The sequence below is a fragment of the Podarcis gaigeae genome, assembly GCF_964106915.1.
Source record: "Podarcis gaigeae genome assembly, chromosome: 8".
Taxonomy (NCBI): Eukaryota; Metazoa; Chordata; class Lepidosauria; order Squamata; family Lacertidae; genus Podarcis; species Podarcis gaigeae.
In genome coordinates, this window is record NC_139684.1 from 1,820,346 (window position 1) to 1,951,958 (window position 131,613).

The window sequence follows — 131,613 nt, forward strand, 5'->3', positions numbered from 1 at the left end:
AAAGTGGAGCGGATACCTCTCTCAAACAAACTGACCATGGGCTCAGCAGCAGCTGCTCAGATCTCTTTACTGCCTAATGGTCAAGCTTATTAACACACCTTGTAATATATCTTGGTATTTAGAAACAAAAACCCTGGTTACCTGCCAATAGAATTGTCCGAGGACAACCAAACAATGTTGATAAATAAAATATCTCTCTGAGCATAATTTTCATTTACACAGTAAGTAATGGAGAGAGAAAATTTGTTACCATTGACTAATGTGCAGACACCAATGGTCACCCATAATGTAGCACCCTGCTTGTGGTTGACGCTTAGCTGGAATGAAATAGTCAACGCAGCAATAGAGAAATTAAAATAATAATTTAATTGTCAGACAAATAAATGATAGGCACAGTGGTATATGGTTACCAAAGCTCTGCCCCTTCCAGCCCTGATGGCCAGCACTTATATTTCCTCAGCCCAGCCCCCTGGCTCCTCCTTTGGCTGCCTCTGTCCAATCAGCCTGGTTGAAATTCCTATTGGCTGTTTGCTAGAACCAATCGTAAAAGATACACCCATTTCCTATTACCTTTTATGGGAGACAAAGAGCTATATTTCCTTCTATCCATAAATGGCAGACAAGTAGCCATATATCTTACATTTGCCTCGACGAGGCACCTTAATTACCAGATCACCTTTTGCCCCTGTTGCCCCTGCATTCCAAAACAAATGGCTAAAACAAATGGCTCGTGGTATTAAATTCTATCTAAACAGAGATATTGGGTTCACATTCTCACACACCATCAATGAAATAAGAATCTAACATAAGAATCTAACATTTCTTACTTTCTAAATCCTTTGCCTAATTACATTAAGCCAACAAATCTCATACATAACATAGATAGCTTTTTAGAAGAAAAGGCCTTTGCAAAGTAAAAAGGAACTCAGTAAAAAACAGCTTCAAAAGAAGCCTCTTCAGTTTAGACCCCCCCTTTCCCAGCCAGCTGCTTTTCCCATTAGCTCTTCCCAAAATTTATTGCCCTCTAACTTCTCTCAGTATACCTTAAACCTTAGGAAAATATGGCTAGAGTCTGATGAGAGGCACGTGGTATTATTTTCTGTTAAACAATAAATCTTACTATTTACCAACTCTTAAGTAGTGTTTTTGCAGCTTGATTGTGAATATGGAGAGTCAGTGTAACATTTGCTCCCAGCCTGTATTTCCCTTTTACAACTTTGAGAAACTTGTCTCCTGCTACTGCTATAAATCAGAGGGGCCCTTGTTCAGGAGAGCAGGAAGATAAACAACTGCCAAAGTACTTAGCCAGCTGGTTTCTGCCTGGCATGAAACATACAAAAATTTGCAAATATATCTTTAAACTCATTTTAAAATACAGGCCTTGATCAGATGCCTCAATAACTTTATGGACAGGGTGGGGGGAGGGAAGAAAGGCATATGTAGCCGGAAGAAAGGCAAATAGCAAATGTGGAGAAGCTTGAGGCTCAGGTGGCCTCAGCGGCCCAGAGGGCCTTCCATTAGCTTCAGCTGGTGGACCAGCTCTGCCCCTATCTGAACAGAGAGAAACAGCTTTACTTCTCTTGTCTTTGCTCTACTAGCCTCTGCGTTAGATTACTGCAACACGTTACACGTGGGGCTGCCTCTGAAGACGGTTCAGAAGCTTCAGCTGGTGCAGAATTTGGTGGCCAGGTTGCTCACCGGGGCAAGACGGTTTTTTATATATATATATATATAATTTTTTATTGGTTTTCCAACACAAATTAAAAACGAAACAACACACAATACATAGACAAACAGAACATATAAACATGTATAATTTCAAAACCTCTTTTTCATAAACCTTACTTCCCAGACTTCCCCTTACCTCCCCTTTTCTGCATCCCTGTTTTGAAACTTTTTCAACAACCCCTCACACACCAATTGTCTAATTACTTATTTTCTTTTTTAGCTTCTTCTCATGCTTAATCAATTACAGCTATAATTCTATATTTTCCTTTTCCTTGACATTTTAGCACTCATTAATTTTACAACAGTTCTTAAGATATACTTTGAATTTCTTCCAATCTTCTTCCACCGTCTCTTTTTCTTGGTCACGGATTCTGCCGGTCATCTCCGCAAGTCCCATGTAGTCAATCACCTTCGTCTGCCATTCTTCCAGCGTGGGTAATTCTTGCGTCTTCCAATACTTTGCTAAAAGAATCCTTGCTGCTGTGGTAGCGTACATAAAAAACGTCCTATCCTTCTTAGACACCACTTGGCCGACTATGCCCAGGAGAAATGCCTCTGGTTTCTTATGAAATGTACATTTAAGTACCTTCTTAATTTCGTTATAAATCATTTCCCAGAAGGCCTTAATCCTCGGGCAAGTCCACCAAAGGTGGTAGAAGGTACCTTCAGTCTCATTACATTTCCAACATTTATTATTGGGCAAATGATAAATTTTTGCAAGCTTGACTGGGGTCATGTACCACCTGTAAATCATTTTCATAATATTTTCTCTTATGGCATTACATGCCGTAAATTTTATACCGGTGGTCCATAACTGTTCCCAGTCAGCAAACATAATATCATGACCAATGTCTTGTGCCCACTTAATCATAGCTGATTTAACTGTCTCATCTAATGTATTCCATTTCAACAGCAGGTTATACATTCTTGACAAATTCTTAGTATTGGGTTCTAACAGTTCTGTTTCTAGTTTTGATCTCTCCACCTGGAAGCCAATTTTCCTGTCTTGTTTGAACACTTCCATTATTTGATGGTAGTGAAGCCAATCTCGTACTTTAGACTTCATTTTGTCATAATTCTGTAATTTGATTTTTCCACTCTCTTGCTCCAAAATTTCACAATATTTTGGCCATTTGGATTCCATATTAAGTTTTTTCACCTCCTTAGCTTCCATTGGTGACAACCACCTAGGGGTTTTATTTTCCAACAAGTCTTTATATCGAATCCAAACATTATATAGTGCTTTCCTGACAATATGGTTTTTTAATCCTTTATGAGTTTTTACCTTGTCATACCATATATATGCATGCCAACCGAATCTATTAACAAACCTTTCCAAATCCAAAATGTCTGTATTCTCAAGAAGTAGCCAGTCTTTCAACCAGCAGAAAGCTGCCGATTCATAGTACAGTTTTAAGTCCGGCAGGGCAAACCCCCCTCTGTCTTTTGCATCAGTTAATATCTTAAATTTTATTCTGGGCTTTTTGCCCTGCCAGACAAATTTAGATATATCTTTCTGCCACTTCTTGAAACAGTCCATTCTATCCACAATCTGTAGTGTTTGAAACAAAAATAGCATTCTAGGCAATACATTCATCTTAATTACAGCAATTCGGCCTAACAAGCAAAGTCTCAAATTTGACCATATTTCTAAATCTTTCTTTACTTCTGTCCAACATTTATCATAGTTATCTTTAAATAGGTTCGCGTTCTTAGATGTCATGTTAATCCCCAAATATTTCACTTTCTTTGCCACCATTAATCCAGTTTCACTTTGAAATCTCTCTTTTTCAGCATTTGTTAAGTTTTTCTCCAAAACTTTAGTTTTTTGCTTGTTCAACTTAAATCCTGCTACATGGCCAAAAACTTGAATTAGTTCTAAAACTCTTTTCGTACTAGTGTCTGGCTGTTGTAAAGTTAATACTAAGTCATCTGCAAAGGCGGTTTGAGCAGATTATGCCAATCCTGACCTGACGGCACTGGCTGCCAAATAGTTTCTGGGCCCACGGTAAAGTGCTCGTTTTGACCTAGAAAGTCTTAAACCGCTCAGTAATAACTCAAGGACCGCCTCTCTCCATACAAACCTACCTGGACCCTCAAACACTATGTGAGGCCCTTTTTCGTGTGCCTCCTCAGCAAGAGGTCTGGATGGTGGCAACACGAGAACGGGCCTTTTCTGCAGTGGCTCCCTGCTTGTGGAATGCTCTCCCCAGGGAGGCACGCTGGGCGCCTTCATTATGGGTCTTTAGACACCGGGCAAAAATGTTTCCCTACAACCAGGTCTTTGATTAACCTCCTGTATCCTTTTAAATGTGATTGTGGGAGGGGTGGGGGAGAGGGTGGTAATTAGTTTGTTCTGTTCTTGTTTTTATGATATATTTTGTGTTTTTTATATTGTATATTTATGCTGTGAACTGTCCTGAGATCTTCAGATGAAGGGCAGTGTACAAACTTAATAAATAAGTAAAATTAAAATAAAATAAATGCAGCCCCTCCACATTGCACATTCAGGGTGTTTTTGGGGTGGTCACACACAGTTCTACTTTCAATACTTTTTGCGCTTGTAAAGGTTTTGTGGTTTTCATACTGCTTCGTTTCCATTCAGTGCCTATGCTGTAACATCCTGCTGAAATCCCAAAACTTTCCATGCCTTTCCCTTGCTGTGTTCTCCCACTTTTGTTGTGCTATAGCAGTCTGAATACTTCAAGGTGCTGCACACGGAGGCCTCCCCACACCCACATTTCATCCTCACAGCGTCCCTGCAGGGTAGACTAGATTAAGACTGTGTGACAGGCGCCTCAAGTGAACTGAACCTTTTGATGCTGCTGCAGACACTATAAGGTCCTGTAAAAGTGTTCCTTGAATAGATATGGGCACAAAGTTGGTGACTGGATTTCTTGTAGGATCCAGGCCCTGTCTTGGTGCCTCTTTAGAGTGGCCTGTTGCTGCTGAGGAGCTGCACTTGGTCGGAGGACTGCCTAAATAGGTCAAATCACGAGTCAGAAAATGTAACATCTTGTCCTGAGGAAGAAAACACAAGGAATCGTGAAAGGTTCCGGCCCTCTGGAGTTTTGTTTGCTGTCCCTTATTGGAGAGGCAAGATCTAGTGAAAACTGAGGACACCTTCGGGTCATTCAGTGAGTTGCCAGTAGACCGACATTTCCAATTTTTAAAAAAATGCTTGTTGAGCTCTGCAAAGAAAAAACCCTCCCAAATGCACAACAGACCAAACCTTTATTAGGACCCCTCAAAATGTCACAGAACAGGCATGTAGTGTGGCCAGAAGCAGAAGAGACCAGGACTCCTGCACCTTTGATAATTGCATTGTCCTTCTGCATGCAAGACAGTTGCTCCACCACAGAGCTCCAGCGCCCACCTGTCTTAGTGTTCCTTTTCTTTAAACTGGACTTGGACTGGGCAGGCCTTCAAATACAGGCTGGCTTAAATTAGAGGACCATCCTCTGTAAAGGAGGGCACCTGGCCACCTTCCTCTTTATAATGTTTTATTGAGTTCACATGACAGGTCATACAGAAAACAACAAACGGAACAAACCCACCCTACTGACAAAGTGAACCAAGATGAGAATAAGCATTATCATTTTAGAAAAATCACTAGAAGGCAATATATTCTGAGGCAATCAGTACAGCTATATAGTTTTGTACTGATTTGGCTGGTTCTCGTGGGCATTCTCTACATGTTCCTGGAAGCTATTCTCCCGATGCTTCTTTGTGCTGAACAGGAGGGGGAAATGCTTTTCTACTAGATGGGCTGTAATTTGCAAGTCATGCTGGGCCTTGCATCAATTTCATGCAGAATAAAATCCTTGTAGTTATTAGAAAATACAGAAACAGATGAGTTGAGTTACTCTGTTACAGTAATTCATTTTTCTTCTGAGGATGAGCAGCTAGGGAAATTGGAATAATGTTTTCAAAATAAAAGCCTGTGCTTTGCAATGTAAAAGATTTTAACATACATTAAAACAAAACTGTATATCAATACTATATATGGAAACCAAGATTTTCTAGAATTGGGGTGAGCAGAAGGGAGACAGGGGTCTACTGGCAGATTTCAGGGTGATTTGCAGTAGATCAGAAAGGCTTTATGACTCCCAATGTTTTAACAATTGCAAAAGGAAACTTACATTTCCCCCCAGATAAATTAGGCTGCTAAAATGAAGACGAAAGCCTGCCAGGAGTGGATTTTTGTGTTAGCTGATATTGGCAGTTCTTGCGAATTTAGGAAAAGACAAAGTAGGTCCAACAAGCCTGAAAGCTACCCACCTTTGAGTTAAGAATGTAGTGTTTTGTGTTTCGGGCTGGGGCTGGAGGGTCTGAATATGCCTGAGTCCCTTCCAATTCCTGGATTCAACAAGGACTAATTTGTTGGAACGGCCTGACAAATTTCTTGGTAGTGGCCCCCTAAGTATGGGTCGTCAATGTAACAAAGGAAGTGGGTCCCCATTCCTCAATTGTCTATTAATTAGAAAGACAAAATGCTGAAATCCAGCATTGCCTGAGCTCTGCAAGTGCGGCTTACTCCTGATTGAAGTGCAGAGTGTTTGAGGACCAGGACATTCACAGGAAAACCAAAATGCTTGTTTACAAAGCTGTTGTACTACCAACATTACTGTATGCTTGTGAAACATGGACCACTGATAAATGCCATCTCCAACTCCTCGAAATATTCCATCAATGGTGTCTCTGAAAAATTTAACACATCACTGGAAGAAGCAAAGATCACCCGTGTTGAAGCAATGATTCTTCAACATCCACTTCGCTGGACTGGTCACGTTGTGTGGATGCCTGATGATTGTCTTCCAAAGCAACTACTCTATTCCAAACTTAAAAATGGAAAGTGTAATGCTGGTGGTCAACAAAAGAGGTTTAAAGACTCTCTCAAGGCAAATCTAAAAAATGTAGTATAAACACTGACAACTGGGAAACACTGGCCTGCGAGCGCTCCAGTTGGAGAACAGCCTTTACCAAAGGTGTCATGGGCTTTGAAGACACTCGAACTCAGGACGCAAGGGAGAAACGTGCTAAGAGGAAGGCACGCTTGGCAAAGCCACACCGTGATCAACTCCCCCCGGAAACCAGTGTCCCTACAGTGGAAGGACGTGTGGATCCAGAATTGGCCTCCACAGTCACTTAGGGCCTCATTGTTAAAACTGTGTTTATGGAAGAGAATCTTACTCGGCTACGAGGGATCGCCAAAGAGGAAGAAGGAAGACAAAAGGCCAAGGTGTGTGAGTGGGGAGCTGGAAGCAGGAGGCTGCAGTCTGGGCAGCTGAGAGACAGGGCCATGCCTGGTTTTTGCTTGAATGCAAGGCTGTGCCTTTGGGAGAAGCAAAACCCTCTTGGGGTGCTAATGCTGTGAGCCCCTCCATCGTAGGCTCATCGTAGGCACATATGTGTACATAAGCCACATATCCTAAAGATGCCACAGTCTCCGCTGCCCCTCATTCCGAGGGAACCAAGCCCTGGAGAAGCGCATGGAACCCCTGGAATCTCACATTGCTCAGAGATTGGAGTGCTGTGCAACAGTGTTATTAACTGGGTGCAAAATTTCAATTTTGTAACAAATAAAACAAACCAACCGCAGGACTGGTGCCTTAGGTGGGAATCCCTGCTAAACTCTCCCTTCCATCCCACCAGCCCACAAGTTCCCTTGCTTTGCCGTTTCAGTACCAGTGGAATATATTTGCAGATGCACTGCTGTTTGCCAGAAGAAGGCTATTGAGGAATATTGAAGAATGATTCACAAGAACCTTTTGCAGAATGCCAGGGTGCCACGCTGATCCTTTGGCCTTGTGTCGGTCCAGCCAGGCAAATGAAGCCGTTTGTGCCTGAGGTCAGGGAGGACGTCCCATCTTCCCCCGTAGCTGGTCCTACTCCCCAGGCCCCAAAGTCATGGCTTCACTGGAAACAGCAAGCAAGTCTGTTCCTTGGCAGAAGTGCTGCCATCAACCAGCACCAAGGGGCGCTCGCTGTAGCTTTGGATGATGCTGGAAACGCTGTCAAAGAGCTGGCAAGGAAAAGAGCAGAACAGGGAGCAGGTCAGCTTCTTTCTGTACCTCAAGGGACTAGCTTTTTTAGTCCAGTTTCCCTCAAGTCATGAGGTGGCAGAGCTCTGCTGACTGAGGTCACATTCACCCTATATACTGAACACACACCTAGGCCACTTTAAGAGTCATGGTTTTCCCTCAAAGAATCCTGGGGACAGTAGTTTGCCAAGGGTGCTGGGAATTGTTAGGGGGTCCTCAACCACTACAGCTCCCAGAATTCTTTGGGGAAAGCCGTGGCTCTTAAGGTGGTACAGCAGTGCTTTAACATGCATAGTGTGGGTGGGAGCTGAGAGGGAGACGGGTGCATTTGTTTTTTCCATCATGGAACTCGGGGTGGTGGGCAGAGGGTTACCAGGTGCTTATCCAGAGGAGACCTGGACCTCCTTGGCTTCTGCAAGGTGGGCCTACATCAGGTGCCCTCCAGCTGGGGATGGGAGAGAAAAACAGTTCAGTTCACATTTCAGTGTACACTTAACTAATTTGACTCCTTCTCCTAGGACAGGCATCCCCAAACTTGGCCCTCCAGATGCTTTGGGACTATAACTCCCACCATCCCTAGCTAACAGGACCAGTGGTCAGGGATGCTGGGAATTGTAGTCCACACTGAGGGAGGGAGGCAGGGAGGCAGGAGGGGCAAGAGAAGAAGGAGCAACAGCGGAAGCAAGATTAAAATGGCCTGCAACCAATTTTTGGTGCCCATTCCACAACTTAGTTTCCAGCATCTCTTTGTCATAAAAGGAGAGTAAGCACAGTTGGAACATTCTTCCACATACCGGTAATCCCCCTGAAATGAAAAACATGAGAAATACAGGTGACAGGGCTCAGTGGACCTGCTGAGCATTGACTAAGCTGATTGCCAGTGGAGCTCCAGTATTGCAGAGAGAGGGTCTCTCAGCCTTTCCTGCAGATGCTGGAGACGGAACTTGCGACCTTCTGCCTGCTCTACGGCTGCGCCACAGCCCTCCCAACATAGAAAGAGAGCACTCGCCTCTTCATGGCTCCTGCCATCCTTGCCAAGCGTGTATTGATGACTGCTCTCTAAGTAGCGGATGGGGATGTTGTAGACGTGCTTCTTGAAGAGCACAGCCAAAGTGAATGGCTGGTTCCAGCCGTGTCGTGAGCTCTGCCTCACCAGGTAGGCACTGTCCTTTTGTGAAAAAAGAGGGTGGAGACATTCAGGTTAAGGAAGGAGACGTCAAATGCAGGTGAAAATCTGGATCTTGGAATCGGAATAGGCTTTCTTCCCCCGGCCCATAATTTAAGTGTCAGTTTCACTGCTTAATAGGGCAAGTGTCTCATCATGTGCAGCCGACACCTGCTTTCTGTTACTTCCCTTGACTCTAGTTCTCCCTTGTGGAGCAGCAGAAGAGAAACCTGTCCATCTCCTCCTTTTCAGCCCTTGGGATAACCTCCCCCCCCCCATTTTTTTTTTTTGATTTTGCATTGCATGTATACAATAAATTCAACACAAAGAGAAAATTTAAACCCCCATTTCCTCCTCCTCTTTAAAAGCCAGTAGCTATTATTCATATTCTATTGTACAATCTTCAATCCTGTTTTACTATACAATCTTATCATTCCTTCAACCAAATCTTGTATACCAAATCATCATGGTCTCCATCAACCAAAGGAGACAAGACACACATGACCTTAGTTTTAACAAAAGGTAAAACCAGTGTGAGAGACAGTGTGGTGCAATGGTCACAGTGTCAGACTAGGACCTGGGAGACCAGGGTTCAAATTCCCACTCAGCCATGAAGCTCACTGGGGGACCTTGGGCCAGGCACCACCTTTTAGCCTGACCTCCCTGATAGTGTTGCTGTGAAGAAGAAATGGGGACGAGGAGAACCATGTACAACAACTTTAGCTTCTTGGAAGGAAAGGGGTTATATAAATATAATAAATAAATAATTATCTCCACAAGGGCCATTCTCCATACAGTCTTAAAACATTAGTCCTATACCTTGTAAAATTTGTCAGGTTTGGGCTATGGAGATTCTTGCTGCAACTAGTAAAATTCTTAACAGGCCCTTTGCCTCAATATCTTTATTTACCCCCTCAGAAGGAGTTAGCACTGCCATTCTCAGGACTATGCTGCAATGTCTCCTCTTCTTCCTTCTCATTTTTCTCCAGGCTAAACATATCCAGCTCTTTCTATCATTCCTTATAGGCCTGGTTTCCCAACTCTCACCATCCTGGCTGCCCCCCCCCCCCCCGACGCTCCAGCTGGTCAATGTCCTCTGGAGCATAGGACAGAGCGCTGATCCAGCCAACCTTGTACTGCCAACACTGACTGGTAGTGTCTCCACAGGATTCCAGCTCTCCCTGAAGATGCCAGTGGGTGTGGGGTGACCCTGGGGCCTTTGGGATGCAAGGCTTATGCTGTGCCCCCAAAAGGGGCCCTTCTTGAAACATGGTGCCCAGAACTGGACACACTACTTCAGGTGTGCTCTGACCCAAGGCCAGTCCACCCATGAGGTAGGCTGAGGCAGCTGCTCCAGGGAGCAGAATGCCCAGAGGCGGTGCGTGCCCAAGGGCGTCTTCTGTGGAAAATTCCTCCCCATTAACAACAGGATATCCTATCTTTGCCCAGCTCCTGCCAGCCAGTGGGGTTAAGCAAGAAAATGCATTGGTTGATTGTGCCCAGTATCAGATGATCTGTCCATCGTGCTACCCTGACGCCTTTAAAATGGAGCCCCCAAACTGGCTCCCTGCAGGGTCTCTCTCTCTCTTCACTCGGAAATCCCCTTCAGCCGCAGCTGCTGGACTCCGAATTACTTGGCTGCAGCTAATTCAGCTGGTGAGCACCATGGAGACTTCGTGGCTCCAGAAGGCAAAGGGATTGGAAGAGCCTCTTCCTTGAACAGCAGCTGCATTATGATGGTGCTGCAGGGCAACTTCAGGAAAGCAACTTCACCGTTACCTTATTAAACCGGAGGAGGGCAGCCTCAGCCGTATGTCGGTCACAGCTCCCTGCATACCAGGCTTTGTTTTGCATGCAAAAATCCTAAGGGAATGTAACAGATGATAAGGCAAGCACAGTCACAGGGAATGGTAGGGGCACAGACGAAAGTGGCAGTTCCATTCGGACCCATGTCTTTCCACCTTCACTGAAGACCTCCGCCCACAGGTACCATTTCAGATTTCTCTGGGGAGGTGGCAAGATTACTGCTGCAGCTACAGAAAACGTGCCCTGCCAGGTACCTGTATGGGAGAACACCTGGAAACCATATGTTAAAAGTGCTCTTTGTTCTAGTCAGAGGAGCAGAGAACAAGGGCAAATTAAACAAATGGCATGTCAAGCAAAGGTGAAAGGCTCCCTCCCGGGTGTTTTTAAAGTCCAACTGCAAAAAAAGGAGCAAAGCAAAACTCAACAAACAGTAAAGTTTTATGAGCACTGATTGAGATCACACACACACACACACATGTACCACAGAGGGGTTCAGTGGGAGGGTGGGGAGAAATGTGATTTTGCTTGCATTTTAATCAGAAACTATCTAAATTTGCACTTCTCAAAAATTTGCAGTGCATTTCTCAATCAAACAATGTGTACAAAAATGCATCCGCAGGGTCAATTGTGCATATTAATGCAGAAGTTTTTGAAAACAACATACAAAGTTTATATTGGGGGGAACTGCTTTTAAATGTGTGTATTAGGAGGAAAGGGCACTAAAATGACGACAATTTTTAATGGGGACTTAAAAATAATAATCACAAACTGAAAAAATCCACGGTGGAATGAATGGACAGATTTGCCCACCCATAATACCACTCTTGGGCACATTGCAGCAATAAAGTAAACTCAAAACCCCACACCCACGGCAATACTAAATAAATTCATATGTGCCTTGATAATGAATAAATTCATATGTGCCTTGATAATGTTAGAACCAAAAACCCCATGGTGGGTCTCACCGCTAGAAGTAATATCAGTTAAAAAGAAAAATACTATAGGAAGAATGGCAACTTACCAGCAGCTCCTAAAGGAAGAACAGGGCCAATTAAAACTAAGACCATATGATGAGGTGACCCAATACTGTACCACATGGTTACAATATCACCAAATTGCACAAATATTCAACCAGGATAAAGTAATAGGATTTGAAAAAGAAGAATCAAAATTACAAAAAGTATTATTACAAAACTCAAAAAAATATTATATTATTATTAGAATGGGAATTAAAGAATGAAGAAGTAAAAGAAGTTATGATTAAATGGGCATGTGATATAGGATATGTAATTCGGCTGGACCAATGGGAGAAATTATGGAAATATGATATTAAGTTCACGGCATGTTATACAATAAGAGAAAATTTTATGAAAATGGTGTACCAATGGTACTTAACTCCAGTAAAATTGGCTAAAATTTACAAATTAAAATCGAATACCTGTTGGAGATGTAAAAAAGAAATAGGAACAATGTTTCACATGTGGTGGGAATGCTGACCTATTAAACAATTCTGGAATGAAATCTATGAAGAACTCAAAAAGATGTTTAAAATATCTTTTAGTAAAAAACTGGAGGCATTCCTTTTAGGTTTAATTACAAATGATATCCCTGAAAATCAAAGGAAAGTATTCCTTTATGCAACAACAGCTGCCAGGATGCTTATAGCTAAAAACTGGAAAGGCAGAAAAATTCCATCAGTGAAAGATTGGCAAATTAAATCTTGTGAATACATAAATCTGGCAAGACTCACAGCTTACATAAGGGGACAATCGGACCAGAAATTATTAAAAGAATGGGGTTGTGCTAAAGAGTATATGAAAAAACATTGTTCTGGAGTTAGTATATTGGTATGTAATGAATGATGCTTTACAGGGTTAAAGAATAAGAAAAATGGTGTAAAAAAGCACAAAGATGGAAGCAATCTAATTAGACACAACAATACAGTAAGAGTAAATTTTTTGAGGTCTTAGAACAAAGGAAGGAAGTCAATTTGTGTTTATGTACGTAAAGATATGGTTTTGTTCCGTAGATGTGTGCTTTTTTGTTTTTGTTTAGTTTAGTTTTGTTTCCTTTGCTTTTTGTTTCCTTTTCCTTTTCTGTTTTTTTCTATATGTTCCCGGGATTTTTGTCTGTATAGCATTATTTTGGATTCAATGTTTGTAATTTTTGTTATGATTCTGCATTGAAAATAAAAAAATTCAAAAAAAAAAGATAATGAGGCATGGGAGGCGAAAGAAGAGGCATCACTCTTCTAGAACACAAACCCTTATGTCATAATAAATGCATTATCCTTAAGATACTGCAGGACTCTTTGCTGTTGGTAACAATCCTGTGTTAGCTACAGCAGTAGCTAACCCCACACACAATTGTTATGCTTAGCCCCATGGGATTAGGAAGGTTAAACTTTAACTGCTGCTCTATAAGCAAGAGGACAGGGCAGTCAAAGAATCCTCAGGCAAGATCTCCTTGCTCACCTCTGGCACAGATCCACTCTTCAGACACACACCTGAAATAGATAGAACATTTCAGGGTTTCTGAGATATGTATTACATAGGCAAATATTCCCTGTGCCACATCAGTGCATGAATGACACACACATCGCATGAGCAATCAAGATCAGGGCACAGCTGTCGCTTGGGGATCGGGAATCTGCTCTGCATGAAGATGATCCCTGGTCCAATCCCTGGTCCAATCTTCATGTACAGCTGAGCAGAGGCACCAAGCCCCCCTGCAAAAAAAAATTCAAGGCGGGGCCAGACCCCTTCAAAATTCCATGGCAGCCGTGCAAAGAGATACTCAACACACTTGGCTAAAGTCATTAACTCAAAAAGAGACTTCTTTGATCATTTTAGCAATCTCTGTTTTTACAGAATTTCATTTTACAGATATGAAACCACAGACTAGGAGGGGATCCCAAAGATAGCCACTAGAATAAGCCCCCAATCCTCAGCATCACATGGTTGGGGCTGGTGCATTCACCCCGCAAGTGTCCCAGAAAAACCAGGACATCCCATCCCCCATCCCCCAGGTCACCATGATCTCACACAATTTTGCACCGAGATTGTGCCCCAGAAACACACTTCTTTTCAGGGCTACAATCTTGTGCAGCACCCGAAAACACACATTTTTGGGCATAGTGAGAGCACGGTCCTGAAAAAAGCAAATCCTTTGGGCTCCATGATCTCGTGCACCACATGTTGGAGGCTATGCTGGTGGGAGCTGTAGTCCAACATCTGGAGGGGCCAGGTTGGCAAAGGCTGATGCAGAGGCTTCAGGATGTGGCACTTACCTTTGCACAGGTTTTCCGCAAAGGCCTGGAAAGAAAACGAGCGCACAGAGTTTTCACTTCCTGTTCCCATAACCTAGGTATCTCTACCTGTTGCCCAGCAATTGCATAGGGCTAACTCCATGCACCCCTGCTCCTGGACATCCTCTTCCTCATCACAGGCCTGATTTATAAACCACCATACAAAAAAATTACAAACTCACTAAACTAAAAGCAATAATAAATGCATTTATAAAAATTCACAGGTTTCATTCCCTAAAATGACTGGGTCACGCACTTCAGGGCAAGCCTCCTTAAACAAAAATGTTATCAAGGCGCTAGGCACCAGTCTAATTTCAGTTCATGGTTTACTCCAGAGGGCTGGAGCTGCAACACTAAAAGCCAGCCCTCAAGTGCTTATTAAGTGCAACTCTAGGACACTCGGTTCGCTTAGTGATGCCTCCTCTGAGGAGTGCAATTGCCAAGCAGGAAAATCTGAGACAAAGTGGTCCCATAGGTCCCTTTAGTTATCCTGCCCTTTCTTCTCATGAACAAGTTCCTCTCTTCCCTCCCTCCATTTTCTCAGCACAACAGCCCTGTAGGGTAGGTTAAGCAGTTTGGTTTGCTGCATCCTGAGTTTGTGGTGGCCTGCCTTAGCATAGCAAAACAAAACAAAACAACAGTTAAGCCCATGAATGCAAAGTTCCAGAGACCTCCCCTGGCCATCACCCTCATCTCAAGCTCTCTAGTGCTCCCTTGCCAGTCCCCACACCTACCTTCTGGGGTCCTGATGGAGTGGTTGCTGGCCTAACATCAGAGAGAGAGGGGGGGGGGAGAATAGGATTGTGGTGTGACATTAGCCCTGTGATGTTTAGGATCTAGAACCCCTTGATCCACAGATTTGCAAACCCAGGTCTCAGAATGAGCATTTGATTATGAAAAGGGAAAGAACTGTGAACATGCCCAGGTCCTTGGTGAATTTCAGAGAGCAGTTAATCTCTGTTCAATGTCTTGCTTCTTAACAACAACTACTATGTCTTTATTTCATGCACTTACATGCTGTTTTTGATCCCATTGTGACCTCAAAGTGAAATACAATGTCATTCCAAATCATAATATGTAGTTAAAACCAGTGCTTTCCCCCCCTAAAAAATGTTTACGGGGTATTCTCATTTTCCTACTCATATTGAAATACTGCCCCTCAATGAGGCCAAACTTAGATTCACAAAATGTTTAGCGGTATGCATCCCCCTGCGTCCTCCCAGAAAAAAACACTGGTTAAAATCATTAACAGTTTAAATAGCAGCAACAGTAAAGAGAAGCCTTGGTAGACACACTTCAGAAATCTGAGCAGGAGCAGCTCACAGGGCGAGGCAGGAGCTTCTTGGCAGGTGAGTCGCTGTCACGGGGGGCGAGGGGAGAAGGGTTGGGGAGTCCATGCCCTGCAAATGTGCTGGGGGCAGTTCTGGATTGGCTGCACTGCTGTCCTTGCACTGCACTGACCCCTCTGCCTCTGGCCCTCTCAGTAAGCAACAGTGACCCATTGGGTAGTTAGTGCAGCCACATTGTGCAGCTTCTGAATTGGAACAGGAAATTTCTAGAGCATGCAACACTGTTCTCAGACCACCTTGGACCAGGGATGACCATAGCTGCTGAACCAGCTGCAGCTCCTTGGCACAAGACCTGGGTCTCAAGCAACAAGGCTGTATCCAGGAGCACAGCCAGCCTAGGTACTGGTTCCTGCAGTCTAGAACAGGCCAGCCCACTATGCTGATTGCTGAGCACTTGTTCAGGGCAGGGCTAGGAGGGGTCAGGGAGGCAGTGCAGGGGGCCCCTCCCTAATACTGGGGTGCAGGGGGCCCCTCCCTAATACTGAGCATCACCACTGAGAATGGGGGTGCGGTGCAAGTACAGAAGCAAGAGTGTCGGATTGACCCCTGGCTCAAAGAAAGACCACTTCATTCAGCTCTCAGGCTCTTCAGTGCAGCGAGTCCCAGAATGCAGGGCTAAAGTGAGGGATACCTGCCAAGGACCCTGGAAAACTGCTGCCCCTCTGAAGAGATGGTAAGGGACAGAGAGACTAATATCCTATCTCAGTGTTCATGGATGTTTTCACTCTCATCCTTCCTGACTAATGGCCATGGTGCAGTGGCTGATGAGGGCTGGAGCAGAGGTTGGATGGCCGTCTGTCCTGGATGCTTGAGCTGAGATTCCTGCATTGCAGGGGGCTGGGCTGGATGACCCTTGGGGTCCCTTCCAACTCTACGATTCTATGATTCTTTGAATATCTGGAGGGCACCATGTGGGCTACCCCATGTACAGATACTGGGATTTTCTCTTCTGGAAGGAGGACACACTCACCTGGCTTGCTTCAGAGGCTGGACAGGAGGCACTGGGGTTGGACAAGGAAGCACTTTGCGGGGCACGGAGGCTGGAAGGGGAAAAAGAGGATCAGGCCACGAGGAAGGTGGCAGGCTGGAGCTCAGCACCCTCTTTCGGTGGGTTTGGTTCCAGCTGGCGTCTGCTGGATACAAGCACCACTGGGGACAATGTGAATAATAATAATAATAATAATAATAATAATAATAATAATAATAATAATTTATTTATACCCCGCCCTCCCCAGCCAAGGCCGGGCTCAGAGCGGCTTACAAGCAATAATAAAAACAAGATGAATGATTACAACTTAAAAACAAAAATAAAATACAACATTAAAATAATGGAACATTAAAATATTAAAATGTAGCCTCATTGCAGGAGGAGAAGGAAAAGAAAAAAGAAAGAGGGGGAGGGAGGGAATCAAATTGGCTCCAAGCCAAAGGCCAGGCGGAACAACTCTGTCTTACAGGCCCTGCGGAAAGAAATCAGATCCTGCAGAGCCCTGGTCTCATGAGGCAGAGCGTTCCACCAGGCCGGAGCCAGAGGTGAAAAGGCCCTGGCTCTGGTCGAAGCCAATCTAACTTCCTTAGGGCCTAGGACCACTAGGGTGTTGCTATTTATGGACCTTGAGGCTCTCCGTGGGGCATACCAGGAGAGGCGGTCCCGTAGGTACAAGGGTCCTAGACTGTGAAGGGATTTAAAGGTCAAAACCAGCACCTTAAATCTGACCCTGTACTCCACCGGGAGCCAGTGCAGCTTGAAAAGCACTGGGTGAATATGCTCCCATGGCAGAGAGCCCGTGAGGAGCCTCGCTGCAGCATTCTGTACCCGCTGGAGTTTCTGGGACAGCTTCAAGGGCAGCCCCGCATAGAGCGAATTACAGTAGTCAAGCCTGGAGATGACCGTCGCATGGATCACTGTGGCCAGGTCGGGGTGGGAAAGGTAAGGGACCAACTGCTTGATGCGGCGAAGGTGGAAAAATGTCGCCTTGGCTGTTGCTGTAACTTGCGCCTCCATGGAAAGGGAGGCGTCAAGGATTACACCCAAACTCTTAACGGAAGGCAATGGCACTAATTGGGCCCCCGCAAGAGAAGGGAGTTGGTCCCTCATCCCCATGCCATCCCGACCTAGCCATAGGACCTCTGTCTTCGAAGGATTTAGTTTCAATCGGCTCCCACGAAACCATCCAGCCACAGCTTCCAAGCATCTGGTCAGTGTGTTCGGGGCCGAGTCAGTGTGGCCATCCATCAGCAGATAGAGCTGAGTGTCATCAGCATATTGGTGACAGCCCAGCCCAAAGCTCCGGATAATCTGGGCAAGGGGGCGCATAAAGATGTTAAAAGATACAGCAGACCATCCATCCATTTGTCACATGTTTGGGTCACTCAGATGATGATCACCCTTAACAAAATAAAAAAGCCCTAGTAGGTCAACAATAAAGTCCAATATGCAACAAATAAGCAAAATCACAATGAAGATCAAAGACAATGTTAAAATGGCAGCTGCTTAAAGGACATAATGAAAGGAAGATAATATGGCAAACAGTGTTTCCGTGTGCTCTGGTTTCCATCACGGTGTCCTGTTGTGCCAGAAGCAGTTTAGTCCTGCTGGCCAGATGACCCGGAAAGCTATCTGTGGACAATTCCGGCTCCCTCGGCCTGAAAGCAAGATGAGCACCACACCCCATAGTCACCTTTGACTGGACCAGGGGTCCAGTCTGTCCAGGGGTCCTTTACCTTTTTACCTTAATATGGTTTAAAACACAGAGGATTGTTTTGCTGTCAGGAGGCCATCAGTGGCGGGGGGTAGGGGACAAGATGAGTCTGGGAACAGCCCTTAAGAAGGCCCCAAAGGTCCTGGACAAAAGGTCTTTCCCATCATAAGTCTGAGATGGCAGGCGTTGATGAACCCGGGACCTTCTGCTTGCTAAGTCTGCTCTCCGGAACTGAGCTACAATCCTTTCCTAGAAGCATCACAGTGGTGGCTTCTGGTGGGGAAAGGGGCTTCACCTGTTCTGGGCTCACATTCCACGTAGATCGATTCCTCTTGGGTCTCCTCCTGGGGGTGGGGGGGGGGGGGAGAAAGAGAGAGAGAGAGAGAGAGAGAGAGAGAGAGAGAGAGAGAGAGAGAGAGAGAACATCACCCACATGCTGATCACTTGCTTCCCTCTGATTTCTTCTTCTCCAGCCAGGGCTGGCCTTATCATTAGGCCAAATGAGACAACAGCCTCAGGCAGCAGATGCTGGAGAAGGAAGTGGCAACAGCCCCCTGGCAGTTCCTCCTCAGCTCCTCCTGCCATTGGAAGACAGAGCTATGTATGCAACATGGCCTGCCTTGGTCCCCTAAATCTAGGCTGCTTCCTTCAGGTTCCTTGGGAGAACTATTTTCTCTTCAGTGCTGGAGATTCAGCAGCCAGACAGGTCAGCTTCTGCCCATGGAATGGTGAGGGAGGCCCATCTTGTCCTTCCTATGGTCTTGGTCGTGTCTCCGGCTGCCCACAGGGAAACTTGCAAGTTACCCTTGCTAAATTGTGCTAACCAGGGACAGTAATCTGAAGCAGCATATGTTCTAAATAGCAGGTGGGTTCTTAGTTACCTCATCATCTTTCAGGGCTGGTAAAGGATCTGCAAAGTGGTGCAAAGGAAGACAAGAATTAGCAGCCAGCAGCAATTCCTCTTCTGCCTCTTTCTCCAAGCCCCCAGCCCCCATTCTATTCACCACCTCCCAAAGGAAGCAGGAGCTCAGCAGAGCTCAGTTCCAGCCCCTCTCAGGTGGGCGCCATTGCCATTCTAAGAGAACAAGGGAAAAGTTCATGGTGAGCTCTGGCACCTCTTTTTCTAGAAAAACAGCAGGAGCATGAGCCCCTGCATTCCAAAACATCTGGAGGGCACCAGGTTGGCTGAATTGGACTCCAATTTTATATGCTGCCCTTCCACAAAGGAAATTGTGACCAAGACAGCTTACAATATGCAAGGTATTGAACAGCAAGAACAGCAATACATAAAAATAACCATTAAGCAGTTCAGTAATACCAGCCACAGTACATTTCAAACATGTAATAACATTTCAATAATGGCAATTCATTCATTCATTTTTTAAAAAAGCAAGTTCAAACCAAAATATCTGCATATATATTAAGATCTAACTCTGCAAAGGCACCACTAACAACCAGACCAGTAATGGGAATTGTTCAGGGTTGTACCCCTGATATTGGTAGGGCAGAAAGCAGGGAGCCCCACAGCTGGTGGCGCCAGAGCCAATGACAGGCAGAGACAAGGAATGCTAGTTTGGTCCCCATCTTCTCCCTCCTTGTATGTCAGAAGGCAGGCAGTTGGGGCTGAGTGAGGGGGCAGTGCCCTGTTTGCCCACTGGAATTGCCAAAAACCCAACACACTTTCTGGCAACTTGCCTCACACCTGGGATCACTCTCCCCCCACCTATCACCTGGGGCCATGGCTCTCCCCCTCCCCACACCGGGGGCATTCTCAGCATGTTACCCCATTTAGCCCTGGGAGGGGTTAGGGCTATTTGGCTGGCCCACACCCCCCCAACCTCAGTCAGCTTCCACCTGCCTGCCAGGTGGTGGCACCGTCTGCAAGCTTAGAATTTTATAAGGTTAAAATCATAGAGATGGACGGAACCCCTGAGGATCATCTAGTCCAGCCCCTGCAATGCAGGAATCTTTTGCCCCAACGCGGGGCTTGAACCCATGACCCTGAGATTAGGAGTCTCATGCTCTACCAACTGAGCTATCCCAGCCCCCTCCTCCTTAGTCTCAGGTTGTAGATATGTGTAAATGAAGCCATATATCCTAAAGACACCTCAGTCTCCAGTGACCTTCATTCCAAGGAAGCCGAACCCTGGGCAAGTGCTGGCGCCCCTGGAGTCTCTTGACACTCAGAAATTGGGGTGGTGTGTAACACATCTCTTCCCACACTACTCAGCAAGTGGGACGTGTGCATCAACACACTAACATCTCATTCCTTAGCCTACTTTTCCCACCGGACCTCAAGCAGCCCCTATGCAAAGTGAACCCAACTGGCGCCCTGGAGAGTCTCCCCGGCCCATGAGAGGACCAAGCTACAAGGAGTGGGCTCGGCCTGCCCTGGGCTCTGGCTCCGCCTACTGTTGCAAATGATCCAACATTCTGCTGATAAAAAGTGGGCACGGGCCTCCCACCTCTTTCCCAAAGCGCTGCCAGCCCTGCCTTAGGGAAGAAGGCACCGTGCTCTGACTCTTCCCAAAGACAGGCAAGCGCTTGGCGACTGAGGAGAAGAGGCAGGCGGGCTCCAAGAGCCGGCCAGAGTCTCACGCCTCCTTCCCAAAGGCCGGGAAGTGCTCCTTCACAATGCCACTGCTGTTGCAGGAGCCGCTTCCGCCAGCCCCACCGCAGTCGGTGCAAAACCAGGGCACTCCGAGACAAAGGTTGAGCCCAGGGCGCCTTGAAGGAAAGCATGGTTGTCCCAGTTAAATTGGGGCACCTAGAAGGTATGCTGTAGGTCTCCCTGCCTTCTTCCCTTCCCATCCCAAAGACCACTGACGGGCTGACGGGAGTTGTAGTCTAAAATATCTGGAGAGCACCAGGTGGGTGAAGGTTGGTAGTCTAATCTAGGAGACAAGGAGACAAGCAGGCAGAGGTTCTTCAGGTATAACTTGGGAATGAATTTTACTTAATACTCTGAAAGACCCTTAGCTGCCTGTCTCCAGTCAACTGAAGTAAGAATTTACTCAAGCAACCTTCAGTCACAGATTCCAGTGAGGCCACAGCTGGCTAGCAATTCCACCTACCTCTGCTGGTGAGAGCTTTCGCTTGGGGCCCAGAGGGACCCAGGACTGGCAGAGACCCCCGTCGGGCTGAGAGAGGAAGAGGCGGCGGCACAGACTGCTTCATCATCCCTTTTTGTAGAGCTGCAAAGAAAGGATCTGCATTACTTCTGAGCATGAGCAAAGTGCTTTCCACACACCACCCAGCAATTGCAAACCAATATGTAGGATTTGAGGAAGGGCTTCTAAGCAAGGACCACCGCCTCTCAGGTTAAGAAGAATATTTTCATAGCACTTTGGAGTAAACTGTTAGCTTCTGTTCAACAACCCTGGTACGTAGAGCCATGCTGTCAAAGCCATATTACAGATTCTGGGTTGAGACTGAATCAAACTAGGCTACCTTGTGACTTCATTGTGACATTTAACCAGAGAATGCCCTGGAGGAAGCTGACAGCACGAGCTTAAGCATGAAGCTTAACTCAGAAGAAAGCCCAATTGAATTCAATGGAGACTTAGGCTGCATATACACTATACATTTGAAGCACTTCACCCCTCAAAAATCCTGGGAACTGTGGCCTAGCCCTCCAGCACTACAATTCCCAGCACCTTTAACAAACTATAGTTCCCAGGATTCTTTGGGGATGTTAAGTGTTTTAAATGTATGGGGTGTATGGGGTGCTTGCGGGGGCAGTGCCTCTGGTGGGGGCACGTCATGCTCCTTCTGGGGTGGTTTGTGAGCGTGTACTCAGATCTCACCTGTGGCTTTTAGAAGCTGCCAGCAGGCGACAGCAGCCACACCCCAGGGAATGGCTTCCACTGGCTGGCCAAAGCAGGGGAGGGGAGCTGATGGGTCTGAAACCCTCGGCTAGTTAGGGACTGCTTATACCCTGCATGCAAAGAGAGGCTCCAGCAGATTGAGCAGATGAGAACAAGAGGGAGTCCACCAGTCAAGAAGGCAGTTTCTGCCTGTGCTGGAGAGGGAAGTGAGGGGCAGGTGGGGCTCATCCGCCTGGGAAGGAAACCCAACATGGAGAAGAAAATCTCTGATCCTGAACCTCCACTGCCTTGTGGGATATTTTTGGAGAAGTAAAGGCTAAAGACTAAACCCTACACAAATCTGGAAGGAGTCCCTAAAAGGGTTGCATGGCGCTTTGTACGCCTCCTTCCAGCAACTCCTGCAGCTAAGATGGTGCCAAACGTCCTGCTCTGCTTTACTTTGGACCACATCAGCCAGGCCATTTTGGTGCCACTAATGCAGCAGTTTGATTCCCCCCCCACCCCCCCACCCCCGGCACACTCCATTGTCTCTCGAGACAGACGGATGCTAACAATGCTGCCATTGTTCATGCACAGCTATAAAACAAATTAAGCGCTCCCTCCTCTTTGTTGAAGAGCCTTGGACTCAGATATTTAATCTGGAAAGTGGCACAGACCTGCTTAGTGCTTTACGTTCTGAGCCTGTCTGTCTCTCAAGGTGCCACAGCTTTCCCCAAACCCCACTGGCCCAGCCTGGCTTTTCCAGGGTTAGGTGAAAACACAGCGAGACTCTTTGCCTTGCCAGCTTCCAAACATGACAATCACCCCATAATAATCCCAAGACCTTAGGGCTGTACTGGATAGCTCAGCGAAGAAGTTGACCCAGTGTGCAGCAGCTGTGAAAAAGGCAATTTCCATGCCAAGGACCATGAGAAAAGGAATTGAAAATAAAATTGCTTGATGTCATTATACAACCCCAGAGCACACTTGGAGTCCAGTGCGCAGTTCTGGTCGCCTCTTCTCAAAAAGGAGATTTAGAGTTCAAAAGGTTCAGAAAACGGCAATGAAAATGTTCAAGGGATGAAGTGACTTCTCTTTGAGGGCAAGTTGCAGAATTTGGACTTTTAAGTTCAGAGAAAAGGTGAGCAAGAGGTGACATGAAATGAGTACACAAAATTATGCATGTCATGAAGAAAGTGGAGAGAGTTTATATCCCTCTCTCACCGTGCTAAAGCTCAGGAACATCCAATGAAGCTGAACGTTGGAAGATTCAGGACAGAAAAAAGAACAACGCACAGGTAAGCTATGGAACTGCCTGCCACAGGACACAGTGGTGGCCGCCAACTTGGGCGGCTTTCCAAGAGGACTGGGTGGATTCATGGACTACGAGTCCCGGTGGCTCTGGCCTGCCTCCACAGCCCTGCTTCTGAATACCAGCTGCCTGGGAGAAGAGTGTTCTTGGGCTCGGATCCGGCTTGGTGCTTTCCCTTTGGGGCATCTGGCTGACCACTGTGAGAACGGAATGGCATCATCATCATAATAATTTATTAATCTGGCTGGGTTTCCCCAACCACTCTGGGCAGCTTCCAACAAAAGATTAAAAATACATTAAAACATCAGTCATTAAAAACTTCCCTAAGCAGAACTGCCTTCAGATGTCTTCTAAATGTCAGATAGTTGTTTATTTCTTTGACATCTGATGGGAGGGTGTTCCACAGGGTGGGCGCCACTACCGAGAAGGCCCTCTGCCTAGATGGGCCATGGGCCTGATCCCGCAGGTTCTTCAGACATCCTCAGTCCCCAGGAAGGCATCACCCCCCCTTCCACCTGCTCCCCTTCTCAGCCCAGCCCCTTCCTCTGACCTCTTTCTATGGCCAGGAAGTTGAACGTCCCGTCACTGGAGTCGTCAGCATCCGCTCCTGGCTTGGACAGGAACTGCAAGGCATGAAAGAGAACTGAATTGCGCTTCACATTGAAACGGGGACACTCCAGACATTCTTTTTATTCTGTATTCATGATGATTTCTGCTCCTGGTGGGATTGGTAGGGCTAGACAAGATCCCGCTTTCAACACTGCTTGTGCTTGTGAAAGTTTTGGAGTGGACAGACATACAGTTTTGCATCCGGTCAGTACACGCCCTGTAACTTTTCATGCCCTGCATTTACGGTGGGGTATTATCCTGATATTTATAGGGCTCTATTGCCATCTGGAGGGACACCCATGCAGTAATACCAGGGAAGCAACACAGAACAACTAAGAAAACAGAAGGGAGTGTGGATGGTTCAGTATAAATCCACCACTAATACACTATTTTTTTGGGCCAATGGTGCTGCAGAAAAACACCAATCTGGAGAAGGTCCTTGTGTGTCTTGAGCCCTTGTGCAAAAGAAATTTTGTTTTTCAAAAAAAGGACACATCCCAAATCCAAAATATTTCATTTCTTAACTTAAAACTTATAAAAAGTAGGAAAATGATTAAAAATGCTGAACATACAATTTCTCCCTGCAGTTTTAATGCCCTGCAAGTTAGCCAGAGAGATGATACTTGGCTGTCTGGAGAGCACAGCTGTCCTGCCTGTGCAAGCAACACATCACTCACCGGAAGGGACTTGGGCTGGAGGAGGTTGTGTGGCTCAGAGAAGCGCCTCAAGGCCGGGCGATCTAAGGACAGAGAGACAACCTGAGAGGGAACTGGAGATCACAAGTCCCAGCTATAACTCTTGCGCCCCCGCAAGCACCTTTCACTTCTCCCCTTCTTCTTCCTAGTCAATATGGCTCACTCCACCCACCTACCCTCTTCCCACTAGAATCCCGGGGGGGGGGGGCTTGCAGGTGATGCAGTCACCTTGCTCAAGGCAGGTATTGCAGAGACAGAGCTTCTCCAGCAGACACCTGCGCAGCTTCTGCTTAAAGACCTCCAATGAGGGAGACCTCGACCCATCTAGGTAACTGATCCCATTGACAAACAGATCTTCTTATCAAGTAGTGATGGGCAAATCTGCCAATTTCAGTTTCTTTCAGTTTCTCAGTTTTCTACTCTTCTATTCAGTTCTCTACATTTCCACATCAGTTTGCAATTATTGCTATTTTGGATCCTCATGTAAATTCATTAGCTATTTAGTACAAATTTCGCCTCATAAACACATGTTTTTATGTACTTTTGCCTAATATGCACATTTTGCAATGCAATTTCCCCTAATATAATACATTTTTCTGCATCATTTTCACAAATATATGCATTTTTATGGAAACTTAATCCCAGTGTATGTATTTGTGTACATGTTACTGGGCTGGACAACTGCAATTTCGAATTGCTGTGTTTCTGTCTGCCTAATGTTTAGGAAAGTTCAAATTAGGTAGGCTTCTTTATAGATATGAACTGAACTGAACTGTCCCCTATCCTTATTGTCAAGAAAGTTCTAATGTTCAGCCAAAATCCACCTGCAGCTCAAGCCCATCTAGTTCTGCCCTCTGGGTGGCAGAAGAGAAGAAGCCCCTGCTCTCTTCTGTGTGACAGGCAGATACTTGTAACATCATTGTGCCCTCTGAGCTCTCTCTTCTCTAGGCTGTCCATATCCAGTTCCTTCAGCCCTTCCCCTCCATGTCCCCAACCATCTGCAAAGCAGTTGTGCGTCATTTGCACATTTGTTAAGAATCCTAATGCCAGTGTACTGGAGAGAGCAAAGACCACCAGTGTCAAAGCAGTGATTCTTCAAAATCAACTTCGCTGGACTGGTCATGTTGTTTGGATGCCTGATTATCATCTTCCAAAGCAACTACTCTATTCTGAACTTAAAAATGGAAAGTGTAATGCTGAAGGTCAACAAAAGAGGTTTAAAGACTTTCTCAAGGCAAATATTTTTTAAAAAGTAGTATAAACACTGACAACTGGGAAACACCGGCCTGCGAGCGCTCCAGTTGGAGAACAACCTTTACCAAAGGTGTCATGGACTTTGAAGATGCTCAAACTCAGGAAGAAAGGGGAAGAGGTGTATGAAGAGGAAGGCATGCTTGGCAAACCCTCACCATGATCAACTCCCGCCTGAAAACCTATGCCCCCACTGTGAATGGATGTGTGGATCCAGAATTGGCCTCCACAGTCACCTACGGACACACTGTTAAGACCATGTTCAATGGGGATTCACTGATGAGCACTCTCTGCGTACAGTTTTCCAACTTGGAATAAGCTTACCTGGCAGTACTGTCATTTAACCTGCAATTAACCAGTTTGTTAATCAAAATGGCACAGGGAACTTTGCTGGTTGTGATGATGGCTCCAGAGTATTGATGGGGGAATCTCTCTATTTTTTTATTTAATATCTTTTTATTGAGTTCTTTACTACAGAAAACATAAAAACATTGAGAAACAAAACATAAAAAATACAAAAAAACCCCGAAGGCAACACACATAGCAAATAAACAAACAAATCAACTTTAAAACACTAATTGACTTCCTTCCATCTCGGTTTGGGCTATACAAACCCAATAACTCTCTGCAGTTTTATTTGGCTAAATCTATACGTCGCAGGTTTTATATTTCACCTACTGTGATTTTAATATTTCCTAGATTTGCTTCAATGTATGTTGTAAATTTGTTCCAGTCATTAATAAATTTTATACTTTTTTGATGTCTGATTTTCTGTGTCATCTTTGCTAATTCTATATACTCAAATAATTTAATTTGCCATTCTCTGACGGTTGGGATGTTAGGAGTTTTCCAGTTTTGCGCTAGCAGTATCCTGGCGGCTACCGTTGCATACTGGAATAATGTTTGATCTTCCTTTTTGATCTCCTCTCCAATCATTCCCAAAAGAAAAGCCTCGGGCTTTTTGGGAAAGGTGTATTTCAATATTTTTTTTAATTCATCATAAATAAGTCCCCAAACCTTTTCACTTCTTCACAGGTCCACCACATGTGGTGGAAGCTACCCTCTTTAGTTTTGCATTTCCAGCATGTTTTGTCTCCTGTTTTGTACATTTTTTCCAATTTCACAGGTGTGATGTACCATTGGTACATCATTTTTTCCATATTTTCTCAGAGTCCAACACATGCTGTAAATTTCATACCCTTGTTCCAAAGTTTCACCCAGCTGTCATACTCTAAATTGTATCCGAGATCTATAGCCCATTTAATCATGACCTCCTTTACTTCTTCGTCCTTAGTCTCCCAATCCAACAATTGATTATACATTTTGGATAAAAGTTTGGAGTTACTTTCTAAATTTCCATCTGATATCTGGACTTTTTTACATTCATCCCCATTTTTTTTTGTTCATTCCATAGGGCGTTAATTTGGTGGAATTGTAACCATCCTGTTAATTTGTCCTTTAAGTCTTCATAAGGTCTAATTTTCCATCCTTTTTCTGATCTTACCAGGAGGTCTTCGTAAGTCCATCTTTCTCCTTCCATGTTTAGTTTTTTAATTGTTAGAATGTCAATTGGTGATAACCACCAGGGAGTGTCTTTTTCAATAAGTCTTTTGTTCCTATCCCATACTTCGAGCAACGAACATCTAATGATGTGATTAGAGAAGCCCCTATGTACCCTCTCTTTATTGTGCCACAGATAGGCATGCCAGCCAAATCTGATGTTAAATCCCTCTAAGTCTAACAAATCTGTGTTTTTCAAAATGATCCATTCTTTGATCCAGCAAAGGCACGCGGCTTCGTAATATAATTTCAAATTCGGGACTGCAAACCCCCCCCTCTCTCTTCGATCTGTGAGTAGCTTAAATTTAATTCGTGCTCTTTTCCCTTGCCAGATAAATCTGGAAAGGGTTTTTTGCCAAACCTTAAAGTTTGCCGTTCCTCTGATCACCGGGATATTCTGAAATAAAAACAACAGTCTCGGAAGTATGCTCATCTTAATAACGGCAATTCTTCCTGACCAGGAGAGTTTTAACCTACTCCAGATGTCTAAATCTTTTTTAATCTCTCTCCAGATCTTTGTAGTTATCTTCTACTAAGTTTATATTTTTCGGGGAGACCCATATTCCCAGATATTTCACCTTTTTCGCCACCTTGATTCCTGTTTGTAACTTCAGCTGGTTTCTTAAGTCTTCAGCCATATTCTTTGTCAAAATTTTGGTTTTCATTTTGTTCAGCCTAAAACCGTACAGTTTCCCAAATTCCCAAATTCCTCTAGAACTTTACCGGTACTTACTAATAGACTTACTAATAGACTAGAGAGAAGGGAAGGAATTTCTTCTGTTTCACAGGGACGGAGAACTTTACAACCAGCGTGGGGCTTTGTGGATGGTTTCCTGTTTCAAATTTTTTCTTTTTTTTGACAGTGGCGTTTGGGAGGGGGAGTGATACGAATGGCGTATGGAGCCTATGTTTTCTCCAGCTCTCTTTGCCAAAGGATAGAGACTGTTTGATACTGCCATTACTGCCGTCTAATCAAGCAGAGGAGGAAGCAATCAAGGGGGGATTTTGCTCCGCCTTTCTGCTCTGCTGTGTCTGTGTCTCTCTCTGTGATTTAAAGAGATACACACCAACATCGGAATAAGGGAAAACTGAACTCTACTCTCAGTTAAAAATAATTTTTTTTTTAGCAGGACTCTGCTCCTCCTATTTACCTTTAAAATCATAAAGATTTAAATACGTGCCTTTATTTAGGCGCCTTAAAAACTGTGTTACCATCTGGCATAAACTGTGTTTTATTTAGGTGCCTTAAAAACTGTGCTACCATCTGGCATCTTATCTCAGTGCCATCTCCTGCACCTCATCAACCCAGTACAGGTAAATATTGGACCCTCGCTGTATTATTTAAGAGACGTTAGTTTTGCCACCTATACACCCTACTTTTCCAGTGCTGAAGGAGGAATTAACACTAAATATATAAAATGCCGAATGGTTCAAAAAAGGGTGTGGCAACACCAGCGGAAAGGAGGCCTTCAAGACAAGAAGAGGGGAAGGAGGCGAAAGAAATTAGAGACTATGATAGCTTGATGGCCGAAATAAGAAAAGAATTTAAAAATAATGAGCAATATATTGAGAGAAAGTTAATAGAAGTACAAAATACTTTAGATAAAAAACTGGAGGGAGTGGTGGGTGAACTGACAGGAAAAGTTAAGGATCTCTCGGTGAGAGCCAAGGTTTTGGAGGATTCAATGAAAAGGGTGCAAAAAGATACAAAAGACAGTAAGAGAGAGGTGGACAGGATTAGAGTAGAGGTTAAAGAGATAGGGAAGATACAGGAAGAGTTGTTGGATAACATGGCTATGACACAAATGAGACAAAATCAATCTAATCTGAAACTCAGAGGAATACCAGAGAATTTGAATGAGAATATTAGAGCTAAAGTGGTGAAAGAGCTGGCAATTTGGTTAGACAGAAAGGAAGAAGAGATTAATCACTGTCTAGCAAATATTTTTTGAATAAGACCAAAATCGGCTAAAGCCAAAGGGAAAAAACTGCCAGGAGATGTAATAGCCATGTTCAACTCATTGGAGATAAGAAATGAAATACTGAAACAGAACTATGTTAAAAGGTTATATATTGAAGGAAACTCAATTATTATCTTTGGAGAGATTCCTTCGAGATTTCTTCGAAGGAGAGACCCATATAAAAAACTAACAAATCTTTTGAAGAAAAGTGGGATCTTGTATAGATGGGAGTTTCCGGAAGGTATTTCATTCTATTTCAAAGAAAAAAGGTTCAAGCTGTCTACCATCTCAGAACTTCAAAAATTTGCGAGGAGATATGAGAAGGATCTGGGAAAAATGATGGGGAGGAGGAGGTGGGGGAGCAGCAGGGGGAGGAAGGTGAGAGCGAGGGGAGTGAAGAAGAACAAAAAGAGGAGAGCCCGAAAGGAGAAAGGGAAGAAGTAGAGAAAGAAGATAAAGAACAGTAGATCGTATTTAGATTTGATAAACTAATTAACACTACACAATAGATGGCGTTAAAAACACTAAGTTGGAATGTAAATGGGTTGAACAATAAAAATAAAAGGAATCAAATTGTACATATACTATTGAAAAAGAACTGTGACCTAATCTGCCTACAAGAGACTCATGTAATAAACAAACACAAGAGGGTATTGAGTATCAAGAGACTAGGACTGGACTTCGTGACATCAGACAAGGTTAAGAAAAGAGGGGTGGTACTATATATAAAGGAAAAATATGATCCTCAACTATTGTACAAAGATAATCAAGGGAGAATGGTTGTAGTTCAGATGGTGTTTCAGGGAGAAAAAATAATTGTGGTTGGAATATACGCACCAAATGATAAAAAATTAGTTTTTTTCTCTGAATTAAGTGACAAATTGATGGAATGGATGGACCAAAAAATGATATTGATGGGTGATTTTAACGGGGTGGTGTCTCCAAACTTAGATAAGTTAACAAAAAAACAAGGGACAAAAGAAGGCAAATTACCCCAATCTTTCTTTGATATGGTAAATAATTTGGGATTAATCGATGCATGGAGACTGAAAAACCCCACTATAAAACAATATACTTTCTTCTCAAACCCAAACCAGAGTTGGGGGAGAATAGATAGTATTTGGATATCGAGGGAACTGACACAGAATTTAATTAAATCTGAAATTCTTCCACGAACCATTTCTGACCATAATGTGGTGTCTATTGAGTTAAAAGGCAAGGATGGTAAACCAGGTAGATGGAGAATGAATGAATTTTTATTTAATGACCAGAAGACTGTAAATAAAGCCATAGAAACAATCGAAGATTACTTTAAATGGAATATAAATGGGGAAACTGATGTAGAGACGGTGTGGGACGCAGAAAAGGCAGTCATGAGGGGTTTTTTGATACAGAAAAATAGCCAATTAAGAAAAGAAAAAGAGACAAAGAAAGAACAGATTTTAATACAGATCTTGGAAAATGAAAGAAGATTAACTATCAACCCTAGTGAGGAGACTGCAAAACAGAATATAAAGATATTACAAGCCAAATTTTCCACAATAATTAATCAAGAGATAGAATGGAACATTAAAATGATGAATCAGAAGAGTTTTGAATCTGCAAACAAAATAGGGAAATTTTTGGCGTGGCAAATAAGAGAAAGGAGGAAACAAAACACGATCTGTAAGATAAGGGAAGGAGAAAGGATTGTGGAAGAACCAAAGGAAATAAAAAGGATATTCCAAAAATACTATAAGGATTTATATAAAAGAGGACAGGAATCAGAACAAGGAATAGATCATTTTCTGCAAAAACACCACCTGAAGCAAATTCCAAAAGAAGAAAGAGAGATATTAGATCAGGCAATTACACAAGAGGAGATAAAGAAGGCTATAAGAAAGATGAAAATTGGGAAAGCGCCGGGTCCGGATGGCCTCCCGGCCAAATACTACAAAGCATTAAGTAATCAAATAACCCCAGTGCTAGGAGAAGTGATGAATAATATACTAAAAGAAGGAAAGATCCCGAATACCTGGAAGGAAGCATTTATTACATTAATTCCTAAAAAAGACGTAGATATTTTGGAAGTAAAGAATTATAGGCCAATCTCATTATTAAATAATGATTATAAGTTATTTGCAGACATAATGGCAGAAAGATTAAAAAAGGTTTTGAATAATAAAACACATAAAGATCAATCAGGCTTCCTTCCAGGGAGACAATTAAGGGATAACGTAAGGAACTTGATAGACATTATTGAATATTTGGATATAAATATAGATAAACAGGCGGCTCTGGTGTTCATAGATGCCGAAAAGGCATTTGATAATATCTCCTGGGACTTTTTAAAGAAAAGTTTGGAAATGATGGGAATGGGAGAAAACTTCAGAAGAGGCATAGAAGCAATATATAAGGAACAGAAGGCAAAACTGGTAATAAATAATACCACAACAGAATACTTTAATATATATAAAGGAACTAGACAAGGTTGCCCCTTGTCTCCTTTACTATTCATAACAGTTTTAGAAATACTTAATGAGAGACTGAGGGGGACAACAGAGATCAAAGGAGTGAAGGTAGGAAAGAGGGAGTATAAAATTAAAGCCTTTGCGGATGACATCGTACTAACTTTAGAAGACCCAAAATGTAGTGTAAAAGAAGCTCTACAAAAAATTGAAGAATTTGGAGTTGTGGCAGGATTCAAGGTAAACAAAAATAAAACTAAAATGCTGGTCAAAAATCTATCTAAGGAAGAAACGGTAGATTTAGAACAAAGGGCGGAAATTACAGTAGTTAAAAAAGTGAAATACCTCGGAATATGGGTTACGGCAAAAAATCTAAACTTATATAAGGATAATTACGAGGTCACTTGGAAGAATATAAAGAAAGATTTGGAAACCTGGGGGAGGATGAAACTTTCCTTTCTGGGGAGAATAGCAGTTGTCAAAATGAACATTCTGCCCCAAATGTTGTTTCTATTTCAAACTATCCCCATACTCAAAGGCTTAAAACAATGTAAAGAGTGGCAGAGTACCCTGGCGAAATACATCTGGCAGGGGAAAAGACCACGGATAAAAATGAAAATCTTGATAGATAAGAAGGAAAGAGGGGGCTTCTCCCTCCCGGACTTGAGCTTGTACTACGAAGCGGCGTGTCTACTTTGGCTGAAAGACTGGATAAAATTGGAGAGGGGAGATATACTAGACTTGGAAGGCTTTAATAACAGGTACGGGTGGTACTCGTACCTCTGGTATGAGAAGGTAAAGGTCCACAGGAGCTTCCTAAATCATATTTTTAGGGGACCAATATATCAGGTATGGGAGAGGAATAAGAATCTCCTTGAAAGGAAGACCCCCTGGTGGATCTCACCAATAGAGGCTCTAACGATTAAGAAAATCAATATGGAGGAAAGGACCGCCACATATGAAGAACTTTTAAGAAAAACAGAACAAGGGCCCAAACTAAGACCGTATGATGAGATAAAATTTTTTTTCACTGGTTGGTTGCAATACCACCAGGTGAATGATTTACTAAAAGAGGATAAAAAGAATTTAGGTTTTGAAGATAAAAAATCAAAATTTAATGTGGAGATAGTAGAAGGTAAGGACAAAACATTGTCTAGAATATGACATGCTGCTAGAATGGCATACAAAAGATGAGGAAGTCAAGGAGACAATGATAAAGTGGGCAATTGACTTTGGCTATAATATTGATTTTGAAAGGTGGTTGGAGCTGTGGAACAGTAATATAAAGTTTACGGCTTGTATGGCACTGAGAGAGAATGTTTGGAAGATGCTATACAGATGGTACCATACGCCGGTGAAATTGGCCAAAATGTATAGATCAAAGAATAAGAAATGCTGGAAATGTGCAGAGGCGGAGGGAGATCTTTACCATATGTGGTGGCTATGTAAGAAGGTGAAAGGCTTTTGGGAACTAATATATAATGAGCTTAAAAAAATATTGAAATATACCTTTCCCAAAAGACCTGAAGCCTTCTTGCTGGGAATGACAGGTAAAGAAATTAAAAAAGAAGACAAGACGATATTTCTCTACGCCACCACGGCCGCAAGAATTATGCTAGCACAACATTGGAAATCGGAAACCATGCCCAGCATAAATGATTGGCAGGTTAAAATGGTAAATTACGCTGAGCTTGATAGATTAACAGCTAGAATACGAGATCTAGATGAACAGAAATTTCAGCAAAATTGGAGTAAAGATTGGAAATATATTGGACAAAACTTATAAAGTGAACTGGCGGGGATAGAACAACTCTATCAGCGACGGATTATAAGATCAAAAATCAAATACGTAAGGGAGGAGAATATTCGATACTTACCAAAAGGGTGGAGGGGAGTCCAGGGCCCAGTAGAGCCCAACAGAATATGATTTTTTTATTATGGTTTTTTACGTTGTATAATTTAAGGAAGAGAACACTGTTGTATATTTTTTTTTTGTTGTATTTGTTTATTTTTACCTGTCTTTATATAACTTGAATAAAAATGTATTATTTTTTTTTTAAAAAAAGAACTTTACCGGTACTTTCTACTGGATCTTCTAACGATATTACCAAATCATCGGCGTAAGCCTTTAATTTATACTCTTTTTCTCCAATTCTAATTCCTCTTATTTCTGATGTTCTCCTTATTTTGTTTGCAATTATTTCCAACACCATAATGAATAAAAGGGGGGGACAATGGACACCCCTGTCTTGTTCCCTTCGAAATCTCAAAGGAATTAGTTAGATTGTTGTTAATAATCAGTTTAGCCCTTTGACTTGAATAAATCGCCTTTATTCCTTCCATGAATGGTCCTTCTATTCCTACTGTCTCCATGCTTTTCATTAGAAACCGCCAGGATACGTTGTCGAAGGCCTTTTCGGCGTCGATGAAAATCAATGCCGCGGGGATATCATTCCTGAGTTCCAAATATTCTATAACATTTATTATATGCCTTACGTTATCTTTTAATTGTCTGTTGGGGAGGAATCCAGCTTGATCTTTATCAACCAAATTTACTAGGTGTATCTTAAGTCTATTCGCCATTATTTCCGCAAAGATTTTGTAATCGTTATTAAGCAATGAGATTGGTCTATAGTTTCTTATGTCCAATTTATCGGCTTCTAATTTAGGTATCAGTGCGATGTGTGCCTCTTTCCAGGAATCGGGTATCTTCCCTCCTTGTAAAATATTATTCATTACATCACAAAGCACCGGAGCTAGATGTTCCACTAGTACTTTATAGTACTTCGATGACAGTCCATCTGGTCCTGGTGCTTTCCCTGGTTTCATCTTCTTAATTGCCTCCTTGATCTCATCTGTTGTTATCAGTTTGTTTAACTGGGCTTTTTCTTCATCCATTAAATATTCCCCTCTATTTCCTTCCAGGTATTTTCCTATTTCTGCTATATCCTCGTCTTCCTTTTTGTACAGCTTTTCATAAAATTGGAGAAACTTTTCCTTTATTTCATTTGGGTCTTCTATTATTTGGCCTTCTGCTTTTATTTTGTTGATCACATTTTGTTTTTTCCTTTTTCTTTATTGCCACGCCAGTAATTTTCCTGTTTTATTTGCTGATTCAAAGTATTTTTGCTTCATAGATTTAATTCTCCATTCTACTTCCGGGCTTAATAAAGTTGAGTATTGTGTTTGTAGCATTTTAGAGATTTGTTTAATCCTTTCATCCCCGGGATTTGTTATTAATTTTTTCTCACAGTCTCTTATTTGAGTGATAATTTCTTCTTTCTTTAGTTCTCTTAACTTCCTTCTATAGTTGTTTTGTTGGATTAGCAAGCCCCTTAAGACCGCCTTGCTGGCATCCCAGACTATGTCGATTTGTGTTTCTTTGTTAAGGTTTAAATCCAGGTAATCTTTCAGGGTACTTTTAGCCTTCTCAATCACCTCATCATTTTCAAATAAATATTCATTCATTCTCCACCTATACGGCCCTGATGTTTCACATTTTATTTCCACGATTATTGGGTTATGATCCGATAAGGTTCTGGGTTGTATCTCACATTTTGTTGTTCTTGTCGATAATTCTCTTGAGACCCATATCTGATTAATTCTACTCCAGGTCTGGTGTGGTTCTGAGAAGTATGTGAACTGTTTCGCTATTGGGTTTTTATGCCTCCAGATATCGATTAAATCTAGATTTTCCTTGAGGTTGCTAGATGATCTTGGTAATTTCCCTTGGTTCAATTTCCTCTTTTTTCCACTTCTATCTAATTCTGGTACTGGTACTCTATTCAAATCTCCAAGCAGAATTAATTTGTGATTTTCTAATTCTAATAGTACTTGTTCCAATTTTTTGAAAAACTCTGCTTTGTTTGTATTTGGGGCATAAACAGTTACCACATTACATTTTCCCCCTTGGTGGTTAATTTGCACTCCCAAAATTCTTCCCTCCTCATCTTTGCAGATTAATACAGGTTCCCATTTCTCCTTGACATAGATCACTAGCCCTCTTTTCTTATTTACATCTGAATTGATAAATTCAACCCCCAACCTTTTATTTATCAAGATATGTTTGTGTTTTTTGGCCACAAGTGTCTCTTGACAACAGATCACATCATAGTTCTTGTTCTTCAAAACCTTCTCAATTTTATTCCTTTTAAGTTTTTCATTCAAACCATTCACATTCCAGGACAAAAATTTCAATGACATTATTATGCTTAACTTTTATTTGTTATATTCGGGTTTCCGGGCTTATATTCTAGGACTTCTATTCCCTGTAAGTTCCTCCTCTTCTGCTTCTTCTCCTCCCACGGCACCTTCTTCCTCTTCTACTTCTTCTTCCTCTTCCTTCTCATCCCCATCCCTTCCCTTCTCTTTCCTTCTTCTTCTCTCGTCTTTGTTTCCCTCTCTATCTCAACCTATCTTCAATCTTTCCAAGCTCTTTCTCATACCTTCTCATAAATTTCTCCACCTCTTGGGTATCTGTCAACTGAAATCTTTTATCTTTATAAAAGAAAGCAATCCCCTCAGGGAACTCCCATCTGTACTGTATGGCATTTCTCTTCAGAGCTCCTACTATTTGTCTATATCCTTCCTGTGATGGGATAATGAGCTGCTTGTGCGTAAAAGCTTGATCCCTCTGGGGTTTGGCTGGTCACCCAAACCTAGGCACTAACGGAGCCTCCCAAAGCATGACTCCGTCAGTCGCTGGTAGAATCCGACAGTGGGCGTCTACGGAACTTACTCCAACATAAAAGTTGTTTGACAGACATGCGCCTCCTGGACTCTCTGCGTGACAGCTTCCGGCGAGGGGTGGGGGTTGCTAAAGGGGGTCTTGTTACCTCCTCACTGTTCTCACTAGAAGTATCCCAGAGCCTCTCCCCCGATTCCCTTTCCGCTGGAACTCCTGCTCTCCCCCTACTGGTTCCTTCTTCTGCTGTAGAGTCTCTCCTATTCTCCTGGAGCCTCTCCACCACCTGTCCCTCCGATGGCAGTTCCCTGACATCCACCTCCCCCCCAGGGCCCCCTTCACCCCCCCGCCTCCTCTCCCACTGGCGGTGAGGGCGGAAAGCCCCGGAAGGAACTCTCCTCGTCGTCCGAGGATTCAAACACTTCTAACCACGGCGTACCGTCTCTCTCCTCGTCTTCCTCTTCTTCGTCGGAGTCGGCTTCCTCACCCACCCCTGACTCTGGGAACCCTTCAAACTCCCCTTCCTCATCGGTGGTCCCAAAGTGTTCCCTTCTAAATCGTGCCACGGGTTGCGGTTTTTTTGGGAAACGCTGATGAAATGTTTCTATTAAAACCTCGTCCTTGACTAACTCTGCTGGTACCCAAGTGTTTTCCGACTCAACTTCCCCCTCCCATTCTACCAGATATTCCACCTGATTCCCCTTCCACCTGGAATCAATGATTCCTGCCACGTTCATGTCGCGTTCTCTCTCTTCTATCACGGGCGTTTGGGTGACCTCTCTCTCACGCTCCCCCCACTCACGTCCCTCTCGGTACGGCGACAGTAATGACCTGTGAAATACTGGGTGCAATTTCATGTGACTGGGCAGTCTGAGTTTGAATGTTACTGGGTTGACCTGCTGTATGACCTCAAAGGGTCCCAATCTTTTGGGTCTCAATTTCTTACTCCCTCCCTTGAACGGTAGTCCTTGGGTGGATAGCCACACCCGGTTTCCCACCCTTATAGTTTCACCTTCCCTCCTATTTCTGTCTGCTTGTTTCTTATATTCTTCCTTGGCTTTCTCTAAGTTAAGTTGAAGCTGACGGTGGATCGCTTCCATCTCTTCAAAAAAGTGTTCCGCCGCCGGCACGCTCCACCTCTCCCCTCCTTCTCCTGGAAATGCCCGGGGATGACACCCATAATTTGCCAGAAAAGGACTCATCCCTGTGGACACGTTCTCCGCGTTGTTGTAGGCAAATTCTGCCAGAGGTAACTTATCTACCCAATCATTTTCTCTGTCTTTTACATAACACCTCAGGTATTGTTGTAAAATCCCGTTTGCCCTTTCCGCTTGCCCATTTGTTTCTGGGTGCCGGGCAGTTGAGAAATTGAGTTCCACGTGCAGTAAGCTCATAAGTTTCCTCCAGAACCTGGAAGTAAACTGTTTCCCTCTGTCGCTGACCACCCTCAAGGGGGCGCCATGCAACCTGAAAATATGCTCTACAAATAACTTGGCGGTTTCCTCCGCGGTGACCGCATGGGAACAGGCTATAAAATGACACATCTTAGTTAATAGATCTACCACCACCATGACAGCTGTTTTGCCCTTGGATTTTGGCAGGTCCGTCATAAAATCTATGGATACTGCCTCCCATGGCCTTTCTGGTGTGGGTAAGGGTTGTAATAGCCCCGCTGGCGCCACCCTCTCCCCTTTCGCTCGCTGGCACCTGTCGCAACCCCTGACATATTCCCGTACGTCCTCCCTCACCTTGGGCCACCAAAACTCTCTGGTAACGAACCACATGGTTTTGTGCTGTCCAAAATGCCCCGCTGTGGGGCTGTCATGCAACTGCTTGAGTACTCTGCCCCTCAGTTCCCCATCTGGTATGTACAGTGCCCCTTTGTAATACAACGCCCCGTTCTTTTATTCAAACCCCCCTGTGTTCTCCTCTGTCCTCCTGAGTTCTCTGAATTTCTCTTGGGCGTATTCATCGTTCTCCGTACCCTCTATCAGTTCCCTCTGCCCCACCAATGCCGCCCCACACACCCAGCGGTCTTCAGGGATTACATGCCTTGCCTCAGGCGCTCCCTCCCCCTCTAAGTACTCAGGTTTCCTGGAGAGAGCGTCCGCCCTCACGTTCTCGGAGCCTGGCACATAACGAATCTCAAAGTGGAATTTGGAGAACTCCTGGGCCCATCTCACTTGTCTCTGGTTCAGCACTCGTGCTGTTCTCCAGTATTCCAGATTTTTGTGGTCAGTTCGGACTTGAACCTTGTGCTGCACCCCAATCAGCAAGTGGCGCCATCTCCGGAATGCTTCATGAATGGCGAGCAGTTCTCGGTCGTATACTGTGTAGTTCCTCTCGGATTTGTTCAACTTCCGCGAGAAGAACGCACACGGTCTCCATTCGGACGTATCTTTTCCCGGCTGGAGAAGCATGGCCCCCACCGCTCGGTCTGACGCGTCAGTCTCCACCCTCATTGGTTGTTGTAGATCTACGTGCAAAAGTTGCTCTTCCGACGCAAACGCCTGCTTTAAGTGTTCGAACGCCCGCTGCGCTTCTTCCGTCCAAACAATTTTTTTCTTGCTGCTAAGACAATCCGTGATGGGCGCTGTTAAATGGGCAAAGTTTTTGATGAACTTCCTATAGAAGTTTCCGAAGCCCAGGAATCTTTGCACGTCCTTCTTGGTCTTTGGTGTTTTCCATTCCAGTACCGCTTGAACCTTGCTGGGATCCATGGCCAATCCCTTGTCAGACAACCGGTACCCCAGGAATTCCACCTCCCTGGTATGAAACTGACACTTCTCCAGTTTCACCCACAGCCGATTTTCTCGCAGTTTGCTCAGTACTTCTCTTACATCTCGCACATGCTGCTCCTCATTCTCTGAGTATACCAGGACGTCATCTAAGAACGCTACGCAGTTCTTGTAGAGCAATGGCCCCAGGACGTGATTCATGAACGATTGAAAACAGGCCGAGCCCGCCTGTAGACCGAAGGGCATAACGAGGTACTCAAAGGCCCCCAAGGGGGTGAACATAGTGGTTTTCCACTCATCCCCCTTTCTCACACGTATCAAGTTATATGCCCCTCTAAGGTCCAGCTTGGTAAAAATTTTCCCTTTTCTCACACGTGTCAGAATGTCATCAATTCTAGGCATAGGGAACGTCGCTGGTTCTGACACTGCATTTAGGTCCCTGAAATCACACACAAGCCTGGGTTTACCCGTGTGTTTTTTGTCCACAAAGAACACTGGGCTGCCCCCCACCGCTCGTGACTCTCTGGTGAAACCTCGCTTGAGGTTCTTGTCAATGAACTCCCTTAACTCCTGCATCTCACTGTCTGACATTGCATACAGCTTGCCCACTGGCAATTGTGCTCCTGGGAGTAAGTTAATTTGACAGTCAAAGGGTCTGTGCGGGGGCAGTTTATCTGTTTCCTTTTCGCTAAAGACGTCAATCAAGTCAGCGTATTGTGGTGGCACCTTCCCCTTGTCCATCACTTCCATCCCTGCTAGAGTGGCCCTGGCCCCTGCCTGAGCCTCTCCCTCCTTGCAGTGTTCTAGGCAATGTGCCGAGCCAAAGGAAACCACTCTCTGATGCCAGCCTACTAGCGGATCGTGTAGTGCCAGCCAGCTCATTCCCAAAATAATAGGAGCTCCTCCCAAGGTGGCTACGTTAAACGCTATCAGTTCTGTGTGTCTTGCCACCCTCATTATCATTGGTACAGTCTGTTGGCTCACTTCTCCTCCCAACAGTTCCCTCCCATCAATCGTGGTAACCTGCAAAGGCTTACTTAATGGGATAGTCTGTATCTGGTGTTCAGCTGCAAACTCCTTACTCATGAAATTACAGGAACTACCTGAATCCAATAGCGCTTTTATCTTTAGTGGGTGTCCGTTTGCCAGTTCCAGCAACACCTCTATCACAAGCGCTGGTCTTGGAGGTTCCGGCGTGGGCACATTCACTACTCCCTGGCCTGGCTGCTGCGCCCTGATGTTGGCAGCCAGGCGTTGGCTTTTACTTGCTCCTTGATTTCTTCTTCCTCCTTCCCCCCAACAGTTCCCGCCATCCCTTGCCATTCCTTCCTTTGCGGACAGACTCTGGCAAAGTGACCTGGCTGTTGGCAGAGATAACATCTCTTGGCGCTCTTTCCCTCCTTCTTCCGCCCCTCACTGGTGTTTGAAACTGCGCGCGCGCGCTGTTCCAAGTTCCATCGGCTCTGCTGGCGGGAAAGGCTGCTCCGGAATCTCCGGAATGCGGAAGTCCTTCCAACGTTCCCCCTTTCCTTCCCGCTTTTCCAAAGCTCTGGCTTCCTGGCGCGCTCCTATGGACAGCGCAGATTTAGTCAGCTGGTCCATAGACTCCGCCCTAGGCGCCCGGGAAAGTTCATCTTTCACTGCCGGAGAGAGCCCTTCTTCAAACAGCATTTGAATAGGTTCACTCGCAAGGTCCCACCCCAGTCTATGAATCAGCATGGTGAACTCAGTCCAGTACTCACGTACAGATCGGCTCCCCTGTTTACACGCCATTAACTGCCTGCGCACCACCCCTTGCTCAATCTCGCTGGAAAACATCAAGTCCATGGCGCGAAAAAAATTCATTGTGTCCTTTAAGATTTCATTATTGGCTGCCATCAGGGGCCTAATCCAGTCCCTCGCCCCTCCCTCTAGATGGCCAATCACGTACGCCACTCTAGAGTTCTCATCGGGGAAGTCATCAAACAGTAGATTGAGAGCATATTGCATCTCTGTCCTAAAGGCTTGATAGTTCCTGGGATCCCCCCCAAATTTCTGCACCAATCCAGGCACCTTTCTGGCAAGTGGGGTGGTTTTTCCCTTATCCGCATCTTGAGCCCTCCTCTCCTCGAGCCTCGCCGTTTGCAGCGCGAGCTGGACCTCCAACGCCCTGTACCTTTCTTCCAGGCTTGGACCTGCTCCAGCTCCAGCTCCTCCGGTTCCGGCTGGTTCGCTCATGATGCCCTCTGCTTGCACAAGCTGCTTTCAAAAACTGTCGGATTGCTGTGATGGGATAATGAGCTGCTTGTGCGTAAAAGCTTGATCCCTCTGGGGTTTGGCTGGTCACCCAAACCTAGGCACTAACGGAGCCCCCAAAGCATGACTCCGTCAGTCGCTGGTAGAATCCGACAGTGGGCGTCTACGGAACTTACTCCAACATAAAAGTTGTTTGACGGACATGCGCCTCCTGGACTCTCTGCGTGACAGCTTCCGGCGAGGGGTGGGGGTTGCTAAAGGGGGTCTTGTTACCTCCTCACTGTTCTCACTAGAAGTATCCCAGAGCCTCTCCCCCGATTCCCTTTCCGCTGGAACTCCTGCTCTCCCCCTACTGGTTCCTTCTTCTGCTGTAGAGTCTCTCCTATTCTCCTGGAGCCTCTCCACCACCTGTCCCTCCGATGGCAGTTCCCTGACACTTCCCTTTTGCGCAAAAGTCTGATTGGTATTTCTTTAAAAATGATAATTGGTCTGCCTTCAATTATTAAATTTTTTTTGTAGCTCGTTTTTAAAATTAAATTTTTCATCTCTATTGAGTTAAAAATTACTAGGCAGTCCCCGGGAGGTTTTTTTTTTAACTTAGTTTGTTGAGATCTCATTCTTATTCTGAAAACATTTTCTATGGTGTATGCCACCTCTTCTTTTATTTCCAACCATTTAGTTAGTTCCTTGATCATTTTTTCCTTTATGTTCTTGTTCGCTTCTTCTCCTACTCCCCTAAATTTTAAGTGAAGCTGTTTCTGTCGCATTTCTGCCATGGCTAAGTTGTCCCACATTTGATCCTGCATTTTATTCACCTCTCTCATTTCTTCTTTAATTTTTTCCGTCTCCCTCTTCTGTTCTCTCATCTCTTTTTGGATTTTTTTATTAGTTTCTTCAATTATTTTTGACTTGGTTGACAGATCCTGGATGTTAATTGAAAGTTCTCCTACTGCACCTTGTATCTTTTTATCTATCATCTCCTGCACTTCTCCTAATTTGTTTTCCATATGCAATTCATTTTGTTTAAATTCCTCCTTAATTTTTAGCCATAAAAATATCTCAATTAATTCTGTTTCCTCATTTTTCCACTCTTAAGTTTATTTCTCCACATTCCCACATCAGTTTGCAATTTTTTAAAAAGTCCTCATAAAAATCCAGCAATGTTTCATTTTTAATTGCTCCTAATATAGAATTGTAGACCCGAGGATCATCTAGTCCACCCCATCTTTGTTTGCAATTCTGCCTGATAAACACATTTTTTGCAAAGCCATTTCCCCTTATATGCCCTTTTGTATGCTATTTCCACCAGTATATGCAATTTTGTGGACACTTTGCCCCAGTATATGCATTTTTTATGCACATTACTTGGCTGGAGAACTGCATTGCAAAATTCAGAAGAGTGCTGCCTTCAAAGGAGGGCTGTGCTTTGGTTCACATATTATTTCAGAAAGTTCAAAATAGGCAGGCTTGCCTATCAGTGTAAACTAAATCACCCGCCCCCATACTCTGAGAGTCCTGTTTCCAGAGTCTTACCCACCCTTCCCAACTTACCAAGATATATGTTCTCTGCAAGCGCTGGAACCATTTGCTTGCTCTGCCCTTTACTTGGGGGGACTTCATATGTATACAGATCGTCTTCCTCCTCCTCTTGAGTATCACTGGGAACCTACAAGAACGGAAGGAGGAAGCTGGGTGAGGCCCTCACATTCTCGAATATGCGGTGGTCCAGGCTGTGTTGCAGTCATGGAAGGCTAGGGAGCAGCCACAAAAGAAACCGCTCTGGACCTTAAGAACAAAATCGAAGCCAGCAAATAGCCAGGTCCAGAGGACATCCACCTGAGAGTGTGCAGCATGCATTGAAAGTGCCTTCTTTCCCTCAGAGAATCTTGGGAACTGTAGTTTAACACTAATAGAGCTACAATCCTGGCATCGTTAACAAACAATAGTTCCCAGGATTCAGGGGGAGTGGACATACAACCATTGGGCTGGTTTCCATAGATTTTTCTCAATCTCTCCCAAGGCAGAATTGAGAGCTATCCGTAGAAAGTGGTAGAAAAACACAGGTGTCAGGGGCTCAGGAGCAGAGGCACAGGGGAGAGAGGAAATGGAGAGCGAAGGGGAAGAATCGGAGGGCAGCGTAGGGGAGTATGACAGTGGCACGAGAGATTCCATGAGCTTCTCCAGCGAATCAGAAGATTCCCAGAGGGGGGCGCCGAGGGCCAGGGCAAGGGGGGTCCCAGGGGGGATGCACCAGAAGCAAGAGGCCAGCGGGGACTCCCAAAGCAGCAGCGGGAGATCAGGACCAGTTCCCCCACCAGAGCATAGTGGGGGGGAAGAGTCCCATGTATCAGGGCCAGCGTCTCCTCCAGCAGGGAGAGAAGATGAGTCAGGGCTGACCACGCCTCTATCGGAGAGTGAGGGAACGGAGGGGAAGTCAGGTCCAGCTAGCCTCCCCGAAGGGGGAAGCAGTGACAGGAGCAGTGTAACGGTCAGGAGAAAGGTTGCTGGCTGGGCGTGCGCGCCAAGTTCGAATGTACAGGCGCGCGGGACAGCAGAAAACCCGGATTGGGAACCAGGTCCTAAAGCCCGCCAGAGGCAGGGGGAAGACTCAGGGGACTCAGCGTCAGAAGAGTCTAGAAAGGGCAAGACCCCAGCGGACAGGTGGACCCAGAGGAGGAAAGAGCAAAGGAAGAGGTGGAGCAAGGCTAGAGTCTTAAACTGGTGTCTGGGGGGAGGAGATTCAGATGGAGTTTCAGCGGTCTAGAGGTTGAGACGTAGAGCTGCGCGCCGTGGCTTTGAAATCGAAACTGAACTTCAATAAAGACTTTTGTATATAACAACGAACTGGCGTTGGTCCTTTGTGAGCTGGGACCTTGGGCAGCTCTGAAAACAGGGCTTTGCCATTGCTATGACTGGGTGGCAAGTACACACACACAACCCCCCCCCCCAGGAAAAGGGGGAAGCAAGTAGAGAAACTCAGGTTCACTTGAACATACAGATGGTCTGCCATAGGGGGCTATCTAGGGGTGACGTTGGCGTTAGGGAGCAAACGTCAAGAGGGCTCTGGGGCCAAGATGGCAGGGATAGGGCTGGGAGCTGGCTGGTTGTGCAGAATACTTACCCCCTGCAGCTGTTTCTCTGAAACACACAAAGGGCTCAGCCATGTTTTTATCAAAACTTCCCGCAAAGTGTTTCCCAAAAAAACAGACATCAGCAACAAAATCAACAAGCATCATAAGATACCATTTAAAACTTTCATATTAATAAACAGATTCAGTCTCTCAAGGCTTTGGAAAACACCACTGAAAGCATAACTGGGCAGCTCAGCTCAAAGGGGCTGATGGCCTTTGTGCCCAGGGACTTAAGGACACCGCAATAAAGGAGTTTTGGAGGCTTCCTTATATTCTAAGGTCACATTTGCACCAAATGTTTAAAGCATTATGATACCCCTTTACACAGCCATGGCTTCCCCAAAGATTTCTGGGAGCTGAAGCTTGTTAAGGGGCTGAGAATTAAAAGGGGACACACACACCCCACTTCTTTGTGATGAACGCAACACAGGCATCCCTGTGTAATGTACTCCACTGCTTACCTGGTCGCTTGGGAGGCACAGGTGGGACTCTGGACCTTTTAAGAAGGGCAGGAACAAAATTAGACATTCAGAAGCTTCATGAGCTAAGATGGCAATCTCCCTGTTCCTCTTCCACTTGGCCCTGGGTAGTTACGTCCAAAAAGGACTGAACAAGTATCTGCTAGAGATGCTCTGTAGCAGTGCATTAGCATAGTCTTCCCTCAGGACCCTCCTCCTTTCCCCAGCAAACTATGGAAGAACCTCGTATAATCCTCTGGGGTGGACAATGTGTTTTTCTTAAGAATCAATTTCTATTTAAAGTTTTTAAGATTAAAATACAACAAAAGCCAGGCTGATCTAAGAGAGAAAGATAGCAAAGAAACAGAAGAAGAGAAGAAAAAAGAGAGAAAAGAAAAAGAAAAGAAGGGGGGAAAGAGGACAAGAATACCAATCTCTTTATCACAATTATACTTTAACCCTTATTCCACACACTGAAGAGTGAAGCCTCCAGTCACTATTTCATTTCTCAGAAGGTGGAAAAAGCTGCAAGGGGGTCAACTATTTTGGACCTTATTAACAGCTAAGAACTGATCAATGAGGTGGAAGTAGTGGGAACCTTGGGAGGAAGTGACCATGTCCTCTTGGGATTCATTATACAGTGGTAAAGGTAAAGGTAAAGGTAAAGGTACCCCTGCCCGTACGGGCCAGTCTTGACAGACTCTGGGGTTGTGCGCCCATCTCACTCAAGAGGCCAGGGGCCAGCGCTGTCCGGAGACACTTCCGGGTCACGTGGCCAGCGTGACATCACTGCTCTGGCGAGCCAGAGCCGCACACGGAAACGCCGTTTACCTTCCCGCTGGTAAGCGGTCCCTATTTATCTACTTGCACCCGGAGGTGCTTTCGAACTGCTAGGTTGGCAGGCGCTGGGACCGAGCAGCGGGAGCGCACCCCGCTGCAGGGATTCGAACCGCCGACCTTTCGATCGGCAAGTCCTAGGCGCTGAGGCTTTAACCCACAGCGCCACCTGTGTCCCGGTGGTACCTCGGGTTAAGTACTTAATTCGTTCCAGAGGTCCGTACTTAACCTGAAACTGTTCTTCACCTGAAGCACCACTTTAGCTAATGGGGCCTCCTGCTGCTGCCACACCGCCGGAGCATGATTTCTGTTCTCATCCTGAAGCAAAGTTCTTAATCTGAAGCACTATTTCTGGGTTAGCGGAGTCTGTAACCTGAAGCGTATGTAACCTGAAGCGTATGTAACCCGAGGTACCACTGGACAGAGGAAAGGAAAAGCTGAGTGTAGCTGGACACACACACTGCACTTTAAGAAAGCTGATTTCAAAATGATTAAGGAATTACTGGGTGAAATCCCATGATCTGAAAACTCAAAGAGAAGGGAGTCGGTAATGGATGGAGTTTCTTAAAGGTGAGATACGGAAGGCAAAATTGCAAACATTTCTTACAAGAAAGAAAAGTGGGAGACATCTAAAAAACAACAGTGTGACTGCATAAGGAGCTTGCAGATGAGCTGAGATTTAAAAGAGGCATGTGTAAGGAATGGAAGAAGGGGCAATTCACGAAGGAAGAATATAATGAGTAGCCAAGGTCAGGTGGGCTAAAACTCAGAACAAGCTCAAGCTTGCAAGGAGGTTCCAGATAATAAAAAGGTTTCTTCGACTATGTTTGAAGCAAGAGGAAGAGCAAGCAAGTGGCAGCCCCTCTGCATGGAGAAGACAGAGAAATGCTGTCGGATGACAGAGAGAAGGCAGAACTGTTCAACCTGTACCTGCCTCTGTCTTCTTCCTAAAGGAAAAGAGTGCCCAACCTGGTGATAGTAGAATAAAGGATGAAGAGGAAAAAAGGACAAATGGGGTGCCCGAGGCCCAGTGTTGCTCAGTATCTTTGGATATGACTTGAATGAAGGAATTAAGGGGATGCTTATCAGATTTGAAGATGACACTAAACTAGGAGGGGTAGCTAATACCTAGCTAAGATAGAACCAGGTTCAAGAGGATCTTACCAAAGTAAAGAACTGAGTCAAAACTAATAAAATGAATTTCAATAGGGACAAATGTCACTTAGGCAGGAAGAACCAGATGCACAAATGTTAGATGGGGGACACCTGGATTGCCTGTGGTACATGTGAAAAGAATCTAGGGGTTTTGGTGGACCACAGGTTTAACATGAGTCATCAGTGTGATTGCAGCAGCAAAAAATGCTAATGCAATTCTGGACTGCAACAATAGAAGTATAATGTCCAAAGCAAGGAAAGCCATAGTCCCACTCTATTCTTCCTTGGTCAGACCAATATTGTGCCCAGTTCTGAACACTACAGTTTAAGAAGGATATTGACAAGCTGTAGGGTGTGCAGAGGAGGGTGACTAAGATGATCAAGGGTCTGGAAACCAAGCCTTGTGGGAAATGGTTGAGGGAGCTGGGTTTGCTTCGCATGCATAAGAGAAGTGATATAATAACCTTATTCAAATATCTGAAGGACTGCCATACTGAATAGAATAAGCTTGGGGCTTTTGCTGCTCCAGAGTGGGACCCAAACAAATGGATTCAAATTACATGAAAGGAGATTCTGACTAAATGTGAGGGAAAAGTTTCTGATGGTAAGAGCTTCCCCCCCCAATCAAGTAAATAAATAAAAATATGTCACTAAGTGACCAATCACGTGGCAGATAGCTCAGTTCTGCCCCCAACACAATTCCTGGCTACACCTATGCTTCCAACTCTGCCGTTCTACAATTCTATGGCTCTATGATTCTAAGCCCACTTTTCTGCTTGCAATTGAGTATAAGCCACAAGTCAATAAAAGGTTGCTCACGGAGTCTTATTCTTCCCAAATATGTTCTGCAAAAAGAAGGAAAGGAAATTATAGAGAGAAAACAAAATTAAAATCTTCCTCTTATATTTGTTAATCAAGAATCCCCTTGGGTAGTATGGAGCCAGACTGTTTGGAAACAAAATAGAGCTATGCAAAAACTAAGTAGTGATTGCTGCATATAAGGACTCACATTAAAAAGCTACAGAATATTGAGGGTGCTTTTTTTGGTGCAGGGTGAAGGTGGCCCAATAGAGACTACAGTATTTTGCATGCCTTGAGGTTAAGCAACTCAAGTGTTTAATTGTCCCTTCTATACCACCTTCTAAAATAGTACAGTTTTGCTTTAATGGGAAAAAAGAGAAAAGAAATATCGGAAAGAAACCAGGAATTTAACACCCCCCTCCCAAAATAGTTCCAGTACACACTTATGTCAGAGTTGCATTTTTAAGCGCACAGACAACCCAAATAACCAAGTCTCAAAAAGCCCAGGACAACACTGGAATGCAATGACGTGATGACAACGTTGTGCGGATGCTCTGTAAAATGTGTAAAAGCATCCCACAGTCTGTAATGCATCTCTACAAAGAGTTCACATGATAAGAGGTGCCTTAATTTCTGCCCAGCCTGGGCAGACCTTGCAATGTGCACGTCCTTCTTCCACATACTCGCCACCCATTATAGTGGCAGCTGCCAGTCCTCAGTGTTTAACAGATGTGACATGAAATCAGTCCCAGTTCCAGTCCCCTGACAACTGAGGGGCAGAGGGGACCACCAACTGCATAGTACATTTTATTCCCAAAGAAGACAGCTTCTCTGAAACAAGAAGCATAAAGATGGTTACCACAATTTTTATTAGGCTTTGGTAACACAAAGGAGTGTCGATTTCATTTTCTCATTTTTCAAATCTTCTGTTTACCACATTTCTCTATCAGTTTGCCATTTTAAAAAATAAGTCCCCACAAGCCACACGGTTGGACTCACTTTTAGCTGACCCAGATTCCCAGCAGAAAGCTCTCCCAAACACCAACCCTAAAATACCTGGGCAGAAAGCAAACGACAATCTTACCATTGTGGAAGAAGTGGAGCTCCACTCAGGCCAGCCAGGGGCCATGCAAATGGGGGCCTGGCCTTGCCAAACAGGCACAAAACGCCACTGTGCCTCATATTTGCATACACCTTCCAAAGGATAGATTTACACAGAAATGGCAACAACAAAGGGGGGGGGAGCTTAAAAAGAAGGGAGGGGTAGCTAATGCTGCAGAAAACAAAATCAGAATTCAAAATTACTTTAACAGATTGGAGAACTGGGTGCAAGCTAACAAAACGAATTTCAATAGGGACAAATTTAAGGTTCAGCACTTGGGCAGGAAGAACCAGATGCCCAAATATAGGATGGGGGACACCTGGCTTACTAGCAGTACATGTGAAAAGGATCTAGGGTCTTGATGGACCACAAGCTGAACATGAGCAAACAGTGTGATGCAACAGCAAAAAAAGCTAATGCTATTCTAAGCTGCATCAACAGAAGTCTCTAGTGTCCCACTCAAGAGAAGTCATAGTCCCACTCTATTCTTCCTTGGTCAGACCACATCTGGAATACTGGGTCCAATTCTGGGCATCACAATTTAAGAAGGATGTTGACAAGCTGGAAGGTGTGTAGAGGAAGGTGACCAAGATAATCAAGGGTCTGGAAACCAATTCTCATGAGAAATGGTTGAAGGGGGTGTGTATATTTAGCCTGAAGAAGAGGAGATTGAGAGGAGATATGAGAGCCATCTTCAAATATCTCAAGGGCTGTCACATGGAGGAGGGTGCATGCTTGTTTTCTCCTGCTCTGGAGGGTTGGACTCAAACCAATGGCTTCAAGTTGCAAGAAAGAAGATTCCAACTAAACATTCAGAAAAGCTTTCTGACAGTAAGAGCTGTTCAGCAGTGGAACAGACTCTCACGAGAGGTGATGGACTCTCCTTCCTTGGAGGTTTTCAAGCAGAGGTTGGATGGTCATCTGTCATTGATACATTAGCTGGGATTCCTGCATTGCAGGGGCTGGGACTAGATGACAGTCATGGTCCCAGTCTACTGCTGAATCAAAGCAAAATCAGTGAGGTTTTCTGCAAACTGACAATTGTTCCGATTCAGCGGTAAACAGTGGGTTTTCCAGGGAACCTGACGGGACAAATGGAAGAGATTTCGGGAGAAAAAGAGTGGGAATGATGCCACAGAGAGCAGCTGCCTTATACCTAAGCTGACCATTGGTATTGGCAACACCAATAGATTGAGGGCGGTGTGGGAGGTTCCCCCATACTGGGCACCAAGCCAAGGGGGCACACACAGTTGAGAAGATCCCTCACTGAGAAGATCCATTTGGGGGCGCCAAATTGTGGCCTTGCTCAGGGCGCCCACTACCAAAGAGCCCCAAGGTCTGCTCCAAGTGGGATCTTCCCAGCCTTACCCGAGATGTTGAGGACTGAAGTAAGGAGACTCTACCACTGAACCAACCTTTAAAAATAATGTTTGAATCAGCCTTCTGTACTAATTTATGCTTATTTAAATGTTACAGTATTTCCCAATTACTCTTCAGGACTAGAATTTTAAAAAAAGTTAATTAGCATGTTAAGAGTAAATTTGAAACATGCCCATCACTAGAATGATAAATATAAGGGCAGAGGTGTGCGACGGGTTTAAAATACATATATTTAAAAATAGGATTACAGTGCTCTTTCATTTTAGTGCAATTGCACAAATTTTACATTTTCAATAACCATTTTTGTGTGCTAATGAAAGTGTTGATTTAAAAAAGTGTGTGTGTGTGTGTTATAATGGCACCAAGCAGAAAAGTATTTGTGATGGTATGGCAAGTGGCTATAGATGGACCATCCTGATCTGTCACACGTCAAAGCCAAGACAAGCGGAGTCGCAGCTGAGAGAAGATGCCTTGCTCTGCTAGCCTTTCCAACCAAGCAGGAGAAATGGAAGCAGAATGGGGAAAACACAGGGCAACAACTTGATGAAAACGTGAGTGAATGAAGAAACATGAAATGCCCCTATAGAAATTTGTATCACTGCTTTTAAATATATCATGTGATATTGTAATGTGGCACATTATTGTGTATTGCTTTTAGGACTCTGAAAGCTACTTTGAGTACATATTTGTAAAACAGAGGGAGATAAATTTTATCAATCAACCCATAATTACACATCCATATGCGCCAGGCAAAAACATTTCTTTTTTAAAAAAAATATTTTTATTAAACAATTTCAACCTAACAAATTATCCGACCATATAATCATTTCTCTTCTGCCAGGACTTTGGCTTTTAATGATCTATGGCCTCTTTTAGTGGATGGGATGCTTTAATTCTGCCTTTTAAAAATACATTTGAAAGATTTTTCTGTTTTGTTTTATAGTTTTAACATAAATGCTATTTAATCATTGTTGTAAATTGCTTTGCAAAACTTTTGGTTTTAAAAAAGGCAACTCATAAATTTCATCCATAATGATGATTTCAGTTCTTTCAGGCACATTTTTTGCTTCCAGCTCTGTGCAATGATGGCACACCAGAAATGAGATTATGGGGAGACTCAGGCTCAGGGACCAGACCTCTCTCATCCGACCCTCAGGGCTAATTCGAGAACACGCTTCTCCCTAGCGCTGCTTCTTGCTCTCCGGCAGTGTTTCCGCCCGCCTGGAACGTGTCCTTGGACCCTGATGCTTACTTCTGCTGAGGTGGGGGGGGGGGCGTTAGAGAGACTGCGCATGGAGCCTGTACAGAGGTAACATTTCTATTCCTTGCTTTGGCCTCTTTGTGTCTCAGGCCCAGCCCACCACTGTGGACATGTGGCCCTGGAAGATGGTCCAAAAGGAAATGTCTTTCTCAGGCAGAAGCTGGTTCCCCACCCCTGCTACAAGACAGAATGATTTTCAGGCTTTGGGTTTCTTAATGCTTTTGCAGTCCTAACTATGGGTGGGATACAAAATCAAAGGAAGAAATCCGTTTGTTAACAGTTTTCAGGTATAGCTCTCCATGAAGCACAGAGGTAAATGCCCCTCCCTGCGCCGCAATTTGGCTTGGAAAAAGTTCTCTCTTGACTCCAAGAAAAGGCTTTCCTCCCAAGCCTAAAACCTGCTTGTGGAAGAACAGGGCAAGGGGCTAATGGGAGGCCCCAGAGACTGGCTCTCTAACCCTGCTTTGGTAGATGGGTCCAGCTGGCTAAGCCCAGTTCATGGGCATGCATTGGGGCCCAATAAAAACCTTTCATTTGCACTCCAAGGTCTCAGGATCTGGCTTGCAAATGCACACTATTGCCAGAGGCTACCAAGGGGGGGGGGGGGAGTCAAGGTCTTCTAGGATTAGAAATATGACAGTGATGGGGAGATAAGAGTGAGCAAAATTCCCCAACCCTTGGAGAGAACATCCCTCCTGCCCCAAATTCTGCCTCCTTCCCTTAGTGTCAGGTATGTTGGTTATGAAACATGCAAATAGGTTTGGGATTGGTGTAAAGCTGATGATGCAACAATGGCACCGATACCTCCCCTTACGGAATGGGATGGGGTTCCAGCCCAGGATGAATGTTACAGGTTCCCCAAACACTGTTGGGTACATGGCTCTCTTCTCAGAAGTCAGTCAGTACTCGCAGCTGACATCGTGGATTTTTTAAACCAGCACAACCGCGGGAAATGACATTTACTGTAGGAAAGCAGGTCTTTGTGTGGCTCTTGAGGTCTGGCTCCTGTCTCTCCACATATAGAGCAGTAGCCATCACAGTCCATGCAAAGTCCAGATCAGTTTTTCTAACAAACAAGTCCTTTATTCCATTCTATTTCTTTTCACAGCACTTAAGGCAGAGAGGCACAGGCGAGACAACACAGCAACTGCCCGAGCTGCTGCAGGAGTTGATCAGAATCAGAACTTCTCAAAGCGGAGGAGTTACAAGGCACATGACAGTCACAAAAGGACAGGCAGCACCTCCAGCTCTCTGGGGGGAAAGAAGGCGCTGCAGGGCAGAATCTGCAATACTGATTCGTGATTAAAGGCGGGGTCCCAGACACCCCCAACAAGGCCAGGGAGAGGAGGGGAAGCAATCTTTCACCAGCTGGCCATGGGGAGCCCCTGAGAGTGGGGCTGCTGGTCAGCAACTGACAGTAGGTATCAGCCCTGCCCCCCCCCCCAGTGGTGAAATCCGACCTGCCAGTTGCAGAGTCTGGTGGCAAAGGCAAGGTGTAGGTGAGCAGCAAGAGGCAGGATGGGATATTGGAGCATTTTGATGGGGAAATCTGGCACAGGCACTTTCACCCCCCATCCCTCTCTCCTGCCAACCACACCCTCCAGGAAAGGACCCAGAAAGGAAAAAATCAGCATCAACTTTGGCTTAAGAGCAGAGAAAAGAGGGGAGGCCAGTAAATGGAGAGAGAGAGAGAGAGAGAGAGAGAGAGAGAGGGAGGGGAGAGAGACCCAGAGTGGGCTCCGTGTTCCCCTCGGCACAGACCCACAGCAAGAGCTGTGCTGCTGCTCCCTCAGGAGCGGCAGGTGGCGCCAGAGCAGGCCTGCAGCTTGATCAGCCTCTGGTTCATCTGCTCCAGCTGTGAAGGGTCCACAGTTTTCACCACGTTGAAGAGCTGGTGTGGGTCCGAAGTCAGGTTATAGACTTCTACAAAATTCTGCAAGAGAAAAGACAGGGAGAAAGAGAGTTCCCCCCCAAGGGGAGGGGCAGAAGTCACAATTTGCTAAAGGAAAGAAGACAAAATCCTCAACAACTTCTACTACTACAATGTACTATATGTGGGGCTGCCCTTGAAGACAGTTCAGAAGCTGCAACTGCTGCAATAGATCAGCATCCAGCCAGCAGGACACCTACTATTCCTCTCCTCAAAGACCTGCAATGGTTGCCAGTTTGCTTCTGATCCAATTTAAGCTGGTTATGTGAATGTAGAAAGCCTTAAATGACCTGGGTTCGAAATACCTGAAGAAGTGCCTTGTCCCGTACAGACCAGCCTGAATGTGCCGGTGGTGATGGCAGTTACGGAACTCCCTCCCCTCAGAAGTACATCTGGTGCTCTTTGTGTCCCCTGAGGGGGGACAACTCTTCTCCCAGGCTTTGGGGAGCTATTTTAGATCAGCTTGTTCCCCTTGCCACTTCTGCACAGTAAGGATTGTTGAGTTTCAATTATGGTTTTAAGCGGTGCTTTAATTGTATTTCATATGTTCTACTGAATTTATGCACCCCACCCTGGGAACTTGTTAGGAAAGGCTGGAAACAAATTAAATTCAACAGAATATTTTAAACCTAAGCCTGACCCAGGCCAAGAGTGAGGGCTAGCTGGTCCTGGCACACCCTTCTGTGATTAAACGTGCACCCCAGAATATGCACCAGACTCCTCTGCTATGGCTCCTCAGTGAATGATGTCTGCATGAAGAGGCTGGGAACGGTTGCTGTGTGGCAGCATCCCTTGGAGGCCACTGCTGACCATCAACAGGGACAGGGTGTGGCCCTCTCTCTGGGCCTCGGTCAGGACAGGAGGGGCAGACGGTGCTCACCTGGGCATCTGCAAACTCACAGTACTGCAGGTTGATGGGGCTTAGTGTGCGCACACAGGCATACGTGTTGTTGAAGGCATCCTCGCACACACAGTCAGGGAAGCATTGCTGCCAAAGGGAGAGAGGGGGAGAGAGGCTTTATTCAAATCTAACACCTACCCAAGACTGCAACATTCCCTCCAACAACAAACTCAGCTGACGAGTGCCCACAGGGCCCCTGAGGGAGACAAGGGGGGCAGAAATATCCAGAGGCATCCTGATACCAAGGGAGACCACTGGTCCATCTGCTTCAGGACTGTCCACATGGACTGGGAGCAGCTCTCCAAGAGGCCAGGGATCAAACCTGGGGCCTTTTATCCACACAGCAGAAGTCCCTATCCCTGAGCTATGCCCCTTGCCCACTTTTTTGTGGGGAGGGGGCCTGAGAAGGTAGCCTGCCCTTTTCCAAACAGGCCTAATGAGGGCTGAGTGTGCTCAGTGGCCGTGCTGAGCATTCCATAGGAGGAGGGGATGGAATGGAGTCTCCTGAAGAGGGCATGGCTGGCTGAAGCATGCTGTACTGCAACACTGTGCAGGTCCCTGGGTTTCCAAAGAACACAACTTCCAGCCCTTCCCCCATCTCTTTCAACCCTTTGAAAGCAGGTTTGGAGGCACTTCTGCTCCAGACTCATGGGGGTGTCTCCAACCCACTGAAATCAATGGACATGCCTAATTTAGGGCCACTAATTTCAAAGGGTCTAATCTGAGCACAACCCCAATGTGATGGGCAAAAGGCATAATTCCAACCTGTGCTAAGCAAGTGGAAACTCTAAGTGGGAGATGAGGTGGGAGCTAGGAATGTGGACTGCAAGATAAGAGCAGGAATGAGGAGAAGAGCGTTGGCTTCCCTCAGTGCTGTGAGCAGGGGGACTGAGGCTGAAGCAGACTTTATGTAAACTAAGGTGAGCAAACCCCCTTTGCATAGGCAAATTTCAAGCCCAGCAAGCCTCAGGGCAAAACTTCCTACTGGAGAGGCCAAAGCCTGAAACACCCTTTAGCACCACCTCTGGGGGAGCGGCAGAGCAGGACCTGTTCCTCTGCTGCACAAGGCATCCCTCTCTTGAAAAGTAAAGCTAGGCAGAGCTCATTGGTTACATTTTTTATCCTGCCCTTCCTCCATCTAAAACCAACCCTGTGGGAGAGTGGCTAGTTTAAGGTCACCTGGTGAGTGCCAGGGCAGACTGGGGATTTGAAGCCTTGGCTAGTCCAACACTCTAAATCTGGGGTGGAGAACAGAAAGCAATAACTAAAAGAGAGAGAGAGAACAACAACAACAACAACAAAACAGACAATTTCTGCCTCCACAAAAAACCTTATTTCTTCTACATAAAAACATAAGACTGTTATCACGCAGCCACCTGCAGTATGACAAGCTGCAAGCAGGCAGGTGAATGAGGAAGTAGAGCATGCGGCACGAGGGGAAGGGAAGAGGTGCTGTGTAAACATGTCTACTTGGAAGTAGGCTCTCCTGCTCTGTTAAATCCCACCTCCTTTAAAAGGAGGTGGGGCAAGCTGTGGAGGAGGTGTAAAAGGAGGGGGCCTGGTCAGGAGGAAAGGAGAATGGGAAAGCAGGGCAAGAAGGGGGGCAGCGCCTTGTTTTTTAAAAAACTGTAATCATTGGGAGGCACCAAGGAGAACCACACTGAGTACCCCATGGTCAAATCAAGTAAATTTTTGGGGTGAAATCCTCCCCTCCAGACACAATCAGCAGATTTATGCCACTTTGCATCCTGTGTATAATTTCTAGGCAGTCTGCAGGATCCAGTTTCTCTTGTAGCAGAAGATTTGGACATTTGTAAGAAATGCAGAGTGCTCTAGGCATCTCTGTGCTTCCAGAGCCAGCACTCACCGACACGCCTGGCCCCAAGGCAGGGCAGTGGGGGTCTCGGTGAGTGTGGCCTTCACCAGTGTATTCCACCAGGAAATCCGACCGCCACCTGTTCTTGTGTGTCTCATTCACCTGGAGCCAAGGAAACACATTTCAGAAAGCATCACCCGCTGTTACAAATAAAAATAAAAACTCTCAAGACCGCATCCCTGACAGGCTCTCTGGGTTTTCTGGCCCAGTCTAGACATCCAGAGCAAATGCCCTGAAATGGCAGCCTGTCCCCTCTACTGTGGCATGTCAAGAATACAGCCACAGGTGAAGGTGTGCTCTGGAGCAGGGATAGGGTACCTGTGACCTTCCAGTTGTAGGGACTCCCACTCTCATCATCCCCAGACAGCAGGGTCAAGGGACAATGGGAGCTGATGGGAGTTGTAGTCCAGCAACAGCTGAAGGGCCGCCACTCCCCATTCCAGCTCTAGAGTTTGCGTGGGAGCTCCAAGGGGTCTGCAGAAGTCCCACAGCAGCAGGAGGAAGGACAGACAAAGGCACAAGCCAGCTAAGGGAGCAGCAGCCAAGGGCCCACCAGTAGCAATCTAGTCCCACTTCCAAAGTGTCATGCATACCACAAATCTTAAAGCACAGTTCGTTGTTTCTGCCATATGCTTCAAAATGCACTTCCTACGCTGCATCTCTTGCTCATGGACATCAAATGCATATGACAGCCCACACTTCCCCCTCCGAGCCCAGAATCCCTTTCAAGCAGGGCTGCTGCTATGCAGATGTGCAGGCTTCACCTAGGCCAACCTGGGGTCCTCTGGGGATTTTGAACTCCAACTCTCATCAGCCCCAGCTGGGACATATTGCAGATATCCACCCTCAACATGCAGCTGTCAGGGAAGAGGCCAGGGAAGTCTCAGGAGCAGGACCGGTAAACGGGTCCCACAGCTCCTTGTACACAACAAGACTCTCAAGGCAAGCAAAGGGAGCTTGAGAGTCTTTTGCTTCCAATGATACACAGAAACTGAAGATGTGGAGTTATTTCCAGCCACATCGTTGTACATAGCAGAGTTTCCTTCAGGACTTAAATGACAAGAGTTCTGAGCAAAGGATCCTTTGGCAGAAAGAAGATTGTGTAAAGTTTGAAAATTTGCTTGTCTACAGGACTCCAGAGAACCCCTTTATTCAACACACACACACAAAATTCCCCTGTTTATTCTAGAAAGTTCTGGGCAAATTATTACCAACAGAGGCAAGAAAGACTGTCCGTCCATGGAGGTCTGAGATGCATCGATACCTGCGATATCTAGGAAGGTGGGTCCCAGATCGATGTTGAGGACAGGTTCCTGAGAGGAAAACAATATGGGACAGAGTTACAGAAGCCATCCAGCTATCCAGTTCAAGGCAATTACCGTATTTTTCGCACCATAGGACGCACTTTTTCCCCTCCAAAAATGAAGGGGAAATGTGTGTGCGTCCTATGGTGCGAATGCAGGCTTTCGCTGAAGCCTGGAGAGCCCCTCCGCCAGCCCCACAAGCTCTGGGGACAGCGGGGAGGCGGAACGCTGCCATCCGGCTGTCCCCCAACTTGGTTAGAAGGCTGGCGGGGGGAGAAGCCTGCTCCTCCCCGTCGCCAGCCCCGCAAACTCGGGAGACAGCGGGAGAGGCGCAGCGCGCCCTTCCCGCTGTCCCCCGACTTGGCTAGAAGGCTGGCGGGGGGGAGAAGCCTGCCCCTCTCCGTCGCCAGCCCCGCAAACTCGGGGGACAGCGCTGGGCTCCCGCTGCTTGCGGAGAGTTGCCTGCATGCTGAAGCCTGCGCGCGCTGAGCACAGCGCATCCAGGCCTCGCGGACCTCTCCGCAAGCAGCGGGAGCGCTCCCACGGCTTGCGGAGACTTGCCTGTTTGGGGGCTGGGGTCGGGGGAAGCTCGAGCTTCCCCCGTCCCAGCCCCGCGCCTGGGGGAAAAAAATTCCCCCCCCCTTTATTTCCCCCCAAAAAAACTGGCTGCGCCCTATGGTCCGGTGCGCCCTATGGTGCAAAAAATACGGTATTTCTTCGTAGTAGCCTAGGAATGCCAAGAAACTAAAAAGTGCCCTTTTGGAAGGTTCAGCCCACCATCTCATTTCAAAATGACACCCAACTTTATTCAGACAAAAACCACATTGTTGGCTTCAGGAACTATCATGCAAAATTTGGTTAAGAGGTTTCCAAATGCATAGCAACAGACAGTTTCCCAAAACATATAGTAGTTGAAAGAAGAAGACACAGAGATCGACACAAGAATCAAAACCTCCTGACTGCACAGTATGTGACAAGGCCACTTGGAATTATATGCTGGACATTTATTGTAAAATGGGAGACATGCCTGTGCATTCACCAGAAGGATTCATTTTATCTAATTGGCTGTTTTTGTTGTTACAATTTGAAAAATAAAAAGATGTTAAAAAATCAAACTCTTGACAATAGAAAAGTAGTATGTCAGGAAGGAAGGTTCTAACTCAGCTTTTTTCTGGAAATTTTAGAATTCTACATGTTTCAAAGTGAGTTCACTGACTATAGTTCCCAACTCCACAAAATGTCCACAGAGACAGAGATTCACGCTTTGAGTGCAATGACCATCCAGCAAATAGGCCTGGCTGAAAAATTAGGGGACTCCTTTACTCTCACCCAGGAAGCTGCCTTCTACCAGCTCAGGCCCTCGGCCCATACAATTCAGCATTGCTTTTTACGCTGCCTGGCAGAAGCTTTCCCGGACCTCAGGAGGGGTCTTCTCCCAGCCCTACCGTGGGAAGCCAGGGATCTAACTTGAGACATTTGCATACAAGGCAGATGCTCTGAGCTTATGAAGATATGGCTTTGCCACAGCCTAATATTGAGCGTCCCTAGAGGCTTCGAGCAGAAATCTTTCCCCTTCAGCAACCTGAGATCTTTTTAACTGGAGATAGTCAGGGCAGAACCTGGGATTTTCTGCAAGGAAAGCAGCGCTTGAGTTAGGACTCCTTCAGCTCAAACACTTGAGTCGGGGGAAAGAAAGAAAGACACCCACCAGGTGAGTCTGATTTGGCTTGACGCCTGGACCTCGCACCAGCAGCGGCACCCGGATGTCAAACTCATAAAGCTGCCTCTTGTCAATGGGCAGTGAAAACTGACCTGGGGAGGCAAAAACAAATCCTGACTGGAGTCCCCCCCCAGAAAAAGCAGGACCTATTTATTTATTTCTTACATTTGCACCCCACATTTCCTTCAAGAAGCTCAAGTGCTTCACCCTGTGAGGCAGCTTAGGCTGAGAGAGTATGACCGTCCCAAGGTCACTGGCTAAGTGAGGATTTGAACCCAGGTCTCCACATTCCAACACTTTTAATCAGCTTTTGACAACCTGCTTTGGACTGCAACTCCCATCAGCCCCAGCCATCAGGAGGGCACCAGGCTGGCCAAGACCAGTCTTAGCCATTAGCCCCCCATGAGCTCTCAGTGGGGGTGGCACTCGGGGCACAAACCCCCATTGGGAATGAAACACGCTCCCCTCTGACTGCTCATTCAGCCCCAGAGGTCAAGAGTCTGTCCTTGCTGCCATCAGGGCTCTGGCCCCCTCAGGGCCTTTGAGGTCCCCCTCATGAAACCACCCTTCCCTGCATTTACCGTTTCCTTTTTCTAAGTAAACCACTAAACATTTACAGAGATATGAAGAAAAAGGTGTGAATATCAATGCACTTGAATGTTAGAATGCAAGCAGTTAACCTCACTAGGATCATGTGGCATAATTTTTAATGTAAACCACAAGGTGGGGGCGGGGAATTGACTACTTTTTTAAAAAAAAATCATTGGATGTCAGCCCGAGAGTTAAGTGCATAGCCGGTGGTGAGAAACTAGACCTTAGTCTTAGTTTTTTGCCATTTCTCATGGACAACAGCCTCTTGGCTTCCACCCCCAGCACAAAAGGAGTTCTGGTTAGAGGCCTACACAAGAGGCGGAAAGCAGATGCTGCTGGACTACAACTCCCATGATTCCTAGCCCTTGGCCACACGGACGGGGACTGGTTGAAGCAGCAGCTCACAACATCATTATTTTAATTTATTACCCTCCCTTCACCCTCAGGCCCTAGGGAGAGGTACATAATCTCAAATACATTATAAGAAGCTTAAAACAGCTGACAATCACGAAATTAGGGTGGGTCCTTCCCCGAGGGCAAGGTAAAGAGGTTTGCTTTAGGCATTTTCCAAAGACCGTAGCTATGTTGCCAGGTCCAGCTCTGCGAGGAGGAGGAGGAGGATGCACAGAGCCTTAGGGCTGCCTGGGAACTCTCTCTCCCAGGCCTCCCTCGCCCAGCTGCTGAGGGTGGTGGAATGGCCAAGAGAGCGCCACCCCCTGCTGATCTTAGTATTCCAGATGTTCTTCAAGGAAGGAGGCTGTCTTTTCAGATACCCGGAGTCAAAGTTTAGGGCTTTAAACATTAATGTCAGCACCTTGAATTGGGCCCACAAACAAACCGCCAGCCAATGCAGCTGTTTTAGAAACAGGGGTTACATGAGTTCTAAAAGCAACTCCAGTCAGCAATCTGGCCACTGCATTTTGGACCAAGGAAAGTTTCCAAGTTGTCTTCAAGGGCAGCTCCACGGACAGCCCATTGCCATCATCCATCCTGTTTGCAACCCTGGCCTGATTCATCCCTACACATTCCACCAGTTTGCCACTGAAAGAGACATTGGAGCTATTCCCCCACCACCCCACAGGTCCCCCCCCCCAAGGTTCTGTGGCAAAAGCAGGCCTCAACTCACCTGTGTGGTAACCATGATCTGAAGTATAGAACACGTATGTGCTGTCCAACAGGTGAAGGGACTTCAATTTTTCAAAAATCTTCTCCACCATGTCATCCACAGACAACAGAGTCTGCCACCTGCAAGAATATGAGGACATACTATATATTGCAGAGGTAGCAATGTGGTACCCTCCAGATGTTGTGGACTATGACTTCCATCAGTCTCAGCCAGAAACAGGATGATGGGAGTTGTAGTTCAACAACATTTTGGTGCAACAGATCAAGCTATCACAATAAATTGCATTATTGAAGCAGCAGGGAAGCCACTCAGTGTATGAGGGAAGAGTCTGTGCCTCTACTGTTGACCCTGCACAAACAGGCAATCTTCAAAGAGTCCTGCTGGGTCAGACCAAGGGTCCATAGTCCAATGTTCACTTTCCAACAGCAGCTAGGCAGATGCTTCTGGAAAGTTTGCAGCCAGGGTCCTGAAAGGGACTGTCCTGTTCTGGTTCCATGAAGATGCCCAGAAAGGAGGTCCAAGTGGGCAGGCCTTAAAGGGCCAATCCTGTCTGAAGGAGGACCCTTCTCCTGGGCTCCATGCCTCCCGCTTAGTGCACTCCCTTAACATGTTTTGGGAGGCACTCAGTTGATCAGGCCCAGGGGAAGGGGGCCTGGGAGGGCGTTGGCTCTAGTTCAATGGGTCCTGGAGCTGTGGGGCATGCGTCAAGGGCCTCCTGCCTGCCAGATGGAGTTCAGCAACATCCAGAGGCCCACACATTTCCCATTCCTGAAGACTCAATACTACAGTTAGGCAACGTGGAATTGTGCCCATTACTCTTTGACCAGGTACTTCTCACTTCACAGCTTCACTATACATCACATCTCACATCACATCTACACCAGCAATGGCTGGTGGGAGTTGTAGTCCAAAGCATCGGAAGGATGTCAGGTTGAAGGAAGATGCACAACACCTGAGTCTCACTGCCTCTCAGACGTCTGTCTCCGTCAGGGTCTCCCAGTGACTTTGGATAAAAGCCCCCACAAATGTCTCTCCCCCCCCCCCAAGGCCTCACTCCTTTCAAGCTTCTACAGAGAAGTGGTTTCCCCCAGCTCCTACGAGTGGCGTTTTGGACCCTTTCTTACCGTTCCCTGTAGACGTTGTCCAGGAACTCAATGGATGTGTTTGACATGGGAGTCTTTGCTTGCCTTATCAACCAGTGCTTGTCCTATAAAGGGAAGAAGATTGTGGAGGCTTTATCAACAGAATCCAGATGGCAAATATTTGGAGAAAAGACTTGGACCTGATGACACCATCACCCTTGTGCTCTTCCCCCTCCCCCGTGGATTTAACACTTGCCATTTTAAAATTCTGATTTACTTCTTAAAAAACAAAATACAGTAAGAAACGCACATAAGTGCCACAATTCTTTGATTATTATTGTCTTTGCAGTTCTCTGGGACCACGGAATGAAAGCTCCTGCTTCCTCGCTTGTCCTCTGCTGCGTACTGATTATGACTCCAGCAGTGGCAGCAACTTGCCACTTAAGAAGGCATCTTCCAAGGCAGAAGAGCCTGGCAAGACGCCCACCATTAGATCCTGGTGTTCCTGTGGAAGTGACCTCCCTGTTCCCAGCTGCCACCATAGGGCTGCCTGAGAAGCATCTTGCCCTGAGAGAAGCAGAGAGAGCAGCCGCCTATGGAGCTGCCCATGAGCCCTTCAAGCTCGCTGCCCACATCAAGGCCTTTGGACTCACCTTTCCGTGGATGTTGAAGCTTCCATTGCGTGGCGCTTTGATGCTGCTGTATGCCGACTTGTAGTGGGGGGCGGCCGTCCAGGGGGCGTGTGCAGCAGGTGGAGCCAGAACCATGAGAAAAGGAGGGTGGGAAAGCTTCTCCAGGAATTGGAGGCTCCGGTTGGTCTGCAGCAGGGAAGGGGTGGGGAAGGACAAAGAAAGAGACGAATGGCTCAAGCCGTGGTGCCATGGGAGGGAATCCTAGGGAGGCATGGAAGGGGTAAAATACAGCTGTACCTTGGTTTTCAAACAGCTTAGTTCTTGAACATTTTGGCTCCTGAATGCCATAAACCCGGAAGTGAGTGTTCCAGTTTGTTAACTATTTTTGGAAGCCGAACATCCTGCAGCCAATCAGAAGCTGCGCTTTGCTTCCCAAATGTTTAGGAAGTCAAACGGACTTTCGGAACAGATTCCGTTTGACTTCCAAGTACGACTGTACCTTGCTCCACAGGTTAAGGGTTTTGAAAGAGAAATAGATAGCGTATTTCCCATGTCTTTCCTCTGAAGTCCCATTTTCACGGATGTGGAAACTGTGGCCCTCCAGATGTTGTGCGGACTCCAGCTGCCATCAGCTCAGCCAGCACAGTCCGTGGCCAACAAGATTCACCCTGTCCTAAGGATTTTGATGGAGTTAACTTTCAAAGTAAGCATGGGATTCTAAAGTGCCACTTTCTCATGCAGTCATAGACAATCTTTCTCTCTCTATCATGCTGAGTTTCCAGGTGCTGGTAGATGGGTGTGTTTTCCTGACTTGCAACCAACAGCAGGGAAACTGTTTTGCTTGTCCTGCCAAAGTGCACATGAAAACATTCTACCCACTTCACTGAATCAGGGCTGGGGAAACGCTTTCCAAGAGATGCCTGCCTTCCTCCCCAGGCAATCTTCGGGGGAACCACATGCCTGTGGGGGGCAGGGCCAGAGGCAAAAAGTGGTGGGCAATGAATATAAATTTTATCCGTCAGCTAGTTTCTACACAAACCCCTCTCCACCCCCATCCAGGCAAATGAGAGTCATGATTTAAGCACCCGTTCTAGCCAGGCAAAAACAGCCAAGGAGGATGTGAAGGAAGGCTGGGCCAGAGAGGCCTAGAAGGATGCCTTTGGCCCCTCGCAGCCTGAGGCTGCCCACCGCTGCTCTAGGCCTCAGTGCCCCACCTATTACAGACTCAACTGATGTCTGGCTGCTGCAACAGAGAAGCAGAGGCAGAGGGGGGAGGCCTCTTGTTTGATTGGAAAAGCTCTTCTCCTGAAAGCCAAGAGTGGAGAAGTGGGAGAAAAAGAGGCCGGCAGGGAAGACTACAGATCCTTTCCACGAAGGGAGAGTTTCTGGAGGAAAGAGATGAACGTCAGAGACTTGGCAGGCCGTCTTCCAGCTTCAATGTTCTCTTTCTCACTTTAGTTCTTTCCTTGACAGACATAAATGAGCCAATGCAATATGACTGTTTTTTGGACTAATTGATGACACCGAAAGAAAGCATTCTGACTGTTGAATGGGGCTGCCCTTCCAGTGGTCTAGCTACTTGATCGCAGGGGGATCTGAGAAGCCAGAAACGAAGGTGACATGGAGGGACAACTCACAATGATGTCTGTGAGATAGTCTTCTTCATAGTGCTCCCCGTGCTTCTCCTCGTGTCCATTGGCTGAAAGAGTGTAGTTATAGTACTTGGAATTCCCCACCTATGGAAAGAGGCACAAAGTGATGATGAATCGAGTCACCAAAGAGCCAGCTCTGGAAACTGTTCTGAACACCAGGATCTTGGCACTGGGCCGCCCCACAATAAGGAAGTACAGTATTACAGATGGAAGCCAGCCGAGGCAGTAGACTGTCCTTTTAATTAAAATGCATCTCTGGTTATTTGTGGGGCAAAGGAACGTGTTCTTTTTCCCCCTTCAAAATATAGTCCAGCCCTCCCACAAGGTCTGAGGGACAGTGGACCGGCCCCCTGCTGAAAAAGTTTGCTGACCCCTGGACTAGATGATTCTCAGGGTCCCTTCCAACTCTTTGGTTGTATGAGATACCTCTGAGATCTACAAGAATGTAGATTCTCAGCAAAGGCCACCTGGCAAACTTCAGTTCTGAGCAGAGGTCAGATCTGGATCCTGCACATCAAAGTCCAGCACTCTGCCCCATGGATCTCACTGGGTCACCTAGCCTGCTGTGAACTTAGGAGAGGGAGAGGGAGAGAGAGAGAGAGAGAGAGAGAGAGAGAGAGAGAGAGAGAGAAGGGCACCTACTCACCAGACCTAACCAGTAGCTCCAGCCTGGTGGCATATATTGAATGCCTCCTGCTTTGGGGTCCCCATACTGTAATAGAGGAGAGTCGCCAAGTCAGATGCAAAAGGCATGCACACGGCTTTTAAAGGCAAGGAGAGGTGATGTGGATGGCCAGAGAACACCCATCATTTGCGTATAATATTTGGGCATCAGTGGCATTTGTCTGCAGAGGACTTTACCTGGTTGAGATATTTGCCAGCATAGAAGGTCTGGTAGCCTTGCCTCTGTAGGTAAACCGGGAAGGTGAATGGCTCCTGAAACTTCTGCCAGGCTGGGCTGCTGCAGTTGCCCTCCAAGGAATTGTTCCTCACCAGGTGGTTGTGAGGGTATCTGCCGGTCAGGATGCTGCTGCGGCTTGGACAGCACAGAGGAGTGACTGCAAACTGGAGGGCGACATGTCCATTCAGGAGGTCAGCCTCTGCCCTACAAATTAGCATCCCTCCCTCCCCAATCTGGGTACTGGCCCAAGCATCTCCCCAAACTCAGCAGGGGCGCCGCCAGCATCCAAGCTGGGGTCGTTTGCAGCCGCTCTCTACCAAGAAAGGCTTAATATTAATATTAATAATTTATTTCTCGTGCCCCACCCACGTGGCTGGGTTGCCCCAGGCATGCCTTCAGGTCTACAGGGCCAAGGCTATTTAAAGGTCAGCATCAGCACTTTGAATTGTGCTCAGAAATGTACTGGGAGTCAATCTTTCAGGACTGGTGTTATGGGGTTCCAGCAGCTGTTCCCAGTTCCCAGTCTAGCAGCTGGGGTGTTTTAGCTTAGGAAAAAACCTGAAGTGGACACAAGCTAGCAGTTTATATGTAATAAAAGAACAGCATGGAGAGGGGAGAAAGAGGAAACCACCCCCTCTCTGCTTCAGGGCTGTTTCCTATTCCCAATGCATCAAGGATTACAATCAGTTTAAACTTCCCACAGCAATTCTCAGTGGCACTGTCCAGATACTTACTGCGTTGGCAAAAGTGGCACCTAACTGACCGATCAGGGATGTTGTCTTCTTCATGGGGGTCTGAAAGATAGAACAAAACAGTCACATCTGGGCCACAGGCCTGAAAATAAGCCTGCGAACACACAGCTGATCACCTAACCAACAAACTCTCATGTTCCTCATCGTTGCCGCTGCTCATGCTGGCTGTAAGGGAGGAGTTGGACTCAAACAAAAGGCTAGAGGTTCCCCCAAACCCTGATACAGAAGATGGTTGGGATGAGGGCAGAATGGCCTTCTCCTTTCCACGTTCTGCAGCCTACAGTCATTTTCAGGAACACCTGCCACAAAATGTTCATAGGAGTGTTTGGGGGTAATTTTCTTTTTCTGCAATTTAATCTTCAAAGCAACCCTTTGAGTCTGGCTCAATATACACAACCACTCCCCAAAATACCTTTGCACCTCATCAATAAAGGCAAAATGGCATGCTTTGTCCATTGTAGCATAATGGTAGCCCAAAATACAGGTCTTGAACCAAGAGGTCAAGACCTCTGCCATTTTCAACATTTTTTATTTTAAGAGAAGAGAGTAAGAGCGAGTGAAAGAAAATGAGCCAGATGGAGATATGTCATAAACGTTCCTTCCCTTACATCAGCCTTCGCCAACCTGGTGCCCTCCAGATGTTGTTGGGCTACAACTCCCATCAGCCCCTGAGGTTTGCAAGATGGATACTTAATTTCCTGCTCTAAATCCATGGAAATATTTGTCACACACAAAAGCCATCGGACATATCAATTACATTTGTTACACCATTTGTGTAATTCATTTTAAGGAGAACTATAAACTGAAGTCCTGAAGGGGGTGTCAGAAAGAACAACCTCTGGAAGGAAGCTCCGCTTTTAAGGGTCCAAGGGTGCCGTCAAGCAGGCAGCATGTTGCGTGGGCTTGTTTCTGCATCTCCAAGATGCATGTGGGAGAAGAAGCCAGAATGTACGATGGGAAGTATGATGGGATAATGAGCTGCTTGTGCGTAAAAGCTTGATCCCTCTGGGGTTTGGCTGGTCACCCAAACCTAGGCACTAACGGAGCCTCCCAAAGCATGACTCCGTCAGTCGCTGGTAGAATCCGACAGTGGGCGTCTACGGAACTTACTCCAACATAAAAGTTGTTTGACAGACATGCGCCTCCTGGACTCTCTGCGTGACAGCTTCCGGCGAGGGGTGGGGGTTGCTAAAGGGGGTCTTGTTACCTCCTCACTGTTCTCACTAGAAGTATCCCAGAGCCTCTCCCCCGATTCCCTTTCCGCTGGAACTCCTGCTCTCCCCCTACTGGTTCCTTCTTCTGCTGTAGAGTCTCTCCTATTCTCTGTTCCGGAGGCGGCGCGAACGGTAATGGCTGCCCTTTCCTAACCGGGAGAGGGAAGCTGCGCTGGAAAAGGGTCGTCCGCTACGGCGAAGCGGAGACCCATTCTGGAAAACCGCAGGCAGCGGAAGCCTGCGGTCTCGGGACCCGGCGGGCGCCAGGAGCTACCCCCGAAACGTTGAGGGAACCCCGTAAGGGGCTCCGGATCGCAGAGGGGGTAGCGGCGCTGTGGGTCTATGCGCATTCAGCGGAGCGAAGCCGCGTTGCCGTTGCCGGTGAGCGCCGACCTTTCTTCCTTCAACACAAGATTCTAAAACGTAACAACCCGTGAGTAATTGAGGACTTTACTAAATTTCGGGACTAAAAATATTGAAAATAAGCTGAAAGCGGCGAGACGAGGAAAAGGAAGTCCGTCCTCCGCAGCCATTGACTTTTAAAGCAAAGAGCAGGAGGAGTGGAGGCATAGAGAGAACTTTTGACAGCTCAGATTGAGCACCCGCAGAAATTACTTTTCCCTTTAAAGACTGTAAGCAATTGATTTTTGGACTTTTATTAGGACTTATACACTCCTTTCTTTGTGGATTACAATTCTGTTTAAGAAGCCCAGGTGTCAGAACTGCCTGAGCAGTAGAACTGTCAGACTGCAAATTTGGATACATTCTATTTAAACTTTGAGACAGTCTGAGGGAGTTCAGAATGGTTACGTTCTTGCATTTTGGAACTCCAGTAAGCACAACTTGAAATATTGTGGCAAACCTAAAACCAACTCTGCTAAAACTACTTTTGTGAAGATCCCTAAGTATTGGTTCAGATTTCGTATGTGGAATGGACTCTTCTTCCTAGGACATTTTATGCTCCCCCTAGAGGATTGAGGATTTACAACAAAAACATTGTTTTACTTTCTATTTCCCGGCCCTTTGTTTGACTGCTACCATCTGGGCCGTAGCTTTCCCATGGGAATAACTCAGCTTGACCTTGACTGCTAGATAACTTTGGAATGAGTGGCGCAAAAAGAAAGGGATTAAGAACCAGACAAACAACTCTGACAACCGTAACTGCAGCCTCACAAGCACGCAGATCATCTGTGCCCACTTTGCCCTCGGAGGAAAAAGTTACCTCCCTGTCACAGGCAGGGGAGGAAGAAACTGAGGATTTACAACTAGAAGAGATGGCCTCAGGAGGATCTGGTTCTGTACTAGAGAGAATTCTTGAGAAATTGGAGTCTTTGGAGAGGAAAGTTGACCAACAAACTGCGAAAATTGACCTTAATACAGAAACTTTAAACAAATTATCTGGGCAAGTTGCACAGAATGCACAAGCAATCGGACAACTGAAGGAGGCTGCAGGTGAAAATCAGAAACTGGCCGAAGAGACCAGCCAAAGAGTGGGAGAGTTGGAAAAAGAAGTAAGGCCGCTCAGTAAGCAGGTTGGGGAACACCAGACCTATCTCTCCATGTTGGAACTTCGGAACAGGGAGATTAATTTAAGGATAAGATCGATACCAGAAGTGGAAGAAGGTAATCTAGCTGAGTTTCTGACCAAAGAATTCTCCAAGTTCTGGGGTCTAGAGGAGGAAGATTTTAAAATTGTGTCAGCCTTCAGACTTGGAAGACTCACAAAGAGAGAAAGGCCCAGAGACTGTTTGATTACGTTGAGATCAAAGGAGGAAAGGGACAAGATTTTGGGCCTGCACTACGGAAGCTCTTTGAACATTTCGGACAAAAGAATTGAGATTTTTAAGGACATTCCTAAACAGCTGTTGGATCTTAGATCTGAATATTTGGATTTAGTAAAACTGCTGAGAAGCAACTCAATCATCTTTAGGTGGGACTTTCCCCAAGGACTATCTTTTACCTTTAGAGGGAAGAAGATTAAAATTAGAACTTTGGAAGATAGGGATAAGTTTTTGACTGCCTACGGAGAGGACCTTCATAAAGGACTTGAACTACCCTCAGGGCCTGAACCACCACAGGTGCCTGTACCTCAGAACCCTGAAGACTTACAGAACAAAATACCATCCCAAGGAAACTAAACAGATCTATCCAGGATGTCTCTGCAACTTTTAAGTTGGAATATAAATGGCTGCAACAGCCCGGAAAAAAGGAAGAAAATCTTTCACATATTAAAAAAGGAGCAACTAGACATTACTTGTTTACAAGAAACACATGTGACTAGGCTCCACAGAAAAATATTGGTAAATAAAAGGTTAGGCCAAGAATTTATATCTTCGGACTTAGTTAAGAAGAGAGGAGTGGTGATATATGCAAAGGAGAGCCTCTCACCAAAATTTCTATTTAAAGATGAACATGGAAGAATTTTGGCAATTGAAATACAGCACCAAGGAGAGAAAATTTTGATATTAGGAATCTACGCTCCAAATGAAGGGAAATCAGAATTCTACAAGAAGTTGCATGAGATTATGCTGGATTATCTGGACTATGATAACATCATTATGATGGGAGATATGAATGGGATCGTTTCTACAAACATGGATAGGTCACAAAGCCAAAAGGTTACTAAAGAAGGCAGACTACCAAAGACCTTTTTTGAAATGACAGACAACATGGACTGGATTGATATATGGAGGACAAAGAACCCCTTAGGGAAAGAAGGAACATTTTTCTCTGAAGCCCAACTGACTTGGACAAGAATTGACCAAATATGGATTTCTAGAGGTCTGGCTCCTAAGGTGAAGAAAGTGGAAATCTGCCCAAAGACCTGCTCCGATCATAACGCGTTGAAAATGGACATGACATTATTACCAACCGGCTCCTTTAGATGGAAGATGAATGACAACTTGTTTAGAGATCAGGAGATTATCAAGAAGGCCAAAAAAACAATAAAGGACTATTTTGAGATAAATTTGAACACTGCTGTGGAAAAAAGAACAATCTGGGACGCAAGCAAAGCTGTGATGAGAGGGTTCTTGATACAACAGAACGCCATAAAGAAAAGACTACAAAATGAGAAAAAGGACAAGATTTTGGGGAAAATTAAAGAGTTAGAGAAGAAACTAAGAGTAAATCCGAAGTCACAGCCGATTTTGAGAGAAATTAAACTTCATCAGGCACAATATTCCAAACTGATAAATCAGGAAATAGAATGGAAGATTAAATCAATGAAACAAAAAACATTTGAATCGGCTAATAAATGTGGGAAACTGCTGGCATGGCAGTTGAAGAAGAGACAAAAGCTGAACATAGTAACAAATTTGGAAATAGAAGGAAGGAATATTCAGAACCCGGTGGAAATTAGAAAATGTTTCCAGAAATATTTTAAGAAATTATACACTCAAGGGCCACAAAAGGAGGAAGAGATTGCAAAATTTTTGGAGAAAAATGGACTTAAAAAACTATCACAAGAAAATAGATCACTCCTGAATAGTAAAATAACACGACTAGAGATAGAACAGGCCATTCAGAATATGAAGTTGGGCAAGTCTCCAGGGCCAGATGGCTTGACCTCCAAGTACTATAAGACATTAAGTGACTATTTGATTCAACCATTGATGGAGGTCAGCAATGAAATTATGGAGGGAAAGAAGGCGCCTGAATCGTGGAAGGAAGCTTTCATCACATTGATACCAAAATCAGAAACTGAAAAGACACAACTTAAGAACTACCGCCCCATTTCCCTTTTAAACGTGGATTACAAAATATTTGCTGACGTTTTGGCAGGAAGACTCAAAAGAGTTTTAAATGAGATAATTCATAAAGACCAGGCAGGCTTTCTCCCAGGAAGACATTTATTTGCTAATACAAGGAACATTATTGACATTTTGGAACTTTTGCAAACAAATATTAACACTAAAGCAGTTCTAATTTTTATAGACGCGGAGAAGGCCTTCGATAATATTTCTTGGAAATTTATGAAGGGGAATTTAAAAGAAATGGGAGTGGGGCGGGGTTTTGAAAATGGGATTGACGCGATTTATTCAGAACAAAAGGCAAAACTGATAGTTAACAATGTGGTTACAGAAGAGTTTAAGATTGAAAAAGGGACACGACAAGGCTGCCCGATTTCCCCCTTGCTGTTTATTTCTGTCCTGGAGGTGCTCTTGAACTTGATTAGAGGGGACCGGTTGGTGCAAGGGATTCAGATCGGAGTGAAACAATTTAAACTTAAAGCTTTTGCAGATGACCTTGTTTTGACATTGCAAGAGCCAGAATCTAGTACAAAAAGAGTGTTACAATTGATTCAGGACTTTGGTCGGGTAGCGGGCTTTAAATTAAACAAACAGAAAACTAAGGTGTTGGGAAAAAACTTGACAGATGCAGAGTCAGAACGGTTTCAGAGAGAAACAGAACTAGCTGTGGTTAAAAAAGTAAAGTACCTAGGGGTAAACATAACAGCAAAAAATCTGAGTCTATTTAAGGATAATTATGAAAAATGTTGGTCTGAAATTAAGAGAGACTTGGATAGTTGGTCAAAATTGAAGCTTTCTTTGTTAGGCCGAATTGCTGCTATTAAGATGAATGTATTGCCTAAGATGTTGTTTTTATTTCAAACATTGCAAATTGTGGATAAGACGGAGTGCTTCAGGAAGTGGCAGAGAGATATTTCTAAATTTGTCTGGCAGGGCAAAAAGCCCAGAATTAAGTTTAAGATATTAACTGATGCGAAAGAAAGAGGGGGCTTTGCCCTGCCAGACTTAAGGTTGTACTACGAAGCCGCAGCTTTCTGCTGGCTAAAAGACTGGCTACTTCTAGAGGACACTGATGTGTTAGATTTAGAAGGTTTTAACAATGCATTTGGCTGGCATGCATACTTATGGTATGACAAAGTTAAGATCAATAAGGCCTTTAAGAACCATATTGTCAGGAAAGCAGTGTTTAATGTCTGGACAAAATACAAAGACCTATTGGAAAATAAAACTCCAAGATGGCTATCACCTCTGGAGGCTAAGGCCCGAAAAAGACCCAATATGGAGGCCAAATGGCCGAAATATTGGGAAATAATAGAGAAAGAGGGCAACAATTGGAAATTGCAGAGTTTGGAAAAAATGAAAGACAAAGTGCGAGACTGGTTACATTACGCTCAGATTCAAGAAATTTTTAAAAAGGATAAAAAGTTAGGATTCCAGGTGGAGAAATCGAAGTTGGAAACAGAATTGTTAGAACCTAAGACTAAAGTACTTTCAAGAATGTATAACTTGCTGTTGAAATGGAATACACAAGATGAAATGGTTAAGTCGGCCATGATAAAGTGGGCACAGGATATTGGGCATAATATTATGTTTGAGGATTGGGAAAGGTTGTGGACCACGGGGATGAACTTCACGGCATGTAATGCTCTGAAGGAAAATGTAATGAAAATGATATATAGGTGGTACATGACCCCAGTTAAACTAGCCAAAATATGCCATGTGCCAGACAACAAATGTTGGAAATGTAAGGAAAATGAAGGAACATTCTTTCACCTCTGGTGGACTTGTCCCAGGGTGAAGGTCTTCTGGGAAATGATATATAATGAGCTGAAAAAGGTATTTAAGTATACCTTCCTTAAGAAACCAGAGGCCTTCCTCCTGGGCATTGTCGGCCAGATGGTGCCAAAGAAGGACCGAACATTCTTTTTGTACGCAACAGCAGCAGCAAGGATACTTATCGCCAAGAAGTGGAAAACTCAAGATCTACCCACTCTGGAAGAATGGCAGATGCAGCTGATGGACTATATGCAACTGACTGAGATGACTGGCAGAATTCGAGACCTGGGAGAAGAGAGGGTTGAAGAAGATTGGAGGAAATTTAAGATTTATTTACAAAAATATTGTGATTTGGTGGAAAGTTAAGTAGGATGTTTGATCATAAATAATTGGCCACCACAAAATCGGATCGAAATGGGATGTAAAGTGAGATTAAGGGAAATTAATTTACAGAGGATTATATTTAAATAAGTGGTTATAAAATTTGCAAATTAGATGATAAATTGCTGGGAAAAATTTATGATGATGAAAATGGCAGCGGGAGATGTGAGGAAGTCCAAAGAAGTCATGAAACTCTGTTGAGATAAAAGAAAGGTTGTTTATTTTTGTACTTTATTTTGTAAAAACCCCTAATAAAAATTTATTAAAAAAAAAATAGAGTCTCTCCTATTCTCCTGGAGCCTCTCCACCACCTGTCCCTCCGATGGCAGTTCCCTGACATCCACCTCCCCCCCAGGGCCCCCTTCACCCCCCCGCCTCCTCTCCCACTGGCGGTGAGGGCGGAAAGCCCCGGAAGGAACTCTCCTCGTCGTCCGAGGATTCAAACACTTCTAACCACGGCGTACCGTCTCTCTCCTCGTCTTCCTCTTCTTCGTCGGAGTCGGCTTCCTCACCCACCCCTGACTCTGGGAACCCTTCAAACTCCCCTTCCTCATCGGTGGTCCCAAAGTGTTCCCTTCTAAATCGTGCCACGGGTTGCGGTTTTTTTGGGAAACGCTGATGAAATGTTTCTATTAAAACCTCGTCCTTGACTAACTCTGCTGGTACCCAAGTGTTTTCCGACTCAACTTCCCCCTCCCATTCTACCAGATATTCCACCTGATTCCCCTTCCACCTGGAATCAATGATTCCTGCCACGTTCATGTCGCGTTCTCTCTCTTCTATCACGGGCGTTTGGGTGACCTCTCTCTCACGCTCCCCCCACTCACGTCCCTCTCGGTACGGCGACAGTAATGACCTGTGAAATACTGGGTGCAATTTCATGTGACTGGGCAGTCTGAGTTTGAATGTTACTGGGTTGACCTGCTGTATGACCTCAAAGGGTCCCAATCTTTTGGGTCTCAATTTCTTACTCCCTCCCTTGAACGGTAGTCCTTGGGTGGATAGCCACACCCGGTTTCCCACCCTTATAGTTTCACCTTCCCTCCTATTTCTGTCTGCTTGTTTCTTATATTCTTCCTTGGCTTTCTCTAAGTTAAGTTGAAGCTGACGGTGGATCGCTTCCATCTCTTCAAAAAAGTGTTCCGCCGCCGGCACGCTCCACCTCTCCCCTCCTTCTCCTGGAAATGCCCGGGGATGACACCCATAATTTGCCAGAAAAGGACTCATCCCTGTGGACACGTTCTCCGCGTTGTTGTAGGCAAATTCTGCCAGAGGTAACTTATCTACCCAATCATTTTCTCTGTCTTTTACATAACACCTCAGGTATTGTTGTAAAATCCCGTTTGCCCTTTCCGCTTGCCCATTTGTTTCTGGGTGCCGGGCAGTTGAGAAATTGAGTTCCACGTGCAGTAAGCTCATAAGTTTCCTCCAGAACCTGGAAGTAAACTGTTTCCCTCTGTCGCTGACCACCCTCAAGGGGGCGCCATGCAACCTGAAAATATGCTCTACAAATAACTTGGCGGTTTCCTCCGCGGTGACCGCATGGGAACAGGCTATAAAATGACACATCTTAGTTAATAGATCTACCACCACCATGACAGCTGTTTTGCCCTTGGATTTTGGCAGGTCCGTCATAAAATCTATGGATACTGCCTCCCATGGCCTTTCTGGTGTGGGTAAGGGTTGTAATAGCCCCGCTGGCGCCACCCTCTCCCCTTTCGCTCGCTGGCACCTGTCGCAACCCCTGACATATTCCCGTACGTCCTCCCTCACCTTGGGCCACCAAAACTCTCTGGTAACGAACCACATGGTTTTGTGCTGTCCAAAATGCCCCGCTGTGGGGCTGTCATGCAACTGCTTGAGTACTCTGCCCCTCAGTTCCCCATCTGGTATGTACAGTGCCCCTTTGTAATACAACGCCCCGTTCTTTTATTCAAACCCCCCTGTGTTCTCCTCTGTCCTCCTGAGTTCTCTGAATTTCTCTTGGGCGTATTCATCGTTCTCCGTACCCTCTATCAGTTCCCTCTGCCCCACCAATGCCGCCCCACACACCCAGCGGTCTTCAGGGATTACATGCCTTGCCTCAGGCGCTCCCTCCCCCTCTAAGTACTCAGGTTTCCTGGAGAGAGCGTCCGCCCTCACGTTCTCGGAGCCTGGCACGTAACGAATCTCAAAGTGGAATTTGGAGAACTCCTGGGCCCATCTCACTTGTCTCTGGTTCAGCACTCGTGCTGTTCTCCAGTATTCCAGATTTTTGTGGTCAGTTCGGACTTGAACCTTGTGCTGCACCCCAATCAGCAAGTGGCGCCATCTCCGGAATGCTTCATGAATGGCGAGCAGTTCTCGGTCGTATACTGTGTAGTTCCTCTCGGATTTGTTCAACTTCCGCGAGAAGAACGCACACGGTCTCCATTCGGACGTATCTTTTCCCGGCTGGAGAAGCATGGCCCCCACCGCTCGGTCTGACGCGTCAGTCTCCACCCTCATTGGTTGTTGTAGATCTACGTGCAAAAGTTGCTCTTCCGACGCAAACGCCTGCTTTAAGTGTTCGAACGCCCGCTGCGCTTCTTCCGTCCAAACAATTTTTTTCTTGCTGCTAAGACAATCCGTGATGGGCGCTGTTAAATGGGCAAAGTTTTTGATGAACTTCCTATAGAAGTTTCCGAAGCCCAGGAATCTTTGCACGTCCTTCTTGGTCTTTGGTGTTTTCCATTCCAGTACCGCTTGAACCTTGCTGGGATCCATGGCCAATCCCTTGTCAGACAACCGGTACCCCAGGAATTCCACCTCCCTGGTATGAAACTGACACTTCTCCAGTTTCACCCACAGCCGATTTTCTCGCAGTTTGCTCAGTACTTCTCTTACATCTCGCACATGCTGCTCCTCATTCTCTGAGTATACCAGGACGTCATCTAAGAACGCTACGCAGTTCTTGTAGAGCAATGGCCCCAGGACGTGATTCATGAACGATTGAAAACAGGCCGAGCCCGCCTGTAGACCGAAGGGCATAACGAGGTACTCAAAGGCCCCCAAGGGGGTGAACATAGTGGTTTTCCACTCATCCCCCTTTCTCACACGTATCAAGTTATATGCCCCTCTAAGGTCCAGCTTGGTAAAAATTTTCCCTTTTCTCACACGTGTCAGAATGTCATCAATTCTAGGCATAGGGAACGTCGCTGGTTCTGACACTGCATTTAGGTCCCTGAAATCACACACAAGCCTGGGTTTACCCGTGTGTTTTTTGTCCACAAAGAACACTGGGCTGCCCCCCACCGCTCGTGACTCTCTGGTGAAACCTCGCTTGAGGTTCTTGTCAATGAACTCCCTTAACTCCTGCATCTCACTGTCTGACATTGCATACAGCTTGCCCACTGGCAATTGTGCTCCTGGGAGTAAGTTAATTTGACAGTCAAAGGGTCTGTGCGGGGGCAGTTTATCTGTTTCCTTTTCGCTAAAGACGTCAATCAAGTCAGCGTATTGTGGTGGCACCTTCCCCTTGTCCATCACTTCCATCCCTGCTAGAGTGGCCCTGGCCCCTGCCTGAGCCTCTCCCTCCTTGCAGTGTTCTAGGCAATGTGCCGAGCCAAAGGAAACCACTCTCTGATGCCAGCCTACTAGCGGATCGTGTAGTGCCAGCCAGCTCATTCCCAAAATAATAGGAGCTCCTCCCAAGGTGGCTACGTTAAACGCTATCAGTTCTGTGTGTCTTGCCACCCTCATTATCATTGGTACAGTCTGTTGGCTCACTTCTCCTCCCAACAGTTCCCTCCCATCAATCGTGGTAACCTGCAAAGGCTTACTTAATGGGATAGTCTGTATCTGGTGTTCAGCTGCAAACTCCTTACTCATGAAATTACAGGAACTACCTGAATCCAATAGCGCTTTTATCTTTAGTGGGTGTCCGTTTGCCAGTTCCAGCAACACCTCTATCACAAGCGCTGGTCTTGGAGGTTCCGGCGTGGGCACATTCACTACTCCCTGGCCTGGCTGCTGCGCCCTGATGTTGGCAGCCAGGCGTTGGCTTTTACTTGCTCCTTGATTTCTTCTTCCTCCTTCCCCCCAACAGTTCCCGCCATCCCTTGCCATTCCTTCCTTTGCGGACAGACTCTGGCAAAGTGACCTGGCTGTTGGCAGAGATAACATCTCTTGGCGCTCTTTCCCTCCTTCTTCCGCCCCTCACTGGTGTTTGAAACTGCGCGCGCGCGCTGTTCCAAGTTCCATCGGCTCTGCTGGCGGGAAAGGCTGCTCCGGAATCTCCGGAATGCGGAAGTCCTTCCAACGTTCCCCCTTTCCTTCCTGCTTTTCCAAAGCTCTGGCTTCCTGGCGCGCTCCTATGGACAGCGCAGATTTAGTCAGATGGTCCATAGACTCCGCCCTAGGCGCCCGGGAAAGTTCATCTTTCACTGACGGAGAGAGCCCTTCTTCAAACAGCATTTGAATAGGTTCACTCGCAAGGTCCCACCCCAGTCTATGAATCAGCATGGTGAACTCAGTCCAGTACTCACGTACAGATCGGCTCCCCTGTTTACACGCCATTAACTGCCTGCGCACCACCCCTTGCTCAATCTCGCTGGAAAACATCAAGTCCATGGCGCGAAAAAATTTCCTTGTGTCCTTTAAGATTTCATTATTGGCTGCCATCAGGGGCCTAATCCAGTCCCTCGCCCCTCCCTCTAGATGGCCAATCACGTACGCCACTCTAGAGTTCTCATCGGGGAAGTCATCAAACAGTAGATTGAGAGCATATTGCATCTCTGTCCTAAAGGCTTGATAGTTCCTGGGATCCCCCCCAAATTTCTGCACCAATCCAGGCACCTTTCTGGCAAGTGGGGTGGTTTTTCCCTTATCCGCATCTTGAGCCCTCCTCTCCTCGAGCCTCACCGTTTGCAGCGCGAGCTGGACCTCCAACGCCCTGTACCTTTCTTCCAGGCTTGGACCTGCTCCAGCTCCGGCTCCTCCGGTTCCGGCTGGTTCGCTCATGATGCCCTCTGCTTGCACAAGCTGCTTTCAAAGACTGTCGGATTGCTATGATGGGATAATGAGCTGCTTGTGCGTAAAAGCTTGATCCCTCTGGGGTTTGGCTGGTCACCCAAACCTAGGCACTAACGGAGCCTCCCAAAGCATGACTCCGTCAGTCGCTGGTAGAATCCGACAGTGGGCGTCTACGGAACTTACTCCAACATAAAAGTTGTTTGACAGACATGCGCCTCCTGGACTCTCTGCGTGACAGCTTCCGGCGAGGGGTGGGGGTTGCTAAAGGGGGTCTTGTTACCTCCTCACTGTTCTCACTAGAAGTATCCCAGAGCCTCTCCCCCGATTCCCTTTCCGCTGGAACTCCTGCTCTCCCCCTACTGGTTCCTTCTTCTGCTGTAGAGTCTCTCCTATTCTCCTGGAGCCTCTCCACCACCTGTCCCTCCGATGGCAGTTCCCTGACAGGAAGCAACAATTCTGGCTAGGGAACCTCCACAGAGAAATGATACCTGAGGCTGTGGCAGCCCTTTTGGGACCAGTTCTGATAAGCATGGCACACGACGATGGTCACTTGTTCTAAACTTCAGCCCCAGGTAAATGTTACAATGTGTGGTGGTTTCAGATTTTCACTTGCTCAGACTCCACACTACTTGAAGACAAGGCAAACTGAACCCTGCTGTCAGGGACGCAGCGGGAGCGCAGGGAGGGGAGGCGATGGAGAGCGAGGCGGAGCAATCCGAGGGCAGCGCAGGAGAAGATGACAGTAGCCCGAGATATTCCATGAGCCTCTCCAGCGAATCGGAAGATTCACAGAAGGGGGCGCCGGTGGCCAGGGCAAGGGGGGCCCCAAGGGGGACACCCCAGAAGCAAGGCGCCAGCGGGGACTCCCAGAGCAGCAGTTGGAAATCAGGACCAGCTTCCCCACCAGAGCGTAGTGGGGGGGAGGAGTCCCAGGTATCGGGGCCAGCGGATTCACCACCAGTGAGAGAAGATGAGTCAGGATTGACCACGCCTCCATCGGAGAGCGGGGGAACGGTCAAGAGGAAGGTTGCCGGTTGGGCGCGTGCGCCAAGTTCAAACGTACAGGCGAGCGGCACAGCAGGTAGCCCGGATAGGGAGCCAGGTCCTAAAGCCCGCCGGAAGAAGGGGCAAGAATCAGGGGGGTCAGCGTCAGAAGAGTCCAGAAAGGATGAAACCCCAGCGGGCAGGAGGGCCCAGAGGAGGAAGGAGCTAAGGAAGAGGTGGAGCAAGGCTAGAGTCTTAAACTGGTGTGGAAGGGGAAGAGATTCAGACGGAGCTTCGCCGGTCTAGGGTTTAAGACGTAGAGCTGCACGCTGCGGCTTTGAAATGGAAACTGAATGTCAATAAAGACTTTTGTATATAACTACAGCCGGGCGTTGGTCCTCTGTGAGCTGGGACATAGGGGCGGCTCTGATAGTAAGCTCCGTCTCCATAAAACCTTCGCAGCGTGAGGGACGCAGCGAGGGACAAAGCTTGGTGCTTTGCTAGCTCACGAAGATCGGGAAGGATGAGTACCGAGGAAAGAATAACAGCCTTGCATGAAGCAGTCACAAGGCTTAACTTGGAAATAGCAGCATCCAGAAAAAGAGAGGATGACGCCGCCGCTGCCTGCCGGGATCTGCAAACCAGGTTGGAAGTGTTGACCAAACAGGGGCTACCGGGTGCCAGACCAGAGGGGATTGGTCTAGGAAAGAGCGGAGGCAGCCTCGTGTCTCATTTCGATGGGAGCCTGCAGCAGTATCCTAACTTCAGAGCAGACGTAGTTTTCGCGCTCAAGTTGCTGGAGAAGGACTTTAGAGATGAGGAGGAGAAAGTGGGCTTCATACTGACTCATCTCCATGGGGAAGCTAAAGCGTGGCTGCGCAATCTATGGCGCGATAATCACCCAGCCCTCCGAAATGCGCATGCCTTTATTAAGGCGATGGACGCTTGTTTTTTATCAGAGGTAGATGTAGATGTGGCCAGAAGGGAGATACATGGACTGAGACAAGGGAAAGCCACTGTGCGACAATATCACTCCCGCTTTTTTCAATTGGTCAACGCGCTGGGGTGGGAAAAAGACTCAGCTGCCGTCCGAGACCTGTTCTGGGAGGGGCTGAATGGGCCTGTTAAAGATGAAATTGCGAGGGGGGGAGAGACCCCAGACCACTAAGGAAGTCGTCCAGAGAGCGCTGGCGATAGGAGTGCGGCTGGAAGAACGTCCTTGGAGCAAGGATGAAGAACGTTGGGGACGCACACCAGCTAGATCACCTCCTTTCTTTCCCAGAGAGACAGCGCGCGCCCAGTCCACGCCTCCACTGGGAGGGGGAGAAGAGCCGATGGAGATAGGTGGTGCCAGGGCTCAGACAGCAACCAGAGCCCAAACACCAGGAGCAGTCAAGGCGAAGCCTCCTAGAGGGAGCAGGAAGTGTTACATCTGCGAAAGTGCTCAGCACATGGCGAAAGAGTGTCCCCAGAGGATCCACAAGCACACTGCAGCCTCAGCAACAGTAAAAGAAGTTCAGCAGGGAGAACCACTGCAGGGAAACGACGGAGTCTGGCTGGAAGCAGAGGCACTGGGGCCCAGCCAGGCGAGTCAGTGAAGCAGTCCCCAGGGATCTTACAGCCCACAGACCCCCTCCCACCCATACCAGTGGTGCAGCTCACCGCATCACTCCAGCTTCCCAATGGGCTCACCATGGAAGTCCCTATTACCATTGACTCTGGTAGTAATGCAGACTTTATAGAAGTGGATTTTCTCAAGCAACATAATGTAGCGCTCCTACCAGCCACGATGCCCCTGAAAGTGGTCACGGTCGATGGCAGGGAGCTATTGGGAGGACAAGTGGTACAGGAAACACCGCCAATGGTGATGCAAATTGGAAATCACCGTGAAGTCATCAGCTTCAACGTCACCCACCTGTCGGACACGCCCATAGTATTGGGCATGAGTTGGCTGGACAGGCACAGCCCGGCATTGGCCTGGTACCAGCGTCAATTGACCTTCTGCTCCTCCTACTGCGCAGAACACTGCATCCTCGCTAACCAGGAAGATGAGGGGCACGAGGATGGACCGCAGCTACACTTAGGCATGTTGCAAGCGGTGCCCAACAAGTACAAAGAGTTTTTGGAGGTCTTCTGCGAGAAGGAAGCAGACAAGCTGCCTCCCCACAGGCCCTACGACTGCAAGATTGACCTCCTGCCGGGGGCGACGCTGCCGACGGGGAAACTGTATTCCATGTCTGAGGATGAACTGCAGGAACTCAGGGAGTTCATAGATCACAACTTGAAGCGGGGATTCATCCGAGAATCAAAAGCAGTGGGGGGCAGTCCTGTGTTCTTCGGGAAGAAAAAAGACACGCCCCAAAAGAGGCTGGTAGTTGATTATAGAATTTTAAATTCGAAAACCAAGCCCACGGCGTTCCCCATGCCCAAGATCAACGACCTGCTCGCGACGGTGAGGAAGGGACGCATCTTCACCAAGTTGGATCTACGAGGGGCGTACAATCTTATACGCATGCAGGAGGGCGACGAGTGGAAGACGGCCATGTTTACGCCCCTAGGCACCTATGAATATAGAGTTATGCCGTTTGCTTTACAAAATGGTTCCCACTGTTTTCAAGCCTTCATGCACCACGTCTTAGCGGGACTCCTCTACAAGAAGTGCGTCTGCTTCCTGGACGACATCCTGATCTTCTCGGAATCGCAGGAGGCTCACGAGGGGGACGTCAAAGACGTTCTGCAGAGACTACGGGAGCACAGACTTTACGCCAAACTGGAGAAGTGCCAGTTCGACATGACGGAGGTGGATTTCCTGGGCTACAAGCTATCCGACAAGGGACTTGCCATGGACAGCGCCAAGGTCCGCTCGGTGTTGGACTGGAAGAGCCCGCGCAATCGGAAGGAGGTCCAGAAATTCGTCGGCTTTGCCAACTTTTATCGCAAGTTTAGCAAGGGATTCGCCATGCAAACGGCGGCCATCACGGACACCCTCAGCTCCAAGAAGAAGAAGTTCATCTGGACGGACCAGGCGGAGCGGTCCTTTCAGACGCTCAAGCGTCTCTTCGCGTCCGAAGAGCAGCTGCTGCACGTAAACCCCAGCAAACCCATGAGGGTTGAAACGGACGCCTCAGACAGAGCCGTGGGGGCAATCCTGTTGCAGCGAGACCCGCAAGGGGACTGGAGGCCGTGTGCTTTCTACTCCAGGAAACTCAGCAAGTCGGAGCAGAACTACACCGTCTGGGACAGGGAGTTGCTGGCCATCCATGCAGCCTTCAAGGCGTGGCGGCACTTCCTCATCGGAGCCAAACACACAGTGCAGGTCCACACGGACCATAAGAACCTGGAGCACTGGCGCACGGCGCGGTTCCTGAACCAGAGACACATCCGCTGGGCGGAGTTCTTTGCGGATTTCGACTTCAGGATAGAATACATCCCGGGAGACAACAACATCATGGCGGATGTGCTATCCAGGAAGCCGCAGTATCTCGAGGAAGAGGCACCAGCGGCGGCCAAGCACATTTTCGCACCGAAAGCGTGGGCATGCGCCTCAGCCACAGTGGACCTGGACGCGGTACGTCGCGCGCTGCAGACAGACTCCTTCGCACGATCCAAGATGGAGGAGGTGCGAAGCGGCTCAGCGAAGGACGACGAGTTCCAGATACGCGACGGACTGCTCATCAGAAAAGGGGCCCTCTACGTGCCAGGAGACGATCTACGCGCGAAAGTACTGCAGCAGTTACACGACGCACCCAACGCTGGGCACTTCAGCAAAGACAAGACGGTGAAATTAGTAGCCAGAGACTTTTGGTGGCCCAAGATGAGGGGGGAAGTCGCGGATTACGTCACGAGGTGCGACACATGCCAAAGGGCCAAGCCAGTACACAGACCGCCGGCGGGACTGCTGGAACCGCTACAGACACCGCTCGAACCGTGGGAGAGGGTGGCCCTGGACTTTGTCACAGATCTGCCCAGCTCGCGGGGCAAAACAGCAGTACTAGTGGTCGTGGACATGTTCACCAAGATGGCCCACTTCATTCCTTGCGCGAAGGTGGCCACAGCGGAACAGACCGCCAAGCTGTTCATAGACCACGTGTTCAAGGTGGACGGTCTACCACGGTCTATCCTGCCCGACCGGGGGCGCCAGTTCATCTCGAACTTCTGGCAGAAGTTGATGGGCATCCAGAACGTCAAGATCAACCTAGCGTCGGCAAGACACCCGCAGACCAACGGACAAGCGGAGAGGGTCAACGCCATCATGCAGCAGTACCTGAGATGCTACGCGAATCAGCAGCCTTCGACATGGGTGGACTACCTACCGCTGGCCGAGTTCGCCTACAACAACACGAAGCATGTGTCCACGGGGGTGACACCGTTCTTCGCCAACAATGGGCGGCATCCTAGAACCTTCCCAGGATTAGAGAGAGTGGGGGAGGGGGAGCCACAGGGAGCAGAGGCCTTGGCAACGGAGTTACAGGAGGTCCACGAGCAACTCCGAAGGCAGTTAGAACTGGCGAAACATGCCTACAAAATGCAGGCAGACAGACACAGGAGAGTTGGGGAAGACATACAGGTGGGAGACTGGGTTTGGTTAGCAGCCCAGGCAGTTCCGGCCAGATCGTTAGCTAAGAAGAAGCTCGGACACAAGCGGCTAGGGCCTTACCAAGTCGAGGCACAGATCAATCCTGTGGCCTTCCGGTTGACACTCCCGGAGGGATCCAGAATGCACCCGGTCTTTCATAGATCAGTGCTCACGCCCTACAAGGCACCTCACAGGTTTCAGGCGCCAGAGACAGCACCAGACCCGCTCAGGGAAGCGCCCACGAAGGGGGGGTCGCCGAGGGTGGAGCCACTCAACGAGGCCACAGAGATTTTAGACTCGAGATGGGGGGAGGAAGGGATTGAATATCTGCTAGCCAGGGAAGACACCCCGGCCAGCGCCAACAGGTGGGTACCGGACTATGCCGTGAAGGAGCAATTACTCAAAGACGAATTCCATGCACTTTTCCCGCACAGACCCATGCTGGCAGATTATTTTGATGAATATCTTTTCACACCCACACTCTCAGCCAGCACGTTTCAGGGGTTCTCATCAGCTGAGGAAACGGCACCAGAGACTACCTCTCCGGAGGGGTCGATCTCAGGCTTTGGTACGGACCGCTCTTATTGGTGGGACACTCAACCCAAGGAGGAGTGGCGCAGGGAACAGCTAAGAGGGCCCTGGCACGCAGCCTCACCCGAGGAGATGGGGGGACAGGAGGGCATGGACGGGTTGGGGGAGGACCCTGGGTTCGAGCACACCTGCAAAGAAATGGAAGAGGAGGAGATCGACGTCGATGTGCCCATCACGGACTGGCAGCATGCCAGGGGGGAAGAACTGTATCCGGCACTCACCCCCACAGCATTGGAGCACCCGGAACCCATGCCAGAAGAGGGAGAGGGGGGAAGGGGGGGCTTCGAGGGGGGGATGGATTTCAGGGACGCAGCGGGAGCGCAGGGAGGGGAGGCGATGGAGAGCGAGGGGGAGCAATCCGAGGGCAGCGCAGGAGAAGATGACAGTAGCCTGAGAGATTCCATGAGCCTCTCCAGCAAATCGGAAGATTCACAGAAGGGGGCACCGGTGGCCAGGGCAAGGGGGCCCCAAGGGGGACACCCCAGAAGCAAGGGGCCAGCGGGGACTCCCAGAGCAGCAGTTGGAAATCAGGACCAGCTTCCCCACCAGAGCGTAGTGGGGGGGAGGAGTCCCAGGTATCGGGGCCAGCGGATTCACCACCAGCGAGAGAAGATGAGTCAGGATTGACCACGCCTCCATCGGAGAGCGGGGGAACGGTCAAGAGGAAGGTTGCCGGTTGGGCGCGTGCGCCAAGTTCAAACGTACAGGCAAGCGGCACAGCAGGTAGCCCGGATAGGGAGCCAGGTCCTAAAGCCCGCTGGAAGGAGGGGCAAGAATCAGGGGGGTCAGCGTCAGAAGAGTCCAGAAAGGATGAAACCCCAGCGGGCAGGAGGGCCCAGAGGAGGAAGGAGCTAAGGATGAGGTGGAGCAAGGCTAGAGTCTTAAACTGGTGTGGAAGGGGAGGAGATTCAGACGGAGCTTCGCCGGTCTAGGGTTTAAGACGTAGAGCTGCACGCTGCGGCTTTGAAATGGAAACTGAACGTCAATAAAGACTTTTGTATATAACTACAGCCGGGCGTTGGTCCTCTGTGAGCTGGGACATAGGGGCGGCTCTGACACCTGCTCTCATTCCAGCAACCAAACATGATCTGGAAGCATAGAGAACCACCGGCATTCGCGTGGGACTTTGTCACATGACTGGCTTCCTGCATGTCACCAGACAGGACGATAGTGCTCTCCAAGGCCAGGAACAGCAAGGCACAGTTTCTGGAGTCAGTTAACAAAGTACATAGGAAAGGGCCTTATCTTGACGCAGAGCAGTGGTCTTCCCGGTTCTCACACAAAGCCCCTGCCTCTCTGCCCTGCCTGGAGATGCCAGAGACTGAACATCCACCCACAGCAGTGACCAGAGGAGGAACGAGACGTCATGGTGCATCTGCCCCAGCACAACCGGGCGCCCGCCATCTGCCCCAGATGCAACAAGACATGTCCCTCCCACAGCAGTCCCTGCAGCTCCAGCAGCAGCTGCCGCTCTCCAACGGTCTGACTTCACCCCCGTCCTCTTGACGCCCATATGTGGAGCCGTATGAGGGGCGCCATCTTGCTCCTTCCTTCAGGTAGCAAAGGCCAAGTCCTGTTTGGAACCCCAGTCCCACAATTCCTTGCTTCTCCACCAGGAAGTACCACCGAGGGTTGCTGTCACAAGGAAAGACACTGGAAGGGCTGCTGTGCATGTCTGTCCCTCTCAGCAAACAGGACCCTTGGATCAGGACCCTTTTGTCCTTACAGACCAACAAGAAGGAAGGCTGTGTGGAAATCCTGTGCTGTCACTTGGGCGTAAACTCAGCTCAGAGGAACTTACTTCGAAGTAGAGCATGCACAGGGATGGCAGTCCAATGTACACCTGGATGCAACAAAGCCCCCCTGAAATAAATGGGGCCTGCTCTATACATGGGTTTGCAGCCAAATAGCCCTGGCTGGCTTAGACTTTGGCAAAGTTATTGATCCCTTCACAGCAGAACAGTAAAAAACCCCACCTACCTACCTACCTACCCTTAGACTACAAAGCCTTTATACTATCGGGTATATACATTCCTTTAATGTATATCGGTTTGTGGCTCAGGTGTGCTTTGAGGCCTCAGAGAATCATGGAGCTGGAAGGGACTCGAGGGTCATCTAGTCCAACCCCCCCCCCCCCCCGCAATGCAGGAATTGTGCCCTCCACTGTCCCTGGCTGGGCTCGAACCAGCACCCTTCCACCCTGATCCACTGAAGCCACATTGCGGTACACGCACTCTGCAATGGAGAGGCGGACCCCGGCACTTACCATGCCCCCGATCTCTCGGTCCTGGTCATCGGTCAGGATGAGCAGGATGTTGTCTTCCTTGGCTTCCCCGCTCTCCGCGGCCAGGAGAAGGCAGGCCGCCAGCAGGGCGCCCAGGACCCCCCGCTGCCAGAAGCGCCCCATGGGAAGCCTGCCCGGCTGCGCGTCACTTTCAGTTCCCGGAGCGGGAGGGGCGGGGCCAGGGAAGGTTTGCCGGAAGGGGGCGGGGCCAGGGAGGGATCCGCGGGCGCGCAGGAGCCGGGAAGCCGCGCTGCCGCCCGATCTGGCGCCTGGTTCCGCGGTGAGTCCGGACTCCCCCCTCGGCCGCTCCGCGCTCCTGGCCCGCCGAGCTCACCTTGCGGGGCCATGGTGCCCGGGAGGCTCGTGGGGATGCGTTGGCTCGCTGGATCCGCGCCTCTTTTCGAGGGGCGGCAGCAGCACCCACCGTCTGGAACAGGGTGCGGTTGGGCGGGAGCCTTTGCTGTACTTTCTTCGGTGCCTGCTAAAAACCTATTTCGCTCCGACAAGCCTACCCAGATATGTAGAATTTTGAGATTATTTTAATCTCTTTTTAACTTTTTATTGATCTTAAATTGTTTTTCAGTGTTCCTGCATCCTGTGCCTGTTCTGGTTTTATTCTTTTGTAGGCCACTTTTGTAGGACGCAGGTGGCGCTGTGGGTAAAAGCCTCAGCGCCTAGGACTTGCCGATCGAAAGGTCGGCGGTTCGAATCCCTGCGGCGGGGTGCGCTCCCGCTGCTCGGTCCCAGCGCCTGCCAACCTAGCAGTTCGAAAGCACCTCCGGGTGCAAGTAGATAAATAGGGACCGCTTACCAGCGGGAAGGTAAACGGCGTTTCCGTGTGCGGCTCTGGCTCGCCAGATGCAGCTTGTCACGCTGGCCACGTGACCCGGAAGTGTCTCCGGACAGCGCTGGCCCCTGGCCTCTTGAGTGAGATGGGCGCACAACCCCAGAGTCTGTCAAGACTGGCCCGTACGGGCAGGGGTACCTTTACCTTTACCTTTAGGCCACTTTGAGGTTTTTCAAAATACATTCAAACAGTATCTAAACTGTATGAGATAACTAAAAGCGAGTGAACGCAATGCTAGAGGCTTCTCCGGCTGAGCGGGGTTCTCCTTTCCCCCTCCCTCCCCGAGGTCCTTCCAGGAACCGCCCATGGCCCCATCCCCATCTGGGCTTCCGCGAGGCCACATTCCCTGCTAGCCCCCTTCTGGGCGTGGCCAGAAGCAAAAGTGGGTGGAGCAGCGAATCCTGGGAATTTACCTCTGTACAGAAAGACCAGCCTCCTCACCGAAGCTCCCTTCTCCGTCGCCCAGCCAAGCACGGCCCGGTGCCCTGGGCCTTCAGGAACAGATTCCAGCCAGACACAGACTCTGCATGAGGAGTGTGTTAGGATGGGCAGAATCATTCCCAATTCCTTTGCTCAGTCTTGGAGAGGACATTGCTGTGTTTTCCTTACTGCCTCTGCTCTTCATCTCTTCGTAGCAGCCTGAGACTCGGGTTTCAGTTGCAAGGAAAAGCTTCCTCTGCTTAACTATCCAGCAACATTCTAAGAGATAAAAAGTTTTAGCTAAGACTACTATTCAAGATGCAAGAGAAAGGCAGGTAAAAAGCAATATATGCATGGCATATATGAATCGTATTATTCACTGGGAACATAGGAAATGGCATTATGCAATGTGATACTATTTGTCTCCCTAGTCCAGAGTTGTCTCTTCTGACTGGCAGCCCAAAAGAGTAACGCTATACCTGTCTACTCAGAAGTAAACCCCCATTGAATCTGATAGGTCTTACTTGTAGGAAAGGGTGTCTAGGATTGCAGCCTACTGCTCGGCCCTTTTGTACAATTTCCCCTGCTTTTCATGGATAGGAAAGCTGTTATCCTGAGCATATCCGTTTTGCAAACTTGCTCCAGTAGGAAAATTAGGATTTCTCTTGTCCTCTTGCTGGACAGCTGGGATTAAATATTGTGCAGGCAGGTGAGGGGCTTCTTTTGACATAATCGTTAGATTAAATACTATGTGGCAGGGATTCCATTTTTAACTACTATTTTGTTGGTAGAAGGTTGCCTGTGAAAATAATTCCTCTCCCTGCATTTTATTTATTTAATATCTATTATATCTTATTTCATATAATTTATACACCGCCTGTTCATAAGAAAACCTCAGAGCTGTTTACAAAAGAAAAAACAGTAAAATCCAGAAAAATTACAACCCTACTTTAAAACAACCTGTGAACCTCCCTGAGATCTTCAAATGGGCAGAATACGAATTTAATTAAAAAACACCTAAAAAGAAAACATACAAAAGATGAAATACTAAAGCAGATTAAAATTACCTCAGCTTTCTTAGCGTCTGGATAGGCTTGTTTAAACAAGAATGATTCTAGCAGGCCCTGCAAGTAGTGCAGGGGAAGCCCCGGCCCTCTTCGCCCCGGTCTCTCGATCTTGACTGCTTTCTTTCTTTTTGGGGGGGAAGGGTCTTCCTTCGCTAAGCCAATGATGTTGCGGTTTCCAGTGAAGAAGAAGAAGAAGAAGGAGCAGCGCTTGCATCTGCCCGGCCCGCCAGCTCCCCTGGCGCATCCTGTGCGCTTCCCCAAAGTGGTGCTGTGCCTGGTGGAGAAGAGGATGGGAGCCACGCGCAAGGCTTTCCTTACCACTCTGGCCCGCCAAAAGGGTTTCTGCGTGGAGGGTGCCAACAGGTAACAAAGGAGGTGGGCCAGGCTCTCCCTCGGAAGAAGGAAGAGGGAAAAGGGGGCAGCCCATCCTGGATTTTCAGGCCACAAATTTCCTGGGCACATTTTGTTCTCTTATGGTGCCAAGTACTGCTCCAAAGAGCAATAATGTGGTAGCATGAGGAGGCCAAACACCTGATAAAGTGGAGTGATGTGCCCTTCTAGGACAGTGACATGTTGCAGGACACCCCTGCCCCCCCCCCGAAGCCTACAGTCCGGCAGTGGTGGAGGAAGAGGTGCGCACTGCCCCGGGTGTCATCACTGAGGGGGGTGACAAAATGATAAAAATAAGGTGTGTGTTTTTTAAAAAATGGGCTCACGAAACTTTTTAGTTCAGTTAACAAACGTAACAAAGCGCAGCTGGCCCTGGGCACCACATTGCCAGGGCCAGCACTTGTCTCCCTACAGCTGAGGGGGAAGGCGGCGGGGAGGCTCCATGCAGCTCGCCCCGCCCCCATGGGTGGCTTGCCCCGCCCCCATGCCCCGCGCCCAGCTTCAGGACACCTGCGACGCACCTGGCACCCGAGCAGCTAGCTACGCCACTGCAGTCTGGAGGGGCCCTCTGTTTGCTGGGCTGGGTTGACTGGGTTGGGTTGCACAACGATGTTACTCAGAGTCTTCTTTCCCCCTTCCTCCCCCCCTCTATGTGGTGCTTTCCAGTGACTGAGTCACCCGCGTGGTGTCAGAGGGCAACTCTGGAGATGAGGTGGTTGAGTGGCTGCTGAAGAACGGGAGCCGCGGCATCAAGGTCTTGGGGGGCTGCCCAGCGCTGCTGAACGCCAGCTGGTTCACAGAGAGCATGAGTGCTGGGCGGCCTGTGGAGATTGAGCCCAGGCACCGTCTCCAGGTGAGGAAGGAACCTTGCAGAGCCTCCTCCTGGGTTCCAGCCAGATGCAGGTACACCAGGATTGCCATTCCAAGCCTTCCAGACGTTATTCATTCCTTTTAACATGAGGAGCACTTTCGCTAATGGCTGCTCCTGCTGCTGGTGCGCAGCTTCCGCTCGCATCCTGGGGCCAAGTTCGCAACCGGGAGCATCTACTTCCAGGTTAGCAGAGCTCGTAATCCGAAGCATACGTAAGGAGGACGGTGCGTAACGAGGTTCCACTGTATTGATTACTTACAGAAACACCTTTCTATTTTTTTTTTAATAAATTTTTATTAGGGGTTTTTACAAAATAAAGTACAAAAATAAACAACCTTTCTTTTATCTCAACAGAGTTTCATGACTTCTTTGGACTTCCTCACATCTCCCGCTGCCATTTTCATCATCATAAATTTTTCCCAGCAATTTATCATCTAATTTGCAAATTTTATAACCACTTATTTAAATATAATCCTCTGTAAATTAATTTCCCTTAATCTCACTTTACATCCCATTTCGATCCGATTTTGTGGTGGCCAATTATTTATGATCAAACATCCTACTTAACTTTCCACCAAATCACAATATTTTTGTAAATAAATCTTAAATTTCCTCCAATCTTCTTCAACCCTCTCTTCTCCCAGGTCTCGAATTCTGCCAGTCATCTCAGCCAGTTGCATATAGTCCATCAGCTGCATCTGCCATTCTTCCAGAGTGGGTAGATCTTGAGTTTTCCACTTCTTGGCGATAAGTATCCTTGCTGCTGCTGTTGCGTACAAAAAGAATGTTCGGTCCTTCTTTGGCACCATCTGGCCGACAATGCCCAGGAGGAAGGCCTCTGGTTTCTTAAGGAAGGTATACTTAAATACCTTTTTCAGCTCATTATATATCATTTCCCAGAAGACCCTCACCCTGGGACAAGTCCACCAGAGGTGAAAGAATGTTCCTTCATTTTCCTTACATTTCCAACATTTGTTGTCTGGCACATGGCATATTTTGGCTAGTTTAACTGGGGTCATGTACCACCTATATATCATTTTCATTACATTTTCCTTCAGAGCATTACATGCCGTGAAGTTCATCCCCGTGGTCCACAACCTTTCCCAATCCTCAAACATAATATTATGCCCAATATCCTGTGCCCACTTTATCATGGCCGACTTAACCATTTCATCTTGTGTATTCCATTTCAACAGCAAGTTATACATTCTTGAAAGTACTTTAGTCTTAGGTTCTAACAATTCTGTTTCCAACTTCGATTTCTCCACCTGGAATCCTAACTTTTTATCCTTTTTAAAAATTTCTTGAATCTGAGCGTAATGTAACCAGTCTCGCACTTTGTCTTTCATTTTTTCCAAACTCTGCAATTTCCAATTGTTGCCCTCTTTCTCTATTATTTCCCAATATTTCGGCCATTTGGCCTCCATATTGGGTCTTTTTCGGGCCTTAGCCTCCAGAGGTGATAGCCATCTTGGAGTTTTATTTTCCAATAGGTCTTTGTATTTTGTCCAGACATTAAACACTGCTTTCCTGACAATATGGTTCTTAAAGGCCTTATTGATCTTAACTTTATCATACCATAAGTATGCATGCCAGCCAAATGCATTGTTAAAACCTTCTAAATCTAACACATCAGTGTCCTCTAGAAGTAGCCAGTCTTTTAGCCAGCAGAAAGCTGCGGCTTCGTAGTACAACCTTAAGTCTGGCAGGGCAAAGCCCCCTCTTTCTTTCGCATCAGTTAATATCTTAAACTTAATTCTGGGCTTTTTGCCCTGCCAGACAAATTTAGAAATATCTCTCTGCCACTTCCTGAAGCACTCCGTCTTATCCACAATTTGCAATGTTTGAAATAAAAACAACATCTTAGGCAATACATTCATCTTAATAGCAGCAATTCGGCCTAACAAAGAAAGCTTCAATTTTGACCAACTGTCCAAGTCTCTCTTAATTTCAGACCAACATTTTTCATAATTATCCTTAAATAGACTCAGATTTTTTGCTGTTATGTTTACCCCTAGGTACTTTACTTTTTTAACCACAGCTAGTTCTGTTTCTCTCTGAAACCGTTCTGACTCTGCATCTGTCAAGTTTTTTCCCAACACCTTAGTTTTCTGTTTGTTTAGTTTAAAGCCCGCTACCCGACCAAAGTCCTGAATCAATTGTAACACTCTTTTTGTACTAGATTCTGGCTCTTGCAATGTCAAAACAAGGTCATCTGCAAAAGCTTTAAGTTTATATTGTTTCACTCCGATCTGAATCCCTTGCACCAACCGGTCCCCTCTAATCAAGTTCAAGAGCACCTCCAGGACAGAAATAAACAGCAAGGGGGAAATCGGGCAGCCTTGTCGTGTCCCTTTTTCAATCTTAAACTCTTCTGTAACCACATTGTTAACTATCAGTTTTGCCTTTTGTTCTGAATAAATCGCGTCAATCCCATTTTCAAAACCCCGCCCCACTCCCATTTCTTTTAAATTCCCCTTCATAAATTTCCAAGAAATATTATCGAAGGCCTTCTCCGCGTCTATAAAAATTAGAACTGCTTTCGTGTTAATATTTGTTTGCAAAAGTTCCAAAATGTCAATAATGTTCCTTGTATTAGCAAATAAATGTCTTCCTGGGAGAAAGCCTGCCTGGTCTTTATGAATTATCTCATTTAAAACTCTTTTGAGTCTTCCTGCCAAAACGTCAGCAAATATTTTGTAATCCACATTTAAAAGGGAAATGGGGCGGTAGTTCTTAAGTTGTGTCTTTTCAGTTTCTGATTTTGGTATCAATGTGATGAAAGCTTCCTTCCACGATTCAGGCGCCTTCTTTCCCTCCATAATTTCATTGCTGACCTCCATCAATGGTTGAATCAAATAGTCACTTAATGTCTTATAGTACTTGGAGGTCAAGCCATCTGGCCCTGGAGACTTGCCCAACTTCATATTCTGAATGGCCTGTTCTATCTCTAGTCGTGTTATTTTACTATTCAGGAGTGATCTATTTTCTTGTGATAGTTTTTTAAGTCCATTTTTCTCCAAAAATTTTGCAATCTCTTCCTCCTTTTGTGGCCCTTGAGTGTATAATTTCTTAAAATATTTCTGGAAACATTTTCTAATTTCCACCGGGTTCTGAATATTCCTTCCTTCTATTTCCAAATTTGTTACTATGTTCAGCTTTTGTCTCTTCTTCAACTGCCATGCCAGCAGTTTCCCACATTTATTAGCCGATTCAAATGTTTTTTGTTTCATTGATTTAATCTTCCATTCTATTTCCTGATTTATCAGTTTGGAATATTGTGCCTGGTGAAGTTTAATTTCTCTCAAAATCGGCTGTGACTTCGGGTTTACTCTTAGTTTCTTCTCTAACTCTTTAATTTTCCCCAAAATCTTGTCCTTTTTCTCATTTTGTAGTCTTTTCTTTATGGCGTTCTGTTGTATCAAGAACCCTCTCATCACAGCTTTGCTTGCGTCCCAGATTGTTCTTTTTTCCACAGCAGTGTTCAAATTTATCTCAAAATAGTCCTTTATTGTTTTTTTGGCCTTCTTGATAATCTCCTGATCTCTAAACAAGTTGTCATTCATCTTCCATCTAAAGGAGCCGGTTGGTAATAATGTCATGTCCATTTTCAACGCGTTATGATCGGAGCAGGTCTTTGGGCAGATTTCCACTTTCTTCACCTTAGGAGCCAGACCTCTAGAAATCCATATTTGGTCAATTCTTGTCCAAGTCAGTTGGGCTTCAGAGAAAAATGTTCCTTCTTTCCCTAAGGGGTTCTTTGTCCTCCATATATCAATCCAGTCCATGTTGTCTGTCATTTCAAAAAAGGTCTTTGGTAGTCTGCCTTCTTTAGTAACCTTTTGGCTTTGTGACCTATCCATGTTTGTAGAAACGATCCCATTCATATCTCCCATCATAATGATGTTATCATAGTCCAGATAATCCAGCATAATCTCATGCAACTTCTTGTAAAATTCTGATTTCCCTTCATTTGGAGCGTAGATTCCTAATATCAAAATTTTCTCTCCTTGGTGCTGTATTTCAATTGCCAAAATTCTTCCATGTTCATCTTTAAATAGAAATTTTGGTGAGAGGCTCTCCTTTGCATATATCACCACTCCTCTCTTCTTAACTAAGTCCGAAGATATAAATTCTTGGCCTAACCTTTTATTTACCAATATTTTTCTGTGGAGCCTAGTCACATGTGTTTCTTGTAAACAAGTAATGTCTAGTTGCTCCTTTTTTAATATGTGAAAGATTTTCTTCCTTTTTTCCGGGCTGTTGCAGCCATTTATATTCCAACTTAAAAGTTGCAGAGACATCCTGGATAGATCTGTTTAGTTTCCTTGGGATGGTATTTTGTTCTGTAAGTCTTCAGGGTTCTGAGGTACAGGCACCTGTGGTGGTTCAGGCCCTGAGGGTAGTTCAAGTCCTTTATGAAGGTCCTCTCCGTAGGCAGTCAAAAACTTATCCCTATCTTCCAAAGTTCTAATTTTAATCTTCTTCCCTCTAAAGGTAAAAGATAGTCCTTGGGGAAAGTCCCACCTAAAGATGATTGAGTTGCTTCTCAGCAGTTTTACTAAGTCCAAATATTCAGATCTAAGATCCAACAGCTGTTTAGGAATGTCCTTAAAAATCTCAATTCTTTTGTCCGAAATATTCAAAGAGCTTCCGTAGTGCAGGCCCAAAATCTTGTCCCTTTCCTCCTTTGATCTCAACGTAATCAAACAGTCTCTGGGCCTTTCTCTCTTTGTGAGTCTTCCAAGTCTGAAGGCTGACACAATTTTAAAATCTTCCTCCTCTAGACCCCAGAACTTGGAGAATTCTTTGGTCAAAAACTCAGCTAGATTACCTTCTTCCACTTCTGGTATCGATCTTATCCTTAAATTAATCTCCCTGTTCCGAAGTTCCAACATGGAGAGATAGGTCTGGTGTTCCCCAACCTGCTTACTGAGCGGCCTTACTTCTTTTTCCAACTCTCCCACTCTTTGGCTGGTCTCTTCGGCCAGTTTCTGATTTTCACCTGCAGCCTCCTTCAGTTGTCCGATTGCTTGTGCATTCTGTGCAACTTGCCCAGATAATTTGTTTAAAGTTTCTGTATTAAGGTCAATTTTCGCAGTTTGTTGGTCAACTTTCCTCTCCAAAGACTCCAATTTCTCAAGAATTCTCTCTAGTACAGAACCAGATCCTCCTGAGGCCATCTCTTCTAGTTGTAAATCCTCAGTTTCTTCCTCCCCTGCCTGTGACAGGGAGGTGACTTTTTCCTCCGAGGGCAAAGTGGGCACAGATGATCTGCGTGCTTGTGAGGCTGCAGTTACGGTTGTCAGAGTTGTTTGTCTGGTTCTTAATCCCTTTCTTTTTGCGCCACTCATTCCAAAGTTATCTAGCAGTCAAGGTCAAGCTGAGTTATTCCCATGGGAAAGCTACGGCCCAGATGGTAGCAGTCAAACAAAGGGCCGGGAAATAGAAAGTAAAACAATGTTTTTGTTGTAAATCCTCAATCCTCTAGGGGGAGCATAAAATGTCCTAGGAAGAAGAGTCCATTCCACATACGAAATCTGAACCAATACTTAGGGATCTTCACAAAAGTAGTTTTAGCAGAGTTGGTTTTAGGTTTGCCACAATATTTCAAGTTGTGCTTACTGGAGTTCCAAAATGCAAGAACGTAACCATTCTGAACTCCCTCAGACTGTCTCAAAGTTTAAATAGAATGTATCCAAATTTGCAGTCTGACAGTTCTACTGCTCAGGCAGTTCTGACACCTGGGCTTCTTAAACAGAATTGTAATCCACAAAGAAAGGAGTATATAAGTCCTAATAAAAGTCCAAAAATCAATTGCTTACAGTCTTTAAAGGGAAAAGTAATTTCTGCGGGTGCTCAATCTGAGCTGTCAAAAGTTCTCTCTATGCCTCCACTCCTCCTGCTCTTTGCTTTAAAAGTCAATGGCTGCGGAGGACGGACTTCCTTTTCCTCGTCTCTCCGCTTTCAGCTTATTTTCAATATTTTTAGTCCCGAAATTTAGTAAAGTCCTCAATTACTCACGGGTTGTTACGTTTTAGAATCTTATGTTGAAGGAAGAAAGGTCGGCGCTCACCGGCAACGGCAACGCGGCTTCGCTCCGCTGAATGCGCATAGACCCACAGCGCCGCTACCCCCTCTGCGATCCGGAGCCCCTTACGGGGTTCCCTCAACGTTTCGGGGGTAGCTCCTGGCGCCCGCCGGGTCCCGAGACCGCAGGCTTCCGCTGCCTGCGGTTTTCCAGAATGGGTCTCCGCTTCGCCGTAGCGGACGACCCTTTTCCAGCGTAGCTTCCCTCTCCCGGTTAGGAAAGGGCAGCCATTACCGTTCGCGCCGCCTCCGGAAGTCCACAGAAACACCTTTCTAGGCCCCCAGTGCACCTCACAACAATAAAACCGCCCTGCTCCTGTCAGGCAAATGCTGAGTGTCAGTGACTGTGTAGTCACAACAGGACTGCTGAGAAATTGGAGGTGGGGTTCTCAGCATATCTGGCAGGGTGGGGTGGGGGTGTCCGAAGTATAGAGGATTACAAATGGTATTTAGGAAAAAGTCACCTAGGAGAGCAACGCCCCCCCCCCATCAAACCTGCCTGTAAAGACTTGGGTTTTGTTGTGTGCGCTGCAATCACTGAGAGGCTAGACACTCCATGGGTGCCAGCGCTTCCCTGGGTTTGGTAGAGTAGAGTAGGTTCCAGCCCCATGTTGGGCAAAAGATTCCTGCATTGTAGGGGGTTGGACTAGATGATCCTCATGGTCCCTTCCAAGTCTACAACTCTGTGAATATAGGTTGATGGAGACGGTGGTGTCCTTAGGCTACGTGCCTTTATTTACACATCTATGCAACCTGAGCAAAGGATGGAGGGGTTCACAGCATGAAAACTCCAACTGATAATGCTTTTTTCCTATTGGGTTCCAGGGGAGCTCCTTGTCATAACTTTGGGTCAAGCTCAGGGCAGGCAGGCTTGCCTCTGGGTCTCCAGCATCAGCCAAAACTGAGACACCCAAAACTAACTCCCCCTGGCCTATTGTTCTCCTTTGTAGGAGGTGGGGGGGGGGAGGGAAAATGCCTCCTCTCTGCTGGAAGCCTCTTCAGTTGTCACTATGGCAACCCATCTCTTCTTTGAGGTGCTGAGGAGGCCAGCCAAGGAACAGGTCTGGAAGGGACCCATGGATGTCATGACAGGCTAATCCCTCAAACCCATAGTGATAGGGCTGGCTGACGGCAACCCTGAATAGGAGCTCTCTCTACTGCAACATTTCATTGCGAGTCCTGCAGAGGAACAAGGTCAGGCAAGGCCCTGCATTGTTTAACACTTGCTCTTAACGGCGTTTGTCTAGAATAGCTGTGTGGTGTTTTTTTTTTTGGGGGGGGGGTGATCTGTAAGTTAAACAGGGAGGTAGACAAAGTCTGCCCAGCACCATTCCCAGAGTGGTTTAACAATCAATCCCTCTTTCCAGGGAACCCTGGGAATTGTAGCTCGTGACAACTCTTGGCACCCTTAACCACAGCTCTCAGAATTATTTGGGGGAAGCCATGGTTGTTTAAGGCGGTATTATAGCACTTTAAATGAATGTGGCCTAGGAGTGGCTTGAGTACTGTCATTTTTTGTGCAATTAGTAATTCCTTACCAGAAAAACAGGGTGGAGGGTGCCTCTCTAATGCAATTTCTCTGTTTCTCTCTCCGCAAACACAGTTTCCCAATTTCTCTCTTCCTACCCACCCCCCAGTTTCTTGCTCGTGCTCTGTTGTGACACTACTAGAGTGTGACTAAGAGAAAGCGTTTGGGGAACTGACACTTATACAGAAGGAGGATGTAAAGTTTAAAAACTATTTTTAGTTACTGACTCTGAGCCCTTCAATGCAGGGGAGCTAAGTGTTCTGTCTTTCAGGTGGCTGCCCATGCAGAGACGCTGGAGGCCAGGTGCCAGTTTATGCTTGCCAGCGCCGAACTCTGCTGGCGCACAGGAACCAGACACTCACGGTAATAATCTGTTTCTGGGGACAGGAATAGTTTGGGCATCCCCTTGGAGTGATTGAGCAGAGAACAAGGCTGCAGGGACAGAGAGTGTCTCTGTCACACTCGTGGCATATTACTTAATACTTACGAAAATTATTGCAGATAAACGCAGAAGCAGGAAACCAGAGGCATATGGAAAACATGTTGAGCCCATTGGAAGGGATGAACAATAAGGGATGGAAGAAAAGCAGCTCAACCTAAATATGGCAAATCATAATATGGGAGAAGCTCTGGATTTCTTCCTTGCTCACCCAGCTCAAGCACTGCCATATGGTGCAACCTCACTAAATTGCATAGCTCAGGGATTGAGGGCACCCCCATAATAGAAATAAAGGTTCCACCGCTTTACCGGCCTTGACAAGCAGCCTGACAGCCACAAAACAGGTGAGGAGTTTCCTAGCGCGGAGGCAAACGGCAAATCTTGCATCTACCTCCCCCTCTGCCTGTTTTTAAATCACCTTTAAAAAAATTTCAATGCTTCTGCTTATTGTGTGTGTTGCTGATTTGTTTATGTATTTTTTTAAAAAACTTGTAATTTGTCTTGAAGTGCCATGTGTCTTAAAAAGGGAGTAATAGTAATAATTTTATTATTTGTACCCCGACCATCTGACTAGCTTGCCCCAGCCACTCTGGGCAGCTTCCAACATCATATAAAAACACAGCAGAACATCACACATTAAAAACTTCCATTTCCAGGGCTGCCTTCAGATGTCATCTAAAGGTTGAGTAGTTCTTTATCTCCTTGATATCTGATGGGGGGGCATTCCACAGGGAGGGTGCCACTACCGAGAAGGCCCTCTGCCTGGTCCCCTGTAACCTCACTTCTTGAAATGAGGGAACAGCCAGAAGACCCTCGGAGCTGGACCTCAATGTCCATGCTGAATGATGGGAGTGGAGATGCCCCTTCAGCTATACTGGGCCGAGGGTATCAATTCTGTTCAGAAATAAGTGGTCGGGAAAGGTTCAGGTGCTAAACCTTTTGCGTGTCAGGCTGTTGTTGGGGGCACAGGAATGGTAAAGATGGCAACCCTAAGTCAGAGTATCGCTGTGTTCAAAGCTAGCAGGTCAGGGCAAACCCTTCTGCTCTGTCCTTCTCCCTGATGTGCTAGCTTTACCCATGCGGGGAGAGTCTGCCTTGATGAATATGTGGCTGCATTCAGAAGCATGAGACTTTGCATATGCAGTTGGTGAGATGGTCAGATCCTCTTTTGAGTGTTTGAACTTGCATTTGCCAGGGAGTCCCCTTTGAGAATGATCCTTAATTGCCTTTCCCTTGACAGGAAATGCTGCAAACGATGGCAGAGGAGGCACACTTTTGTGGCAGCGAAGCCCGCAGCCTGGCCTTCTCCAGGGCTGCCTCTGTCCTCAAGTCCTTACCCTGGACAGTCAGAAGAGTGCAGCAGCTGCGCTCCCTTCCCTGCGTAGGAGAGCACTCCAGGAGAATCATCCAGGTGATGGCGCTCTCTGAATCTTCCTCTTTTTCCTCCACAGCCTTGGCTTCTCTCTTCTGCCACGCTCTACATGCCACCAGAAGGTTTCCTTGCTGACTTTGCACCCAGAAGGAAATGTGACCTTCAGGCTGATAAAACCTCTCCACTTCTACTCCGCCGCTGTTCCCTAAAGGAATGCAGACCTCCCAGAGTGGCAGGGAAGGTTTTCCCAGCCCTGACGGAGCCAAAATGGTGTCTGTTCTGATGCCCTTGTACACCTCCAGGAAGCACCGTGGTTTAGCCTGCTACAGCAACTGGTTTTTGCCATTACCAGGACACAGGTCTTTGGAGAATCTTTTTCCTAGACACAATACTGGTATATTTCACCTTGAGTTGCAGCTGGTACTTCATTATTCTTTGAATAATGTCTCTTCTGGTGTCTTGAGCAGAAAGAGGTCCATCTTTCCCATCAACTTCTGCCCGATCCCAACCCCCTTCTTTTAACCGGAAGTGTCTGGAGTTGAACCTTCCACACGCCAACCTGGGTGCTGCAACTGAGCCCTGCTCTCTTCCAGAGTGTCAGAGCTCTGTGGATCTTTTAGCAGTTCTGTGGATGGGGACCATCATGGCTGAGACAGCTCTGCCTTTGTCTTTTTTTTAAAATAAATTTTTATTGAAGTTTCCACAAATTTTTATCACAACAAAGAAAAAACACAATAACAAACAGAAAAGAAAAAAGACAAAATAGAGAATACAAACAGAAAACACGTATAGATTCAATTTTTACTTTCTTATAGCTTACTTTCCCGACTTCCTCATACCTCCCCTTTCTGTATTCTAGTTTCTGATTAATTTGTCAGCAAATCCTTCCCTTACTTTTAGTTTAATTTTAATGTTATTCATTTTCTTTAAATTATCCCTTACCGCTATTAACTCCTTATTTTATAATCCAGCATCATTTTAACAATCATTAATTTTACAGTATTTCTTTAGATAATCCTAAAAAATTTTCCAATCTTCTTCCGCCGCTTCTCTTCCCTGGTTTTGGATTCTGCTCGTCATCTCTGCCAAACCCATATAGTCTATCACCTTCATCTGCCATTCTTCCACGGTGGGTAGATCTTGCGTCTTCCAGTACTTTGCGATGAGTATTCTTGCCGCTGTTGTAGCATACATAAAGAAAGTTCTATCCTTCCTTAACACCAATTGGCCAACTATGCCCAGGAGAAAGGCCTCTGGTTTCTTAGGGAAAGTGTACTTAAGTACCTTTTTGAGTTCATTATAGATTAGCGGGACGCAGGTGGCGCTGTGGGTTAAAGCCTCAGCGCCTAGGACTTGCCGATCGAAAGGTCGGCGGTTCGAATCCCTGCGGCGGGGTGCGCTCCCGTCGTTCGGTCCCAGCGCCTGCCAACCTAGCAGTTCGAAAGCACCTCCGGGTGCAAGTAGATAAATAGGGACCGCTTACCAGCGGGAAGGTAAACACGGAGATGCAGCTTGCCACGTGACAGCGCTGGCCCCTGGCCTCTTGAGTGAGATGGGCGCACAACCCCAGTCTGTCAAGACTGGCCCGTACGGGCAGGGGTACCTTTACCTTTACCTTTTATAGATCATTTCCCAGAAAGCCTTAATCCTTGGGCACGTCCACCAAAGGTGAAAGAATGTTCCTTCAATTTCTTTACATTTATTTATTGTCGGGCAAATGATAGATTTTTGCAAGCTTGACTGGGGTCATGTACCACCTGTAAATCATTTTCATAATATTCTCTCTTAGGGCATTACATGCCGTAAATTTCATACCGGTGGTCCACAACCTTTCCCAGTCAGCAAACATAATGTTATGACCAATGTCCTGATCCCACTTAATCATTGCAGATTTAACCCTTTCATCTTGTGTATTCCATTCCAACAGCAAGTTATACATTCTTGCCAAATTCTTAGTACTGGGTTCTAACAGTTCAGTCTCTAATTTTGATTTTTCCACCTGGAAGCCAATTTTCCTGTCCATTTTAAAAACTTCCATTATTTGATAATAATGAAGCCAGTCTCTCACTTTCCCTTTTAGCTTCTCAAAACTTTGCAATTTTAATCTGTCCCCTTCTTGTTCCAAAATCTCTCCATATCTCGGCCATTTGGCCTCCATATTAAGTTTTTTTTTAATAATAATATTTATTGAACATTTTCAAATATAACAGAAAAAAGAAAAGAAATAAAACATCCATTTTATAACCTTATTTTCATTAGCATCTTTCCAGGACTTCCCCACTCCACCCCCTCTTGTATTCCAATTCCTTCAAATAGATTCAGCAAGTTCTTACCCCAAATTTCAAACTTATTATAATTAACCCAATGTTAAGAATGTTTTTCCATCCCCTAAAATCGACCCCGCTCCCTTCCACGAGTTCCCCTCTTCAATATGCAGAACAGATTAAAATAAAAGAAAATAGAAAAAAGAATAAAGTATAATTTAACACCCTTCGGATTCCAAATTTCCCTCCCCCCTTTCCCGGTTGCGTTCCCCAATGTCCATCAATGCCTGTTGTCATCCTGGAGATCCCACATCTAGGCCAAAATCCTTCACAAGTCCACTTTGCCGTCTTTTTAATAGTCTTTGCCGTCTTTTTGATCATCTTTAGTTTCGAGCGTCCAATCTTGGAAAAACTCTTATCTCAAAAAGGTCCATTTTTTCCATCCAGATCTCTATATTTAAGAGTAAAAACTCCAATTTTGTTTCTTTAGACCTTTCAAATCTGGATGTCCCAAATGTTCCCACTTCCAGCTTTGTCCAATTCTTGTTGTTCATGTTGTTCTTATTATTCTCTCTCCTCACTTTCCTCTAGTTTCTTTTCCTGCTCTCCTGCAAAAATGTTCCAATTCCAAAAGCTTCTAAATCCCCTACAGAGGCTTTGTTATTCAGGAACAAAACTTTACGTCAAGTCCCTTCCATTCTTCAATAGATAAATCTATTGTCTCCTTTAGTGTAGAGACCTCTGTAGACAAAATAGTGTTCCATTTCTGCAGTTTCCCAGGAGATAAAAAGTCCAATTCAAATTCCATGCCAGCAATACTTGTAGTGTCCCACAGCCCCTCTAGAGGGATTATAGTAACTCAGTTTCCTTCCAGATCGCACCCAACAGTCAAAGTAACTTGTTATTCCTTGTTTTAAACAATTTATATCTAATTTGTAACAAATGTAACCGGCAAAGTCCTCATAACAAAGTTCTATTTTTATTCTTCAGCTTTGACAGCCCCTTTGACAGCTGTCAAAGCCTCTGTTTCTCCTCTCCCGGCGCTCTCGCGGATCGCTCCCGGTTCCGGGGGGGGGGGGTTGCATTTTAGCTCACGTTCTACTTTTCTCCTCCAGCCCAGTCTTATAATTTTCCATCGTGAAATTAGTAACTTTATCAAACTTAGGTAGCACTCGATCTTAGTTGTTAAATCCTTTGCTTTAAATCCTCTACGACAGGGGGGAGACTGACTTCCTTTTTGCACCTCCCCCGCTCGCTCCGAATTTAAAATTTATTTTTTTCCCCCCTTTTTAAGTCCAGTTTCCAATTACTCACGGGTTGTTCTTTTAATCCGAATTTTCAATGGAAGAAGTCGGCGCTCTCCGCCAAATGGCATGCGGCTTCACTCGGTAGGGGAAGCGGAGGACTCATAGCACCACACCCCCCCCCCGGCACCCGCTCCGGAGCCTTTAAAAAGGCTCCTTCGCGGGTCGGGGGGACGCAAACGGTGCCCGCCGAGTCACCATGCCCATGGGTTTCAGCGCCCATGGTTTTTGAGGGTCCCCGCGACGCCGACGCGGTAGAACCCAGCCCCTGCCGAGCAGGCTCCCTCCAGAGCTCGGAGGGAGTCCGCCATTCGGCGATGGCGCCAACCCGGAAGTCTGGCCTCCATATTAAGTTTTTAAGAGGCCTTTGCCTCCATTGGTGACAAACCACCTTGGAGTTTTGCTTTCCAGCAAATCCTTATATCTAGTCCAGACATTATATAATGCTTTCCTGACAATATGGTTTTTGAAACCTTTATGAGCTTTAACCTTGTCGTACCACAGATATGCATGCCACCCAAAAATATTGTTAAAACCTTCTAAGTCCAAAATGTCAGTGTTCTCAAGAAGTAGCCAATCTTTCAACCAGCAGAAAGCTGCTGATTCATAGTAAAGTTTAAGGTCTGGCAGGGCAAATCCGCCCCTTTCTTTTATATCAGTTAATATCTTAAATTTTATTCTCGGCTTCTTGCCCTGCCAGACAAATTTAGAAATATCTTTCTGCCACTTCTTGAAACAATCCATCTTGTCCAGTATTTGCAATGTTTGGAACAAAAAAAAACATTCTAGGCAATACATTCATCTTTATAACCGCAATTCGACCCAACAAGGAAAGCTTCATATTTGACCAGATTTCCAAATCTTTTTTCACTTCAATCCAAGATTTCTCATAATTGTCTTTAAATAAGTTCACATTTTTAGATGTCATATTTATCCCCAAATATTTCACTTTCTTAACCACAGTTAACCCTGTCTCATTCTGAAGCCTTTCTTCTGCCTTTGTCTCCCCTGACCAGGAGGTGCTGGAAGACGGTGTGTCTGCGGAGGTGGAGCGAGTCAAGCATTCCGAGAGATACCAGGCAATGAAGGTGCGATGGCTGTTACCGAACGGCTTTTGGCCTGGTGTGGGTAACCTGTGGTCCACCAGAGGTTGTTGGCCTAGAGCTTCTGCCAGTCAGTATGGCCCTGTGGTTAGGGATGATGGGATTTGTAGTCCACCGACATCTGGGAGGCCACAGGTTAGCAATCACTGGCCTAGTGGTTACGGTGGGTGTTGGGGAACATGCAGTGGCCCTTGGGCACGTGTTCTGTGCCCCTGGATCCTCTCTACTCTCAGTTATGTGAGAGTAGAGAGGAAATGTTCCCTGTGGTGGGAAGAGTGTTGTTGTGCTCAGGTCCTGCTTTTTGGATTTCCATAGACATTTGGTTGGCCACTGTGAGAACAGTATGTTAGGCTAGCTGGCCTTGGGCCTGATCCTGCAGGCTCTTCACAAATCAAATCAAATCTTTATTGTCGTAGTCAATGGCCAGCATTAAGAAAGCAAGTTGTTCCTGAAAAACCTCAGTCAGTGATGAACCTATCTAGACCACCTAAAAACATTTAAATCAATCCTCACAGTTATTAATGACATGGTTGCCATAACCAGTATCAGCCATCAAGTGCCTCGGTAAACGGGAATATTTTTAAATTTCTGAAAAATAGCAATGAGGGAGATGCAGCAGGGTGCGCATTGCACAAACAAGGAGCCACCACCAAGAAGGCCCTGTCACAAGTCGGCGACGGTCAGGTAGCAGCCAGAGGAGGTGCTACCACAATGCAAGTCTCTTTGTACATGGCAGGGCAATGCTAAGGCACATCCTTGGGCCTTCGCCCTGTGCAGTAAACGGAATAGATGCCCTTGAATGTGCTCCAGAATCCTTCCATCAACAAACTTTTATTCAGTAGGTTTTCACAAAGATCTTTGGGGTTGGGGTGAAGACGGCCAGCCGGTGGTATCAGGAAGGACTGAGGACGCTGGCTGACCTGCAGGCACATCGAGCAAAGCTGAGCAAAGAGCAGGAAGTTGGTAAGTATCCATGCAGTAAGAAGAGGGACTTGGGGGTTAAAGGGGGGTAAGGGTAAAAGGAGCAAGAGAAGAACGTGGACTGATACTGTGGTGGCCGGGGGGGGGGGCAGGAGGCTGTCTCTGTCTGTGACCTTGGCATGTTAGCTTGGCATGTGTTCATTCAGAGGTCTGCCCTGTCCCATCCCATTTCTCATCAATTTCATGTTGTTGGCATGTATATAAAAATATATCTACACACATGTTGCTTTCCTCATCGTATCAGCAATTTCATTTTAAAACCCATGAAATTATACATCATTTTTGTACACATTTTGCCCTAAAGTATTTATAGTATGAATATTTCAACATATAATAAGCACTCTAACATAAAGATCCACATTATTTATATATGCATTTTTGACCCAGGCTTTAGAAACTGATTTTGTGGTTTAATAGCTATAGTTGCTTTTTCTATTTTCATTTATTTTATTTTTAGAAAAAGGTAACTGGAGCTGATCCTGTTCCACTTTAGATGCCAAATATATATTATCAGTGAATCATAAGTTTTCACAGAAAATTGAAATTACTGAAAAGTGGTATAATAACTTGTCAATTTTTAAACAATTAAATCTCTTTGGGCTGTAGCCAACTAAATTTTACTCTGAGTAGGTCCATTGAAATGAATAGACTGAAGTTAGTTGCAATAATTAATTTCAGTGGGTCTCCTGGGTATGCCTAGCATTGCATACCAGTTGTTATTTCACAAAATAACACTCATCTAGTTTTTGTTAATTAGCAAAAGTATCAAACCAGAAGAAAAAAAATATATTTTATTATTGTAATTTGAACTGTCAGATGCCTAGCTCTAGTTCTGGCTTGAGTACTTTGTGGAGAGCGACAGATGTGCCTGCTTTGTGGCTGCCTTGGGCCCTTTGCCCAGCACTGGCGTGGGCTCTTGCCTCCAGGGCAGAAGCAAGAAGTTGCAAGAGCCCAGAACACCATGCCTTATACCATGTCAGAGTCTGACCCCTTGGCCTATCTAGCTCAGTACTGTCTGCACTGACTGGCAGTGACTCCAAGGAGCTTCCGACAGGACCTTCCCTGCCCTCCCTGGGATCTTCTGCATGCAGTGCAGCAGCTCTGCCATTGGGTTGTGCTCCTTTCCTTATCTGTATTGGATGGACAGAAATCTGCTGCCTTCCTGTCTCCTTGCTTTTTCGTCCTCAAGTGCTGAGGGGCTCCTGAACACACCTGGTGGTGGGTTTCTTTTCCCCGCAGGGCTCCTTCATTATGACGACCTCAACACCCCAGTGGAGTGCGCTGACGCAGAGGCCATTAGCCAGGTGGTGCGAGACGCAGTGGGGCAGTGCTTGCCTGGGGCTTCTGTGACGTTGGCTGGTGGCTTTAGAAGGTGATGATGGGCTCTTGACAAACATGCTGGAAATCCTGTGCCAAGAATGTGCCAAGGTTGATTCTTCTCATCCCCAGGAGGTACTTACTCCTGCAGTGGGACAGGAGACTAATTTGCCCCTCTGGTAGAGCACAAGTCACTTTCAGAATCTGCTTATAAATGCCACATTGCAAGGAACTCTGGAAATTGCCCAGTAAAGCAGGATAGGGATCTATCGCAGATATTTTAAGCGTGCTCTCAAAATGATGGTCCTTCCTGGGCATCTTGAGAGAGGCTGGGACTGGTTGTCTGTAGCATAGATATGCCTTGCCTTTGCTTCTGATGAGGAACAATTCAGGAAATGATGTTTGCAGTGGGCAGGGGAGACTGGCACAAAGTACAACTGTCACATTCCGATGAAGAAAGGAACACAGGCGTAAGTCCTCCTCTGCCATTCTTCCTTGGAGGCCAGCAGGTAGATGGGGTGTGCAGAAAGAGGAAGATGTGCAATTAGGTTTTATTCAGTCAAGCATTTATTTAACCCAGCAAAGCAGGCCTGCTTCTGTTCTCACACTGGCTGCCTTTGCATGTCCTAAATAATAGTTCAGTGTGATGTTGATGCACCGCAGGAAGCCTTCCATTTCCACGCTGCCTCCTGCTTCCCACACGTCCAGGAGGAGGAGATCAGGAGCTTCTGCCTTTCCTCCACCACAGCTTGCGATTTAGTCACACTTCAGGGTCCAGCTAGACAACTTGACAGCGATTTATTTTAAACAAGCCAGACCTGCTAACTTTGGGTGGTATTCCTATAAGTTTTACTCAGAATAAACTCGCTTAAATTCATGACCGTGACTAAGCTAGGTCTATTAGTTCAAATGGGTCTACTGTGAGCAAACATACTTGAATGACAGCCCATGGTTTGAAGTTGACCTGTGTTGTTGGACTACAACTCCCATCATCCCTGACAATCCCTGATCCTGCTAGCTAGGAATAATAGGAGTTGTAGTCCAACAACAGCTGGAGACTGAAGTTTGAGAAACACTGGCCCAGTGAGCCTATGGTTAAACAAAAGCCGAAGCTTCCATATCCCTCCAAGCCACCCAGGAGCAGAAGAGTGAGCAAAGAGGCTCACAGCGCTCCTTCCCATGGCATCAAGCTGTGTCTTAGGATGACATGTAAACATATCCATTAAATGAGCAAAGATTTGCCATGTGGCAATGAGCAAACCAGGCTAGTTCTGACTTGGATTAAGTCTTGGCTTAGAGGATGCGCGCAGCAAGAAAATAAACTGGAGTCATTGTCCAGAGCTGGACTGGACGGAACAAGAGAGCACAGCCTGTTTTGCAGGGGCTTCCTCCCGTGAGAGAGGTGGCTTCCTCCTGCCTGCCTTCCCCGTGACTCAGTGGTTCCTGCTATGTCTTCCCTTACAGAGGGAAACAAACCGGCCATGATGTTGACTTGCTTCTCACACACCCTACGGAAGGCCAAGAAGTGGGACTGCTGAAGAAAGTCATCAGCTGGCTGGATAAGCAGGTTGGAGCAGAGTTGGGTAGCCCAGGGGGAAATATGGTGGGGAATCATAAGGATTACTGGGAAAGCGGTACATGGAACATTTCAGACACTCTCAAAGCAGAGGTAGCACAGTGACCCTCTAGATCACAACTCCCATCATCCCAACCATTGGCCATGCTGGCTGGGAGCTGGCGTCTGACAGCATCTGGAGGGCCGCAGCTTCCCCCATGCCTGTCCTAAAGCCTTGATATTGGCAATTCCCAAACTGTATGGGAGGCTGCGTGGGAGTGGGGAAATTAAGGGATTGACGGCTGCTGTGAGCACTAAGTGCCCACCTACAGAAGAGCCGGCCCCTTACATCTCTGCAGGTTCTGTTGCTCCAGCTTTCCCTTATTCCTATCAGCTTCCACACACTGGGTGGGTGGGTGGGTGATTCTGTTGTGCATTGCTGACCCAGGAGGCTGCTTGTTGCATTTCTGCAGGAGTTATTGTTCTGAGCATGGCCATGTGTGTCCAAATCAGAGGCTTCAGCAAGAGCATAGAATCACAGAATTGTAGAGTTGGGAGGGAACCCCTGGAACGCTTAGGGCAACACGAAAACCTATTTCTGCACCTTTTCTAGGTGCAAGTGAGACACATGCCTCGGCCATCAGGTGTTTAGAAAACCCTTGGCCGTATAAATGCTGAGTGGTGTGACTTTTGCATTCTGCTGCCCTGTCTTTCTAGGGCTTCTTGCTCTATCACAGCAGCCGGAGAAACACTTTCCAGGCTCGTGAAGACCCGGAGCTGTGGAGCAGTGCAAGTAGAATGGACCATTTGGAACGATGTCTCTCCATTTTCTGCCTTCACCTTCCTGGGGGTGTTCAAATTGGTGCCGGGGCTCAGAAGCCTGGTGGTGCAGTGACAGGTTCTGGAGTGTCCAGTTTCTGGAAAGCTGTGAGGGTGGACTTGGTTGTGACTCCCTTCAGTCAGTTTTCATTTGCTTTGCTTGGCTGGACAGGCTCAAAGGTGAGTTCAACAGGTATCTTGCCTGGGATTGGAGTTTTCCATCATGGATCCTGGTTCTGTATTTCAATTTGCATCTTCCTTTCTTTTTCAAAACTTGGAAGGCCATAACACACTGTAAAGAATCCTTATAGCAGTTAGTAAATGTCTCAGGCCAGCACTAGGAACTGCACTGGAGTCACCACCTCCTGCTTTAGGAAGCCATTTCTTAGCATTTTATACAAGGCATTTATACCCCACTGTTTAGCCAAAAAGGCTCCTAGATACGTAGCATTTCTCCCTAATTCTGGGTAATCTTTACATCGGGAAGGGACTGTGTAGTCCACTTGCCACTGGTTGCAAGAGATCTAGTAGAATTGCATGCTCTCCACAGAAAGCAGATGTGAGTTAAAAGGAGGTGAGAACGGTTCATCTTTCAGAGACCCTGCAGACACACTTTTGGTGGCTATGTGCTGCAGGTTTAAGAGCCTTTTAATTACAGAATGAATGAAATTCTCATGCAAGCCATTTGCCAGGGACTGCCTTAGCAACCCATTTCCTTTCTTCTCTCCCCTTGGCTACGTCCCAGAATTTTGAGCGTGACCTCAGGCGCTACTCCAAGCACAAGAAGAAGATGGCCCTCAGCAATCATGCCCTTTATCACCTGGAGCAGGTACATGGCTTTTAACATAGGAGCATCAAAGAAGGAAGGGTCATTCCACCTGGGTTGCCTGTGGCTTTGCGCCCGGTTTATCCTTATAGAACCGGGGAGAGGGGCATTTTGGGCTCCTTTGTAGAACAGGGGTCTTCTGTTTGTGGCCCTTCTTCATGGGCCAACATCAACAGGTGGGTGGGGCAACCTGCCTGTCAAATCACATGATGCCACATGATTGACAGGCTTGTCCTGCCCACCTGTCATCCCTTGTGCAGGGATTGCCAAAGTGGGGGGGAGGGCAAAGGAAAGGAGCACAGGCAGTGGACCTTGTGCTTTGCCTTGACTTGCAAAACACCCCTCTGATTTCTCCCCCCACCCGTGCGCTGGCAGGCAGGGAGGGAGGGCCTTGGCAAGGGGGCTCCTTGTGCTTTGCGGAGCTTGCAGAAGGCACCTTTCTTTCTGCTTGCCGTTCCGTCCCCCGTAGGGAAGTGGTGCATGCAGCCAAACTGAGCAGGATGCAGCCCCTGCTAAATCGTTTTGGCTGCAAGTGCCTGTTTCTGCAGCAAAGGCAGAATTGAAACCCTTCCTTCCCATGGTATCAGCTGGTGGAACAGTGAGCGGGGATTCTGGAAAATTACCCCTCCCCATTTTTCAGGAGTCAGTCCTAAGGAAAAATCTGTACCTGCTGCCCTGCAAGAAATCTTTGGGAAAAGAAAAGGCTGAGGAGTGAACCCTGCACAGATCTGGAGTCCCCAAGAGGGCTAGATGGCGCCTTCTACGCCTCCTTCCTGCAGCCAAGCTGGTGCCAAAGGTCTTGTTCTGCTTTCCTTTGGACGGCATCAGAGAGGCTGGGGCAGACTTGCTGTCTGGGCAGCTCAGGACCTCCAGACATACTGCCCAGGCTTGCGCCCTGCAGAGGTTACTTCAGTGCAGCTTGACTTCACCCCTGGAGGCACACTCCATTGTCTCTTGAGACAACACTGGCATTGCTGCAGAATTTTCCATTTGTTTTTCCGCAAAAAGGCCGGTTTCCAGGGCTTTTCAACAGCTTGTGAAATGTCACCAGCGGGGATGGTTGCCCTCTGCCTCCAAGGTCGGTGGCAGCAATGCTTCTGGAAACTACTAGAGGGCAGCAGGCTCTTGTGCTCAGGTCCTGCTTATGGTTTCAGACAGGCACCTGGCTGGCCCTGTGAGAAGAGGGTGCTGGCCTGATCCAGGAAGGCACTTCTTACACACGTAGACAAGGCGAGTGGTGGAGAAGACTTTCTGGCTGTTGGGCTCCTAGTCCTTTACCATTAAGCGTCCGAAGTAGAAGCATTGCCCTTTCTTACAGTGCCTGAGACAGGAGTGACACAAATTCTGCAAAACAAGGATGTTTGCATGCAATCTCTTTAAGATGCATAATTTGTGCAGCTTACAAAGTTTGGTGCAAAAATTTTGTGGTGGTTTTGTTTTTTCCAGAATGGAGTCTACAGAGCCCTACTCAATGGGCATAGGGAGAAGGTAGGATGTGGAGGAAATCATTTCAGCCTCTGGTTAATTTGTTTATGTGTGTGTCTTTTAAACCCCCTTCAGAAAACATTTTTGACCGCTGCCTCTGAAGAAGAGATTTTCCAGCATTTAGACTTGGAGTATGTACCCCCAGAAGAGAGAAACTCCTGATTTCTGCCATGCAAATCACCTACTTCATCCCATGGAAATCACTGGTCCATCCAAGTGAAATGGGAACACATTCCAGCTCCTCTGAATTGCCTGGCACTCTTGCTGTTGGAACAGGAGAACCTCTTGCCTTTTTACACTGATTTCGGACATAGGCCTGTTGGATCAGAAACCTGTGTGTGTGTGTGTGTGTGCGCGCGCGCCTGGGTGTCCTATTCTTTGTTCATGGATTTTAAGGAAATAAACAAGCACTTTTTTCTGTGTCTGTGCTGCCTCAGTTTCTGTCTTGAATTTTTCTTAGCACAGCAAATGATGGAGGTAGCCTGTGTGTTTGCATGGTTCCTGTCACAGTTTGACTGCTTTGCAAATCTGCCCACAGACCCAAAGGTCTTGGTGAGCCTTGCAAGGACAAGGGGATGCCTCATATTTTGCTTCCGTATTGGGGACTGGCAGGCAGGCATTCCCAGTGGGGCACAGTGCAGGGTTCCTGTGCTGGTTGCAGTGGGTGTGGAACAGGCCAGGCTCCCCTCGTTTGAGAGGCAGGTGCATGTTTGTAGGGAAGTGGGACTGGGCCCCTCCAACCACTAGGCAGCAGGTGCTGGAGTAGCTGTGGGGTCCTGGAGGACAGAGCTGTGTGTGCCCCCCAAGTATCAGCAGCCAAGGGCAAGTCAGGAATAAGACACCTGGTGTCAGTGAAGTTAACTCTTTATTTCAGGAAACCAAAAGAGTGCAGGCCTAGTGATCCCAGCAACTCTTCCCAGTAGGTCTTTCCCCAATGAGGCCGTTGTGAGGACTGAAGGTCCCACCTTCCCACAGTTCCCCAAATTCCCTCTTCCTCTGGGTCCTTCCCCAGCACCCTGAGGCTCCTTCACCTGTCTCTTCATTTTGCTTCATGTTCTGGGAGACCAGGGGGGAAGAGAGCTGCTTGCAGCAGGAGGGGGAGGCCAGCTGGCTACTTGATCTCTGCCTCCTGACCCCCCTCCTCTGCAGCCTCTGGACTGCTCTCTGCCACAGCCTCTTCCTGCTCACTAAACCCAGTTGCCTTTTCCCTCTGACCACTCATTGGTGTCCCACCACCAACCCCCTGGCTCTGAGTCTTCTTCCCCTGGGGGTTCCCCACCTGCTGCCTCCCACCACTCCTCTGCATCCAGCCAGTTCTGCGTAAGCTTGCTGCTTCTGCTGCTACCGCCGCCATTGTGGGTGATGCTCTCCTGCCACCAGTCTTCACTGAGATGCAACTCCCAGGCTGATCAGATTTTGGGCAAGGCAGGGTAGGGAACCCATTTTATCGTCCTGCTCAGGCAGCAAAATGTCTTGAGCCATCCCTGAAGGAGAAGTGTCTTCCTGAGCATTATTTCTCAGAGCTGTTAAAAACCTGGAATAATAATAATAAACCACTTGCCCCCTTGTCCTGGAGAGCAACTGCTGCACTGGAGCTGACTAAACTTTGGTCTGCTCCTGCTGCTTTTCACTGGAATTTTTTTTGCTGTGATACATCTGGAGGATAAGGCTCTGCGTGCGCTCTGACACCACTGCTGGAGGCAACATGCCTTCTGAATGCAACTTGCTATGGGTCACAATCGAGGAGAGGGCTTGTGCACTTGGTCCTGCTTGTGGGCTTCTCAGAGGCAGTGGGTGGCCACTGGGAGTACATGATGCTGGACCAGATGGACTTTGCGGCTGATCCAGCAAGGTGCATGCTTCAATGTAAACTGATTCTGAAGTCTCCCACCCCACACCTAAAAGAAGAGTTGGGATAGAGAAGTTACAAATATCACACCACCACCTTCTCTCTGACTGTGGCAGTTGCTGATCGCCCCCCCCCCCCGGTGGAAACAGGTCAAGCAGGAGGCCTTAACAGGTCAAGTAGGAGGCCCTGTGGTCAAGCAGGTTGGACTTGGCATGGTTGGGCGTTGCTCTCGGGTGAGCTCATCTGCCTCCTTCCCTGTTCCAGTTAGCTCAAGATCTGCATGGTTGCGTGACTCCCCCACCCCAGTGGCACGGCTTCCGTGAGGGGGACCAGAGTCTTTGCACTGTGCCCAGCTCTCCCCACCGCTAGGGACTCTGCCCAGTCAGATCCAATAAGCGTTCACCACTCTCCCGCTGCATGGACTTTGAGGGGGGTCTTGCATATTTCATGGTGGTTCTTGCTGTGACCTTGGACCCACGACTCCTTGCCATAATCTGCTACCCTCCTCCCAAATGGATTATTTATGGCAGTGTACCCTCAACTTAATGGGGAAGCAACGGGTTTTCCGCTACAATGCTTGGGTGGATGAACAAGGGCTTTTACTTCCCAATCTCCCACTCCTCCTGACTGCAAAATGTGCTCCAGGAGATCAGGCAGAGTTCAACTTCCTTCCTTGAAAGGTGGGCTACCTATGTAGGTGGTGGATGGAAGTCTGGTTGGGTCGCAATTTTTAAGCAGCGTTTTTCTTGTTGGAGTCACCAGTGTGAGAAGTTCCAGGGCATAGCATCTGTTTGCAACAAAGGGTCACAAAACATTTTTTGCCATGTGAAATATGTGACTTTGGTCACGGTCCTTTTGTCCTCCTCTCTAGGGCTTTGTATACACAACCATTTTTGGCAGGAGTTCTAACCCTGGCAGTTAGCGCACTTTGCTTCCTTGAAGCATCCTCCCCAGTCTTCTCCAATGCGGTGCTTTCTAGTTGTTTTGGACCACAACTCCCATCAGCCCCAGTCAGCATGACCACATAGTGCTGGGGCGCATGGGGGCATGGCTGATGGTGCCAGGCTGGTTAAAGCAGAGGTTTACCCAGGTGTTCAGAAAATCCAGAATGAAAATGCACAGAGGGGCTGGGCTGGTGTGCTGGATCCATTCCCTCGTGAGCAGGAGGACAACTGTTTGCTGGGGAGCCTGCCTTGGCAAGTCCTGCTTTCCCTTTGTCCCTTAACGTTGAGTCCCTTTCCTCTTTGACAGGGAGGTTAAGAGAACAAATTGCCCCCCCCCCATCCCCGCTTGCTTTGCCACTTAGATCAGAAGTGTAGAACCTTTTTCAGCCAAAGGGCCGCAATCCCTCATGGAGAGCCTTCCAGGGGCCAATGGTGGGCAGGGCCAGGAGTCGAAAGTGGTGGAGAAAAAGGTGGGATGCTCACGATAGGCTACCTTTCAGCTGCCCAAAAGGCATACACAGTGCTCCATCGTTCATTCTGGCAAGTGAGGGGCATTGGAATAGTTCAAGCACACTGATGGGATGGTGTGGGACAGGACTGGTGAGGTGCATGGCCATGGGGCAGCACCAGCTCCCAAGCCCTATAGTGTGACATTTTGCCCTGCAATGGGTGAGCAACAGAAAGCAATGCTGCTGTTTGGATCTGATGCTATGAGAGAGAGAGAGAGAGAGAGAGAGAGAGAGAGAGAGAGAGAGAGAGAGAGAGATAGTTAGTTGCATCAAGCATGTTAAACCTGTTGCTCAAAATTAGCTGTTGGGAAATTAGCAAAATGGGAAAGGATGCCTTCTTAAGCAGAATTTACCTAGCTATGAATCCAGTCTCATAGCTCAAAGCAATAGGAAGTTAATCAATGCTAGAAGCAGATTCCCCTTCATGGATCACTGCCTTGCCGTGGCGAAGGGCCTTGAATAACTCAGAGAAGCTATGAACTATGCCGTGCAGGGCCACCCAAGATGGACAGGTCATAGTGGAGAGTTTTGACCAAATGTGATCCACCTGGAGCAGGAACTGGCAAGCCACTCCAGTATAAATTTATGATGCTGGAAGATGAGCCCCTTAGGTCGGAAGGCGTCCAACATGCTACTGAGGAAGAGTGGAGGACAAGTACAAGTAGATCCAGAGCTGATGAAGCAGCTGGGCCAAAGCCGAAAGGACGCTCAGTTGTGGATATGCCTGGAAGCGAAAGGAAAGTCCAATGCTGTAAAGAAAAATATTGCATAGGAACCTGGAATGTAAGAACCATGAACCTGGGTAAGTTGGATGTGGTCAAAAATGAGATGGCAAGAATAAATATAGACATCCTGGGCATCAGTGAACTAAAATGGACGGGAATGGGCAAATTCAGTTCGGATGACCATCATATCTACTACTGTGGGCAAGAATCCCGTAAAAGAAATGGAGTGGCCCTCATAGTCAACAAAAGAGTGGCAAAAGCTGTACTGGGATGCAATCTCAAAAATGATAGAATGATATCGATACAAATCCAAGGCAGATCTTTTAACATCACAGTAATCCAAGTTTATGCACCAACTACTGGTGCTGAAGAAACTGAAATTGAGCAATTCTATGAAGACTTACAACATCTTATAGAAATGACACCAAAGAAGGATGTTTTTCTCATTATAGGGGATTGGAATGCTAAAGTAGGGAATCAAGAGATAAAAGGAACAACTGGCAAGTTTGGCCTCAGAGTTCAAAATGAAGCAGGGCAAAGGCTAATAGAGTTCTGTCAAGAGAACAAGCTGGTCATCACAAACACGCTTTTCCAACAACACACGAGACGACTCTACACATGGATATCACCAGATGGGCAGCATCAAAATCAGATTGATTATATTCTCTGCAGCCAAAGATGGAGAAGCTCTATACAGTCAGCAAAAACAAGACCTGGAGCTGACTGTGGCTCAGATCATCAGCTTCTTATAGCAAAATTCAAGCTTAAACTGAAGAAAGTAGGAAAAACCACTGGGCCGGTAAGATACAATCTAAGTAAAATCCCTTATGAATACACAGTGGAAGTGAGGAACAGGTTTAAGGATTTAGATTTGGTGGACAGAGTGCCTGAAGAACTATGGATGGAGGCTCGTAACATTATACAGGAGGCAGCAACGAAAACCATCCCAATGAAAAGGAAATGTAAGAAAGCAAAGTGGCTGTCCAACGAGGCCTTACAAATAGCGGGGGAGAGAAGGCAAGCAAAATGTGAGGGAGATAGTGAAAGATACAGGAAATTGAATGCAGATTTCCAAAGAATAGCAAGGAGAAACAAGAAGGCCTTCTTAAATGAACAATGCAAAGAAATAGAGGAAAACAATAGAATGGGAAAAACCAGAGATCTGTTCAAGAAAATTGGAGATATGAAAGGAACATTTCATACAAAGATTACCATAATAAAGGACAAAAGTGGTAAGGACCTAAAAGAAACAGAAGACATCAAGAAGGGGTGGCAAGAATACACAGAGGAATTATACCAGAAAGATATGGATGTCTCGTACACCCCAGGTAGTGTGGTTGCTGACCTTGAGCCAGACATCCTGGAGAGTGAAGTCAAATGGGCCTTAGAAAGCACTGCAAATAACAGTGGAAGTGATGGTATTCCAGCTGAACTATTTAAAATTTTAAAAGATGATGCTGTTAAGGTGCTACACTCAATATGCCAGCAAGTTTGGAAAACCCAGCAGTGGCCAGAGGATTGGAGAAGATCAGTCTACATCCCAATCCCAAAGAAGGGCAGTGCCAAAGAATGCTCCAACTATCGCACAATTGCACTCATTTCACACGCTAGCAAGGTTATGCTTAAAATTCTACAAGGCAGGCTCAAGCAGTATGTGGACCGAGAACTCCCAGAAGTGCAAGCTGGATTTCGAAGGGGCAGAGGAACCAGAGACCAAATTGCAAACATGCGCTGGATTATGGAGAAAGCTAGAGAGTTCCAGAAAGACATCTACTTCTGCTTCATTGACTATGCAAAAGCCTTTGACTGTGTCGACCACAGCAAACTATGGCAAGTTCTTAAAGAAATAGGAATGCCTGATCACCTCATCTGTCTCCTGAGAAATCTCTATGTGGGACAAGAAGCTACAGTTAGAACAGGATATGGAACAACTGATTGGTTCAAAATTGGGAAAGGAGTACAACAAGGCTGTATATTGTCTCCCTGCTTATTTAACTTATATGCAGAATTCATCATGCGAAAGGCTGGGCTGGATGAATCCCAAGCCAGAATTAAGATTGCCGGAAGAAATATCAACAACCTCAGATATGCAGATGACACAACCTTGATGGCAGAAAGTGAGGAGGAATTAAAGAACCTTTTAATGAGGGTGAAAGAGGAGAGCACAAAATATGGTCTGAAGCTCAACATAAAAAACCCGAAGATCATGGCCACTGGTCCCATCACCTCCTGGAAAATAGAAGGGGAAGAAATGGAGGCAGTGAGAGATTTTACTTTCTTGGGCTCCATGATCACTGCAGATGGTGACAGCAGTCACAAAATTAAAAGACGCCTGCTTCTTGGGAAAAAGCAATGACAAACCTAGACAGCATCTTAAAAAGCAGAGACATCACCTTGTCAACAAAGGTCTGTATAGTTAAAGCCATGGTTTTCCCAGTAGTGATGTATGGAAGTGAGAGCTGGACCATCAAGAAGGCTGATCGCTGAAGAATGGATGTTTTTGAATTTTGGTGCTGGAGGAGATTCTTGAGAGTCCAGTGGACTGCAAGAAGATCAAACCTCTCCATTCTTATAGAAATCAGCCCTGAGTGCTCACTGGAAGGACAGATCCTGAAGCTGAGGCTCCAATCCTTTGGCCACCTCATGAGAAAAGACTCCCTGGAAAAGACCCTGATGTTCAAATCAAATTTTATTAAACGGTCACGGACCAGATTAACTCGTACAGCTAGTCAGCGAAGCATAACACCGGAAAAAACAAAGGACAGTTTCAATACAGATTAGGCCATAACAGCAATTTAAAATTAGACAGCATAAATAAAATTAAGTATTTGCCTTCGCCTGCATATTGACATTGGAAAGCTCTTGTTTCCTATGCCTAATAGCGGCTACACAGAATTTGGCAACATTGATCGTAATTTCAGGAACCTTATCTTCTACCAAGGCTCTGGTTCATTTTTAAGCTTTTGTAGAACTGGGGCAATAAAGGTCAGGCGTAGATCCTCGTAGTAGCTACAGTGCAGCAATACATGCAGACTTGTTTCCACTTCCGATGAGCCACATGGGCAAACACGTGACTCATATGGTTTGCCCTCATATCTGCCTAGCAGCAGGGCAAAGGGCAGAACGTTGAATCTGGCCAGGGTAAAGGAGTGTCTATACTTAGGTATTTGTAAATCAGCCAGATAATTTGCGGGTGAAAACCCTCTCCCAAAGTCTCTAATTGTGGCATGTTTATCCATTTTGCCCATATGACATTGCAACTCTATGTCCCTAATGCGTTGAAGCACTTGGCTTTTGGCTCTCTCATATCCTGCCGCTATCAAGATCTGCAGGGAGAATCCCAAGCTTCTTATCTTTTCAAACAGGGAAGCTTTCCAGGTAGAATGAAAGGTGTCTAAGAGTGTTAAAGGAGCCAAACTGGCCAGGGAAAAAATAAGTTTTAACCAATAGTGTATCTTTAGAATCCACAACCGCGCGTTAACGGGTGGTTGTCCAACTTCTAAGCGGACAGCTATATTAGATACACAGGGGGGGGGGTCCCCAATAGACACCGATAGAATTTTGTTTGAAATGCCTCCATAGGCGCAAAATTTTTAAAACTGCAAACCTGGGATCCATAAGTGAGTTGTGGGAGTATTTTTGCAGCAAAAACCTGGGAGGCTGCCGGAACGTATTTACCCCCTTTCCCGTGAAAAAATCTTGTAAGGGCTTCCTGCGTTGGCCCTTCCTGCGTTGGCAATGGCATTTTTCATCTGTTGGTGCCACGAGACCCTTTCCTGAAAAGTTATTCCCAGGTATTTGAAAGTTGCTACCTGGTCGATAGGTTGACCGTTTATTCTCCATTTGTGTTTCCTTCTTTTTTTTGAAAACACCATAATTTTAGATTTGCTGTAATTTATTGATAGTTGTTCCTCTTGACAATAGTCAGCAAGTGATCTCAAAAGCTTCCTCAAGCCAACGCAGGAAAAGGAGAGTAGGACTGCATCGTCCGCATACAGAAGCACCGGGAGGGGCAAACCTGCCAGTTTGGGAGGGTGGGCATTTTCTTTCGCCATATTTACTGCTAGAGAGTTGATGTAGAAATTAAATAGCGTTGGCGCGAGGACACATCCTTGTTTAACCCCATAGTGCGTTTGAATTTCTTTAGTTAGATGGCCTGACCGATCGCATCTTACCCTCACCCTGGTGTTTTCGTATAGACCACGAATAAGGCGTAATAAGCGTTTATCTATGTTTGTAGCGCCAAGCTTTTCCCAGAGTCTATCCCTTGGTATTAGATCAAAAGCCGATTTAAAATCGACGAAAGCTGCATATAAAGACCCCCCTTTTCTAGAGTATTTATCTGCCAGGTGTTGAAGGATAAGGGCCTGGTCTATAGTTGAACGCTTTGCTCTAAAGCCAGCTTGAGCTTCTGATAGAATATGCTCTCTTTCCATCCACTCCACTAATTTATCACATAAATGAGCAGCGTACAGTTTACTAATAATACTTAATAGACTGATTGGTCTGTAGTTAGCTGGCTCAGTTCTGTTTCCTTTCTTGAATATTGGAATGATGATGGCTAAACCCCAGTCCTCGGGGATAATAGCCGCTTGATTTATACTAGTGAACAAGGCGGCTAGCACAGGGGCCCACCATTCAACATTTGTCTTAAGAATTTCTGGTGGGATATTATCAGCACCCGGGGCTTTCCCTGATTTAAGAGATTGAATAAGGCCAGTAATTTCTTCTGTGGTCACAGGGGGCCATTCCTTGCCAAATTCACTTGAAGCAGGAAGCAGAGCTGGGACCAGTTGATTTGATAAATATAATGAGAGGAAGTAGGCTTCCCATGCTCCAGCGGGTATAGAGTATTCGATTTCAATTGGGGAGTCTCTCCAGCTTTTTGCAATTGTTTTCCAAAACGTGGCAGAATCTTTCCTTCGGGAGGCCTCCACTAGGCACTGCCATTCCTCCCTTTGTGCCTGGAGCTTTTTCTTGTTAATCAAAGCTTTATAACTGCGTTTTAACTCAAACCAGTCTAATGGAAGCGAAGGTAAGTTCGCTGCTGTATAGTTCCTGTACTTATCCAGCAGGAGGCGTTTCATAGCCATGCATTCTTGGTCAAACCAAGGTTTGGATTTATTAGAGTGTAGAGATTGCCGTGGCGTTTTTTTGTTGGTCAGATAAGGTTGTAGGGACAAAATCAGTTCCCGGAACATGTCTAATCTGGCCTCAGGAGTTGGGGAATTAACGAGGTTCTCCTTTCTAGCAAGAAAAGTATCTGAGTGAAGTCTTTCCGATATTTCATCACTCAATTTGCTGGACCATTTGATACGTGAGTATCTTAGCTCCATGTTTTCAAAACATGGGGCTACAAGTTTATCAGAGCAAAATAAATCTTTTCTTACATCCAGTATTAAACAGAGCGGTAGATGATCGCTGTCAACCCTCTCCACCACTTTACATTCCCGTGCTCTGCTCAAAAGGTTAGATGACACCAGGACATAATCGATAGTGGAGGCTCCCATGTTGGATATAAATGTAAATTCCCCACTGAGTTCTCTGTCGACACGACCATTTAATACAGTCATGTGATGGCCTGGGATTCCGATTCAGAGGACGAACCAGAGGAATCCCAGCCTGCACAGGAGTCCCCGCCTCCAGGGCCGGCTGAACTGGGGCAAGGCCTAGATGCTGAAGAGCCTGCACCTGTGGCAGAGCACCAGGAGCTGGCCCCAGGTGAAACCCTTCTGGCCCCAGAGGGGCTTGAGGACTCAGTGGCATCAGGTGAGCCTCCTCCAGGGCCCAGTAACCCTTCGGCCTCTCCTGATCTGCAGAGGCTTAGGGCAGAGAGGCGAAGGGAACTGGTTGCTCCCAGGAGGAGTGCTCGCCTTAAGGCCAGAGGAGGCGGGGCTCCTGGGGGCCGGGACCGCCCCTGGCCTTAGAAGAGGATAAAAGCCCAGTCAGCCCGGCCCCAGGTTGCGGGAGCAACGTTGTTGTTGGCTTCGGACCTTCCTGTGTTCCTGATCGCTGCTCGGCCTCCTGTTCCTGACCATCCGATGCTCCTGTTCCCTGCTCGGCCTCCTGTTCCTGACCATCCGGTGTTCCTGTTCCCTGCTCGGCCTCCTGTTCCAGCGTTCCTGTTCCCCGCCCGGCTCTCCGCCTCGGACCTCGCCCCTCTTCATGTGGACTCTGCTTACGCCCACGGTACCTTACCCCCGGGTCCAGCACAAGTCAGATCCAGATTGTTGGAAAAACGTAGAAGGCATAGGCCTGCGTAGTTGCAGCCCTTGTCTTTTGAGAGCCTTGGGGGAATAGAATGGGCTTCTTCAGAAATGGGAGGTACGTCATGGAAGTGAGCATATAACGCTTCGTCTGATTGGCCAATTCTGGCATTTAAATCCCCAGCCAGCAGCACTGCCGCTGCAGGAGTTTGATTCATTAGCTCATCGACATATGATTCTAGCCTATGCCAGATATTTTTGATAAGCTGCTTGCCTCTTTGGGGAGGGGCATATATATTAATCAATAGAAGTGTGCAATATCTGCATTTCATTAATAATGCCATGGCCACACTGCTCAGAGGCTCCAGCTTGACGAAAAATGCTCTCAACTTTGTGGATATTAGAATGCCTAGCCCTCCCTTAACTCGTCCCCCTTTGTTGCTTGGTGAACCTGCGAGCGAAAATGAGGCAAAACCATTTACATCTAAGTCCCCTGTTAGCCATGTCTCTTGCAGGAAGACTATATCATGATATTGAATAAAATTGACAAATGATTGGTCAGTCGCCTTGTTGAGCCAACCAGCAATGTTCCATGATAAAAATTTAAGATTGGCTTTATCACAGTCGAGTCTTTGTCAATTGTTAGCTAGCGTACTTTTAGGGTTTGCCGCTCTATGTATCGGTTGCCTATCGTCTTTGTATGGCGGGCTATCCAGCCGCTCTATGATTTCAGTAGGTGGATGCAAAGTGCTCACGTTTGTGAACACCGGATCTTTATTATGCATAAATTCCTTCTGTGGATATTCTGTTGCGGCCTGATTTTGGCCAAGTTCTGTTTCATCTAGGTATCTCATTTTGTCCCATACGTCTGGTGGGGTCACCTTAGGGATATTTCTCCTTCGGGAGGGTGATGGAGTGCTCTCCTTGAAGGGTGGCACATTCTCTCTTGGTGGAAAGTTAATCTCCGCTTTAATCTGAAGGTTACGTGTTGTGGTCTTTTTTTGGTCCCCCTTAATAACCTCGTTGCCTGAAGCTCTCTCGGCCAGCTTATCTCTTAGCTTGTCTAGTCTTCCCAAGATGTCAGTTTGTATTAATGGTGGGAACATCCAGAATTGGTCAATTAGGATATTTTCTTCCATAGTAAAGAAATCCTCACCTTTGCTCACAAGGCATTGCGGATTCTGTTTGTCAGGCCAGGATTTTGAGAGTTGTTTCCCCTTTCTAAGATTTGCCTGCTTAGTTTTCAAAAGGGGGCTCAAAGGAGCCTTATTTTCAAAGAGCCTAAGTATTGTTATCCGTGCTTTTAAGAAGGCAGGTCTTGACCTAAAAATAAACTTGGCCAGGTTCTGATCCCTAAAAGTGGTCAGTGCTCTCACTGAGTGACCATCATAATGTAGATATTCCACCGAGGTGATGTCATTAAAATTAACCATTCCTGGCAGTATGTCATTTAGGCTAGATACAAAGTTCATTATTCGCTGTTTCCCTGTAAGGAAGCCCCTAGGCTTCGAGAAGTTCGTGAGTACCAATTTTTGGGGATTTAGGATCAAATTCCAATCTCTTTCCTGTCTGGAAGCTTGCCAGGTCTGAAGGGGGGTATCATCTCTGCCAAGCGCTTCCTCTTCCCCGCTGTTCGATTTGCTAAGTGTTTTATTGCCTTCATAGGTAGAGGCCTCTACTTCCGCAGCATCAGGTTTGTTAAATAGTTGGTTATCTAGGGACTGAATTGTTACTTCTGCCTTCTCACTTGCTACTGGAGTCAGCCTTGGCAAGTCCTCCTTAGCCGGTTGCTGTGTAACTATCTTTGTTTCCCTCTTTTTACCCTTCTTTTTACTGCCCCGTGTGGCCGATTTATTTGGGGCCGAGGGCAGAAGTTTAAACAATTTCTGCCAATGTATGTTTCGATTACTGCGGGTATACTTGACTTTCCTTGTTGTTTTGATATTTTTACTTTTCTTCACCTTTACCCTTGAGTTGTGTCTTTGCAGATTCTTATTTATTACTGGTTTGTTCGTCCCCACTAGCTCAACGGTTTTATGTTCTTGGGGCATATCATTTAATTTTATCTCTTTTAATTGAGGTGTGAAATTTTCTACTAACGTCAGCAGTAGCCCATTTGTTATTGTTAAATAATTTTTTATGTTGGCTAGATCAGTACTTATTGCTAGGGAATAATCCAAAGGTCGGCCGTCACTCAATTCTGTTTGAGAGTATTTTGGAATAGGTATCTGGTTCTGATGGGTTGATGTAATTTCTTCCGTGGGCAGCTGTTCCTTAGTGTCAGAGCCACCCGAGGTCCCAGCTCACAAGAGACCAAAGTCCAGTCCAAGTTATATACAAAAGGTTTTATTGAAGAAGATTGTTGTCGTTACATCCAAGCTCCGTGGCTCCGCATCTGTTACCCTTAGATGTTAGAAGTCCCCTCTGAGTCAGTCCCGCCCCTGCACCAGCTTAAGAGGCTTGTACTGCTCCACCTTTTCCTCTCCTTCCTTTTCCGCAGGGTCTTCCTGCCCCCCTGTGCTCCCTCCCTCCGGGACTCCCCCGAGGCTGAGTCTTCTGCCGCCTGCTCCCCCCTCCTTCGTGCTTTGGGACCAGGCTCCTCCTCAGGGCTCTCCTCATTTCCGCGCGCCTCCACATTTGAACTTGGCGCGCGTACGTTGCCTCTGACCTTCCTTTCGACCGTTACGCTACTCTCGGTACTACACTCCTCCCACTCCGGCAGGACGTTCTGCTCCGAACTCCTTCCCCTCTCTGCTTCCTGTTCTGCTCTTTCTGACACACTGGCAACTCCACCCCCTTCACTCCGTTCCGACGGAGAGACCGGTCCCGATCTCCAACCCCCACTGGGGATTCCCCCTTCGTTCCCCTGCTTCTGACTGCCTCCCTCTCTACTGCCCCTTGGCCTGACCAGGGGGGCTCCCTTTTGGGAATCCTCCGATTCACTTGACGGACTCACTGACAACCTCGGGTCGTCGTCGTCCTCTTCCTCGTCGCCCTGGGACCCCTCCCCCTCGCTCTCTGTCCCTGAAACCCTGACACTTAGTAATAGAGGTATTTCCCTCCTGAAGTTCCTCGGCTAAAGCTAGTTCTTGCGCTAGGCTGCATGGGGAGTTAATATTTCCAGTATCTTGATGTATCTCTTTAGAATAAGACGTCCAATCAAGAACAGTAAGAGAGGGGGGTATTACTTCATCAAGAATTAACTCTTTTTGTGGACTCTTACCCTCCTCCATCTTAGGAAAGTAATTTGTGATTTTGCTTTGTCTTTTACCAGGGCCCGGGGGGCTGATTGCCGAGTCAGGCAGTATACCCAACTCCTTATATGTTCTTCTAGTAAAAACCATGGTAAAAGTTGTCTTGATATAGAGAGAGGGCAGTTTACCCCAGGTGCGACTGCCTTAAATTGGGGGGCAAGTGGGGATATCAATCTATATTCCCACCTGCTCTCTGCAGCAGCTTCCTGATGTGCTCGCCAGCAGCCTCAGTATATTTCTCTATTCTGAGTTCTCTGCTTTTAGATCTTGGCGATTGTCCTAAGCCTGTAGTTTTCACCTCAATCATGCGACCAGCGCTGTTTCACAAATGCAGCAACCTAGTCAGAATATAATAATAGTAAAACAATGCTGCCAAAGGGACAGCAGTAATAAAACGGCTAAAAATTACATTAAAATTAAAATTGCCTTATTTAGGCAATTTATGTGCAGCTGGAAAAGGATAATAGTGGGGTTTGGCTATAGCCCCAGGTTATAGTGGGGTTTCCGGCCCCAGGTTAGTCTTTAGAGGCCATCTCTCACCGCCCTATACAGAACGAAGGATATCCAAGAGCCCCAGAAGGGAAACTTTATGTGGGCTGATTCACTGATTCCTTCTAAGCAAGTCTTTCAGAGGCCTACCACATAAGGCAGGGCACAGAACGGTATCTTGCTGACGCCGGCTTTCCAAACCTCCAGAGGGTCCTATCCGACACACTGTTGTAGAATTATTGTGTAGATTAAAAACTTCCTGTAAAAAAAAAACTCAGGATGCCTTCACCAGGAGACTCTGAGAGTATAAATGCTGGTCTCCTCAGAACAGACCCTGATGTTGGGAAAGATGGAGGGCACAAGGAGAAGGGGACGACGGAGGATGGGATGGTTGGATAGTGTTCTCGAAGCTACCAGCATGAGTTTGACCAAACTGCGGGAGGCAATGGAAGACAGGAGTGCCTGGCGTGCTCTGGTCCTTGGGGTCACGAAGTGTCGGACACGACTAAACGACTAAAGAACAACAAGAACAACAGAAGCAGATTAATGACAAATCTTACCACCACAGTCCAAATTGCAAAAAGTCCCTCCAGGGACAAAGCGCTTTTGGTAGTTCCACCACCCACAGAAGCTTCGGGAGTTGGTGACCCAGGAGAGGGCCTTCTCTGTGGGGGCACCTAAGCTGCCAAATTTGGTCTGGACAGAGGTGAAGATGCACCCTCTGCCCTGCATGAGATGTGTATTTCTAGAGAAAACACCCCCCTTCTAGTAATTTCACTAAGCTGTTTTTAATGTACGTATTTGTTGTGACTTGCCCAGGCACCTTATGGTGAAGGGGGGCTAATAATAATAATAATAATAATAATAATAATAATAAAATAATAATAATAATAATAATAATAATAATAATAATAATACAGTGGTACCTCGGGTTACATACGCTTCAGGTTACATACGCTTCAGGTTACAGACTCCGCTAACCCAGAAATAGTGCTTCAGGTTAAGAATTTTGCTTCAGGATGAAAACAGAAATCATGCTCTGGCGAGGCGGCAGCAGCAGGAGGCCCCATTAGCTAAAGTGGTGCTTCAGGTTAAGAACAGTTTCAGGTTAAGTACGGACCTCCGGAACGAATTAAGTACTTAACCTGAGGTACCACTGTGATAGACTTCCCCTCAACCTGCTATGTACATATTACCTTTAAAGAACAGCGAGAGCACACTGTCTTCTTCTTAAACATTTCTAGGCACTATAGTTTACCCGTCACAGAGCTACAATTGCCAGCAACCCTAAACATAATTTTCTGAGGGGGCGGGGAAGATGTGCTTTGAATGTGCTTCAAGGGTCTAGTGTGTGGGCTGCCCTCCCCACTTTGGGAAATGACATGAAAAGGAGTGAGGCAGGCAATTAAGTTCAGCACCGTTTGTGCCATACAACATCTGCTGCCACCAGAGCTGGCCCTACCGTGAGGAGGAGTGAGCATCAGCCTCAGGCAGCAAACGCTGGGGGGCAGGTGGGCGTGGAGAATGGACAGGGCTGTGGGTGCCATGACCTGCACTCCCTAAACTAGCCTGCTGCCCTCGGGTGCAGGAGAGGCTGGCTGCCCTAATGCCAGAGTAGAAGGAGCAGTTGGCTGCCCTTGGTCTCGGCTTTAGAACCTGTTATGGAGGAAGAGACAATCTTGTCCTTTGCCTTGAGCCAGTCCTGGTTGCCACAAGATGTGGCAATGGGTGCTAACAGAGAAGGCTTTAAAGGGGAGTTATAGAAGTCCTCCAGGAAGTTGTCTATTTACTATGGTGATGAAAACTGATCTTCACATTTAGAGGCACTGAACCTCTGAGCACTATTTGCTGAAAAGCAGGCAAACTGCAAGAAATGGCTGTTGCATCTGTGACCTCTTTGTGACAGACCTGGGGGTGTCTGGCTTGCCTGCTGCTGCCAAAAGGAAGATGCTGGACTAAGTGGATGTTTGATGAGCTGCAGTTTTAAGAACTTGAGCTTGAGTTTGTTTCTCCCTCCTCCCTCCTCTTCCTTTCTCATCATTTGCCAGGTCTTTATAGGCCATGTGCTTGTGCTCAGGCAATGTCTTTATACCAATTTTTGTAAGCTGCTCCAAAAGCCTTTTTGACTAAAGGGTATTAAATGCCATAAATAAATAAGATCTCGGATCCAACAGAGCTGCCAGAGAGAAGGAGGGCAAGATTCAATTTTGTCTGCATTTTAATAAGAAGATCTCTACATTTGCATTTCCAATATTCAATCCAATATACAGCTATCCTTCAAACTTCTCTGAATTTTTGCAGCACAGTTCTCCAACCACTGTGTACAAACTTCCATATATGACTGAAATTAACATACAGTGGTACCTCGGGTTAAGAGCTTAATTCATTCCGGAGGTCTGTTCTTAACCTGAAACTGTTCTTAACCTGAAGCACCACTTTAGCTAATGGGGCCTCCGGCTGCCACCGCATGATTTCTGCTCTCAACCTGAAGCAAAGTTCTTAACCCGAGGTACTATTTCTGAGTTAGTGGAGTCTGTAACCTGAAGTGTCTGTAACCTGAAGCGTCTGTAACCTGAGGTACCACTGTATAGAGATGCACATTAGAAAAAATTGCTTGCAAAAGAATGAGTGCATTAGTCAAAACTGCATACTAAAACATGTTTAGTTGCATAAATTTGCACTAAAATACTGATGAATATATATATATTTAACCATAAATTGCTGCAGAAATGTGGAGAACTGAATTTAATATTGAAAACATAAGAAACTGAGGGAACCAGAAATTACCAGATTTGCCCATCCCTGCCTAGAAGAAATGGACCCCTGGAATGGCACATTAAGGAATGCTGAGCGGAGACCAGAGGAAAAGAGAAGAACCTTCTCCTCATGTACTTGTGGGAAGGGGGCAAAAGGTTCATGGAATTACCCAGATTATGTCACGATTGTAACATTCTCATTTGTAAAACCTTCCTTAATTATTTAATGCCCTTCTGGTGAAATGGCAACCACCTCTGGGAGGGTGAGGGGGAGGTCAGTGAATTATGAACTGTGGTTGAACCTGTTCCTGTCATCTGCGTGCTGCATCGCTCAGGACAGTTTGGCGCCTAAGGCAGACAATCCAACTGACAAGGGCAACAATCCAGACTCATTGTGAGCTCCGCCCCTGGTGTGTGAGTGCAGTAGGCCAGGCCTGGCAAAAGGGGTGGCCCTCCAGGTGTTGTTGAGCTCCAGCAGCCAGATGTGATGGGAGTTGTAGTCCAACAACTGCTGGAGAACAACAGGTTCCCCTGCCCTGCTGGACAAACAAACATACACCTGCTCCCCTTTGCCAATCTGTCCATGTTTCTGAACAGTGAAAACACAAGAGCAAGCAGCTGCTCGCTGTATCAGGATTCCTGCATTGCAGGGGGTTGGACTAGATGACCCTGGGGGTCCCTTCCAACTCTACAGTTCTATGGGTTCTCAACTGGTGGGCCGGGAGGCCCCACTGGACAGCAGCTTGGAAAAACTCCTCCTAACAACAGAGGGAGGGACACAGCAGAGGGATGGTATCGAACCACAACCCCCCACACCACAATTAAAAATTACTGGGAACATGACATAGGATTTGAAATAAATCCTACCCAATGGTCAAAATGTGGTCTAAACTACCATTTAAATCCATCTCAACCAAAAAAAGAGAACTTCCTATGAAACCTATCTACAGATGGCACCTAACACCAAGGAAATTGTCACTAATACACTCAGAAACCTCATCCAAATGCTGGAGAGACTGCACCTCCATAGGCACATACCTCCACATGGGGTGGGAATGCTCCAAAGTACAATCCTTGGGAAATCCCCAAAATAACAAAACAGGTAATAGAAGTAACTCCAGAATTAGCCTTATTAAATACCTTCCAAGATAATAATGCAAATGCACATGACAAAGAATTCATAAATAATTTATTCTCAGCAGCAAAAAACATCGTAACTAGACACTGAGAGGACCTATGAGGAGTAAACATAAACCATGGTACCAAAATGTATGGGAAACTGCCCTACTAGAAGAGCTAACTAACAAACTTAAATTAGCATGAGGACAAGCAAAGGAGGATGCCTTCACCCCAGTGTGGTTCCCCTTTATCACATACATAACACAACAGGACAATGACCTACCCCCCCCAACACCATTTGAATCAGTATGACTAACCTGATCCAACAACACCCCCCCCCCAGCACACACATACAAACAAGCTACACTGCAACCATCTGAACACAACCAACCAAATTTGGGACCCACTAACCTCTCACAATGTCTCTCTGTACCTCTCTATACCATAAGGGCCTACCCATGTGATGCTGGCATAACCCCTACACCATGGGTAGGCAAACTAAGGCCCAGGGGCCAGATCTGGCCCAATCGCCTTCTAAATCCGGCCCACGGATAGTTCAGGAATCATCGTGTTTTTACATGAGTAGAATGTGTGCTTTTATTTAAAATGCATCTCTGGGTTATTTGTGGGGCATAGGAATTTGTTCATTTATTTCCCCAAAATATAGTCTGGCCCCCCACAAGGTCTGAGGGACAGTGGACCGGCCCCCGGCTGAAAAGCTTTGCTGACCCCTGCGCTACACTAACACTAACACTAACCAATAGAATGAAAGAAAAACACCCCCATCTCCCTCCCTCTTTCTCTCTCCCCTCTTTCCCCCCCCGTGGTACTTTTAACTGCTTATTTGTCTCTTTTGTAACACAATAAAATCTTTAATAAAAACTAATTTACAAAAACTTCCTCCCAAAGAATAATGCCTCATGGGGAGAGGTAGGAAGCAAGGCTCAGTCCATCACCTTTGCAGAAAGAACAGCTCCATCGGACACTTCCTGCCTCTGAACTCTGAATGGCTATTTAAAAATTGGGGCCTGGGTTTTATCTTTATTTTACCTCTTCCCTCCTTGTCCCTTGTGTATTTATTCTTTTTTTTAGATTGTAAGCCTGTGGACAGGATCTGTCCTGTTTTAATTGATTGTATGTGGCAGTTGGGAGCTTTTGGGGCTGGAGAGTGGAGTGCAAATGCTCTAAGTAAATAAGTAACATTATTTTTATTTATTTATTTATTTATTTATTTATTTATTTATTTATTTATTTTTATTTATTACTACTACTACTACTACTACTACTACTACTACTACTACTACTGCAAAGTTGGTCCCATGCTATTCTGCATGTTTGGGAGCCAGAGCCGTCTTTCCCATAGGGCTTAGTGGTGCATCGGGCCAGGGCACTGGCCTCTCAGGGGCGCCCCAGTGAGTGGGGGAGCTGTGCGGCTTTGACAGCGGCCTCCCCTTTCCTTGCATGCCTGCCAGCTGTGCCCTGCCAACTATATGGCTGGTGGGTGTGCAGCTTCCTTCCCAAACCTCCGCGGGAGGTTAGTGTATATCACCCATGCTCAGAGATCTGCTCTGTTTGCCAATTTGCTACTGGGGCCAGGTTCAAGGTGTTACTATGAGTATATAAAGCTCTTAACAACTTGGGGCCGGTTTACCCGTGAGATAACAATCCTATATGCATGCACACAACTGCAGCGATTGGCTGAACCGGCACTCCTACAGGTGCCACATAATACCTGTTCTGCATTTGTAAGACTTGATCGTTCAATTCTGTTGTGACGCAGGATGCGGGACACCCGCTGGGACACGGGTGGCACTGTGGTCCAAACCACTGAGCCTCTTGGGCTTGCCAATTGGAAGGTCAGCAGTTCAAATACCCGTGACGGGGTGAACTCCCTAACCCTAATCTTGTCAGTAGATTTTTTTCCCTATTAGACGCAAAGATTTCACATTTTGAGGAAAGTGAGGAGAATGAACAGGGAGAATGCAGGAGAAGCAGCATGCAAGGCTGCAATCTTACACCTGCTTACTTAGGAGTAAGTCTAGTGGTTCCACCCCTAAAAAAAGGTTGACAACTCGGGGAAACGGGGTGGGGGTGCGCCAGAGGGATCTTTGCACCACGGTGCTGGATATGCTTAAGACGGCCCTGCTGGGAGTTGTAGCTCTGTGGAGGTTCACTACACTTCCCAAGAAAGTCATGCACCATAATGATATGTAAATGCAAGGTGTGTATACAGACAGTGCGCTCAAAGCTTTAATGCTGCTGGACTTCACCCGTGGAGATCCGGTGGGTGCAGAACCAGGGTGCTGTTGGCTCAGTCACTTTCTTCACCAGACCCACCTACCTACATACCTACCTACCAAGGTTATTGTGGGGATGACAGTGACAAAGTATACCACCAGGGATGGGGAAGATTTGAAGTGAAGTGGCAGGCTGGAAGTGTGTTGCTAAACATCACCCCCCCCCCAAGCTGCTTCCACTAAGCCACATTTCTCACGCAGAGCTTACTTCTAGTCTTGGGACCCGGCCTGCAATCCCTGGAGGGA

General features: G+C 46.6%; 3 protein-coding genes and 1 long non-coding RNA gene across 8 annotated transcripts; 1 reads left to right on the forward strand and 3 right to left on the reverse strand.

The window, feature by feature from the left end:
* Positions 1–4,943: 4,943 nt before the first annotated feature.
* LOC310851155 (SH2 domain-containing protein 6-like) lies at positions 4,944–52,450 on the reverse strand. Of its 5 annotated transcripts, XM_083753362.1 has the most exons (17): positions 48,866–52,450; positions 47,800–47,825; positions 44,992–45,026; positions 44,521–44,537; positions 42,951–43,065; positions 24,506–24,567; positions 23,770–23,842; positions 21,176–21,295; positions 18,983–19,011; positions 18,397–18,445; positions 16,370–16,439; positions 14,785–14,815; positions 14,033–14,057; positions 13,218–13,249; positions 10,717–10,800; positions 8,782–8,940; positions 4,944–7,753 (listed from the first exon to the last, which is right to left on the reverse strand). In XM_083753362.1, the coding sequence occupies exons 1-17, from the start codon at positions 48,908–48,910 to the stop codon at positions 7,637–7,639; spliced, it is 1,089 nt and encodes a 362-aa protein (XP_083609488.1). In that variant the 5' UTR covers positions 48,911–52,450; the 3' UTR covers positions 4,944–7,636. The 5 variants fall into 5 exon arrangements, with proteins under 5 accessions (XP_083609488.1, XP_083609487.1, XP_083609486.1 ...); XM_083753361.1 differs by lacking the exon at positions 4,944–7,753 and having other exon boundaries at positions 8,409–8,940; positions 10,711–10,800; positions 18,412–18,445; XM_083753360.1 differs by lacking the exon at positions 4,944–7,753 and having other exon boundaries at positions 8,409–8,940.
* A 135-nt stretch (positions 52,451–52,585) lies between these two features.
* Positions 52,586–86,715, reverse strand: LOC310851126 (N-acetylglucosamine-6-sulfatase-like). The gene is made up of 13 exons (XM_083753303.1): positions 86,524–86,715; positions 65,974–66,033; positions 65,200–65,403; positions 64,985–65,050; positions 64,324–64,422; positions 62,708–62,872; positions 62,097–62,179; positions 60,973–61,091; positions 59,244–59,347; positions 57,443–57,544; positions 56,223–56,333; positions 54,335–54,442; positions 52,586–53,457 (listed from the first exon to the last, which is right to left on the reverse strand). Exons 1-13 carry the CDS (start codon positions 86,662–86,664, stop codon positions 53,314–53,316), a joined length of 1,506 nt encoding a protein of 501 aa, XP_083609429.1. The 5' UTR covers positions 86,665–86,715; the 3' UTR covers positions 52,586–53,313.
* Positions 86,716–86,803: 88 nt separating this feature from the next.
* On the forward strand, positions 86,804–111,643 carry POLM (DNA polymerase mu). The gene is given in 14 exon segments (XM_083753302.1): positions 86,804–86,821; positions 89,016–89,238; positions 89,932–89,935; positions 89,939–90,118; positions 98,026–98,062; positions 98,065–98,117; positions 99,434–99,604; positions 104,150–104,221; positions 105,079–105,199; positions 106,457–106,589; positions 107,999–108,101; positions 108,807–109,088; positions 109,654–109,737; positions 111,295–111,643. Coding segments are annotated over 13 exon segments (1,530 nt in total). The 5' UTR covers positions 86,804–86,821; positions 89,016–89,035; the 3' UTR covers positions 111,382–111,643.
* LOC310851264 lies at positions 89,009–98,072 on the reverse strand. Its single transcript, XR_014567671.1, has 2 exons — positions 96,496–98,072; positions 89,009–90,403 (listed from the first exon to the last, which is right to left on the reverse strand). It is a non-coding gene; the product is annotated as an uncharacterized lncRNA (long non-coding RNA).
* Positions 111,644–131,613: the final 19,970 nt, after the last annotated feature.

Excerpts from the sequence above, each read along its gene's own strand:
- LOC310851155 (XM_083753359.1), bottom strand. The coding sequence starts at position 48,910 with ATGGCCCCTGGCTGGCCTGAGTGGAGCTCCACTTCTTCCACAATG. Across the intron at positions 18,446-18,982 it reads CAGCCCTGAAAGATGATGAG|GAGGAGACCCAAGAGGAATC; the intron begins GTAACTAAGAAC and ends CCCCACCCCCAG. Across the intron at positions 8,941-10,710 it reads TCCGGTTTAATAAGGTAACG|GACAGTGCCTACCTGGTGAG; the intron begins GTGAAGTTGCTT and ends TTTTCACAAAAG.
- LOC310851126 (XM_083753303.1), bottom strand. The coding sequence starts at position 86,664 with ATGGGGCGCTTCTGGCAGCGGGGGGTCCTGGGCGCCCTGCTGGCGGCC. Across the intron at positions 66,034-86,523 it reads ACCGAGAGATCGGGGGCATG|ACCCCCATGAAGAAGACAAC; the intron begins GTAAGTGCCGGG and ends TCTATCTTTCAG. Across the intron at positions 64,423-64,984 it reads GGAGCTACTGGTTAGGTCTG|GTGGGGAATTCCAAGTACTA; the intron begins GTGAGTAGGTGC and ends CTCTTTCCATAG.